Source organism: Muntiacus reevesi, chromosome 3, assembly GCF_963930625.1.
Source record: "Muntiacus reevesi chromosome 3, mMunRee1.1, whole genome shotgun sequence".
In the NCBI taxonomy this organism is placed as follows: domain Eukaryota; kingdom Metazoa; phylum Chordata; class Mammalia; order Artiodactyla; family Cervidae; genus Muntiacus; species Muntiacus reevesi.
The window spans coordinates 146487300-146631478 of NC_089251.1; the positions used below are offsets into that span (position 1 = coordinate 146487300).

General features: G+C 41.7%; 1 protein-coding gene, 1 non-coding gene and 2 pseudogenes across 2 annotated transcripts; 2 read left to right on the forward strand and 2 right to left on the reverse strand.

Annotated features, from left to right (window-relative positions):
- Positions 1 to 12452: 12452 nt before the first annotated feature.
- On the reverse strand, positions 12453 to 93394 carry LOC136165012 (aldehyde oxidase 4-like). Its single transcript, XM_065930863.1, has 35 exons — positions 93341 to 93394; positions 91192 to 91267; positions 86791 to 86887; positions 84225 to 84333; positions 80531 to 80657; positions 77549 to 77610; positions 74265 to 74348; positions 73374 to 73454; positions 71577 to 71721; positions 71236 to 71328; positions 67397 to 67548; positions 66876 to 66969; positions 65695 to 65804; positions 63219 to 63407; positions 60559 to 60717; positions 59861 to 59953; positions 58814 to 58983; positions 58364 to 58478; positions 57809 to 57931; positions 52800 to 52896; positions 48134 to 48258; positions 45571 to 45704; positions 44296 to 44383; positions 43892 to 43978; positions 43528 to 43719; positions 42303 to 42530; positions 40609 to 40704; positions 40101 to 40229; positions 27521 to 27595; positions 26295 to 26347; positions 25713 to 25827; positions 25486 to 25551; positions 19015 to 19200; positions 16593 to 16760; positions 12453 to 15422 (listed from the first exon to the last, which is right to left on the reverse strand). Exons 1-35 carry the CDS (start codon positions 93392 to 93394, stop codon positions 15369 to 15371), a joined length of 4026 nt encoding a protein of 1341 aa, XP_065786935.1. The 3' UTR covers positions 12453 to 15368.
- LOC136165658 (U6 spliceosomal RNA) lies at positions 24635 to 24741 on the forward strand. Its single transcript, XR_010662662.1, has one exon. It is a non-coding gene; the product is annotated as a U6 spliceosomal RNA (small nuclear RNA).
- On the reverse strand, positions 55000 to 56333 carry LOC136165013 (tumor susceptibility gene 101 protein pseudogene; annotated as a pseudogene).
- LOC136165014 (biogenesis of lysosome-related organelles complex 1 subunit 1-like) lies at positions 91126 to 92872 on the forward strand (annotated as a pseudogene).
- Positions 93395 to 144179: the final 50785 nt, after the last annotated feature.

Here is a 144179-nt window from a genome sequence, read left to right on the forward strand (position 1 = left end):
ACGTTTCCCTGCCTCCAAGCCTCAGTTGAGACCACTCTGTGTCCTCCTAGCTGTGTGACACTGCACACGCAAACCTCCCCCTGCCTGTTTCCTCACCAGCAATGCGGGGAAAGCAGTGTCTCCTTGATCTTCACAGGCTCATCATAAGCATCTTGTCAGATAACAGAAGTAAAAGCCCTATTTTTAGCAGGTTAATGTATTGCTAGTTTTTCTGTTATTTGTGTTGCATTTGAAACCCAGTCAGTGAGCCTTCAGAGAAAACTCCCACCCTTATTTTTGTATCCCACCTGGAGTACCTCTCTGCTCCCTCTTGGTCCAGGTCCAATCCCAAGGAGCCTCTGCTCCTCTCTTTAGTCATCTTTCTCCCTGATTGTGGTCCATTTCCACACAGTTTATGGTTCGGATAAACTAGTAATTAACTAGACTGGCTAAGAAGACTTTGGAATCTCTGGCTTTTTTTAAAAGACATATGGCTTGTTCATCTAAATTAAGTCATAACTGTAAATGCTTATCAGAAAGTATGTGAATGAGTTGGAGTGGGCTGAGTGTACCTGGAAATCTTGGGCCCCCTTTTAGATGGAAGATGACAGACAGGCCCTACTCAGCTGCCAGATTGCTGAGTAAGATTGCTCAGCAGTAAGTAAGATTGCTGCCAGATAAGAATGACTGTATTCCTATTTTTCATGAGAAATTCCTTTTTTTTTTTTTAATGTGATTTCCTAATTTTCAAACATTGACAGTGAATCATAAACCATGTGGGCTTTTAAACAAAACTTGTAATTTCTCTCTTTTTCAAAATTTGGTTTCTTCGAAAGATACACTAGATTTATCAATTAAAATAAGTTAGCCATTATGAAAATCTAAATTTCAGAATATGGAAAGTTGAGGGAAAACCTGTTGTGAGAAAATAAATGTTGGGAAAGGTAATCTTCTCCTTTGACACGTGCTTTTCCTAAATCTGGAGAATTTGGTTTTCCTCCAGGGCAAGGTACATTCAAAACAAACCTCTCTTATATAACCACCCTTTTGGGGAGCTGGAAGGCCCTTAAAGGAATAATTAGTGCTGAAGGAAAGAGCTTAGCTTCTATTTCATGGCTATTAAATCAATATATAAGAAACTCTGGGGAAACTTCATCCTCTCTAAATAGCTCAATTAACTTAATAGCCTTAGAACCACTGCCAAGAGCAAAAAGAGTGAGGGCCAAGGGGCCTGGCTGTTTGCAGATAGAGAAGTTTGATTAAGTTTCATAATCACAGCTAGCCTAAGCTTTAAGGCAAACACAGACCTGGCCAAGACTCTGACCAAAAGGATCCAGTTCTTTCTTAGGAAGCTCAAGAGAGTGACTTCTGGGTCTGCATTCCTCTCAATCACCTGCGTTGGAAACAGAGAGGAGACTATTATGGGGATTGAATGGGTGACCCAATGAAACACAGGAGACATAGAGACAAAAGCTTGATTTCTGGGTTGGGAAGATCTGCTGAAGGAGGGCATGGGAACCCACTCTATTATTCTTGCCTGGAAAATCCCATGGACAGAGGAGACTTGTGGGCTACAGTCCAAGGGGCCACAAAGAGTCAGACACAACTGAGGCGACCTAGCACACATGCACATATCAACTAATTCTGTATAATGGAAACTGAACAGAAAAATTAAGTTTAATAAAGAATGCCCCACGTCTTAGCCTCCTGAGTTTGAGAATCAAAATACATTGCTAGAATATAGTGTTTCTGGTGAATTGGGCCCAGCGCTGAGGTCCTCTATAAGCATTTAAGAGGTTTCTAATCAATGAAAGAAGCATCTCTCTTTCAATCTCTACAATAGTCATAAAGACGGGCACCCTGAGACTCAGGCAGTGAAGTGACTTGTAGAAGGTTGTGCAGTGAACGATGGAGCTGGATTGGAACCCAGGCCGTGTGACACGAGGCATGTGTCTTTACCCCCAGTGCTTATCACCTCCCCAACTCCCTGGTGGAGTGTAGAACAGGCCAAGGTAGACTGGTTCCCAGTCTCTGGCTTCTTGTCCCTGATTGGAGGGGGTCTCCACCCAAACAGGCCACATGTGCTCCCCTCAGGCTAGCAGTTTCCTGCTGACTCTGCAAACTGTGGTGGTGACACCCAACACTTACCTTCCTCCCGTTCACAAAGAAAACCAGTTCATCTGATCTCCAAGGGCAGGGCATTGTACCAGGAGATGAAGTTTCGCCTTACAGCTCTAGGGGGAGTGCTCTCTGGAGCCAGCCGTAGAAATGAGCAGACAGGATTTAGGTCCAAGCAACTGAAATCTCTCCCAGTGTGGAAGCAGACAGTGTGGGGCCCCAGGGAGCAGAGCAAGGGGGTGGAGACTACCTGGCTTCATGGCCTTTTAAGTCGAGGGCACTTGTGTGGCCCAGCCTCCCAACTCTGCCTCACTTGGCCTTCCACCAATCCTGGCTTCCAGGCTTGCTCGTGGCCAGCCCACACCTCTTCTTGCATCCTCAGAAGTTGGAGGGCTTCACTGTGAAAACTATAAACAACTGTCTAAACTCAAAGCCCCTCTGCATGCTAACTCAGCTCCAGGAACAACTCCAGGATGGATTTTCTCCTTCTCTGAGAGAGCTAGCAGAGGGCTTTCTGAGACCTCCCACTTTCCCCAACCTTTTTCTAATTCTAGCTACAGAAATGTCTCCTCGTAGGGAATCATGTGGACCAGTCCTTTCTGTGCCCTGATGTGGAGGTATGGGATGTCTCATCCACTTAGCTCTTTGACACCCTTCCTCTCCACCTGGAAAAGATTATTCCACTGGAAAAGACTGTCTAGTTTATTCAGACTCAACAGATAAATAAACTGGGGCCCAGATAGGTGAGGGCCTTCCCTGATGGCTCAGATGGTAAAGAATCTCCCTGCAATGCAGGAGACCTGGGTTAGATCCCTGGGTTGGGAAGATCACTGGAAAACGGAATGGCTACCCACTCCAGTCATTCTTGCCTGGAGAAGTCCATGAACAGAGAAGCCTGGTGGGCTACAGTCGATGGGGTTGCAAAGAGTTGGACATGACCAAGCAACTGAACACAGGTGACATCAGTAACTCAGGGTCATGCAGAGGGTAAGTGGCAAAATGGGAACTAAAACCAAGCTCTCTGGCTTAAAACATTGGATGGATTCATTACTTAAAAAAATATATATCATTTTTGATCTGTTTGAAGAACTCCAGCTAGATATCTGTGGATAAAATCAAGCAGTTCTTATTCTTTCAGTGAAATGAATGCCCAGGGTTGGCCTCATGGCTGGATGAAGCAGGTTGTTTGTGCCTGTGTGGTCTGGTTTCAGGAGAGAAGGCAAGACCTCTCTGTTCACTAGCCCCTCCTGGCTCCCCAATGTTATCAACCCCTTGTCTTAAGGTGAACTCACTGTGTGGCGATGCCTCAGGCCAGGGATAGCAAAGAGCTGGCAACCTCCTGACCTGGCTGATTGAGGAAGATCCTCTTTCCCACTTCCTGGTGGCTCAGCGGTAGAGTCTGCCTGCCATGCAGAAGTTGTGGGAAAAGAAGATTTGATCCCTGGGTCAGGAAGATCCGCTGGAGGAGGGCATGGGCAACCCACTCCAGTATTCTTGCCTGGAGAATCCCACGGACAGAGGAGCCTGGCAGGCTACAGTCCATGGGGTCACAAAGAGTCAGACACAACTGAAGTGACTTAGCACGCACGTATGCTCTTTCCCAGTTGATCTGCATGTGGCTTCAGATTCTTTCCAGCAGAGCTAGGCCAGAAAACACTGGTTGAAGGGAGTTGCTGCTGCTGCTGCTAAGTCACTTTAGTCGTGTCCAACTCTGTGCGACCCCATAGATGGCAGCCCTCAGGCTCCCCCGTCCCTGGGATTCTCAAGGCAAGAACACTGGAGTGGGTTGGCATTTCCTTCTCCAATGCATGAAAGTGAAAAGTGAAAGTGAAGTCGCTCAGTTGGGTCCAACTCCTAGTGACTGCATGGACTGCAGCCTACCAGGCTCCTCCGTCCATGGGATTTTCCAGGCAAGAGTACTGGAGTGGGTTGCCACTGCCTTCTCCGGTTGAAGGGAGCTGACAGCTTCCAATTGTCTTTACAGCTCTAATTCCTGGGTCCCAGGCATACCTGCTTCATATACTCATGGAGACGTGTTTACACCCATGTGCACATGTATGGGTATGTATGTAGTGTTTCACATGTGTTAGAAAGTTGTTGAAGAAATGTACAACAGGGCCATGGGAGAAGTTGGAGATCACACTGCAAATTAGGTAAGACCTTCAGGTCAGCCTTTAAAAAAAAAACTTTTATTTATTGATTTATTTTGACTGTGCTGGGTCTTTGTTGCCACGTGGGCTTTTCTGTAGTTGCGGCGGATGGGGCCTACACTCTAGTTGCTGTGCTCAGGCTTCTGATTGCAGTGGCTTCTCTTGTTGTGGGGCAGGCACTCTAGGGAATTCAGTCTTCAGTAACTGCAGCATGTGGGCTCCATAACTGGGGCTCCCGGGATCTAGAGCACAGACTCAGTAATTGTGGTGCATGGGCTTAGTTGCTCCAAGCCATGTGGGATCTTCCTGGATCAGGGATCGAACCCTTGTCTCCTGCATTGGCAGGCAAATTCTTTACCACTGAGCCACCAGGGAAGCCCCAGGTCAGTCTTTTTGATCCTGACATTTTCTGCTACAAACACCCCAGTAGCTCTCTGAGGCCTGGAGCCTATGGAGCATAATGTCCAAACTCCTCAGTCTAGTGTCCAAAGCCTTCTAGCATTTGTCCTTGTTTTAGGCCTCAGACTCGCTTTCTTTTCAGAAAAGTCTCCTGCTCCAGCCAGACTATCCCCTCATCATCATTCCTCTGCTTAATCTTGGCATTTCTCTCCTGGGAACCTTCCAGTGGTCCCTACTGCCTTAGCAAAGCCTCACAGGCTTTCTGAGGAGGCTCGTGGGATGGACCCATACCCTCTCTGAGACCAGCTTCACCGCTTCCTCCCTTGGCTGTCGTCTGTGCTACACTGGCCTTCCCCTGCTTCCTGAATGGACCAAGTTCTTTCCTGTCCTAGGCTTTGGCGCGTGAGACCCTTTCCACGTCGACTCCTCTTCTCTCAGATGTTGGCCTGGCGGTGCATTCTTGCTACTTGGGTCTGAGCTCTTACCTGACCTGCTCGTCTGAAGGAGCACTCTCCTAACCGCTGTTTCATTTTCTTCATGGTGCTTCACCCACTCACGTGGATGCTTCTTTACCTGTTGTTTGCTTTCTCCACTGGAAGCTGAGCTCCCTGAGGGGACCACTGCCTCTCGGATCCGGAATGGAGCTGAGCACAGAGTGATTGCCTGTTGAACAACTGTTGAGTGACTGAAGCACTTCTTCAGTCCCTTCCACGTCTCGGGACAACAATCCTGCTCCTGTCTCCCTGTGATTGTTTGTCCTCCTACCCTCCCCCTTCTCTGTTTATCGTTAAGAAGAGAAGCAAACCTCCCTTCTCTCCTTTCTCTCAATTCCTTTAAAAGCATCTGCATATCCAACTGATTGCTTCTTTACTTTCCACTGAATAAACTGGGAACCAGGAAACTAGTCTCTAATCTGTTACTAATAGTAGGCTGTCTTATCAGTGTTTGGATCTCATTTTTCCGATTAGGTAATACTCTCCTGGAGGTTAAATAGCAGGCTGTGTTCCCCACCATTCTCAGCATGGATGATGACTTGTTCCTTGCAGGGCTTCGTCAATGCTTGACTGATTACTCCAAATACTTTAACTGAAGGAGGCATCAGTGATCATTCATTCATTTGCTCAGTTATTATTGGGTTGGTCAAAGAGTTCATTTTGGGTTTTTCTTAACATCTATGGAAAAACCTGAACAAAGTTTTTGGCCAACCCAGTATTAAACACAGTGGGAAACAAGATCTACTGGTTTTCTTTCTCCAGAGACTTTATGGTTCATATGAGAGACAATTCACATGTAACTGAATATCAACCATTGTGAGAAGCATAGAACAGGGAGATTAGCTTTGTTTGGGGAGAGGAATCAGAGAAGGCCTCCCTGAGGAAGGGACTAGGAGTCGATTCCATGAGAACTGGAATGGAGCGGGAGCCGAGAGAGGGAGAGGGGCACGTGGAGACTGAAGCCCTTCCTCCGGCTGCTTCCACGGAGGGCAAGACTGACACAGGCATTGTTAGGGGTCCACAGTGTGTTCTCTATCTTACTCTGTCCTTGTCATTTGTTATTTTTTGGCCTGGACTCCTAGCAGTAGAAGCATGGAGTCTTAACCACCGGATTATTAGGGAATTCCCTTACTCTGCTCTTTAAAACAGGGTAGCCAGTGCTTGCAAACAGCACATGGTTCCCATTTACAGGAACATGGCCACTGCCAACGAAAAGCATGTTTCAAAAGCATTGTTTCAAAATATGTATAAGAAGGCTTCCCTGGTGATTCAGTGGCTAAGACTCTGCACATCCAAGGCAGGGAGCCGGGATTCGATCCCTGGTCGGGAAACTAGATCCCACATGCTGCAACTAAGAGTTTGCATGCTGTAACTAAAGATCTTGCATGCCACATGAATCAATAAATAATTTTAAAAAGGAACAAGTATTCATAAAAAAAATATTTATAGGAGTAACTCCTTCAACATCAACAGAAGACACAAGCATTTAATGGAGACCATCAGTGTTAGAATACCAAAGTCAGATTATAGTATTAGAGTTGGAAGGTCTAAGTTCTTTGGATTAGGCAACCAAATTCATTAATTGCTGGGAATCTTGAAATGCTCTAGGTAAGTGTTTTCCAAACATGTTTCAGCCAGGGAAGTTTTTGTTTGAATGATATCCTCTGAAGTGTAAACAAATTTTTTTAAAAGTCATTGTGTAGCCTGGAGGGCCAGGGGTGAGGCCTAAAGTCCTCACATTTTCTCTCCTTCAGAGCTCTTGGGGTTCTGGGGAGTTGAGTCAAAAGATTACTCAGGGCAGAGTGACCAAGGCTGTTCATAGTAGAAACGTAAGAGGGTGTCTCTGTCAGGTTTTTCTGATTCTCAGATCTTATTCAAAACAATGGGGAACCACTGCTTTTTCTTTTTAAATTTAATGAAAGGAGGGGATTGAATTTCATTACTTTTAAATAGATTGTTCTTGTGAGTGAGAGAAGTGCCATGTCTATTGACCCAGGTGCTGGTATGTTTGTTATAAAAAAAAGTCTTAGGAGTTAACATCAAAGAATTCCTGTTACCCAATGAAAGGATTACTATTGGAAATGACACTGCCCTCCCCAACAGCTCAAATACACCTGTTTCTGGGGGAAAAAACTGTAACAAGTGCTGACTGCCAAAGGAAATGGAAAAGTACTGGCCACTACTTTTGGGGTGTCCCTTCTGTGTGAGCTCTTTGAAACCCAGAGATGGAACATGGGCAAGGAGACTGACAGTGGGCACTTTGAAGACCCCCTAGGCTGGTCATTAAAATGACCTTGGGTTGGTCATTACACATCCATATTCTAGACCCCCCATTCTCAGCCTGTCTGGCTGTGAGACCCTTCCCTGCCCCTCCCAGCTGGTCTTGTGGGAAGTAAGGCCTTGGGCTGTGTGGGGGAGGAGTGCTAGGCTGGGGAAGAACCTGGAAATCTTTACCTTGAAGACTGTGACTCTGGAGGACAGCTGGTCCTCTGGGTTGTGGGTGAGGCATGGAGAAGACGTTTGGTGCGAATAGGTCAGGGGCCACATGGGCCATCTGAGCCCTCCTTTCCCACGTGTCTGGGCAGTTATGAGGGAGATCAAGGAGCTGAGGGCTGTGTGGCTGCCTCCAGCCTCCTAAGCAGGCCACTGGCCCTGCTTCTGTCCTGCCAGCCCATGGGGTGGATCAGGAACATGTTGACTTCTAAAGTCTGTTGCCTCTTAGGTATCCCAGTAACTAGGTGGGAGCCCAGTGAGCTGACAAATACAATTTTAAGGAGGCCGGTTGGGGACTGAACTGAGTGCATTTCCCAATGTGATCTTATTTGGAAACTGGGTCTTCATAGATATAATTAAATAAAGATGAGTCACACTGGATTAGGGTGGGCCCTAAATCCAGTGACTGGTGTCCTTATAAGGAGAGGTAGATTTGGAGACAGACATACAGGGAGGGAAACAGACATCTGAGGATGAAGGCAGAGATTGATGTGTCCATAGGCCAGGGAACACCAAGGACTGCAGGCAACCCCCACAACCTAGGGAGAGGCAACAAAGACTTTCTTTCAGTATTCAGAGGAAGAATGGCCCTTCTGACACTGTGATTTCAGACTTACAGCCTTCAGAACAGTGAGAAGATAAATGTCTGTTGTTTTAAGCCAGCCAACGTATGGTATTTTATATGTATGGAATTCATACATACCTGAGAGTTAGAGAGATGATCATTCAAAACAGAACATGCTGTTGTCATCTCCAATGGACTAAGACAACCCCTGCCCTCAAGACTCTCTCAAAAAAAAAACCAACCAACCAACTAACAAACAATTCAGTTGATGGAGGCAGATTGGAGCAATGTGTCTACAAACCAGGGAACACCAAGGAATGCTGGCAGCCACCACAAGCTTGGGAGAGACAAGGGAACCCACATTAGTGACTTGGAAAACAAAGGGCAACACATAAACCCGAGCATGGAGTAAAGACATGCAGAAGAAGCGATCATAAAGAAACAAATAAGAGACCTGGAGCCTAGATGCCAGAGATAAAGCCTGAAGAACAGGACAGCTAATGGAGTAAAAGGAAGAGGTGAAGGAGAAGCAACCATGAACACTTGAGGACACTTTCTGTGATCTGAGAGAGATCTGAGTCTAGAGACTGGACGTTCTCCTAAAGTTCCACGCTAGATTGAAGAAAAAGACACACATCTGATATCCGCTGGCAGCATCTTGGAACTCTGAGGATAAAAAGAATTTCTTACCAGGTATTAGGTTGAAAGAAATCAGTTGATAAAGAATCCGCCTGCAGTGCAGGAGACCCTGGTTCAATTCCTGGGTTGGGAAGGTCCCCCGGAGAAAGAAACAGCTACGAACTCCAGTATTCTGGCCTGGAGAACTCCATTGACTGTATAGTCCATGGGGTCACAAAGAGTCAGATACGACTGAGCGGCTTTCACTTCACTTCAGGTTGAAAGATCAAGTTTTCTATGAAGGAAAAAGGTTCAGTCTGGCATCACAGGGCTTGCTGCCACATTGGACGCTAGAGGGCAGGAGACTAGCAGTTGTAGGCTGGTTTCTGAGAGGAGAGAAGACACTGGCACTAAGTATTCCCAACTGAGTAACGACCACCTCACCTGAGGAGAACGGTCACACAAAAAACAACTAAGTATTCCCACCTGGGTAATGACCACCTTACCTGAGGAGAACGGTCACACAAAAAACAACTAAGTATTCCCAACTGAGTAACGACCACCTCACCTGAGGAGAACGGTCACACAAAAAACAACTAAGTATTCCCAACTGAGTAACGACCACCTCACCTGAGGAGAACGGTCACACAAAAAACAACTAAGTATTCCCTCCTGGGTAACGACCACCTCACCTGAGGAGAAGGGTCACACAAAAAACAACTAAGTATTCCCGCCTGGGTAACGATCACCTTACCTGAGGAGAGGGGTCACACAAAAAACAACTAAGTATTCCCGGCTGTGTAATGACCACCTTACCTGAGGAGAAGGGTCACACAAAAAACAACTAAGTATTCCCGCCTGAGTAACAACCACCTCACCTGAGGAGAAGGGTCACACAAAAAACAACTAAGTATTCCCTCCTGGGTAACAACCAGTTTACCTGAGGAGAAAGGTCACACAAAAAACAACCCTGATAAGAAAGGTAAAGAGGAGTGCCAGTCTGAATAATAAAACCATATGGCAGTAATTATATAACTTGTTATTTATTGTATGTGTAAATAAGTAGAAAAATCGAACCCTTCTAACAATTATAAGGCACAAATGGAATGGGTTACCACTTAAAAGTGATGACTAGAAATTCGATGAGAAAAATTACCCAAACCTAGTATATACTATTTGTATGTACATAGTACATATATATGTATACACATATATATACACACACACACATATATATACACTAAGATATATATAGGTATACAGGGCTTCCGAAGTGGCACTAGTAGTAAAGAACCTGCCTGCCAATGCAAGAGACATAAGAGATACAGTTTTGATCCCTGGACTGGGCAGATCCCCCGGAGAAGGGAATGGCAACCCACTCCAGTATAGTTGCCTGGAGAATCCCTATGGACAGAGGAGCCTGGAGGGCTACAAACAATCCATGAAGTTGCAAAGAGTCAGATATGACCGAAATGACTTAGCACGCATACATGTATATACATGTATGTATTTATAAAGTGTCTGTACTCAGAAACATGTTTAAAGTGAAAAAGGAAAGGGTTAAACATAGATGGGTGAAAGACATATCAGGCAAATGTTAACAACAACATTTGTGTTTTCTTCTTAACATAATACTTCTTCTGCTCTTACACCTGTCAACCAGGGCTCAGAGTTTTATTTATTTATTTATTTTTTCTTAAAACTTTATCTTTTATTAGTGTAATCTCTCCAGCTCTTTTTTTGCATACTATTTGTATTATATATCTTTTTCTATCTTTTAACTTATTTGTGTCTTTGAATTTTACTATATTCTATATACCATATTTAATTGGATCATTAAAAAATTCCATCCTACCTGTCTCTACATTTTGGATCATAGCATTTAGTTACATTTACTGTAAATGCTACTAAGGTAGGAGTTATGTTTGAAATTTTGCTATTTGTTTTCTATGTGTCTTTTTTTTTTTTTTGCCTTTTTTTTTTTTTATTTATTTTTCAGTGGGTTTTGTCATACATTGATGTGAATCAGCCATAGAGTTACACGAATTCCCCATCCCGGTCTCCCATCCCACCTCCCTCTCCACCCGATTCCTCTGGATCTTCCCAGCCCAACAGGCCCGAGCACTTGACTCATGCCTCCCACCTGGGCTGGTGGTCTGTTTCACCACAGATAATATACATGCTGTTCTTTCGAAACATCCCACCCTCCCCTTCTCCCACAGAGTTCAAAAGTCTGTTCTGTACTTCTGCGTCTCTTCTTCTGCCCTGCATATAGGGCCATCGTTACCATCTTTCTAAATTCCGTATATATGTCTTAGTATACTGTAATGTTCTTTATCTTTCTGGCTCACCTCACTCTGTATAATGGGCTCCAGTTTCATCCAACTCATTAGAACTGATTCAAATGAATTCTTTTTAACGGCTGAGTAATATTCCATGGTGTATATGTACCACAGCTTCCTTATCCATTCATCTGCTGATGGGCATCTAGGTTGCTTCCATGTCCTGGCTATATAAACAGTGCTGCGATGAACATTGGGGTGCACGTGTCTCTTTCAGATCTGGTTTCCTTGGTGTGTATGCCCAGAAGTGGGATTGCTGGGTCATATGGCAGTTCTATTTCCAGTTTTTTAAGAAATCTCCACACTGTTTTCCATAGTGGCTGTACTAGTTTGCATTCCCACCAACAGTGTAAGAGGGTTCCCTTTTCTCCACACCCTCTCCAGCATTTATTGCTTGTAGACTTTTGGATAGCAGCCATCCTGACTGGCGTGTAATGGTACCTCATTGTGGTTTTGATTTGCATTTCTCTGATAATGAGTGATGTGGAGCATCTTTTCATGTGTTTGTTAGCCATCTGTATGTCTTCTTTGGAGAAATGTCTGTTTAGTTCTTTGGCCCATTTTTTGATTGGGTCATTTATTTTTCTGGAATTGAGCTTCAGGAGTTGCTTGTATATTTTTGAGATTAATCCTTTGTCTGTTTCCTCATTTGCTATTATTTTCTCCCAATCTGAGGGCTGTCTTTTCACCTTACTTATAGTTTCCTTTGTTGTGCAAAAGCTTTTAAGTTTCATTAGGTCCCATTTGTTTATTTTTGCTTTTATTTCCAATATTCGTAAGACCAGAAACTATAAAACTCCTAGAGGAGAACATAGGCAAAACACTCTCTGACATAAATCACAGCAAGATCTTCTATGACCCACCTCCCAGAATATTGGAAATAAAGGCTTAGAGTTTTAGAGCTCCGCAGGAAGTCAACCTTGAACACTTCTACCCAGTCATTTACTTACTCAAAGCAAATTAACTTTCTTGACCTAGTATCAATTTCCAGATAATAAAATTTGGGTTAGAGTTTTAAAAGGGCTTCCCTGTGGCTCAGCGGTGAAGAATTCACCTGCAGTGCAGGAGACCAGGGTTCAATCCCTGGGTCGGGAAGATCCCCTGGAAAAGGAAATGGCAACTCACTCCAGTATTCTTGCTTGGAAAATTCCATGGACGGAGGAGCCTGGTGGGCTACAATGGGGTGGCAAAAGAAGCAGACAAGACTTAGTGTCTACACAACAACAATGAGTTTTAAAACTTCATACTTTTTCCCCTGAGGTTTTATTTGTAATTAATAACAACATCAGGTACAGTGTGATAATAAATGAATTTAATCAAATTCAACTGAATAAGTAAGGAAAGCATATAGCAAATAAATAATATGAAATTTGGGGGGTAAGTACTGATTTAAAATATTGAAATGTTATTTATACATAAATTGTATATTTCTTTGAATGTAGAATTCAGTTCAGTTCAGTTGCTCAGTCGTGTCTGACTCTTCGTGACCCCACGGACTGCAGCACGTCAGGCCTCCCTGTCCTTCACCAACTCCTGGAGTTTACTCAAACTCATGTCCATCCAGTCGGTGATGCCATCCAACCATCTCATCCTCTGTCGTCCCCTTCTCCTCCGGCCTTCACTCTTTCCCAGCATCAGGATCTTTTCTAATGAGTCAGCTCTTCGTATCAGTTGGCCAAAGTGTTGAGCCCAAAGAAACATCGTGCTCCCTAAACTCTGTCTCAGCACTTTCTTTCAGAAAAGTCAACTTGTGATACCCCTGGCTCTGATAGTGTTAAGAGTATGGCTAATTTACACCATAGAAAGTATCAAGTGAAGAGGAGTTAAAGATTTTCCCTTGAAAGAAGCAATATAGATATCTAAGCATTCTTGTCCCATTTGATCTCTCCCTCTTTTTGACCTCCCCCAATTTTAAAAGCCAAGATCACACACGGTGCTGCAGGGTCAAGATACTGAACTGAAATCTAATCCCTCCCAGTCACTATTCACTCAACTCCATTTCCCTAGTAGGTTGTAAGGTTGCACAAAACTTCTATCATAAACTTTCGGTACAGGAGAAGCAAGACAGTTGGGCCCTGTGTGTCCTTTAGGTTATAAGGAAAAAGGCAGCAAGTGTAGTACCGGCCGCATAGTATTATTTCTCTTCTGACAAACTTTTATTGAGCATCCAGTTAAGCAACAGTAAAGGTAAGTCTCTGTGAGTGACAGGCACTAGCAGTTGTGCCCAGAATTAATGATGATCATGTGCTCTATCACTCAAACTGTGCTTGACTGTTTACTGAGTCCTCTGGCTGCAAAGATTGTATTTTACACTTCTCGCACAGATATCACTATAATGACATCTAAAATTAGGTGCACAATCACAGATGTTTATCTCCATTAGTAAGATAGATTGTTTATAAGATAACATAAATTGTCAAATTTTAAAGGCATTAAAATAGCAACCTTATATTTGAAATTGCTATGCTTTAAACTGTACTATTTTTATAAATTCTTCCTCCCCAACTCCAATTCTTCTACTTAACTAAATACTACTGAAGTGATCAGATTTATTTTGTAAAAATCCAATTTCTGTTATCAGAAGTCTTGTTCACACAGTCTAGGAAGTATAATACTCTTAAAATTATGTTTGTGATGAATGTGTCTTCCTATTTTACTGCTAGAAAAATATATCAGCTACCTGATTTTTACTGTTCAGTCTGGGACAATGAATTTTTGTGGGCTGGGTTCCAGGTAATTTAGATTACTGGGTGAATTAAAAGACACTTAGAAACACATGTACACACACATACACACACACCCCTACTCCTCACAGAATAAGAGGCTGACGGGTAAGCATTTCCTTTCTATTTGCCAACCTTCTCTTCTTCCAGTCTAGTTTTACACACACACAAACAATTGCTACAAGCTTATTCTTCCACCACAAAATTACTATTAATAAACGCAGAGCTTTTTTTTTTAATTGGAATATAGTTGCTTTAGAGTGTTGTCTGGTTTCTGTCATACGGCAAGGTGAAGCGGCTGTATGTACACACACATCCTGTCCCTCCTGGGCCTCCCTCCCTCCACCCCACCCCATCCCTCCAGGTCACCACAGAGCACTGAGCTGAGCTCCCGGTGCCAGACAGCAGCTTCCCACTAGCTGGCTATTTTACTGATGGGACTGGGTATATGTCAGTGTTACTCTCTCAGTCATCCCACCCTCTCCTTCCCTCCGTGTCCATTCTCTACGGAAATGCAGAGCTTTAATATCTAGGCACACAGATCCCAACAAATGATTTAGTTTATTCGTGTTTTCAAACTTCACAGGAGACTGAACATCTTCTCTGGCATAAGACTACACTTCATCAGGAAAATGCAATGTAAAACAGCTAAGAAATAACTGAAAGAGAACTCTGAGGATTCTGTGGCCCTTTGATGGCAAAAGGAAGGGAGCTCTGATTTCACTGTTTAGACCCTAAGCCAAGAGAAGGGACACCAGTGTAATCTGAGAGAGCCGATTTAGTCTGTGTTGTTTCCCAGGTAAGGAAGACATGGTACCATGTGCATGGCTCATGGCAGATGAAGACCAGCAGGAGGTTCTTGATAGTTTACCTCTCTAAGCCCCATCTAAATGGGCTGCCTGGGAGGAACGGCAGGAACCAAGGATTGTGGTGGGCTTTCAAGTTGGAGATCATGAGCAGGTTTCAAGCATCTCTTCCAACTCTGCCTTCAGAGACCTCTTGTCTGTGGTTTGGAGTTGGCCGACATGGGGTATTTACAATGTGGAAATTGGCAAACAAAACAAATCATTGATTTTTCAAGGGGAACTGGCTACTACCAGCACACCATTGGCTCTGGGGAATCCCAAGAGTTTTGGGGGTGAATGATTTAGGGGGTGAGCAGACTTGTGTAGAACAAAGTATGAACAGTCTCTATTGAGTTGTTGGGTAATGAAAACTCCACCACTGTTGAAAATTCTGATGCTGTAGATATTCATGATAATACAAATGAAAAGAAGAATTTTTGATTCTAAACTTCCTTTATACATTTTGGTGAAAATGTGAATCCTAAAACATATCATACAGTGGCCTAAACCACAGAGAACAATGAAAGGATGCTAAAATTACCCTCGACAATTGGGGGCCAACCTACATTTTGCTTGAGTTTGAAAATTTTAAGGTCAAACATGTATTCTTGCATTTTTTGAGGAAAACATGTTTTCTGAGGATTAAGACACATGGATGGACCAAGGTGTAAATGTTGACGGATCATCTCTGGGAATCTAAAGAAGATCAAAAGAAAAAATTATTAATAAAATATTGTCATATGAAATAAGTTGTAATTCATAAGACAAATTTTTTTAAAAAAGGAAAGTCAATATCCATTTTATTCTTATCAAAATTAGATAATTTTCATATTTCTTTCAATCTGTGAGTTTTGAATCTCCTTATTCTCATATACTTCTTATGTTTGGGATAAGATACATCTTATTCAGAAGCCCTGCAATTTAAAAGGCATAAAGTGCAAGCTAATTCTTAAAAAGTTTTTAATCGGAGGATAATTGCTTTACAATGTTGTGTTGGTTTCTGCTGTATAGCAACATGAATCAGCTATAAGTAGGTGAGTGTCTCCTCCCTCTTGAGGCAATCTAATTTCACACCAGGGACTCATTTAGGGCTGCAGTAAGCAGCTCAGTATAGAAACAGTCTCTGATGATAGTTCTAGATGAATTTTTAGCAGCTGGAAAATGGACCTATGATCTATTAGTGTGTGATAAATCAAAGTGTGCCCAGTGACTTGATGTGCGTGCATGCATGCTAAGTCACTTCAGTCGTGTCTGACTCTTTGTGACCCTATGGACTGTAACCCGCTAGTATCCTCTGTCCATGGGATTCTCCAGGCAAGAATACTGGAGTGGGTTGCCATGCCCTCCTCCAGGGAATCTTCCCAACCCAGGAATCGAACTCATTTCTCTTGCATTGGCAAGCAGGTTCTTCACCGCTAGTACTACCTGGGAAGCCCCGTGACTTGATAGTTTCATTTAAATTATTTTTATTAGTTTGCTCAACAAATATTTTCAGAATAATTGACCAGATCTGATGTCTATTTAGTCTTATTTAGTTATTGAGGTAATGAAAATAACATGTCAGTTTCATCTTACAAAATGTTTAAAGTAACCTAGCATGTCCATTTGATATGAGCACTGGGTCAGTTGTGTGTTTTTATTTGGGGTATGAAACTTTAAACCATCATTTGAAGAGGGTCGCTCACTTTGCAGCTGTATTTGCAGTTTGAAGCATACAAGAAGTAGTAAGTGAAGCCAGAATGAGAATTTTCAATGGAAAAGATAAACTTGCCCTGTAATTTTTTCATGGCTGTCAGATCCATACCAAGAACCCGAAAGTTCACACAAGGGGTGATTCTAATAGGGAGCTCTCCTCACCACCCTTACCATGTCAGTGAACTGATCCACACAAGTCATTCTAATCAACTCAGGGGTTGCTGGGCTACTCAGGGTGAAAGTCTTGGTCAGCCCCCTCTCTCTTCGGGCAGCAGCCACGGCATCATATATGGCGAACAACACGGAGGATCCCAGGAACATTCCAGCCTCACCTAACCCCTGAGAAGGAGGGTAAAAGGCTGTCAGAATTGCATGGTTCTTTTAGGACTAATTTGTACACACACACACACACACACACACACACACACACTCACACACTCACTCCTCCTGGCTTTACAACCCTCTGAATGGATTGCATCAGAATTACCGGAATTGAATTCCCACCCTACCCCCTCTGCTTCCCAACCTCCCCACTCCTCCCATCACTCCCCAACCTGCTGATTTGCGTATGGGGGGTCCTCCTCAGAGTGGCTCATGGAAATGTCCCAGGGGCATCAGGACAGTGGGCAGCTAAAATCTCCTGTCTCTCCCTGCCCTCTCACTGCACCTCTCCCCACCCAAGTAAAGTTCTGGATACAGAAGCCCTTAGGGCCCTCTAGGATACTCCAAATGCAGCTCCAGACTATTTTCACTGAACTCAAGACCACAACAAAACAACAATAATCTTTGTAGCTGAGCTTGAAAGACAGTGAGATGGTTGCCCCCTGGAGGGTGGACTGTTGAAGTCTTTGTATGTGTTAACAATGATTGCCCCTGGAGGGTGGGCTGGAGGGTGGACTGTGGAAGTCTTTGTATGTGTTAGCTTCCTTGGCTGTGTGTTGGGTGTTTTTGAATGAATAATGTGGTGGCATTACATGCTGAATAATTCAGCAATGCTTCTTTTTACTAATTTTTCTTCTTTCTTTCTTCAACGTGTTCCGGTCCTTGGTCTGTGTCCAGGGACTTGATGGTTCCAAGGACCCAAGCAGATAAAGGCTATCCCAGTCTGTGGTGTTCTCTCTGAAGCAAATGTGGGGGAGAGGGGGAGAGGAGGAGCTGGCAGAGCAGGGTTTTCCTCTGAGGAGAGGGGAGGCGGGGAAGGGAGGCGGGGAGAGCAGGGAGTAGACTGGGTGGAGAGATGGCTAGGTCCTGAGGGCCAGGGCTGTGCGCTGTGTCAGAAGATGGTCTTTAGCGATGTCCCTGGTCAAGGTCTGGTGAAGTGGAGGTAGAGACCATTTGGACAGAAAGTCTCACCTTCCTCCCAACCTGATCTGCTCCCAATAACGAGAGGGAAAGTCTGAGGTTAAGGTTGCCATCTGTCTGGCCAGATGTGGGCCTAGAACAGAGCTTCAGTTGGAGAAGCTGTGTGTTTTCCACACGTGTTTGAGGATCTTGCCCTAAGTCTTTATGAGCCAGTGAGAGCTCATTGGCTCTATGCCCAGGGTCAACACCTCCTGTGTTTGTGGCATTAACACCTCAGAGTAAACTCAGTGAGAAGCTTGTGTGGAAGTTTATCCTGACTTGGGGAGAGTGCGGGGGGAGAGGCAGTGTAGATAAGAAAGGTTGCAGAAAACAAAGTCCAGGGCCAGTGAAATATGTCTACTTCAGTTTAATCTCATGGTGGCACGTAGCCTAATGACCCAAGATGTCTGCTCACTCCTTAGCCCTACTCGTCTGATTCAAACTCATTTCATAATCTCTCCTGAGAGCAACTGACCACCCACCCAAGAGTGAAGACTCTACTCGGGCTTCTGAAGTCACTGAATGTTTGCTTTTTTTCCCTTCTTTTGGGATTTGCAATTGCAGGGGTTAAGTGAACTCACAGGACTGCTTATATTTCTTTTTCTAAAAACATTCTTTTTATTTATTTGACTGTGCTGGACCTTAGTCGTGGTACACAGGATCTTTAGTTGTGCATGTGAATTCTCCCAGTTGGTGCATGGGGGATCTGGTTCCCTGACCAGGGGTCAAACCCTGACCCCCTGTATTGGGAGCACAGAATCTTAGCCACGGACCACCAGGGAAGTCCCCGTATTACTGTTTATTGACAGAGTAGGTTGTTATGGGATGAACTGTGCCTCCTCAAATTCAGATGCTGAAGTCTTAACCCTAACTACCTCAGACTGGGACCATATTTGGAAATAAGGTCTTTAGAGAGATAATTAAGTTTAAGATAATTAAATTTAAGATAATTAGGTTTAAGATAATTAAGGAATGAGGTTTTTAGGGTAGACCCCAATCCAGTATGACTGGTGTCCTTTTAAGAAAAAAAATGTTAGGACACAGAGACACATTAAGTATATGATAAACACATGATCATATAAACGCATGGGGAGAAGGTGTACATCTGCCAGTCAAAGAGAGGCTTCAAAATAAATGACATCTTCAACTTGGACCCCCACATCAGGAACTGTGAGAAAATGTATCTCCATTGTTTAAGCAACCTAGTCTGTAGTGTTTTGTTATGGCAGCCCTAACAAACTCGAGTTCTTACCTTGGACGAGTAGATGGCGATGGGATTTTGGGAACGCACCAAAGTGACGTTGAACTCTTCGGGTATTTCAGTGACCGTGGGGATTTTGTAGTCATCTGGACCCCGAGAGTAAAGCACGCCTTCTGGGGAGTATTTCAGCTCTTCTATGGTATAGAATCCCATGCCTTGGACAAATGCTCCTTCAATCTACCGGCAAAAATTCCAGTTTGTAAGTATGTGATATTGGTTGAATAAGTGTTCCTGTGTGACTGAAAATGGAGCTCTGCACTATAATAAGCCACTCTTGAAGGCACTGTGGTGACTTTATGAATGGTCCCCAGGATTTGGAGCCTGCCATCCAGAGGTAGCCTGGTCTCATCCCCAGCTCTTCTTACCAGAGACACCACCCTCCAGGGACCTGACACTTCTCAAATTCTGGGTAATGTGCCAAATCCATCAGATTCATTCAGATCTCCAAGTCTTCATGGTTTTTTTTTTGTTGTTTTTTTTCATATTTTTTTGGCCACGGCCATGAGGCTTGTGGGATCTTAGTTTCCCAACCAGGAATAGAACCCAGGTCAGGGCAGTGAAAGCACCGAGTCTTAACCACTGGACCACCAGGAATTCCCAGGACCTCCAAGTCTTTGTAAAGCAATTTACTCCCTTCATTGTTCACCACTCAGCTTGTCCACCTGGCAAATGCTTATTCATCCTCCAAGTCCAGTCAAAGAATAACTGGCTCTTTGGAGACTTTTGGGTCCTCCAACCATCCAAGTCCATCCTGGGTGGACTTAGGAACTACCTCCTCAGGTTCACAGCATCTTGAACAAGTTACCCTATCACGGTGGCATCGGAGGGCATTTTCCCTGTATACTCTCTGTTCTGTTCTTGCTCTTGCTTCACTCTCACTAGCTCCTAAGTACGACGAGGCCTGACCTTCCTGTATTCTGTTCTTACTCATGGTGCCTGGCACGTGGATTCTCAATAAATGTCTGTCGAATTAGTTGCTAAAGAAGCTACTCTCTTAATTTGTCCCATTCTCCTTCCCCCATGGTGCCCACAAGTCTGTTCTCTATGTCTGCCTCTCTGTTCCTGCCCTGCAAAGAGGTTCATCAGTACCGTTTTTCTAGATTCCATATATATGGGTGAATATATGATATTTGCTTTTCTCTTTCTGACTTACTTCACTCTGTATAACAGACTACTCTAGGTTCAACGAACTGAGAGAGTAGCACTGAAACAGACATTACCATATGTAAAATAGAAAGCTAAGGGGAAATTGTATAACACAGAATACCCATCCCGATACTCTGCGACAACCTAGAGGGGTGGGATGCGGTGGGGGTGGGAGGGAGGCGGCTTATGAGGGAGGGGGGTGCATGTATCCTTATCGCTGATTTACCTTGTTGTTTGGCAGAAGCCGGCACAACATTGTAGAGTAATTATCCTCCAATTAAATAAAGTAGTTAAAAGCAATTAAAAAAAATAAAGAAGCTAACATTAAAGGAACATGAACTAGAAAAATGGAACCATGACACTATTTATTATAATTTCTGCGTTTCATTATTTCCCTTTATAAAGTACTATGCAGAGTAGATCAGTGTTAAACAAGGTGGGTTGGAAGAAATATTTTTATTAAATTAAATATTTTAAAATTAAAGCCATGCTGTGTCCTATTTGCGAATGATTGTGTTCTTAGGGAAAAGGAAGGTCTTGTTTAAAAGGAGTGTCTTCCTGGAGGTTAGAAATTGAAGTAGAGTTTGCATTTTACTGAAATGTAAAATTACAGAAAAAGGTAAATAAATTTAAACACTAAATTTGAGTATTTCCAAATGCTTGTCCCTAAGGAAAAGATCGAATTCCAAGAGTTGCAGTCTCACCCACTTGTGGTTTTCTTTCCTTTTCCAATGGGAAAAATGCAAGATAGTCCTGATCATGACCTCTCCCCTTCTGCCTCTGCTTAAGCAATAAAGAGGCAGGAATGAGCTGGGAGAAAAGAGAAGAAAAGGGAATGGGAAGTGGGATTTGTGGTTCCTAAACCTTACCCACTTGCAGTGAATTTCAGGTTAAAAGTGCTTTTGCACAATGAAGGAAACTATAAGCAAGGTGAAAAGACAGCCCTCAGAATGGGAGAAAATAATAGTAAATGAAGCAACTGACAAAGAAATAATCTCAAAGATATACAAAGAGCTCATGCAGCTCAATTCCAGAAAAATAAACAACCCAATCAAAAAATGAGCCAAAGAACTAAACAGACATTTCTCCAAAGAAGACATACAGAAGGCTAACAAATACATGAAAAGATGCTCAACATCACTTATTATCAGAGAAATGCAAATCAAAACCACAGTGAGATACCATCTCATGCTGGTCAGAATGGCTGCTATCAAAAAGTCTATAAACAATAAATGCTGGAGACGGTGTGGAGAAAAGGGAACCCTCTTACACTGTTGGTGGGAATGCAAACTAGTACAGCCACTATGGAGGACAGTGTGGAGATTCCTTAAAAAACTGGAAATAGAACTACCATATGACCCAGCAATCCCACTTCTGGGCATACACACCGAGGAAACCAGAATTAAAAGAGTTACATGTACTCCAGTGTTCACTGCAGCACTGTTTACAATAGCCAGGACATGGAAGCAACCTAGATGTCCATCGGCAGATGAATGGATAAGAAAGCTGTGGTACATATACACAATGGAATATTACTCAGTCATTAAAAAGAATGCATTTGAATCAGTTCTAATGAGGTGGATGAAACTGGAGCCTATTATACAGAGTGAAGTAAGTCAGAAAGAGACACACCAATACAGTATATTAATACATATACAAGGAATTTAGAAAGATGGTAACGACAACCCTATATGTGAGACAGCAAAAAAGACACAGATGTAAAGAACAGACTTTTGGACTCTGTGGGAGAAGGTGAGGGTGGGATGATTTGAGAGAATCGCATTGAAATGTATATTGCCGTATGTGAAATAGATGACCAGTCCAAGTTCGATGCATAAAACAGGGCACTCAGAGCCGGTGCACTGGGACAACCCAGAGGGATGGGATGGGGAGGGAAGTGGGAAGGGGGTTTGGAATGGGGGACACATGTACAGAAGTGGCTGATTCATGTCAATGTATGGCAAAAACCGCCACAATGTTGTAAAGTAATTAGCCTCCAATTATAATAAATAATTTAAAAAAAAGTGGGAATCCAGTCCCAGCCCAGCAAGGTAATGATGGAGCTAGTCTGGGCCTGGGTGGGCCAGGGATCCTCATTTCCAATAAACTCTACAGGTCTTCTGTTGCAGACTCTGAGGATCACATTTCGAGCAATACCGAATGGCCCATTTGTTCCTTATAAAGTACATCGATCTAGATAAACCAGTCCCCTAGGACTTAGGACAGCGGGAAGCTGTTTGCATATGAAAGCACCAAGGTCTGTCGGGTGTGAAGCCAAGCTGCTCAGCCTGTGTAGACTGTTCTAAGGTGTGGAATGGCACTAGCCGACTCCCCAACAGCTGGGGCTGGTCGGTAGGTTTCTGGTGGGCTGATGGCTGCTGGTTTGTGGGAACCCACTGTGAGTAACAGGCTAGAAGAAAAGCAAAGTTATGCCAACAGCTGGAAAGGTTTTAACTCTAAATTTAAAAAGCCTTTGGACGTGTTCATTTTATTTGTGAGATAAAAATCAGAAATTCAGCAAGAGGGGAAAAACTTTAAGCATTTCTTTCCCCCTTATATTTTGCTACATTGTGGTCTCCTTAAAGCCAATATTAGTATGAATACTGTTGTAACTTTCTATTAGGAATTTATATAATGTTCCCTAATTATGAACATATTAATGTCCACTGAGGACTGTGACTCAGATCATGAACTCTTTATTGCCAAATTCAGACATAAATTGAAGAAAGTAGGGAAAACCCCTAGACCATTCAGGCGTGACCTAAATCAAATCCCTTACGATTATACAGTGGAGGGGACAAATAGATTCAAGGGATTACATATGATAGAGTGCCTGAAGAACTACAGACAGAGGTTCATAACATTGTACAGGAGACGGTGATCAAAACTATCCCCAAGAAAAAGAAATGCAAAGGCAAAATTGTTGTCTGAGGAGGCCTTACAAATAGCTGAGAAAAGAAGAGAAGCTAAAGGCAAAGGAGAAAAGGAACAATCTAAATGCAGACTTCCAAAGAATAGCAAGGAGAGATAAGAAAGTCTTCTTAAGTGATCAATACAAAGAAATAGAGGAAAATAACAGGATGGGAAAGACTAGAGATCTCTTCAAGGAGAAGGAAATGGCAACCCCCTCCAGTATTCTTGCCTAGAGAATTCTGTGGACAGAGGAGCCTGGTGGGCTACTGTCCATGGGGTCACATAGAGTTGGACATGACTGAAGCGACTTAGCAGCAGCAGCAGCAGCAGAGATCTCTTCAAGAAAATTAGAGATACCAAGGGAACATTTCATGCAAAGATGGGCACAATTAAGGACAGAAACAGTATGGACCTAACAGAAGCAGAAGATATTAAGAAGAGGTGGTAAGAATATATAGAAGAACTATACAAAAAAGAGCTTAATGACCCAGATAACCATGATGGTGTGATCATTCACCTAGAACCAGACATCCTGGAGTGCAAAGTCAAGTGGGCCTTAGGAAGCATCACTACAAACAAAGCTAGTGGAGGTAATGGAATTCCAACTGAGCTGTTTCAAATCCTAAAAGATGATGCTGTGAAAGTGCTGCACTCAATATGCCAGTAAATTTGGAAAACTCAGCAGTGGCCCCAGGACTGGAAAAGGTCAGTATTCATCCCAATTCCAAAGAAAGGCAATGTCAAAGAATGTTTAAACTACCACACAATTGCACTCATCTCACATGCTAGCAAAGTAATGCTCAAAATTCTCCAAGCTAGGCTGCAACAATACATGAACTGAAAACTTCGAGATGTTCAAGCTGGATTTAGAAAGGGCAAATAAACCAGAGATCAAATTGCCAACATCTGTTGGATCATTAAAAAAGCAAGAGAATTCTGGGAAAACATTTACTTCTGCTTCATTGACTATGCTAAAGCCTTGGATTGTGTGGATCACAATAAACTCTGGAAAGTTCTTCAAGAGGTGGGAATACCACACCACCTTCCTTGCCTTGAGAACTATGTATGCAGATCAAGAAGCAACATTTAAAATTAGACATGGAACAATGGACTGGTTCCAAATTGGGAAAGAAGTATGTTAAGGCTGTATACTGTACCTTGCTTATTTAACTTATACGCAGAGTACATCATGAGAAATGCTGGGCTAGAGGAAGCAAAAGCTGGAATCAAGATTGCTGGGGGAAATATCAATAACCTCAGATATGCAGATGACACCACCTTTAGGACAGAAGGTGAAGAGGAACTAAAGAGCCTCTTGATGAAGGTGAAAGAGGAGAGTGAGAAAGCTGGCTTAAAACTCAACATTCAAAAAACAAAGATTGTGGCAGCTTGTCCCAACACTTCATGGAAACAATGAAAACAGTGACAGACTCTGTTTTCTTGGGATCCAAAATCATTGCAGATGGTGACTGCAGCCATGAAATTAAAAGACGCTTTCTCCTTGGAAGAAAAGCTACAACCAACCTAGACAGCATATTAAAAAGCAGAGATAATGCTCGCTTCGGCAGCACATATACTAAAATTGGAACGATACAGAGAAGATTAGCATGGCCCCTGAGCAAGGATGACATGCAAATTTGTGAAGCATTCCATATTTAAAAAAAAAAAAAAAAGCAGAGATACTACTTTGCTAACAAAGGTCCATATAGTCAAAGCTATGGTTTTTCTAGTAGTCATGTATGGATGTGAGAGCTGGACCATAAAGAAAGCTGAGCGCTGAAGAATTGATGCTTTTGAACTGTGTTATTGGAGAAGACTCTTGAGAGTCCCTTGGACTGCAAGGAAATCAAGCCAGTCTATCCTAAAGGAAATCAGTCCTGAATATTCATTGGAAGGACTGATGCTGAAGTGGAACCTCTAATACACTGGCCTCCTGATGCGAAAAGCTGGCTCATTTGAAAAGACCCTGATGCTGGGAAAGATTGAAGACAGGAGGAGAAGGGGATGACAGAGGATGAGATGGTTGGATGGCATCACCAACTTGATGGACATGAGTCTGAACAAGCTCTGGGAGTTGGTGATTGACAGGGAAGCCTGGTGTGCTGCAGTCCATGGGGTCACAAAGAGTCAGACACAACTGAGCAACTGAACTGAACAAAACTGAGGCTAAATTAGAAAGCTAAATTAGAAATCATACATATTCCTGCCATAAAAGCAACTTCAAGACAACTTTTCTTGAATATTCTTCAAATATCTTATCTATTTGTGTGTGCAGTGTATAATATATATTGTAGAATACTTGTATAAGGCATAAACAACATTTAGAGGACTCTGGGAAAGAATTTTCTAAAGGGAACTGACCAATCCCCCCCACCCCGTGGCAGCAGTTCTGGTATCACGCACCTGTCCAATGTCCACAGCTGGGTTTATGCTGAAAGCAGCATCCATGAAGATGTCAGTCCTAAGGAGCTGAAAACACATGAGAGAAAATGCACAATGGGAAATACTGTTTACTTAAAACAGTTCTGGACTCAAATTATATATCTGTCCCTGGTTCTCCCACTGGGAGAATCTTTACAGCACAGAAAACAATGTTTGTGAAGATGGTGAACACTAATGTCGGTCTTTACCTTATGAGCCCCTGTGAGACAGTCGACTTCAACCTCGGAACAGGATGCTCCATAAACAAAATATGGGAAAGCATCACCTTCCCCCTTCTTCCAGTCCATATTTGTCTGGTAGCCTCTGAGAAGAGAAGTCAGGAATGAAAAGAAAAGGCATTTTCCCACTAGTGGACTGAATGCCCCCTGAGCTCTGGATTCTGGAGATGAAGAGAGCACCCACCCCGTGGCTGATGCCTCTCTCCCCATTTCCTGAGAGCGGGGTGGTAGTGATCAGAGTTGCAAGAGAACCACTGAAGATGTGGGAAGAAGGTCCACTGGTGTCCCACCCCTGCCCTGCAGTGCACAGTTGCTGGGATGGTCAGAGCGGTACGTAGGGAGCTATGGTGTCCCCTCTGGTTGGTTAATAGCGTGGCAGCCCCTGGGGGTCCTTGGCCCTCCCCCTCCTTTCTTCGCACCCCATGACCCAGGACTGAGGGTTGACAAAGGGCCCAGAAGAGCCCCAGGGCTCTCAGGGCACCTGGTCAGATAGTTGAGTGCACACCATCCTTGCCTAAGTGTAATCTAAGCCAAAACAAGAATGTCCTTTACCTGAAATATCCAGTAGCGGAGAGACTGATGGATTCTTCGTAGGCTTCTGAAATCTGGAAGACATGATTGGTTACAAAGAATAAAAGTTTGGGGAAAGCAGTGAGAAAGGCCTTCCATGAGGGGCTTGCGTCCTCTAGTTTGCACTGACCTCTGTGTCTGTGTTCCTCTGGAGTGAGACTCACACCCATACAAGCCACAGGTCAGGCTTTCCAAGGGAGGCGCTGAAAGGCAGTTGCTGGCTGTACTCTGGGACTCTATGTTTTGAGGTGTAGTGTGAAGTTTATTATTTTTTCACCCTTTTTGGCTTTTTAAATTAGAAAACGGGCTAGGCCACATTCATGCACTTGTGTACATTAGGTATTCACACAGGTATGTATATCTATATTTAACACACATATATGTATATGTGTATATGCATGTATGTATTCTTTCCCTGACTTTTTACCAAGTAATTTGAATGGCTGTCTCAGTGTATTATGTCAGCTTCTCTACTGGAATAAATTGGATAGTGCTGGGAATAATACTACTAATGGCTATAATAATAAAAACAAAATAATTAATCATTATATTAATTGAATGTAGCTTATTGTATTTAGTATAATTATAGTAATTAAATAATTATTATGAAGTTATTAAAATAGAGTAATCTTTTGATATTAGGGTGCTATTATCTCTGTTGCTCTGGTGAGAAAACCAAGGCCTTGAGGCCCCTGGGGACAGGCCCAGGGGGCCTGGGCAGCGACAGGGAAGGGCAGCAAACTGGGTGTGTTTCAGTTTAGACCTTACGCTGTCATCAGGGCTTCCTTGGTGGCTCAGATGGTAAAGAATCTGACTGCAAGGCAGGAAACATGGGTTCAGTCTCTGGGTAGGGAAGATCCCTTGGAGAAGGAAATGGCAACTCACTTCAGTATTCTGGCCTAGAGAATTCCATGGATAGAGGAACCTGGTGGGCTACAGTCCACGGGGTTACAAAGAGTTAGACACAACTGAGTGACTAACACTTATTACTTATGCTGTCATCGTGCTCTGTGAGATACTGGGCTCTGAAATAAAGTCACATTGCAGTGAACACAGACATCTCTCTTACTCTTTTGGAAAAGCAGAAGTAATGTTAAGAAATGTTTTGTTCTTGAAAGGGCACCACCAATTGGTCTGTGCACGCAGGATTTGACCCACCTGGGTGTATTTGCCCTTTTCCTGGCAAGGGTGATAAAGAGAACACTCACCCACTCCTCCCATGTTCCCTTAGGCTTTTTCTTGATGACTGGCTGAAGACGGGCCTTAAGAATTTGGCAGGCATTCTAAAAAGAAATATTTGAAATATCAGAAATGAAGGCCTCAGGGAACAGCAAAATACTTAAATCAATTCAAATGTAGATGATCAGTTTTGTGAACCTGCTTCCTAGTCCTCTCAGCAGGACTTCTTAAATGTGAGTCACGAATGGAAACCCTCTGAGGGAGACAGACATCCCTGTGGCTCCTGAGGTGTTGACTGAAAACTATTTTTATCATCTTGTTTAAATATGTGTTAACATAAAGTTAGATAGAGTCTCTTTATAGTTATAGCTCTTTGATAACTTTAAAACAAAAATAAAATGACAAAGCATACAAACCAATCTAAAGACCAATAAAATTCAGAATAACATTAATTCAGTGGGTTGCTGATTTTGTTTTCTGGAGCTAAACTGCTGCTTGGAATGAAGAAAGGTCTGGAGTGCTGAGGCATACATACTTCGGACTTCATGTGCCTAGTGTGTGCCAATTGACGGATCAATTTTCTCTCTTATTTAAATTGCTATTGACTTTTATTTTGCACTTCATACTTTGCCATCATTCGCTATTCACTGGGCAAGGAAACATCATTCGTGTATCAAGTCCATCTCTGCTATTGTTACCTTGACACAAAGTATACTTTTGGTCCCAAATGTGGACAAAGAGATCTCATGGCAATACTCCACTTATAAAGCAGCATTCTGATGATGCAAAACATGCTTGCTTTAATTTTTCAAAGATTTTAATGGAAATGAAAGTAAAAATTATTGAGGTGAAATCTCAGACCCTTAAGATTACCCCTACTGATCCCCAGGTGTTGGTGGGCCTCAACTTGGCTTCCACTCAATTCAAATGCAAATCTATTTACTTGTCTGCCCTTAGTTACTCCTCTCAGATTCAGAGCCCCCCTCACATCCTCTCTTGGTTTTATTCCTTCTGTTCTGTCATCTCGTCTTTGGGGAATGACCTCTGGCTTCTCATGCATCGGGGAGAGCCCTGTTTTCATAAATCCGCCTTTGCCAGCTCATTCAGTTTTCAATACTGACCTCATTGCCAATGGATACCTTCTACAAGAGTGCCACGTTCAAGACAAACCTGAGTCACAGAGTTCCCGCCTGTCTGCAGCTCAGCTGTTCTTCCCCTCACTGGCACCCTGACCACATGCTCCTGTGCAAAGCTTTACACTCAACAGTGCGAAGGGCTCCTGAGGTAAGTTTTCCCTTAAGAACGTGAGATGTTGCAGAGAAGTTTGTCATTCTTCCATAACCTCCTGAATGCCTTTTCTTCCTAAGTAGAATTCTCTCACTTTATGTTCTCCAATAAGGTCACCTCCTCCTACTGAAGCTCCAAATGCCAGATATTAATGTTTCTGGCTTCCTTGGCATGATAGAAAAATTTGAAATACGCCGAAGTAAGGAGGGTCATACAATATTCTCCATATAGCCATATCCAGCTTTGACAGTGAGAATGTACAGCCTGCCTCAGCCCTCAGTTCTCTCTCACCTCTCCTGCCTGCCTTCTACTCTGCTTCCCTCCTGACTGTTCAGGTACCAGGCTCAGGGTTAGCACCTGCCTGATTTCCCTGCTGCCTAAGAAGGCACCCTCAACACATCCACTTGCTCTTTTCATAACTTCCTTTGATTCATGACACATGACATTGCACCTCTTTTTTCTTTCTTTATTATTATTTAATAACTTGTTGTTTACTGACAGGATGTTAAGAGGCTTTGCTAACTCACTTTAGGCTAAGGACCCATAAGAATGAGACCAGTAACTGACAAACAGCCCCTCATTCCAAATCAAGGTGCTCTATCAGGGGATGTTCAACTTTAAGGAATCCAATATGATGTGCTTTTTGTGTGTGTGTCTGTCATTTCTCAAAGATTTTCTGTTTCTTATCAGTTTTTATTCTGGGAACGAGTAGAACTGCATACAGTTTTCAGGACTGAGATCATGGGAAAAGGTACCTGTTTGGATTTTTTTTTAGTAGCTCTCTGACTTTTTTCAGCATCAGCGACCTTGTATGTATTAGACTATTTTGTTGTAATTGATGGGATTTCATCCTTTGTAATGGCTGAGTAATCATTTTACTAAAGACATATAAGCCTGCATTTCTGCTAATAAAATGCCCTTGTTTCACTGGAGACTTGGGTCCCCATGTCTTTTTTTCTCTTTCTCGCTCTCTGGCTAATTCTCTGGAGTGTAAAAACCTGGCGAGCTCACTTTCCTGCCCGGGCTTTCAAGATCTCTTCTAGGGGACGCCCTGTGCCTCCGTGAGTGGTACAAACCCAGACCTCAGGCTTTATTGGTTCTCTGCATAACCCAGGAAATACTAGCCTCTTTCTCTCTTTTGCTTTCTTATCATTGACTCCAGACCACCAGGTTCTGGTCCATTAAAGGACCACAACAAGTGGCACCCGAACAGGGACCTGGTATACGTGGCATTTTAGACGGAGTGACTCGGGACCTATTGAGGTCGGTAAGTACTAAGACACGGGTCAAACGGCTGAAAAGCCCCTTATTTCTCTACTTTACTTCACCATTTGTTTAAAGTTCAGGGACTTTTGGTTTCGCACCAACTAATAGAGGCTTGCCTTCAAACAGTGGTTGAATGTAATCCTTGGTTCCCTGATGAAGGCAGTTTTGATTTAGAAATTTGGCACCAGGTCAAAGAAAATGTTGAATGAGCCACCAGATGGGGAAAAAATATTCCAGTTGATTTCTGGCCCTCGTGGGCTCTCATTAAAGCTGTAGTTCTGCCATTCCGAGGTAATTCTAGCGCTCCTGATATTCGACAACAGACAGAACTCTTATTACATGAATATGAATTAGATGATAAAACTTTACAAAAGGCCCAATTAAAACAACATAAAATATTTCAGAATTTTCCTACTAATCCTATGCTAGCTGCTCCAAATGCTCCTCCTCTGCCAACAGGTGTGACTCCAAAAGTCTCTCCTTTGCTAAAACCTAATGATTCTGACAACGACTCTCCTGAGATACCTTTTAACACCAAAACTGGCAATACTTTTTAAGATAATAATAAGTCCTTAGCACAGAATTGTATTTGCAAAAAATCAGCATTTACTTGCTCTCCTTTGTGACAGAGGCTCTCTGAATTGCTGGCTTTGCAATCACAAGTCTCTGAAGCCAATGGTTTTTCTGCCTTTCCAATTTTAAGAAATCCTGATGCTCAAGGACACATAATACCTCTATTTGAAGGTATTAACTTCTTTCACATGCAACAAATGAAAAAGGCTGTAATTATGTATGGTCCACATTCGTCTTTTACTAAAGAGCTTCTAAATGCTATGACATCTTCTGTTGAGAATTTTATTCCCTATGATTGGCAAATTTTAATAAAAGCTCTCCTTAAACCAGGAAAATATCTTCAATGGACAATATGGTTTCATGATGTAGCCAGAGATCATGCTAACAAAAATGCTCGAGCTGGCGCTTCCCAAAACCAAATTATTTTTGAAATGTTAACTGACACCAGACAATTTGATGCCATAGAAGCTCAAATACAATGCCCTCCATTGTTACATGAACAATTAAAAACAGTGGCTCTTGAAGTTTGAGATCAAATTACTCCTCAAGGAGAGCCTACAAGTAGCTACACTAAAATATTACAAGGACCTAATAAAAATTATACTGATTTTTCAGCTAGATTAAAAACTACTATTTCCCATACTGTAATTGGAAAAGAAGCCAAAAAACAGCTTGGACAATTACTTGCTTATGAAAATGCAAATCAGAAATGTCAAAAAGCTATAGCTCCAATTCATGAGACTGAGACTATTACTGATTATTTGAAGGCTTGTCACAATCTAAGATCAAAAACTCAAAAGATGCAAATGCTAGTTGAAACAATGGCTGCTTGCTTTAAAAGGAAAAATAAAAGATGCTTTACATGTGGGGATAAAAACCATTTAAAAAGAGACTGCCCTAAAAAAGCTAATAAAAAACCTTAAAAAATCTGTCTTCGCTGCTGTAGAGAAATACTTTGGGCCAAAGATTGTAAATCTAAATTTCGTATTGAAGAAAAACCTATTCCGGAATACTCCAAGCAGGGGACCCCCCAGGTCCCTTTCAACAAAAACCAGGGACGAATTCCATCTTTTCCCTCAAACCCTTAACATCCAGCAGTGCTGCCATCGATATACCAGTCCTAAATGATTTTCTCCTTTACCCTCAGTCCCTTCTAGAATACCTACTGGAATTTTTGGTCCCCTGCTCCCACAAATTTTCAGTCTTTTACTTGGCCAATCTAGTTTGACTTCTAAAAAATATTACTGTTCACCCTGGAGTAATTGATTCAGATTATAAAGAAAAAATTCAAATTATGATGTCATCTCAGATTCTATGGCAATTCACAAAGGAGGACAAAATTTCTCACTTACTTCTTTTACCTTACATTTCTATTAACTTCTCTAATGCTGTATGGACAGGTGGATTTGACAGTACAGATCAAAAACAATCCTTATGGATATCATTAATATCTGAATATGCCCGACCAAATATAAATATCAAAGTTAATGGTAAAAGATTTTCTGGCCTCCTCGACACTGGATCTGATATTACTATTATATCCAAATACTTATGGCCCAAATCCTGGCCTATATAAAAAATCTCTTGCCAAATTGCAAAAATTTCTCAAACCAAAGTATAAGAGGTTTATCAGAGTACTCAAATTTATCCATATGAGAGACCAAAAGGCCAACCTACAACTTTAAGACCTTATGTGATAGATACACCCCTTAATCTAATAAAAAGAGATTTACTAACACAATGACAAACTCAGATATACATTCCACATTTTCCCTAGGGGCCACTACTCATTTAACAAACAAAATAATTATTAAAATAACTTAAAAAAATGATGAGCCTATTGAGACAGAGCTGTGGACCCTTTAAAAAAAAATTACAGGCTGCTAAAAAAACTTATAGATACACAATTAGAATTAAAACATATTGAAAAATCTTGCTCTTCTTGGAACTCTCCTATTTTTGTCATTAACAAAAATCTCACAAATGGCGTCTCTTAACAGACCTTAACAAAGTTAATGCATCTATGAAACCTATGGGTACATTACAACCAGAGATCCCATCACCTACCACTATTCCTCAAGATTGACACATTATTATTATTGATTTACAAGACTGCTATTTTAATATACCTCTACACCCTTTAGACTGAGAGAGATTCGCTTTCTCCTTCCCTTTTCCTAATCACATCTGGCCTCATAAACGATATCAATGGACTGTACTATCTCAAAAAATGATAAATTCTCCCACCATGTGTCAGTACTACGTAGCTAAAGCCCTTGAGCCTATGAAAAAACAATTTCCTGACTTTCTTATTATTCATTATATGGATAATATATTGTTTTCAGCTCCATCTGTTTTAAAAACTCAACACATGTTTGATATAGCTCAACAATGCTTACAACTTTGGGTTAATCATTACCCCTAAAAAAATTCAAACCTCTATGCCTTACCATTACTTAGGATTTGTTGTTAACAGACAACGTATTACTTCCCAACTAACACAGATTCGTACTGATAAATTATCCACCTTAAATGATTTTCAAAAACTTTTAGGTGATATAAATTGAATTAGCCCCTCTTTGGACATTGCTAATTGTCAACTAACTAATCTATTTAATACTTTGAAAAGAGATCCTAATCTAAATAGCCCTCGATCACTTTCTCAAGAGAAATGAGAGAAACTCTATTTAGTACAAAATAAACTACAAAAACATTTTCTTACCCACATTAGACTAGATTTACCTTTAAAATTATTTGTACTCCCCTCTCTTCATTCTCCCACAAGACCTCTTGCCCAACAAGAACACCCAATAAAATGAATCTATACCCATTTTAGAAAAATAAAGTCACTTACGCCCTACCTTGATTTAATTGCTCTAATCACTATCAATAAAAGAAATAAGACTAAAATTCTAATTGGCTCCGATCCCCATAAAATTGTAATATCTATTAAAAAATCTCAATTCAAAAATACATTACAAACTTCTACTGATTTCCAAATAGCTTTCTAAAATATTTTGAAAAAATTTCATTTCATTATCCCACTAACAAGCTGTGAAATTTCTTCAAAAATACTAAATTTATTATTTCCCACATCATCAGCCCACAGCCTATACCTCAAGCTGAAGTTTTCTATATAGGTGGGACTAAAAACGCCAAAGCCTCATTCTAGTCTCTCAAAAAATATAAAGTCTTTTACACTAAATTCCATTCTGCTCAACAAAACAAATTATACGCCCTTATTCAAGTTATTTGCCTACATCCCTACCCCATTAATATTGTCTCTGATTCCTATACTGTTTTTGTATTAAAAAATATAAAAACCTCTACCATAAGTAATAGGTGGAATTCAACAACTTTTTCTCAAACTACAATCCATTATTAAAAACCACACTTCTCCCATTTATATTACACATATTTGAACACATTCCTGTCTTCCCAGTCCTATGACTCATGGTAATAAACAGGCTGATAAACTCGTTTCCTTTGCTACTCCAGAGAAACAACATGCTCTGTTGCACAATGCTGGCTCTCTACACCAGCTATAAAAAAATCCCATACTGCCAGGCTAAAAAAATTATTAATAATTGCTCTACTTGTAGACCCCTACATCTTCGACCCATTACACAAGATATTAATCCTCAGAGATTACAACCTAATAAACTATGACAGGTAGATGTAATTCATTGCCCTAAACTTTCTCCTTCTTCTTTCCTGAACATCTGTATCGACACAAATTCTTATTTTATCTGAGCCACACCTCTTTGTGGTGAAGCTACAAAACATGCTATAACTGTTTTGCTATAATGAAAACTCCTAGTTCTGTAAAAACAGACAATGGCCCTGCCTATACTTCAAGTTGTTTCAAACAATTTTTACAAACATTTTCTATTAAACATATTACAGGTATTCCTTATATTCACAGACACAAGACATCAAACAGACACATCACACATTAAAACTACAAATAAAAATATTTTAAAAGGGGGCAGATACAGGAACACTACTGTCTTCCTTATCTAAAGCAGACTTTACTAGATTTCAACATAAGATATTCTCTAAACCTATGACTATTGTTAATACAGTTTTATTTGTTTTAAATTTTTAAAACTTACCTCAGGGAGATATCTTGGCAAGAGCAGAAAAACATTTTGAGGAACTGAAGGACACTTCTCTTCCTCTGCCCATTTGGTACCAAGATGGGTTAACTAATCAATGAAAATCTGGGAAACTAATCTTACAGGGAAAGGAGTATGCTTGTATTTCTCCAGATAGATCCAACGAACTCACATGGCTTCCTCTTTCGAAGATTCGACCTAAGGGGGCCCCCACGCATTCAAACTAGAGGTGAAACAGTAAACACCCCAGGAGGAAGAAATTCCAATATGAGCCATGATGGCTCTAAAGATCTCCAGAAAGCACCACCCTTGGCGGCATCAACCTTATGATTTCCCCTCTTGGAGACAAATAAAAACCCTTACTAATCAAGCTGAAAATCTGATTTCTCAACAGGAAATGCCTCGGAGTCCTGAAAATATTTTTGTTGCTATGCTTGTTTTGCTTGCTTTCACTTCCCCCACTCAAGCTGAACTAACTAATCATACTTACTGGGCTTATATACCCAACCCCCCTTTATTACAGGTTGTAGAATGGACAAAAAAGAGACCGATCATATCAACCAATGATTCCATACATATGCCTTCTCCCTGGAGTATGAAAGGGCCGTCATACCCTGAGGAGGAGGGAAGACTAATTAATATTTCTCTAGGTCATGAAGTCCTTCCTCTGTGCATGGGCCCAGCAAAATTATGCATTAACGTTAGCTGACAAACTTGGGCTTTCATCTTGCCTCCAAAAGAGGACTTTTGGACATTGCTTGGATTATCTACTGCCCTTTATTTTTCTGAAAACCATGTCAATATAACTGAAACTCTAGGGAAAGGACAAAAAACATTATATGAAGGATTTACTTATAAGAACTTTAAATATACTCCTGTTCGTTGGGACAAATGTCAAGCCAAGTCAGGAAAATTGATGTTTGTGGCTAAGTACACCATTGTCAATTGGGGACCCCATGGTATGTGGTTATCTAACTACTCAGATGATATTGACAGTACTGTGTGTGACTATGCTACTCAAGTAACATGGTAAGTTACTAATACTATGATGGAATATTACCATGACAAAAGACTTCTTGACTGGCTTGATGGTGGAATGGCACCCCCTCGTCCTTGAATTGTCCTCGATAAACAGATTGGGCCTGAACAATGAGACATCTAAAAACTTGCTGCAAACACCAAAGAACTTGGGACTTGGACCGGACATTTCACAGGACCAGTTGTAGTCATAGTAATTATTTCTTTCACTATAATCAATCATATTTCAAACAAGCTTGTGTTCCCCTTCCTTTTGTTATAGCTATAGGAAATTTACAATTCAATAAAATTTTACGTTCTGTAACTTGTATAAATTGCAAATTATATACCTGTCTTAACTCTTCTTTCCTTAAAAAATAAATCCCTTTTGATTCTTTGATATCTATGTAATTTGTGGTTACCAGTAAATCTCCAACGGCCCTGGGAAGAGGGCTCCATGGCTGGGCTCACTTCCTGGTTGGTTACTAAATTACTCTGACGATCTAAACAGTTCATTGGATGGCTGATTCTTGGCATTTGGGGATTAATAGCTATTTGCACCACTGCTGCCATCGCCAGCATTGCTTTACAAGCTTCAATTCAAACACATAATTTTATCCAAAATTGGGCTCACTTCCTGGTTACTAAATTACTCTAACAATCTAAACAATTCATTGGATGGCTGATTCTTGGCATTTGGGGATTAATTGCTGCCATTGTCAGCATTGCTTTAGAAGCTCCAATTCAAACACATAATTTTATCCAAAATTGGACTAAAGATGCTCATAGTATGCGGGCCACTCAGGTTCAGATAGATGAGAAAATTCAAGATGAAATACAGGAACTAAAAACAGTCATCAAGTGGGTCGGAGATCAATTACTAGATTTACAAAAACAAGTGATACTAAAATGTGATTGGAGGCCTACTTGATTTTGTGTTACTCCTGTTCAATTCAACCATAGTGCCTACAACTGGAAACAGACCAAATTTCATTTATAAAGCATACATGATAATGCCTCTCTGAATGTATAATTATTACAAAAAGAAATCTTTGAAACCTTTTCTAAAAGTATACCCTCTTTCATTAATTTAAAAACTTTAGCTAAACAACTAGCTGATCAATTATCTGGGCTAGACCCTCGAAGATGGTTACAAAACATTATACATAGTATTAGATCTAAAATTATAATGCTAATAATTGCCCTAGTGGTTATATGCATATTATATCAATGCCTTTCAACTAAAATTATTCAAGCTAAACAAACTCATTTGGTCAGGACCTTTTCCACTAAAGTATCTACAGTCACCCCCAATTATGAAAAAATAAAAAAGGGGGAATTGTCAGGGGATGTTCAACTTTAAGGAATCCAGCATGTTGTACTTTTCTTCCTTTGTGTGCCATTTCTCAAGGATTCTCTGTTCCTTATCAGTTCCTATTCCAGGAACGAGTAGAGCTGCACACAGTTCTCAGGACTGAGGTCATGGGAAAGCGTACCTGCTTGAATTCTTTTCAGTAGCTCCCTTCAATGACTCTTTTCAGCGTCAGCGACCTTGTACGTTTTAGACTATCCCTTTTGTTGCAATTGATGGGATTTCATCCTTTGTAATGGCTGAGTAATCATTTTACTAAAGACATATAAGCCTGCATTTCTGCTAATAAAATACCCTTGTTTCACTAGAGCCTTGGGTCCCCATGTCTTTCTTTCTCTTTCTCTCTCTGGCTAATTCTCTGGAGCATAAAAACCTGCCGAGCTCACTTTCCTGCTCAGGCTTTCAAGACCTCTTTGAGAGGACGCCCTGTGCCTCTGTGAGTGGTACAAGCCCTGTCCTAGGTCTTTATTGGTTTTCTGCATCACCCAGGAAATACTAGCCTCTTTCTCTCTTTTGCTTTCTTATCATCGACTCCAGCCCACCAGGTTCCGGTCCATTAAAGGACTGCAGCAGTGCTCTACCTCCTATGCAGGTCATGCAGAGAAAGGGTGGCTGCACACACACTCCCGCACCTGCCTCAGTGGGATCAGAGGGCCAAAACCAGGAGACTAGAAACTTGTAATGAGGGAGAGGGTGTCACAAGGAGAAGGATGCTGGTGCGCTGGGGTCTCCACCTCTTCAGGGAGAAGGGGCAGGCAGAGCTTTCCCCATGCTGAGCCCAGGGAGAGGTGCTTCAGAGTTACTCCAAGACCTTGATGTGCATTACCCAGAGCTGGGGGCTCTGCAGGCTGGAGTCTGCTTCTGAATCAAGTCTGCAGGTGGAGGGCTGGGGCCCTGGAGGGCCTTCTCTGGGAGGCACCATCCTCCTGTTCACCAACAGTCCCCAGAGGTACATGTGTTCTGGGTGATGTCTGTGCTGTGGATGCTGCCCTGGGTGATATATTTTTTTCCTAGTTAATAGAATTCTCTGTATTTAACCATTCCATTTTAAGACAAAATTCAGAAGACAAAACCAAAATGAAAGCAATCTTCTCTGCTTGCTGCTTTCTATGCTTTGTGGTATTTAATACTTAGTCAATCTCTACTTCTGTAGGCCTAACTGTACTAATGTGTATTGGTTTACCTCATCCTCTTACTGCTGCAATTTGAAATTATTCAGGACTTTTGCTCAAGGCATTTTTTTTTCTTTTTTATAGCTATTTCCTATACTTTACTCCCATATAAATGACTTGAGATTTAAAAAAGAATTCTGGGGTTCTGAAATTAACAACTTCACTTTCTTCAGCCAGTGGACAGCCTATTTACACCAGGGCTAGAGCCACTGGCTCCTTTGCAGCCAATGAAGCCCCAGCTTCTGCTCCATGTGGTTCTTTTGAAAATCTGGCATGATGGTTGGCTGACAAAGAGTCTACAGCCTTGGGAAGCTGTGAACCTCGAAAGCTCTTCATAATCAACCCACCATGGAAGCCCACTGCAGAGCTGCAGGAGGTTTGATGACAACTGGGGGACAAACTGCTCCTCCTTTCCTCCCAAGTAGCTCTCTCTGGATCTGCTGGACAGCTCTGTCCAAACCAGACAGCAGAAGCCAGTGCATGGGAAGTCTTTGTTTTGACATCTCCTACATTTTTAGACTTCAGATGAAGGATTTTATTTTGTCTCAAAGGTGGCCCAGCAATAGCCACATGGTTCTATTAATAAATGAAGTTTTCATGTTGTAAGCTGTACTTTACCCACTGATTTTTGAAAGCAATCTTATTCTAGTATGTATTTTTTGGTGACTCTGTAACTGTTATGAAATAATTTCTGTTGCCCTGCCTCCCAGCTCTGGCTAACCTCTAATCTCTAGATTTAAAAGGACTCCCTGTATCAGAGTTTCCCTTGTGGCTCAGCTGGTAAAGAATCCGTCTGCAATGCGGGAGACCTGGGTTCGATCCCTGGGTTGGGAAGGTTCCCTGGAGAAGGGAAAGACTACCCACTACGGCATTCTGACCTGGAGAATTCCATGGACTGTATAGGCCATGGGGTCGCAAAGAGTCAGACACGACTGAGTGACTTTCACTTTTACTTTCCTGTATCAGAACTTCCTGAAAGTGGGGAGGTCCCTCAGTAGAAAGAGGAGGCAGCTGGCCTGGGCCTCAGGGTAGGGCTGGGGCAGGTCGCAAGTGGCTAAAGCCATAGAGAGGCACGGCCCAGGTCAAAGCTGCCTGGAAGGGGCCCAGGAGGGAGCTCATGATGGCACCCGCGAGGGGAGGAATCAGACGTAGCACAGTCAGATTACACTGATGCCAGGCAAGTAAGACCCGTTCTGCCTCTCATCTCTGCGCTCGCTCTTCCTTGGACTTTATAAGGGTCTGAAATGTAGGTGAGGAGGATGGTAGCAGGGGAGAAAGGGAAGGGAGAGAAACGGAGAGAAGCCATGCCTGCCCCTTTCTGCCTGCAGGCCCAAGCTGGGAAGTAGCGAAGACAGTGGAATTTGCAGTACATTTTGGAATTTTGGATTGGACGTTTAAATTACTGAAATGAGATAGTTTCTGCTAATAAAAGAGACCCCAATGGGGGACTTTCCTGGTGGTTTGTGGTTAGGACTCTGCGCTTCCACTGCAGGGTGTATGGGTTCAGTCCCTAGTTGAACTAAGATCTTGCATGCCAGGTGGCAAGACCCCCCAAAATGGATTTTAAGTGATCTTAGAGTTATTAGAACAGTTAGAGGTAGACTTTATTCAAGGGAGAGGAGAGAAGCCCAAAGAGGGAGCTGGAACCACTTGGAGTCTTGGTTCTGCCAGGGATTATCTGAGAGATCTAGAACCACCTGCTTGACCCCTCTTGGCCTCAGTTTCATGTTCCATAAAAGAAGGGATGGGACAAGGTCCCCTCCAGCACGGTCAGCTGGGTGACTGAGAAATGAAAAAAAGTCACCTGCACCGCCTTCCCGTTGATGTCTGCCCCCATTGAACCAGCTGTGAACGTCGCATTGGAAACCGTGGTCGTGTTTGTCTCAGATAGGTGTATATATGACTCTGGGATGTTCAGTTCACGACTCGCCACCTGCCAGGAGCAGAAGAAAAATGCTATTTATTTCATTGACTTTAATTCTCCCTCCCCACAAGTTAAAAACCTTTTAATTCTTTTTTGAACTGAGTATAAAACTGTACAGCTACCCTGTACTGACCAACATTTAAGGGAACATTGGGGATTTTATATGTTGATTATATAATTCAGAAGATTTTAAATGGCACTGTGAAGCATATGCTGTTTTCTTTGTGGCCAACCGAAGAATCTTTTTGTGTTTTCTTTTATACGTCTTTCGTAGTAGCTACGCAGCAGTACAGTCACTCTGGGACATCTAGTTTAGGACAACACATGCAGACAAGGTTGAGGTCCAGCAATACTCTTCCACAATGGAGAAAAGGAATACATATCTCACCTGGATCATTTTGGTGTGAAGGCCTTGTCCCAGTTCACAGCCACCATGACTCACCAAGACAGAGCCATCGAGATAGATGTGGACAAGAGCAGCAGCCTGGAGGTAATAATTATAAAACCAGTTTGGACACTGATGTGGACAAATGTTGCTTTGAGTTTAGCTGAGGTTACCCAATGAATGGTTTTGCTTCCATGAGCCAACCTCTCATCGTTTATACTGGAGAGGAAAACCTTTACAGACAGCTGCAGACAAGCCCTGTCGATAAGCCCCAGACTCGCAAACACTAGTACAGAGGCATGAAGTGTGGCTCAGCCATACTCCCAAACGTGTCCTGCCCACTGGAGGCACTGTGTGGTTGGCGTGCGCGTTGCCTCTCCAAAGCCCCAACCTGCACAAAACTCTATTGTTTGTTCCTCCCTAGACATGAAGATTAATTTTAAAACAAATGGAACTTGGATAAGTCAATTTCCAGGCACAACCTGCCCTGGATACTAGAGGAGCTGGAAGAAAGTCGGGATGTTGTAACAATTTCCAAACGCTGCTGACCTTAAGAGTTGTGGTTGGGGAGGGATGTGGGCCCCGTTATGGAAATTCCAATTCAGTAGAAGGTTGAACTAGGAGTTCAAATACCCATTTTTAAAAAAATTCCCAGGTGATTTGGATGATTGGCCATGTTTGGGATACAAAACGCCTTGTGCAGTGGCAGCGGAGCCATCATCATTTTGTAAGTGAGGATTTAATTTAGAAAAGCAACATAATTTACCATATTTAGTTAATGTTACTATTCTGAACATTATTGGCATTTATCATTACTATTTTTATTAATTTTCCAAATTTGTGTTTTATAAAGGCATAAGAGCTATAAGAAGCTTATTCTTTGTTCTGTGGTTAACACACAGTTAAAAATATTTAAAAAAACAAGCAACTATTGAGAGTCCACAAGAATACTTTTGTTTTCCTTTAAAGGAGATCTGTTATTCTGGCTTGAGAAATACTACCTGGGGGAAAGACTGAACATCTGCTTCAAACTCTCCTGACCTTCCCTCCCTCCTTCTCACTTGCCTTTCTACCTTGTTAGTAGACTCTGAGGAAGAGCGTATATTAAAGGTAGTTTTAACAAAAGACTACCTTGGCCAAAACTCATTCACACCAGTAAGGGCGCCTGTCTTTGTATGGGTTTGGTTATGAGAATATTTCAGAGATTGATGGGAAAAGAAGCCAAAAAAAAAAAAAAAAAAATCAGAAATAAGAACTCTATGAAAAACTGTTTAAGATGAAATTAAAAAGGAGGGATAGTAGTCACTGAGCCTCAATATAGGAATTCCAAGTTCCGTATGGATAAGAGAGCTCTATTCTCATGCATTTTTGAAATCTCTCACTTTCAGATGACTATGGTCACTGAGAAATTAGAAAAGAGATGGAAGGGATCCTTATTTATTCACTTTCGGGGCCCAGTCCAAGGCCTAGCCCCCTGAGCTGGAGTTCATCTGTTGATTGTTTCTAAGATCCCTGGGACTGTGTTGCCCCAGGTCTGCTCCAATACCCATGGTTTCCAACGCTTGCCTAAATCCACTGTGTTTCCTACTATAGGAAAGTGCCCTGTTTCTTGTTCTCCCTGGAGGGGACCACCCCTCCTCACACATGATTGCGAGACAATCATGTCTCTCTGCCAGAGACACCTGTCTTTACCTCACCTGATTGTAGAAGGTTGTGGGCACCCCAACTGTAAATTTCATGGGGACCACGGCAAGCCCCTTCTTCTTCCAGTAGTTCTTTTCGTTAAATTCCTCTGCAGCCAGTTTTCTAGAGGAGAAGGAAGATTTCTCCAGACATTCTTTCCAGCATCTTCTCAAGGGCTCGGGATTAAATGTCTGCTTATGGGCTGTTTTGCTAGTTCTCTTATACATGTTTATTTCTTTAACCTGAAAGACAGGGAAATAAAGTGAATTTCAAGGCTATATGTTTATTGTTGACGAGAGGCAAGCATTTTTGCTATATACCTGATATGAACAAAGTCTTTCTGAAAAACAAAACAATTATTGAAATGGCTGTGGATATGTAAGTGCAAACATACATGTATAAACTTAATAATAATGACAATAGAAACCACTACTGAACACTTCATATGCTCCAGGTTGTAGATTAAATGCATTTCTTCAGCTAACTTTACCACTCTGAGCAATGGTAGGTACTGTTATTATGAACTCTGTACCAAGATTTGTTAGTGCTGAGACAAAATTCTCCTGATCCCACAGCCTTTTACTCATACACAGTTTTTCCTTATTCTTAATCATTCTCAGATTAATTTCTCAAAATCTTGAATGTGCTAGAATGCTTGTACACATGGCCGTAATATTCCACTTTCTCTGTTCATGCCCTTGGATGCTTCATACCAACTCTGGGATTGGCCATGACACTTGTTTGGCCAATGGGACAATATAGGCAGAGACTTGAAAAGTGTTTGTACATTAGGGCTTGCCACATTCTTGCTACTCATTCTCTGAGCCACCTTGAGAACTGATCTGGGCCAGCCTCCTCAAGGGTGAGAAACTGTGTGAAGCAGAAACAGCCTTCCCAGCTGAGACATCCTCTAGACTAATCAGCCCAAGGACCACCAGACATGCCAGCTTAGACTGTCTTTTAGACTATAAAACTCTAGTTGAGCTGGTCTAGGCCAGGAGAGCTACCCAACTGATCCACAAAATCAGAAGTGCTATTTGTTGTTTTGGTTAACAAGTTTTATGATTGACTTGGTACACAGGAATGAAGCCACGTCTCTTGCACTGGCAGGCGGGTTCTTTAGCACCAGACACCTCAAGACTAGAAGATGACATCGTCTATTCATATACATAGATATTCAACATTTATTTGAGCCAACGATGTCAGAATTTTGTTAGGGTGTTCAGACTGATGACTTACCTGTTCAGGGGTTAAGTTACACTGAGAGGCCACAGCAGTTATATAAGCTTCACCGACCACTATGCCCTGGGGGAAGCCAAATCCTCGGAAAGCAGTGTTGGAAGGCAAATTTGTTTTGCAAGGTCTACCCCGACACCGGAAATTAGGAATATAATATGCATTTTCAGATCTCAGCACCATGAACTCCATTACCTGAGTTAAAGCAGAACAACACAAAACTTCATATCTATCAAGTATTCAAAACCACTGATCCAAATGTTATCTAACTGAAATGCTTCACAGAATTTGTCTAATTTGTATGATGATTATTCGTACAAAGAACAGTGCAATGGTAACTTATGGGAAAGGTGTATTTCTTATTTACCAACTCAGACTCATCAGGAGTGCATCCGCCATTGATATAATATTCAATATCAGCAGCTTTGATCACACCATTGTTCATGAATCCAATCTGCAAAGTGATAGAACAAGTAAACCGTTTCCTCAATAGTCCTTTACAACCAGACCATGCTGAACACAAACACACTTGGTCACAGCTGTCAATCTATACCCAGCTTATACACATGGTTTGATGTGACAGTCACCAGAGGAACACTGAGGATGGTGACCAAGTAGACCATGACCTCAACAGGAAGTTCTGATTAGTTTTAGGCAGCATCCCAATGTCCCTTTCAAGTGGCACAGAACTTAGTAAATTGTCTGTACTATAGGTTGGTTATCACTGGACAGTGTTTTAAGCAGTTTCCTGAATTTGTTGCTGTCACTCACTTTGTATTTTCCGAGCAGTGGGTGGCGGCCAGCAGTTATCAACATGTCATCACCACGTTCCAGAATGAACCGTATTGGGCGGCCAGTCCTGTAGGAGATGATTCTGTTAACATGCTGGATGCTTCATGACGGGGAAGATGCATCGAAATAAGGAAAGAAAGCTTAAGATAATTCAGTTTCGTGGTTTCTCAATGTGGGATTGGGGGTAGTTGCAGGCTATTTTGAAAATTTGTGGGGGTATTAAAATGTGGGAAAAGAACTCCTATTACTGTAATCATTTTAGTTTAGTCACATTGAGAATTCAGATATTGAAATAGCATGTTATTTGGTTGAGTTTCCTTCCTTTTTATTTCTTTTTATATTACATCATGGAATTTTATGATTATTTTGCAATTATATGTGTAAGCAGGTTATACTATTATGAATTTCATCTGGGGACATTAAAAGGGGGATAATATATTTGTTATAAGTGAGATGTGGAGGCTGAAAGGGTGGAGAACCAATCGTTTGTCAACCTCCCCTGGCTGCATTCAGACTCTTCCTTCTTAAAGTGCCTAGTGAACACTCCTACACACCTGTACTTACTAGATGGTCTTCTCTATTGTTGGAAAATGCCAAGGAGCTGGAACATTCACAGTCTTTCTTTCTGGAGCAGTAACCAGGGGTAAGTCAGGTTTGTCCTGAATATACTTAGTGAAATTTAGTAGTTATAAGGTTAACTCACAGAAGTCGTGGTTATTCCTGGGGTCTGGTTATTCCATCCAGAACATTCAGAGGCTAAGAGAACATTCCCAGGCAGCAACATACCTGATTTGTTTTGTGAAAAAACATGCCCCTCATAAGGTTGGGATTTTGAGCCTCCTTCTCCTCAGCCAACCTCAGCTTGATTTATTTTAATGGTTTGAAACATAAACATTTAAATGAGTGAAAGTCAATGCAACTCATAAAAGTAACCCCTAGTTACATCTGTGCAGTGAGTCAAAATTTATAGTGATTACATTTATGTCACACAACCACCCTGGGACACAGGTAGTTATTACTTTCACCACTTTACTGGTGAGGAAACCAAGGTGACTGGCCCAAGGTGACCCTGTGAATGAGTGGGCAGAGCAGGGCTGACACCCAGGCCCTCTGGCTCTAGGTCCAGTGCGTCTTCACCCACGTGCTGACCATGCCCTTCGGAAATGACGGGCTATGATCAGTGGGAAGAAAGTTGGGGTGCGGGGCTGGGGGAGACACAGGTGGCATCTGCCCTGCGGCCACTGTGACCCTTACTTGTTGGCAGCCACGGCACTGACAGCTCCCAGCAGAGCAGGCTTGCTCACTTTCCCCCCAAATGCTCCTCCAGCTCTTTTTGTGTGACAGGCGATTCTGTTCCTTGGGATATTTAGTGCTGCAGCCACGTATTCCTGAAAGAGGTAAGTCTCCAAAGTCACATAAGTGCAACTTACTGGCTTATTTCCTCACTCATGTACTTCCTCTCTACCTAGTAAGAGAAATTCAGTAGTTGAGCAAAAACAACATTCACCCAATTATGCAACCATCTTTGTAACCTAATTTTAGAATATTTTAAGCATCTCCAAAGAACACTTATATCTATTAAGCAGTCACTCCTAATGAAAATACTTGCTGTTATTTAGTTGTTAAGTCATGTCCGACTCTTTTGTGACCTCATAGATTGTAGTCAGCCAGGCTCTTCTCTCCCTGGAAAATTTTCCAGGCAAGCATACTGGAGTGGGTTGCTATTCTCTTCTCCAGAGGGTCTTCCTGACCCAGGGATTAAACCCGCATCTCCTGCATTGGCAGGTGGGTTCTTTGTCACTGAGCCACCTGGGAAGTCCACCTTGGATAGATACCTAGTTGTGAAATTGCTGGGTTATATGATCACTCTATCTTTGGCATCTTGAGAAACTGCCAAGCTGTTTCCAAAGTGGCTCTGCCATTTTCATCCTCTGTTGCTGGGAATAAATGTTCTAATGTCTCCACATTCTCACTTGTTACTATTTGTCCTTTGTTTGTCTAGTGAACTGCTATTACTGTGTTTTTCATTTGCATTTTTCTAGTGGGCTTCCATGGTGGCTCAGACGGTAAAGAACCTGCCTGCAATGCAGAAGACCTGGGTTCGATCCCTGGATTGGGAAGACCCCTGAAGAAGGGCATGGCAACCCACTCTAGTATTCTAGCCTGGAGAATCCCCATGGACAGAGGAGCCTGGTGGGCTACAGTCCATGGGGTGGCAAAGAGTCGGACATGACTGAGCGACTATGCACACACACACAGTGATTTAATGATGCTGAGCTTCCCAGGTGGCGCCTGTGGTAAAAAACCAGCCTGCCAATGCAGGAGATGTTAACAGATGCGGATTCAAGCCCTGGGTCAGGAAGATCCCCTGGAGAAGGAAATGGCATCCTGTTCCAGTATTCTTGCCTGGAGAATCCCATGGACAGAGGAGCCTTGTGACCTACAGTCCATAGGTTCACAAAGAGTTGGACATGACTGAAGTGACTTAAACACACACACACGAGGCTTGTGGGATCTTGGTTTCCCAACCAGGAATTGAACCCAAGGAGCCTGGTGGGTTGCAGTCCATAGGGTTGCACAGAGTCAGACATGACTGAAACGACTTAATATCCGGCCATGTGTGAGCATCTTTTCATGTGCTTATTAGTCATTCACAGACTTTCTTTGGAGAAGTATCTATTCAAATTCTTTACTGGCCCTGCCTTTGATGCTGCCCCAGGCTATGGACTTTGGGCTGTGAGTACCCAGTGCCCTTATTATCCCTGGGAAATGCCTGCTGTAATGACTAATTGCACCTCAGAAGGTGCTGATGGGAAATAACTAAGGACCTTAGGTCATACATGTTATTCCTCTGGACCCCAGAGCCACATACGGTCTGCCAAAAGAGATCTCAGGGGTGATCTTTATCAAATTTTTCAATTTACAGAAGATATTGGTGTCCAGCTGCTTGTCGGAGATCATGTAGCAGATTAGCGTCAAAGCCTATATTTCCATCTCTGTCCACTCCAAAATTTGCAACAGTGGAGGCTGCAGCTACATCCCAGCTCAGCAACAGCATCTTCTCAAGGGCTCTGGGTTAAACATCTGCTGATAGGCTGCTTTGCTAGTTCTGTTATACATGTCTATTTCTTTGAATGGCAGCTGGGAGCTTCCTCCACCTACTGAGGCTTGCCATCCTTCAGGACCTCAAGCTACCAACTCACTGTGCCCCACCAGGAAGCCCCCAGCTCCTTCCTTCAGTGAGGTTGTCATTACTCCTCCTCCCAGAAGAACTGGCCAAGGATCCCCTGTGCCTGCCACTGCTTTAGGACCTACAGCTCCACGTTTCAGAAGAGGGGAATGTCAGAGGATTTTCTTTACTTGCCTTGGTAAGGTTAAATCTCAACCACAACAGGATTGGAATTCACATGCTGCTGCACTGGGCTGAAAATGTCTTGAAGATGCGATCACTTTACACATATGCCATCGATTTATAAAAACATTCACACAGAGATGCAACTCAGAAGCACCACAAAGGGAAATGTAAATGCAATATTAAGGCTTTGACCTCCCTGAGATTAAGTTTCACACTATAAGTTGTTAGAAGGGGAAGATGGACTCTGCCCTCTATTTTGGGAAGGCAGCACAATTTTCAGATCTCTGAAAGGTTGGCCCTTTTAGGGAAATATCTGCCCCATTTCCTTCATTCTGGACTTCAGCCAATGGCAAGTATGCAGGGAGTGCAGACATCAAAAGGCCCTTAGAGTGGAAAGCCTGGTTGTAAGGGTCTCTGTCACACAGCCATTTGGAGTCCCATTTTCCAAAAATACTCTGTTACCTGCACATGGGTCTGAAACTGTGTTCCAAGGTGTATCACCATTTCCTTATCTTCCTCTTGGGGGATTGCCAGGATAGTTTGCGTTTCCATGTAAAAATGTTCCTGACCTTCCACGTGGACCTCACCTATAAAGCATAAACACAGGACAAGGTTTACTTGAAAGTTCCAACCTGGGGACTCTTGGTGGTGTTTACTTTGTAAAGAGCAAGTCACTTCAGTTTACAGAGCTTGACTTTGCGTCATTTGGTTAAACCACATTTTCTCATTAATCTTCATTGTGCCTCAACCAACTACCTGACTCTGGCTGGCTCCCTCCCTTCTCTTGGCCTGTCCAGTGGGTGGTGAGATCTGTGATGTGTTGGACTTGAGTACACAGGCCAACATGACCACATATCCTTGCTCTGTTATATCCTTGCTCAGTGAGTTTGGCCACGTTAGTAAATCCTCATTTCCTCATCTAGAAAATTGGAGGTAATAATAGTATGTACCCTAATTAGGCGATGTCAGGATTGTTGGGTCACAGAGAAGGTAAGTAGGTTGATTCCTACCATAAAACCAGCCTGCTCTTGTTGATTTAGCTGAGATTTTTGGCTTGTTCAGTACATCCTTATTATTATTTTTTAAAACCTTTTATTTCATATTGGAGTATAGCCAATTAATAATGTTGTGATGGTTTCAGGTGAGTATCGAAGGGACTCAGTCATACATAAACATGTGTCCATTCTCCCCCACACTCCCCTCCCATCCAGCCTGCCACATCACACTGAGAAGACTTTCCTGGGCTATACCGCAGGTCCTTGTTGGTGATCCATTTTAAATATAGCAATGTGTACATGTCCATCTCAAACTCCCTAACTATCCCTTCTCCCCATCCTTCCCTCCTGGCAACCATGTTTATTTTCTAAGTTTGTGAATCTGTATCTGTTTTGTAAATAAGTTCTTCATCCTTATTATTTTGTAGGTTGTACTAGAGACACATTTAGCCCTTATTTAAGTATTTGAAAGGTAGTATTTTTACTTTAAAACTAACCAAAAGAACCCCAAGCTGTTAAAAATAAGTGAATTGCTTTGCCAGAAAACAAAGGATTTCTTGAATTACTTCTTGCGATAATAGGTTGTGAGTCATGTAAAAAGGCACCCTTTCCCCTACAAAAAAAGTTTGCTTTCAGCATGTATATACCGATTTTAATCTAAATTCAAATTTATTTAATAATTAAATAGTTTTTACATATGATAGATATTATTCTGAGGCCTAGAACTTTATAGATAATAAATGTATGCACTCTCCATACCAATCCTATGAGGCAGGTATTACTAGGAATTTGAGACATAGAAAGGTTAAGTAAGCTTCCCAAGGTCACATAGCCAGTAAAGAGCAGAGCTGGGATCCAAACCCAGGCAGCCTGACCCCAGGATCCATGCTGTTAACTATTACAAGACATTATATTCTCAATAACTCCTGGTTGTGTTGCTGTTCAGTTGTTCAGTCGTGTCCGACTCTTTGTGACCCCATGGACTGCAGCAGGCCAGGCTTCCCTTCCTTCACTATCTCTTGGAGTTTGCTCAAATTCATGTCCATCGAGCTGGTGATGCCATCCAACCATCTCATCCTCTGTCACCCCCTTCTCCTCCTGCCCTCAATCTTTCCCAGCATCAGGGTCTTTTCCAATGAGTTGGCTTTTTGCATCAGGTGGCCAAAGTATGGGCGCTTCACCTTCAGCATCTGTCCTTCCAATGAATATTCAGGGTTGACTTCCTTTAGGATTGACTGGTTTGATCTCCTTGCAGTCCAAGGAACTCTCAAGAGTCTTCTCCAACTCTTGGTCATTTCTGCCCAAATTTTAAATTCCCTTTGACTTTCAAACTCTCAACTTGAACTCCCACTATGGCCAGAATCCTGAATGACAAATAGCTAGCTAGCATCTTGTTATTCTGTTACCCTCAGTGAGAATAGAAATTTAAAGAAAATATACTACTATGGTTAACAGCAAGGGCCTAGGGCTCAGCCAATTCTGGGCTCCAGTCCTGGCTCTACTGCTACCTGGTTATGAGATCTCAACCAGTTACTTAACTTTTCAAAGCCTCAGTTTCATCATCTGTAAAATGCAACTACTGATGTGTTATCAGGTACTCATTGTGCCAGGCACCATGCCAAGCATTTTACATGTTTTACGTTATTTAATCCTGACAACAACCCTAAGAAATGAGTATTATTATTATTAAGTCTATTTTAAGTTCCTAAGTATTACTGCTTACTATTAAATAAGTAAGTAGAATACCGCTAAGAAAGAACACATCAGTAGTTGCATTTTACAGATGATGAAACTGAGGCTTTGAAAAGTTAAGTAACTGGTTGAGATCTCATAACCAGTTCTTAGCAGTGTTCTACTTAAGTATTAAAGTAAAGAACTACTGATGTGTAAAGTAAGAATTACTGATGTGTTCTTTCTTAGCGGTGTTCTACTTACATATTAAATAGTAAGCAGTAATACTTAGAAACTTAGAATAGACTTAATAATAATACTACTCATTTCTTAGGGTTGTTGTCAGGATTAAATAACATATAACATGTAAAATGCTTGGCAGGGTGCCTGGCACAATGAGTACCTGATAAATGTTAACTAATATTTTTATCACAACTAAATAACCTTTAGCCCAAATTTATAGTCTTTGTAAAATCCCATTTAGTTTCTTCTATAAAATCTATTATGGAGTAATGAATGTTTGACACAAGAGTAGATATTGTCAAATCTCTGAGCATCTTTCTTAGCTTTCCTGCTTGTATTTAATTATTCTTCTGAGGTAGTAAATTGTTTTTATGATTGGGAATCAGTCTACATTTTCTGCTTAAACAGAATGATGCTGGGAAACAACTATTCTAAAGGCATTTCAGTAAAACATATAGCACTTGCCATTCCGTTTATTTAGAAGTAGGTAACAGATTGTAAAAATTACTGTAAAAATCACTATTTTCTCTTACTTAAGATCTGTAGCAATCCTCTTAGTAAAGACAACTGCAGCTTTCAACTCTGGCCGCAAATTAGACTCACCCACATGGAGATCTGTTAAAAAATACTGATGCTCTGACCTTTTACTCCAAGGTTCTGATTTCACAAGTCTGAGGTGGTATCTGGATATTTGTATTTTAAAAAACTGTACTAAGTCTTACCCAGTGCAGCAATTCAAAAGAAGCAAGCAAGCAAACAATATAGTTTCAAGATTAGGAAAGATAAATAAAACTGTTAAGATACAACTTTATACACAGAAAATTCAAGAGACTCTGTAAGACAATTAAAATAGTGAGGGAATTTAGTGAAACTCCTGGCTATAAGATCAATATACAAAAACCAACTGTCCTTATATATTAGATATAAATGAGTAGAAAATTAAATAAAAATATAATTTACAATAGCATTACAATAACATTGTAAAGTATCAAGTACTAGAAGGAAATATTAAGAAGGGTGTACAAGAATTAAACTAAAAAGACAGATGATGATAAACAAACAAAGGAACTTTTACAGTTGTTATTAGGAGTAAAGTAGGAAAATCATTTTTTAATGTTTGGCATTAACTAAAAGTAAAACATTAAAAGAGTATTATTTGGCATTTCTACTACTGAGTACATTCTATTGAAAATGAGTGCTTATGTTCACCACAAGGCATGTATAATAACAGTGTTTACAGGAACTATTCATAAAAGCCCCAAGCTGAAAAAACTCAAATGCATATCAATGGTAGAATAGATAAATAAATTATGGGTATAATTACAGGTATAATGGATATATAAATATTTATACCATGAAATACTCCTGAACAATGAAAAAGAATTATGGATCTATGCAACAACATGGATGAACCCTCCATACACAATATTGAATAAAAGGAGTAGGCGCAAAAGGAGTTATACTATAAAGTTCCACTTATATGAAGTTCAAAAGAGGTAAAACTAATCTACAGTGGTAGAGGTTAGAATAAAATCTTTGGGGACTTTCTTGGGGGTCCAGTGGTTAAGAATCTACCTGCCAATTCAGGCGGCACTGGTTTGATCCCTCGTTTGGGAAGATTCCATGTGCTGAGGGGCAACTAAGCCCATATGCCACAACTACTGAAGGCTGAGAGCCCTAGACCCATGCTCTTCAGTAAGAGAAGCCTGCACACTCCAACTAGAGAAAGCCCTTGCATAGCAACAAAGACTCAGCACAGCCAAATAAGTAAATTAAAACAAAAATCTTTGGGAGGTTTACTGACTGAGAAGGGGCACAAGGAAGCTTTCAGGGTGCTGGAAATATTCTATCTTGGTGTGGGTAGTATTTACATAGACCTATTGTTGTTCTTATTTGGTCACTGAGTCGTGTCCAATTTTTTGCAACCCCATGGACTGCAGCACGCCAGGCTTCCCTGTCCTTCACTATCTCCCGGAGTTTGATCAGATTCATGTCCATTGAGTTGGTGATGTTATCTAACCATTCCACCCATAGACTTATACATATGTAAAATTTCATCAAGCTTAGTAAATTAATTATTTGTGCATTTAAAATTGTGATTCAAAAATCACGCTAGGGTTGAGAAACTCTGCCTGAGAGTTCTAGTATTTCTCAAGCCAGATGACTGGATTAAGTCTTCAACTGCAGAGGCTTTACCTTTTTGGCTCAAGATCACTTACCTTCAATGATCTGGTCAACGTGTTTAAAGGCTTGCTCTACATTTCCTTGCTCAATTTTTTTCTCAGCAGAAAGAAATGAATTGTGCTCTAGAGCTTGCTGCAGGGGAAATAACAAACCAAAACAAACAAGAAAAAGGTGTTGTTTTTTTTTAAAAGCATTCTAATAAGCCATTCACCCACCATCAAAACCCCAAGCTCCTGCTCAATCAGATCTTCACACACCAAAACAATCCAAGCAGCAAGGAGAGACAACGGATGTTGGGTTGAAATGGATTACAGGCACTGGCATTGCCTTAGTTTTGTTCAGGGCTCTGAGGAAGAGCTGAGGGGGAGACAAGGATATATACAATATGGCCCTACTCTAGACAGCCGAATGAGGGCCTGAGGCAGTTTGGTGTTAAGGTACCAACTTTGTGGTGAGGGGGGCAAATAACAGAGTAAAGAGAGGAAAAGAGAAGGAGGTTGGTGGGGCCAGGAATGCTCAAGGGTGACCTTGTGTAGGTGATGAAAGTTAGGTGCTGAATTGAATGGGATTAGGACAGTTTTCATTCTAATCCCAAAGAAAGGCAATGCCAAAGAATGCTCAAGCTATACAAAATGAGTGCACAAATGCACTCATCTCACACGCTAGTTAAGTAATGCTCAAAATTCTCCAAAACAGGCTTCAGCAATACGTGAGCCGTGAACTTTCAGATGTTCAAGCTGGTATTAGAAAAGGCAGAGGAACCAGAGATCAAATTGCCAACATCCACTGAATCATCGAAAAAGCAAGAGAGTTCCAGAAAAACATCTATTTCTGCTTTATTGACTATGCCAAAACCTTTGACTGTGTGGATTACAATAAACTGTGGAAAATTCTGAAAGAGATAGGAATACCAGACCACCTGACCTGCCTCGTGAGAAACCTGTATGCAGGTCAGGAAGCAACAGTTAGAACTGGACATGGAACAACAGACTGGTTCCAAATAGGGAAAGGAGTACATCAAGGCTGTATATTGTCACCCTGCTTATTTAACTTATATGCAGAGTACATCATGAGAAACGCTGGGCTGGAGGAAGCACAAACTGGAATCAAGATTGCTGGGAGAAATATCAATAACCTCAGATATGTACATGACACCACCTTTATGGCAGAGAGTGAAGAGGAACTAAAAAGCCTCTTGATGAAAGTGAAAGAGGAGAGTGAAAAACTTGGCTTAAAATTCAACATTCAGAAAACTAAGATCATGGCATCTGGTCCCATCACTTCATGGGAAATAGATGGGGAAACAGTGGAAGCAGTGTCAGACTTTATTTTTTTGGACCCCAAAATCATTGCAGATGGTGATTGCAGCCATGAAATTAAAAGACGCTTACTCCTTGGAAGGAAAGTTATGACCAACCTAGGCAGCATATTAAAAAGCCAGAGACATTACTTTGTCTACAAAGGTCTATCTGGTCAAGGCTATGGTTTTTCCAGTGGTCATGTATGGATGTGAGAATTGGACTGTGAAGAAAGCTGAGTGCTGAACTGATGCTTTTGAATTGTGGTGTTGGAGAAGACTCTTGAGAGTCCCTTGGACTGCAAGGAGATCCAACCAGTCCATCCTGAAGGAGGTAAGTCCTGGGTGTTCATTGGAAGGACTGATGCTGAAGCTGAAACTCCAATACTTTGGCCACCTCATGCGAAGAGTTGACTCGTTGGAAAAGATCCTAATGCTGGGAGGGATTGGGGGCATGAGGAGAAGGGGATGACAGAGGATGAGATGGCTGGATGGTATCACTGACTCGATGGACATGGGTTTGAGTAAACTCTGGGAGTTGGTGATGGACGGGGAGGCCTGGCATGCTGCGATTCATGGGGTCGCAAAGAGTCGGACATGACTGAGTGACTGAACTGAACTAAACTGAGGACAGCTAGAGAAGAGAGGGAGAATCATTTATAGTCTAAAGCGCCTCATAAAGCAATAGTTTGAGGTTGAAACCAAGCTGAGGGGCCAAAATGAGAACAAGCCACCTGGAATGGTGGAGATTTTCTTTTTTTTCTTTTTTTTTTTTATGCAACAAATTTTACTTAGCATAGTCAGTCCCAACATTCAGCACAGAAAGAGCTTACAGAGTATAGAAAGTGCCTTAATAAAAACCAGTCTTTACCAAAAGAAAACAGAAAATATATTATTGATTCAAAATATTTTACACTTGAATGATAAACTTCAATAACTTATTTTGGGTACCTACTGATATAAGGGAAAGAAAGGGAAGAAAAGAATACTTTAGAAGAGTCCAGTCTCCATCTGGTATCAGAGAAGTCAGTAGAGGTCACTGAGACTGGCAGTCTGTCTTGCTTTCTGCATTAGTGCCCTCAGCTGGAACTGTTTATGGGACAGAAGACGTACATGCTTTAAGAAGACATCTAGGTCTATAACTCCCCGCCTCAAGGCTTCTCCCAGGTTAAAAATAGTGTCTTCAATAGCATTTTCCTCTGCATTCAGATTTAGGATCTGTTTGTATAGTGGGGCTGTGGGAATGATAACTTCATCAGTATCATTGTTTTCAGATTGATTTTCCATTTTCTCCAGAGCAGAACTGAGTTCTTCATCCTTCTTTTTCAAAAGTTCCATATTTTCAGCGACCTCAGCTACCTCTTGATCTAGACAGGTAGCCATCTCCCCGAGTTCCTGGTGCCCTTTTTTCAGGTCTTCCTCTGCTCATTTCAAGGCGCTGAGCTCTGCCTGGGCACGATCCATCTCCTTCTTCATCCGCCATCTCAGCCTGTCCCTGACCACTGAGCTGAAAGAGGCTCTGATAGTGTCCTCATTGATTGTGCCATCCCTACTGGGACCAAGAGTGGTCACAGGAGTCTGGGAAGGGTACTGGGAACTTGTTGTGTCAGGATACTGACCACCAGGTGGGTAAGGACAGCCTGGGTAACCACTGGGATTGGGAGGGTACCCAGATGGGTATGCAGAAATCCCACTTGGCAGGCCTGGTGTGTAGGAAGTATTTGGGGGCCCTGTTGCCTGGTGTGGTGGATAGGGTGCTGAAACAGTAGGACGAGAGGAGACTGGAGGTTCATCTCCAAACACCACAATCATGATTTGAACAAGCCCCAACAAGTCTGACTCTGGGTGCTTCCATTCATGTAGATAAGGAAGATAAATCTTCCCATTAGCATCCACATGCTTTCCTGCTTTAATAGTCATTGAGCTAGTAGGCTTAATGAAACAGATAGGGGGATTATACGGCTATGTGTCCAGCAGCCACAGGCAGATTGGAATGTTGTATGTATTACCTCTATAAGGCACAGGAATTGTTCCAGTAAGGTTCATTAGTTCCCTGGAACTGCCATCATTAAAAACATATGAATCCAATACAGGTTTGAGATCTTTGTATAAAGTAAAAACATTAACAGTTTCATGTACAGTTAGGTCTCTGCATTTGTACTTGGACACCATTTTCTTGAGCTGGCTCTCCAACCCTGCCATGCCCATTGCCTCTCGACTCAGATCCCTGCAGGCAGAGGGTCAACTGCTCCGGGGCTGCCCCACACAACTGCACACAGAAGAGCCAGCCGCCGCCCACCCAGCCGCCCCCCACACCCTCGGTGGAGATTTTCTATCAAGAAACAGTAGGTTGGGCTAGAAAGGTGCCTTGCGGTTGGATTAAGAAAGATCCTGAGGACTGACGTGGTGGTCCAGTGGTTGGGAGACTGCCTGCCAAGGCAGGGGGCATGATTCAATCCCTGATCTGGGCAGATCCCACACACCACAGGGCACCTGAGCCCACGCACCACAACGACTGAAGCCTGCATGCCCTGGAGCCCGTGCTCTGCAACAAGAGTGGCCCCTGTTCGCCACGACTAGAGAAAGCTTGTGCGCAGCAATGAAGGCCCAAAGAGTCCCCCAAAAAGATCCTGAGTCCCATACTGAGAACCTCATCTCAGGGGACGTTGCTGTGTGGAAGAAGTGATCTGCTGAAATTTGAGGCTTAGAAAGTTAATGTGATGGACAGATAGGTTGAAATAGAGTACAAGAGCCTTTTAAAGCAGTTATGATAATTAATCTGACGACAGGTGATGAGGATCTGGCCGAACCGTGAGATGGGAGACAAAATGACAATAGAAAGAAAGGGACAGAATTAAGAGGCATTCCGAGGATAACTGGGAAATACTTGAACTTGGAAACCATTGGGAAGGACAGAGGAGAATCACAGAGAATGATGAAGACTGCATCCCATTGGCTGGGATTCACATTGCTTATGGGCTCATCTATCCTTCCATCACACATATTTATTGAGAACCTACTATGGGCTTAGTGCTTCACTAGGTACTGGGATTATAAAGCACTGAGACTATGTTCTTGCCTTCATTAACAAAAACAACTAAAACAAAAAGACAGCTAACATTTATTGAATGGATTCTATGTCCCAAGTGCTGTTCCAAGCGTTTGAATCCTTTCATTTGAACCTCACAGTGACCTTTTGGTGTAGGTACTTTCATGGTTCCCATTTTACAGTCGAGGAAACTGAGGTATGAGGAGTTGAAACAACTTGTCAAAGTTTTCATTGCTATTAAGGTCCCACTAGACGACAGAGTCAGACTGTGAGTCAGAGTACTATCTCCAGAGCTTGTGTTTAAGCAGGAAGTGGGCAGGGAGACAGAGGACCCAAGCTGTAATCCAGTAAATGTTACAACTGTTCTGAGTTTCACACCTCTGGATTTCCCCACTGACTAGTTTTGTATGTGAGGTCATAGAACATCCCACTGGTATCCCTTATCTGTATTCTGTGACCATACCTTAGCAAGAGATCAAGGGAGGAGAAATGGACACAAGAAAGGAGGGAGCTCCAGGCAGAGAAATTCTCAGTATTATATTTCGAGGTGCAGATTGCTGGAGCCTTCTCTATAAAACTATGGACAACTCTAAACCCAGTATAGGTGAGCCCTATATGGTTTTGTGACCCCATGGGTTGAATTCTGTCAAAATTATACCACCCTAGTCTTTCTAGAAGACATAGGGTGGCCTGCATACCTCTATTGTTATAATCCTGGGCTCTAGGTCTTCATAAGCAATCTTCACTTTTTTAGCAGCTTCTTTTGCATGAGCATAGGTATCAGCAGCCACAGTGCAGACTATCTGACCCACACAAATTACCTGCCGAAAAGTCACATGTTGTATTATTTTCAACCTCTGAGAATAAATCTAAAACAGTAACTTGAGTGGGGTTCAGGGGATACATAGGTTGGAGGCAGAATTTAAGGACCTGGCCTGTGACTGTCTTCAGTCACATTCCTTCCCACTCCAATGTCACAGCCAGTAATCCAGTTCTCCTGAGATAATGTTGGTTCTTTTAATGTCCTATGTTCTGTATTGCTTCTACCACTTGATGGTTTTTTAGAAGCCTTCCCTGAGAAGGCTTATGACTTTTAACAGAATCTCAAAAGGGTCCACCGTTCAAGAGAGAATTTGAGGGGGAGTCACTGGTTCCCTGCAGGTCTTTGTGATGTGAACATGGGCCATGACCAATAATCATTTTGGCATTTCCAGCAAAGCATTTGAATGATAAGCGGCACACAAATCACACACCTCATTTTGTGCATAGAAAATCTCTCCCTGATAGGTATTGTCTCCTGGAACATCCTCTGCTGTTATCACATCAACAACACCAGGAAGGGCCAGGGCTTCTGAAGTATCAATTAATCTAGGAAGGAAAGTTTGAAAGCACACACTGAAGTTACAGAGGTAAGTTCAGGGTAATATAAGGGATTCCTCAAACACCACGAAAAATTGATGACCTCATAACAAGTCATGGGCAGTATTCCATGTGAAAAGTGCCAGCAGTTAGTAGTTGTTCTTACTTTTGACCATATATATATATATTTTTTTTTTTTTTTCTTAACTACATTTAAAAAATGACTGATTCCCATTCAGAAGAGAAAATTATTCTTAATTGACCCACATATGTAATAAATTCTCAATTCTTATATGAAATTGTGAATGCATTCCAGTAACATATAAGGACGTTTATTTTCTTACATGATCTTTGCATGAGCTCTGGTGCTGGTGACTACAGCCAGGAAGAGTTCTTGGGAGATGGGCGGCATGTCATCAACAAACACAGCTTCCCCTGTGGCGTGTTTAATGGCTGACTGGTGCATGACTGGGTGGCCAACTGGATCTTGTGGGGGTTGGTGGGGGTCCACGCACTGTTCAAGAACAAAGCAAGTTATTTTACTGCCAGATGTCTTCAAGCACTGAAACTTGGGTCTGATATATCTTGGCCTACTCCAAAGTCAAGAAAGACTATAGGCAACTGGGTATCTATATCTGTGAGTCAACATTAATAAAGATCCATACGGTAAAGGATACATTCTGATTACAACCACTCCCTCACCCCAAAAAAGAAGACTTTTTAAATTTGCTCTCAAAGACTACAACCTTGCTGAGGTATCAGAGTACACCGTAACACATTAACATAATGTGATCAACTTTGTATAGCAATAAAGAGTAGCTGACATCAACTAATTTTGTGCAAGAAATATACACACGTTTCTGGGAGATTTAGTATGACTATAAGAAAGCAGGGACTTCCCTCATAACACAGTTGGTAAAGAATCCGCCTGCAATGCAGGAGACCTGGGTTCAATCCCTGGGTTGGGAAGATCCTCTGGAGAAGGGAAAGGCTACCCACTCCAGTACTCTGGCCTGGAGAATTCCATGGACTGTATAGTCCATGGGGTCACAAAGACTTGGACAGGACTGAGCGAAGCAGTAAATGTTAAGTCAGATTTTAAAGAAAGGACAGACATGGGCCAAGAAAGGGAGGAAATTTTAAGCAGCAAAACTGAAAATATTAGGGAAAGGAGATACAGAATCTATTCTTTGTGTAGCCTTCAGTAAAAGCATAGAAGCTAAACCAAGAAAGCCAGGCATGGGTGACAATGGGTAACATTAACTAGCTTTAGCAGACTTTGTCTGTACAAGTAATAAAACTAAGTTATTGAAAAGAAAGAAAATATATGCATAATGGCATACACTTACATGCACAGACAGATTAAAAAGCAAAAAACCCCAGCCACCGACCTGGAACATCTGAATTCCTTGGGGTGTTTCTATAGGGAAATCTTCTAGAGCACTCATGAACTTCTCTGGGATATCAGGAAACTTGTGGGGGTCCTGAAAAGAAGATTATTTCACATTTAATTTTACAATCTGAGTGACTAGCATGGAAAAACACATGTCAGGAATAGGTTATCCTATTTTTTCTTCCAGACATCAGATACCAGTTCTGCTGGAAGAGAGCCCTGAGCTTTGAATTCCCTGGGCTAGCACTGTTGTTTGAAGAAGTACATAATAAAATACTAATAATGGTTATATACAGGCTATGGGATTATAGATGATTTTCTCTCCCTTTTTGTCTTATTCATATTTTCAAAATATTAAAATAGGTCTTATTTTAAGGAAAAGATTATATTTATTCATTGAATGCTCTTCACTGCTATAAATCAACTTGAATGCATATTAACATCTGTCATACAAATTATAAGGCAAATGGAATAACAAGGTCATTTATCCCTTTCTCAGCTCAGGAGTGAAGGAGGACGAGAGAAGGAGAGAAACAAGAAGGGCCAGGAGGAAGTTGTTGGAGGCGGGGAAGCTCCACCCGAAAGCCCCACCCTTGACACCCTCTATGTATTATTAAAACCAGGTGGAGTCCCTTCATGTGCAGGCTCATGTCCAGAAGGCCAAGGACTCCAGAGACCCAGAGAAATCATCCTTACCATTTTATTCAGGCCTCGCCTCACTTTGAGGTAGAATTTGAAGAGTAAGCTGATGATGAGGGTTCGCCTATACTCTACCATGCCACCCTCAGCGTCTGGAGGGATGTAAATCTCATCCAGGACCAGTCGGCAAGCATCACTCAGCATCTGGTCATTCCACTGCCTAGCAGGAAAGAGTGTGAACATTTCACAGGAGAGGCAGAGACAGCCAGTAATCCAGCAGAGTATGAAAAGATGGAGAGCAATATGTATCCATCTTTGAAGTCTACACAAAATACTCTCAAATACCTCACTAGCTTTCTTTAGAATCTGAGGCAGTGGCTCCCAAATTTTCTTACAAAGTCCTCCTTTCAAAAATACTATTGAAAAAATTTTAATTTTTAATTGAGGTGTAATTGACATGACATTATGTTATTTTCAGGGGTACAATGTAATGATTTGATACTTGTATATATTGTGAAATTATCACCACACTAAATCTAGTTAATATTCATCACCATATGTTACAACTTTTTTTCTTGGGACAAGAACTTTTAAAATCTAGTTTTGTTTTTAGCAATTTTCAAATATACAGTATAGTATTATTAAGTATAGTCACCATGCTGTACATTCCATGCCAATGACATTTATTTTATAATTAGAAGTGTGTACTTTTTTAACCCCTTCCATTCATTTTGCACTCCATCCTCCACCCCACTGCAGCCACCAAACTGTTCTCTATATCTACAAGCTCAGTTTTTGCTTTGTTTTATATTCCACATATAAGATTGTACAGTATTTGTTTTTCTCTACATCATACTCAGCATAATGCCCTCAAGGTCCATCTATGTTGCCACAGATGACAAGGTTTCCTCTTTTATTATGGCTGTATAATATTCCATTAAATATGTGTGTGTGTGTGTGTGTGTGTGTGTGTGTGTGTGTGTATCCTTTATACAGTGATCATCAATGACCACTTAGATTGCTAGGTGGACCCCACAGCCATTATCTCGGCTATTGTAAATAATGCTGCAAGCCACATGGAATTGCTTATGTCTTCTGAGTATATGTTTCCTTCTTCTTTGGAGGATCATATGGTAGTCCTATTTTTAATTTTTTGAGGAACCTCTATACCGTTTTCTACAGTGGCTGCACCAATTTGTATTCCTACCAACAGTGCATAAGGGTTTCCTATTCTCCACTCATGTTATTTCTTGTCTTTCATATAATACTCATTCTAAGATGTGAGATGATAGCTCATGGTGGTTTTGACTTGCACTGTGATTAGTGATGTTGAGTATCTTTTCATATGCTTGTTGGCCATCTATATATCTTCTTTGGAAAAATGTCAATTCAAATCCTCCCCCTATTTTTTAATCAGATTGTTTTTATTATTTTTAACATCATGGCCTGGGAATGTTGATTTACCTCAAATAGCTTGGATGAGAAAAGTACTCACATCAAGCTTCCAAGGATCCGGAAGTTTGTTTTGTTCATGACTGTGTCTCCAACAGCGACACCGCACCTGGCACGGGTGCATGCGTGCTCATGTGCTCAGTCGTGTTTGACTCTGTGATGCCATGGACTGTAGCCCACAAGCTCAAACGTGTGAGATGAAAGCTCATGGTGGTTTTGACTTGCATTGTGATTAGCGATGTTGAGTATCTTTTCATACACTTGTTGGCCATCCCTATGTCTTCTTTGGAAAAGTGTCAATTCAAATCCTCTGCCTATTTTTTAATCAGATTGTTTTGATTATTTTTAATATTATGGCCTGGAATGTTGATTTACCTCAAATAGCTTGGATGAAAAAAGCACTCAAATCAAGCTTCCCAGGATCCGGGACTTTGTTTTGTTGTTGTCTCCAACAAAGACACCACACCTGGCATGGGTGCATGCATGTGCAGTTGCTCAGTCGTATTTGACCATTTGTGACACCATGGACAGTAGCCTACAAGCTCCTCTGTCCACGGAATTTTCCAGGCAAGAATACTGGAGTGGGTTGCCATTTCCTCTTCTAGGGGATCTTCCCGACTAAAGACTAGTAAATGACTCAATTATTGATGATACTTGCAACATTTTTCATGACTGAAAGTTTCTATATAAATGCTTTGAGAACACTTATTTTAGTTATTTCAGTATCAGAAAAAAAACTTGCATTAAGTTCTAATTGTTGACAAAAAACATAATGGGTGGATGAAAATTACTGTAAAATTTCTGGTTAGAAGAACTTCAAAAACTTGCTGCTCAAAAGCTAGAAATAATGCAAATGACAGGAGGAAGGCCAATTCACCTTTTGGACTATTTCATCTCCTTTAAGCTGTTCAAGGACATTTTCAGTTATCTTAGGATACGGTATTAGAAACATTTACTTATTTTTCAGGTTAATTTGAAGTGGAATTCTGGAGATACTATATACTTAGATTTTCTTAGATTAATTTGTGAATTATTATCATAGAAACTACAACAAAAGAATCATTGCATCTTGAAAGTGGTTGGTTTTTGGGTGATTTTTATTTTCTTTGTATTTTTCTGCAGTGATTAAATTTTCAACACATTATATGCATGCATGTATATATATATATATGTATATTATAATCAGAAAAAATTTTCCAAGTGTTATTTTCATTAAAATATTAAAATGGCAAGGCCTGGGTTTCATGTTTCAGATGTGTTATGACATACCTCCCAATAAGCTGCCGGCAGGTTTTGCTTGCGGAGACAACAGTGGGGCCAACACTTCCGTAGAACATCTGAAGTTCCTTGATGGTGTCTGTGCCATCCTCAAACTTCACACTCATCCCAGCATTGACAATGGCAAAGGCATTCTCCTGACGCTGGGCTATCCGGAGTCCTGACACAAAGTGCCACTAGAAACAGAGAAACGACGTGTAGTGCTTATCTTCACTGTCTGATGTACAGCAACGATGATGTTCGGTATTGATAATGAGGAAGATCTTGTGAATGATATAAGTTCTCACACAGGCGTGGTTATGGAGTATCGAACCGACTGAGTACATACTGCCCGTGTGCTTTGTATCTATTATTATCTATTACATTATGTGTTAATTATTATGTATTATTATATTATGTGTTAATATTTCATCCTCACAGCGACTCTGCTCACGTCCAGTTTCCTGCTGAGTGAACTGAGAGGCTGAGTCGCCCGCACAAGTTCACAGAGGAAGAGGCAGTGCCGGCTCTGGGGTCTGTGCTCATCTACCCTCCACTGTGAATCCGTGTGTGGCCTTGGGCAGGGGACTTAAACTGTTCCAGTTTTAATCTTCTTTAAAATGATAAGGTTTAATTTGATCGGATGGCACCTTGGTGACTGCTGAGGTGGTTGAGCGGAAGATGAGGAGGTGGGGCGCCTCTCACAGTGAACTTCCTCACTTCCAATTGTGGCAGTTTTAGTTTGGTGTTCTGTGTAAATCTCATTTGAATAAAGAATTCTACAGTTGAAAAAAAAACCTTGGAAACCACTGAACGAATGGTCTCCAAAGTGCTTGCCAAGTTTAAATCTGTCATTCTAGGTTGAGTTTCGTTACTAGTTTGAAACATTGGAGCCACAAAGTGTGAAAGCCTCTTTGTGTGGCCAGCATCTTGGCAGGGGGCAGGGGAGAGATTAGACCCTACCATCACGGACCCTGACAAGGAGCAAACATCTCTGATCTAGAAAGCAAGGTGATAAAGACATGTTTGAGAGACACTGGTTGTTCCTGCTGTACCACACTGACTGCTGGGGACTTGCCTCTCATTCCTCATCACCTTCCCTTGCCTGACCCATTGCATTAGCCTCCTAACTGGCCATTCGACTTTTAGGCTATCCTCCAACCAACTCATTCTCTATCTCTCTAGTGACCAATATTTCTAAAACGCGACTTTCATTAAGACTGGATCTTCTTCAAAGCCTTCAGAGGTGACTGTTTGCTAGGACCCATACAGACTCCTTAATAGAGCAATAGATATGCTTGGTGATGGAGCCCCAACCTCCCTTCCAGACTCATCTCACAGGTTGCTCCACACAACCCGCCCTGCCATCTGGCCTTCAGCCTGCCATGCCGCCCAGCCCCCATCCCCGTGAGACTATTAACTCTTTGACTATTTGTTTTATAGAATTAAAAAAAAATTGGACAATTATGTGGCAGCCTGGATGGGAGGGGAGTTCGGGGAAGAATGGATGTATGTTTATGATGGCTGAGTCCCTTTACTGTCCACTTGAAACTATCACAACATTGTTAACTGGTTATATCCCATATAAAATTTAAAAAATATTTAAAAATTGAATGAAAATCCTGGAAAGACCACTCCCTTCTCTACACTGATCTATGCTGATCTCAACTGCCTTCCTTCATGGTTAACAACAACAGGGCAGGGCTCTCCCCATCACCGGAACTACCTCAATTCTTTGTCTACTCATTTCCTGTCTGAGATTAGTTTCTTCCTATTTCAAGGCCTCCTCATAGGTGTAGACACCTTTAAAGTTTGAACGCTGTGTCTGGTAATCTTCTGTGTTTAGCACTGTGCCAGGCATGTAGATAAATAATAAAGGCAGCTAATAAATAGAAAATTGCACTTAAAATATCTGGTTGACTTGGTAGAACATTTACGGTAACGAACTTTCAGTTTACCAGAAACTTGCTGTAGTCAACAGACTATAGTTTTACTCAATCTTGGCTAAGTTGCATCTTTGTCTAAACTCCAATTCAACTCTTCACACAAAGGGCTCTCCTTTTTACAGGGCTAATGTTCCCTGCAGGCAGAGAGATAATGCTCAAGGAAATGTTTTCATTTCTTTTAAAGTCAAAAGGAAAAATGAATATAATGATAATGAATATATAACACTGAAGGCAGCCTGGATCATATTTATCTTTATACTGACACAGTCATATATATTTTTTACTTTATCTTTTATGGAGGAAAGGACTGACAGAAGGCAAAGCATGCAGGGCCCCTGAGTTCAAACCGTGGCTCTGATAAGAAAGCAAATCCATGGTCACCTGGGAACGCACTGCTCCTGTGAGCAGCCCCAAAGGCACCCTGCAGCAGCTGGTTGGAAAGGAGAGGACACCCCTTCCTCGGAAGCCCATATGTGGCCTGCTGCTTAGGGCAAAGCTGGGTTTCCCTGGGGTAGGCGGAGGGTCAGGGAGCCCTTACCTGAGTAGAGTGCGGAATATACACAGATAACACAATCTCTCTTGACTTGAGGTTGGCTTCAGGAGACTTCTCGAGGAAACGGCCATCTAAAGGAATCTGCCGTTTTCCTTCTATTAGAGAAAATGACCTTGATTAGGATGAAGTTATCAAATTGGAGAATATGCCCAAAGGGACAGATGTGATGCACTGGTGGAAAAAGAGAGCGCAGCTGGGAGCCAGAAATGTGGGTTCTTCGCCCAGCTCCCAGGATCGGTTGGCTGAGGCAGGTCCTGGAACCTTGGGCTTCTGGTTTCTCGTGCGTAATGGCAGGGTTGGACCCAGTACACTAACACACCCTTTCTTGTTCTTATGCCCATTATACACCATTCAGAGCATTTGGGCTTCGAAGAACTTTAAAGTTATTTGGAAACTACCTAGTACAAAGGAGGTTCACAAATGGGTAATGGGTACACTGGTTACAGTGCATTTCATAGATGGGAAAACTGAGGCCCTGGGTCAAGAAAGGACAGACGACCTGTCCAAAGAGAGGGATGGATGAAGGGCAGGGGTGGGATGCCGGATATATACTTTTTTCCCCTTACACAATTTATCATACTCTCTCCTTTGCTCCACCACAGTTTAAAAAATCTGATTTTAATCAAAGAGACGGTATCTTAGACCTGTGAATAACACACATTTGTCTTTATTTTTATTTCTTTAAGTTTAAATCATTTTCCCTTGGCAAAGTTTAAGCTGCCGTTGACTAAAGAGAGAAGAAATGAGTAATACACCCCACAAATTTGATTTTGTTTAAAATGAAAAGTACTATAAGGAAAAATTTCACCTTTATGAAACTCTGAAATAAAATATGCCATCAAACTTTAAAATCACATATATACACCTCACTAAATTTTCCTTTATCTGCCTTGATACTACAATTTGGACTATGCACAAACACAGTCAACTAGTTCAGAAAAACTGTCTGGTGCAGGAACTTATGTGATCCACAAGATGTAGAACATACGGAAAACGAGGCAATTGATCTCAGTTTCATCCTTATGTTTGAGGTAATGGAGATACAGACAGATATATTTGGTGAGTCTAAGTGAGATATATTTGGGTTCCTTGTTCATAGTTTGCAAAGGAGCTACATAACTGATGTGGTAATTATAAAATCAAATGCCTAAAGCTTGGTCTCTTACCTTTAGATATCAGATTGATGGTAGCATTTCCTGCTGCTAAAATGGGATTCAGGTCAGAATAGTTAGGCCTGCTCACCACATGCCCTCCTAAAGTCTAGATAAAAAAGAAAAGATGGCATTTTTAAAGCTACACTCAGTCATTTGACAGATAAGGAATTATGTATACAGGGATCTTGTGTAAGCTTTAAAAGTTCTCTTCTTTGTTTCATAGAAAGATCTGGCAAACTTGGGGGGGAGCGGCTAAATATAGCCAGACAACACAGTGTGCAAGATTCCAACCCCTCTGATGCCAATTTGAACTTGAGAAAATATTGCTTATTTATGTGCAATGAGGAAAAAAACCTCTTTCAGAACTGACCCTAGCACGTGTCCAGTAACATGGGGAAGTGAGGAGACTGGAGCCTGAGGAAACTCTAAACTGATATGTGTTGTGCTGCTGTCAACACAATTCTCATTGTCCCAAAGCCATCTCTAAGGCTGCCCTGACACAGTCTTATTTCATATGACACTAGAGAACATACCGCCATGTTCCTAATCTGGGCTCCAGCAAGGGTTCTCAGGTGCTTCAGGAGAGCATGGTAGGTCTTGGTCTTCTCCTTTGGTTGTTCGGAAACAATAAAAGGTAAGGCATCATTCAACTGGGCCAGGCTGTATCCTGCGCCTATCGTCACCCCTGAAAGTAAGGTATGGCATTTAAACTTAAATTGGAAGGTAGCAAGATGCATGGGCTGCTTGGAAACACTCTTTCAAATATATCTTCTCTTTTCATATAAACTTAGGAGGACAGAAACAAAGATAAAGATATCTTGGCAATTTGCTTTATTCTCAGATATTAAGTACCAAAGATTTTTCTCATTCATGTACACAGTTATATCTGCCTTACATTTTAGGACACCTCAACCACAGATATCTGAAATTCATTACTTTGTTTATTCCCAGTGTAGTGCTGTCCTGAATAAATGGATCAAATGTGACATTTTCAAACAAGATCCTGTAAGATTTTGAAAAGATCATTACACTTGAGTGGAAGTTGACTTCCAAATCTGCATTGCCCATTTGCCCTTTTTCCAAGCCATCTCTTCCTGTTGTTCCTTTATCATAACAAGAAGAGATACCTGCTTGAAACTTGGCTTAGCTCTATTTGCCTGTGAGCTTACAGGGAGTGTTTTGAGTAGTGATGTCCTCTAGTTCATGCATTCTCAATGGGGGCAATACTATCACCAAGGCAGTGAAAAAAACTTATTCTTTTTATTTATAAAGCCCTGATACCCATATGGATATATAGTCTATCTGTGATGTTAAAATTTGATGGAGGATGATGAGTGAAAAAATGTCTATCATTCCTTAGAGTGAGAAATGATGAAAAGGTTGAGAAATACTGACCTAATTCTACAGGTTCTACCACCCAGTCCCTCCATCTCTACCTCACCAGAACCACATCCCTTCCTTCTAGCCCTTCCCTATACAGCCTGACCTTTTCTTGCTCTATCTCCTTCTGTGGGTCCATTAATATGAGCTTTTCGACAAGTGAAAAAATAAGAAAAGATTGAGAAGACTAAGATGGGAAGATCAGAGGGCAAAGCAGAAAATTCTTCATTTGATTTCTGCTTACGTATCTGATATTTACTCAGACATATGATTTTTATCAAGACCATCCCCAAGAAAAAGAAATGCAAAAAAGCAAAATGGCTGTCTGAGGAGGCCTTACAAATAGCTGTGAAAAGAAGAGAAGCGAAGAGCAAAGGAGAAAAGAAAATACATACCCATTTGAATGCAGAGTTCCAAAGAATAGCAAGGAGAGATAAGAAAGCCTTCCTCAGTGATTAATGTAAAGAAATAGAGGAAAACAATAGAATGGGTAAGACTAGAGATCTCTTCAAGAAAATTAGAGATACCAAGGGAACATTTCATGCAAAGATGGGCTCAATAAAGGACAGAAATGGTATGGACCTAACAGAAGCAGAAGATATTAAGAAGAGGTGGCAAGAATATACAGAAAAACTGTACAAAAAAATCTTCCCAACTCAGATAATCACGATGGTGTGATCACTCACACTCACCTAGAGCCAGACATCCTGGAATGTGAAATCAAGTGGGCCTTAGAAAGCATCACTACGAACAAAGCTAATGAAGGTGGTGGAATTCCAGTTGAGCTACTTCAAATCCTAAAAGATGATGCTGTGAAAGTGCTGCACTCAATATGTTAGCAAATTTGGAAAGCTCAGCAGTGGCCACAGGACTGGAAAAGGTTAGTTTTCATTCCAATCCCAAGAACGGCAATACGAAAGATTGCTCAAACTACTGCACAATCGTACTCATCTCACACGCTAGTAAAGTGATGCTCAAAATTCTCCAAGTCAGGCTTTAACAATATGTGAACCATGAAGTTCCAGATGTTCAAGCTGGTTTTAGAAAAGGCAGAGGAACCAGAGATCAAATTGTCAACATCTGCTGGATCATCGAAAAAACAAGAGAGTTCCAGAAAAACATCTATTTTTGCTTTGTTGACTATGCCAAAGCCTTTGGCTGTGTGAATCACAATAAACTGTGGAAAATTCTGAAAGAGATGGGAATACCAGACCACCTGACCTGCCTCTTGAGAAACCTGTATGCAGGTCAGGAAACAACAGTTAGAACTGGACATGGAACAACAAACTGGTTCCAAATAGAAAAAGGAGTATGTCAAGGCTGTATATTGTCATTCTGCTTATTTAACTTATATGCAGAGTACATCATGAGAAACGCTGGGCTGGAGGAAGCACAAGCTGGAATCAAGATTTCCGGGAGAGATATCAATAACCTCAGATATGCAGATGACACCACCCTCATGGCAGCAAGTGAAGAACTAAAGAGCCTCTTGATGAAAGTGAAAGAGGAGAGTGAAAAAGTTGGCTTAAAACAAAACATTCAAAAAAAAAAAAAAAAACAACTCAACATTCAGAAAACTAAGATCATGGCATCTGGTCCCATCACTTCATGGGAAATAGATGGGGAAACAGTGGGAATAGTGGCTGACTTTATTTTTCTGGGCTCCAAAATCACTGTGGATGGTGACTGCATCCATGAAATTAAAAGAAGCTTACTCCTTGGAAGGAAAGTTATGACCAACCTAGACAGCATATTAAAAAGCAGAGACATTACTTTGCCTACAAAGCTCCATCTAGTCCAGGCTATGGTTTTTTCCAGTGGTCATGTATGGATGTGAGAATTGGACTGTGAAGAAAGCTGAGCACCGAATTGATGCTTTTGAACTGTGGTGTTGGAGAAGACTGTTGAGAGCCCCTTGAACTGCAAGGAGATCCAACCAGTCCATCCTAAAGGAAATCAGTTCTGGGTGTTCATTGGAAGGACTGATGTTGAAGCTTAAACTCCAATACTTTGGCCACCTGATGCAAAGAGCTAACTCATCTGATAAAATCCTGATGCTGGGAAAGATTGAGGGCAGGAGGAGAAGGGGACGACAGAGGATGAGATGATTGGATGGCATCACCAACTCAATGGACGCGGGTTTAGTTGGACTCCGGGAGTTAGTGATGGACAGGGAGGCCTGGTGTGCTGCAGTTCATGGGGTTGCAAAGAGTCGGACACGACTGAGTAACTGAATTGAACTGATGATTTTTATCCATTCACATGCTGAGTTTGCGTAGCAGACAGCGGTACACATGTCTCAGATAGCCTTATTTGGTGCATGATGAAGAAGGAATACTTGACTTGAAGTAAGAAGACTTAGGATCTAGTCCTGACTTGACCATGTGTTAGCTTTGTGAAGTTCAGCAGTTACTTAAGCCTTTTGATTCTGTATGTTCTTTCGGAGAATGGGGATTTCACGACTACCTGCTGTGTCTACTTCCCAGGGTTGTCGTGAGGATCAAAACAAATAAGAGATGTGAGAATGCTTAGTAAACTGTGAAGACTGTAAAATAAATAAGGTTGCTGTTCACAGTTAAATTTTCAAATCTTATGGCCCAGATCTTTTCTCTTTTTGGTTAGTGTGCATGTATATAGGATAAGCCTCAAGTAAATTTGTGAATCAGGGAGTAATATCAGGCAAGAACCTTTCCTACTGGCCAAATAATATCTTAAGTCTTCTTACTCAGTCACTCTGTCTATACTTGGCTGAGTTGTGTGCCATCCTCCAGCCATTATGACTTCTATGACAAGGTAGTTCATGGTGACACAGCTGGGTGGGCAGTTTGATAAAGCTAATAGAAGTCTCACATAGGTGCTCAATAAATATTTCTGAAAGAGTAAATGAGGTCAGCTATTCTATGAAGATCTCAAATTAGACCAATTTTTGTAATTGATTAACAGCCCACTATCAGCCAATGGTTACATCTTATTTGAAAAAAAGTATACGTACCATCATCTGTGCTATTCACGAAATATAGTTCTTGAAGCCCAAGTGGAGATATAAAAACTGGATGGAATTCATCTCTGAATTTAATGCTGGGTCCTTAAGGAGAAAAACATGTAAAGCAATTAGAAAAGAAAGACAATGGATACTAATATATGTGGTTTGTTGATAATTCAAAGTGAAAATTACACGGCAACTCACTTGCAAAAGAAAACAACACAACATTCTAAAGGATCATAGGTACTCACTGATAAAAGTGAATCGCATTTATGCAGAGTTTTAAAAGAGATACAGATGTTTGAGTTACCCCCAATCTAGACTAAAAAACATGCCCCTAGACCACCTACCCACTGCAGTGTTCCCCATGATGATGGGGGCTTCAGGGAAATTGGTTTTCAGCTCCAGAAGGTCATTCAGGTTTACAGGAGTGATCCAGGTGGTCCTCTTCCCTCGAAACGTGAGCCTTCTTTTGTTCGGGTCTTCTGCCATTCTCTATAGGGAAACAAAACCAATAAACTTCCAAGTAATGCCTTGGTTGTCTAAGTAGCCTGCTGTTCATTTTAGCTTTTTGAGACAACCTAACTTCTAGGTATCGGGAGAGGGTGTCTTGTTTGAAGCTACCTAGATTGAGACGATCTGTGTTAGCACCACAGAATAACTCTCATAATAGGTGTCTGTCCATCACCAGCTGCATATAGAGTAGAGCAAACTCTACATTTGTGAAGTGACTACACAGAGAGGAGGCAGCATGGCAGCTTGAAGGTATCTTAGCCTGGAATTAAAGGGCTAGGCTTCTTGCTCTAATTCTGCCATAATGGTGACCCAGAGGGGCCCCTCTTTTGGAGATTAGATTCTTCAGTGGGACAGAAATTGCTTATAAGCAATATTACCCTTGGGGGGAAAAAAATCCCTTAAATCATTCATCTGGTAGAGTATAAATGGATACTTTTACAACTTTGTGCATATATATAATATTAAAATATATATCAATAATACTAATATATTTAAAACATATACCTCTGCCTACATATCTACATCTACAAATAATCCTTAAATACGAGGTGTATCTGGGTCCTCACGCTCTGAGGGGTGTGTATGTGAGCCAGGCGGGGACCTGGCACCTTTTGCTGAAGTGCTGTAAAGCTTGCTCCTGGATCTCTCCTTGAGTAACAAAACACGAGGAAACTATGGGTCAAAAAACAACTATGTGCCCGCGCAACTGAGGCAAATGCTGAACAAATAATACATAGAGACCAAAACACCCAGCTGCCGCTTTTGAAGAGCCCAGAGAAAAAGCAGGGTATGGTGCACACACCCCTGCACCTAACATCACCTAAGGGGTGGGCAAACCATTTAAGCCATCCCTCCGGGTTGACCCCTGGACACACCCCTACCCTCACCCCATATAAGGAACAAGCTCGCCCCCCACCTCAGGGAGCAAGCAAGCCGAAAGGAAACCTGTTGTGTGTTTTGACTCCCCCATGCTGCAGCGGGGGCCCTAGTAAAGGTTTACCTGAATTTCTTGTCTGGCCTCTGATAGATTTCTACTGACTAGGAGGCCAAGAACCTTGGTTGGTAACATAGGGACTGAAGCCTTCTGAGAAGCCAGTAGACTCATAGCCCTCACCTCATGCTCTCTCCAGGACAGAGCCATGGAATAGAATGATGGGCATACCACAATATTTGTGTTTTTCTCTCTTCCTCCCCACTGAGTTGAGAACACAGAGGTTAAGAGTAGGAATAATGAAATTCCATTATAATAAGTATCATCTGATTTTTACTTTACTAGTTTTACAAAATGCGTCTTGGCTTTACTAGTTTTACAAAATGCATGGGCTTGCTAACCTGGGGATGCATCTCACTGTGTAGCTGTGTGATCTTGGCTAAGTCACCTACACTCTCTGAGCTCAGGATCTTCAATGGAGGGATAGACCCAAGCAACCCTGTGGTCCTGGGAGCACCGCTTTCCTAAGCTGTCTCTTTTATTCCATTCACAGTGGAGTTGAACATGTTTCTAAAAATGGGTTATCGTGTTGTTAGTCACTCTCCCAGCTTTTAGGATCTAAAACTCAGTAGTCTCATAGTGTAAGGCAAAATGTTTAAACCACATCATATTATAAGACAAAAAAAGTAAAGTATCTTACTATCAGTTCAGGAGGGAATATAGGTTCCTGGCTTGGATCGTAGGGCTGGAATTCATCTTCGTTGTACAATTTGGTACACATCTCAACAAAACAAAACACAAATGAAACTTCAGAGATGCTGAGAGATGTATAGGAGTCTCTCAGTGTGAAACTTCAGAGTCAGAGCCCGCATCTGACATTCTGGATATAAAATAGAAGCGCCAGAGCCACAGGGCAGCCCTGGCAGAATTCTTCCCACCCTCAGAGGACACTGATGGTTTCCCTGGCAGACCTGCTGGGCCCTGGGCTTCCTCTTTTGGTGTCAGGAATTGGATTTTAAGCTTCTGTCTGGGTCTCAGGTATCACTGGTAGGTGTTTATTTGCCGTAGGCATGAAGGCTTGTCCCTGCTTTCATCCCTTCTAGTGCTTGTTGGGGGGTATGACAGGGGGTGAGCCCAGATTAAGGCACAGAAATTTGTAGTGCTCTGTAGGAAAACAGTCTTCTGTGGTGACTAGCCTCATGAAAGTCTGTGCACGGGTGCTTAGTCATGTCCGACTCTGTGCGACCCTGTAGACTGTAGCCCACCAGTTTCCTCTGTCCATGGAATTTTCTAGGCAATAATACTGGAGTGGGTTGCCATTTCCTCCTCCAGGGGATCTTCCTGACCCAGGGATTGAACCCATGTCTCTTATGTCTCCTGCATTGCAGGCGGATTCTATTACCACTGTGCCACCTGGGAAGCCCCTCATGAAAGTCATGGGCTCGCTAACCTGGGGGGCTTTTAAAGGCTGTTTATACCTTGAATTCACTAACTTTACATTTTATTCATTGAGAAGAGTAGAATAATAAATTTGGATTGATGTGGGCATTTTTCAGTCAATTCCAACTTAAGTAGAATAATAGATACTTACTCTTTCCTGTCTACTTGTGAAAGACGTCTCTTCTTGATCCAAGCAACATTTTCCTGATCCTTTCATTTGACAAACAGTTGATTCCTGAGGAAGTAATACAGTTTATAACAAACCCACTGGTTGGTTTTCTAAATACTACCCTGAGCACCCAGCAGTGCCCAGGCCCCATAGGAGCTATGGAAGAAGTAGCAGAGCTCATCCTGGCCCTCAGCAAAGCGAAGGTCACTCAGTTGTATCCAACTCTTTGTGAACCTATTGACTGTCATCCACGGAATTCTCCAGGCCAGAATACTGGAGTGGGTAGCTCTTCCCTTCTTCAGAGGATCTTCCCAACCCAGGGATTGAACCCAGGTCTTCCACACTGCAGGCAGATTCTTTACCAGCTGAACCACAAGGGAAGTCCAAGAATACTGGAGTAGGTAGCCTATCCCTTCTCCAGGGGATCTTCCCAACCCAGCAATTGAACTACATTGTAGGCAGATTTTTTTTTACCAGCTTAGCAACCAGGGAATCTCAAGGACTCTGTAATGGAGTGGGACAGAGTATAAGCCATTCCATCACTGAAGGATCAGAGAAAATGCAGGGAGTGTGCAAACATGTTCCTGATTGGGTCTTGTAAACGGCTCCGCTTGAGTCTCAGGGGAAGGCGAAGGTGATTAGAGGAAGGTGGGTCAATCAGCTCAGGCTTCCTACTGGAACTGAGGTTAAAGGAGTATAGTTGCTGCTGCTGCTGCTGCTAAGTTGCTTCAGTCGTGTCCGACTCTGTGAGACCCCATAGACGGCAGCCTACCAGGCTCCGCCGTCCCTGGGATTCTCCAGGCAAGAACACTGGAGTGGGTTGCCATTTCCTTCCCCAATGCATGAAAGTGAAAAGTGAAAGTGAAGTCGCTCAGTCATGTCTGACTCTTCACAACCCCGTGGACTGCAGCTTCCCAGGCTCCTCTGTTCATGGGATTTTCCAGGCAAGAGTAGTGAGTGGGTTGCCATTGTCTTCTCCAAAAGGAGTATAGTTACAAGGGGGTAACTAGAAAGACAAACAGCTGGCTTTTCATCAGAAGGGTGATGCATGTGTAATTTTTAATGAAATCCTAGGAGGAGATGATGCATGTGTATTTTTTAATGAAGTCCTGGGAGAACAAACTGCCTTTAAGATGTCCTGTATACAAATATAAATAGACTGAAAAACCTGAGTTTCTTTTAACGTTTTTGGAGCTATTCCAAAGTATTTGGAGAATGCAAGTCCCAAAACATTTTGCCTTAATTTTCAGGACATTTCATGTAGACCCAAAGTAGTGTTTTTGGCCTGAATTCACTGGTCAGTTCCCTCAACTCTCAGACAAATCATCATTCCTGTTTGCCCTTTTCACATGCAGACACAGCCTAAGGATCTGTGGTGGTCTGGAGACCTATGGTTTGGCTTTATACGTGGAGTCAGAGCCCTGTGTTCTAGTTCCTGCTTTAACACATACTAGCTGGATTGAGTTTGTTAAATTAGGAAAATAAAACCTGTCCCAAAAGGTTTGTCAGATTTAAATATGTGCCAGGAGTGCACAGTACCTGACACACAGGAAGAACTGCAGGAATGGTGGTGGGTATTTTCACTCATAAGGTAACTGTCCAGAGTTAAGAAAGGATTTGGACTTTGTGACAACATCATGCACGATAAAGGGACCAACTAGTGGCTGAATGTGGGGACCCTGAGCGAGTGTGACAAAATGTCTACCTTTGTATGTACTTTGCCCCCAGGAAAATAGTAATAGATTGAATCATATGAAATTGCTGTTCTCGAGAGTCAAAATGGCCACACATATAGCACAACATAAAAAATACCTTACTCAGGATTTAAAATAAACTAGCCTGTAGTTTGGAAATCTTTTTGAAATTATTCATTTCTGGTCTAAACAAAAATTTCTTTCAGATGTTTTAGTATTTGGAATGAACTTGTACCCTTTGAATTGGTTTTGGTCAATCAAAATTATATAAAAATAATTTTTACCATAAAAATGGGTGATGAAAAACACAGCTGAATACTTGTCATGATGATGTCTAGTCTTGATATTTAACTTTATGAAAATTAAATCTATCTCAAGACATCACCTGCCTCCAGGCCATATACTAAATCATTCTTTAACAACTTCCTTCAACCTATTTGATTCCTTGATCTCTCAGTTTGGAAGCTGATTTGGATTTCTTTCTTACTGTCTCCTTTATCATCTACAGGTTATGATTCTGGCAATCCTCTTCCTGAAGGTATCATTTTGGGCCCATATCTACCACACTGGTTTAGGTCCTCATTCCCTCATGCATGGGATAGTGCACTAGTCCATGCCCTCATCCCCATTCTCTCTTTCCAGGCTTATTCTTCTTATAGACAGGTGCCAAGAATTTTGAAATATTGTTCTTGTGTAACTTCTAGCTTGAGAATAAACAATGACTATATACTAGGTATCAGCTTTGAGCCTAAATTCCTTAATGCTTCAGCCACATCAAATTCTTAGTTGAACTTTGGACATCTTTCTTTTTTCTACTTCCAAACATTTTCTTACTGGAAATTTTCTAATGGCCTCTCTTTACCCATCCATCAATATCACTTCCTTTAAGACCTGGCTCAAAACTCTCCTTCTCCAATAAGTCTCTGTATCTTCCCTCCCCACTCTGATTCTGTTTAATCCGTATTCCTCTAAAGCTTATTTACAAGGTAGAGAGGCTACGCTGTGCTGTTCTCAGTCGTGTCCGACTCTTTGTGACTCAGTGGACTATAGCACACCAGACTCCTCTGTCCCTGGGATTCTCCTGGCCAGAACACTGCAGTTAGTAGCCATTTTTCTACTCCAGGGGGTCTTCCCAACCTAGGGATGGAGCCCAAGTCTCCTAAATCTCCTGCAATGGTAGGCAGAGGCTTTACCACTGTGCCACCTGGGAAGCCCTCTAGAGAGGATATATTGAGCTTTTAACATCTTGCTTTTCAACGATGTGTTTATTGTTTTTTAATCTATATATTTCATTTTCTTCTATAGGTTTTGCATTTCTTGAAGTCATGGACCACATACTTTACTTCTAAAGACAGTGCCTGCCTAATTTAGGGCTGTAAACAAGATAAATGTTAAAGATTTATTTTTAAAAACAACAACAGTGACATTTAATCACTTTCAGTGGCTAGAAAGCACGACGTTTTAGAGATAACTGAATGCAAGAGACAGTTTTACACAAAGGTTTCTTAATATGCTAAATCAACTGAAAAAGTATTTTTTTTTTTTGAAAAAGTATTTTTTATCATAACTTACCACAGAGAAAGTTTTTCCACTTTCTACAATTGGTCGGTATCCAGTACAGCGGCACAAATTACCTGAAGAAGATATTGATGTTTAAGGAATGATAGAGATATATTGCATAGTTGTGCTTTTTTTCAGTGGAATAGCTATACTAGTAGTTTTTCAGTTTTTACCTTTTGTTTCTTAAACCAACAAAATGGCTCTTTGAAACAGAAATGTCCTTCAAAAATAGAATATACTTGTGATTACAGTTTTATCCTGAAATATCAGAGATCTCTATAGTCTTTTCCCAGTCAACCCTTCCTACCTTATTTCCCACCCCTGCCCTAACTCATGCAACATGTGACCACCGTCCCTCATAACATCTCACATGGGCCCCTTTGTTAAGCTTCTCTCATGTAGTCTCTTCTGCCTCAAATGTCCTCTTGGGGAGAATGTGTCCATTTATTAGGGCCACAGCCCCCTCCTCCATGGAGTCTGCTCTAACATCCCAACCAGAGCCGTACACTCATTGTCTGCGTCCTTCCCCAGGTCTATCGCTGACCATGTTGGAGTAGGGTCGTTTATGTGCATGCTTCATTTCCTTCATTGGCTCTTAAGCTCATGGAGAAAGCGAAGACAGTCTTAGATGTTCTCGAATCCTCCCAGTACAGCAAAGTAGGTGTTCAATAAGTACCTGGTATTGTTTTAATTAGTTACTTCAAAAAGAAACGGTGATGAAACCACTCTCCTTTGAAAAAGTATATTCAAATTTTGAAGCCAGTATAAATGACATTTATGAAGAGGTTTTAGTAATATGGGAAAATTCTAATGTTGTATGGTTAAAAATTGTATATGTAATATGCAGTTGCATACATAATAGTCACAAGAATTTAAAATAAGCCTACAAAAACTGTGCACAAAAGAGACAGAAAGAGAAGCATTTTGACTGTGCTTGTCTTCTAGCACACGAATGAGTTTTCCCCTTATCTTTTCATTTTTTTTTCATTTTTCATAATAGAAATACATCATTTTTATGTTAAAAGTAAATTTAAGATTATTATGTTCAAATACAGTTTAAAAATTTCAGAAGCAATGTATATATGTCAACTGGGCAAGTTTAGTTAGCTAGAAGCAAAGTGTTGTTTGGAAACTTGTTGCCAGTGAGTCATGTGGAGAAACTGGATAATAGCTTTACTTCTCTTTTTTCATTTGAGCAAGAATTGTTTAGAAAGAAACTACATGCACAAGGATGGATTTAGATTCCATATTTTAATCTTTCCTTTTGCTAAGAAGAAAGAATACAAGAGTTTGTGAATTACAAACCTCTCTCTGGCATAGAAAAAAGGAGTTGAAATACCTAGAACATAGCTCTAGGGTGTGAAATTGAACTATTTAAGAGGCAAAGAACAATTTCTCATTGATAAACAGTGAGAAAGCATTAAAAGCTAGAGAGAGCTATATCAAAGCTTTTAGTTTTGTTTGCCACATAATCAGAAGCACTAGTAAAAGCCCACCAACGGAAGCGAATAGCACCCATTACAGAAAAATTTCTGATTCTGAGGGAGAAAAATATGGAAATTCAAAATTTTTCTTTTCTTAGTCTTGAAGAAAAAAGTAAGATTAAATGAAGTGGTCATTTGTATCAGCTGATCATTATAGAAGGTATGTGTCATGTCTAATCGCATTCCTTTTGAGTTTTTATTTGATCAGTTTTCTTAAAATATGAACATAAAGGTGATCAGTGTGCCTAGCATTTATAATTCTAGAAAGAGATCAAGCAAATGAAGTGTGAAACAAAATATACTCTCGAAGTTATCCACATCTAGAATGAAGTTATCTTTATAATTTAGCCAGACTTTACAATGCCATCTCCTGGTGGTTAAGTGAGTTGTAGGCATAGAATCTGGGAGGAAATAATTCATGTTTATAAGACTGTCTGTGCATATTCAAAGAAACATACAAAAAGTAAGGCAAATTTCAAGACCTTTACTTTTCAAAGCTCTAAATATCTCATTAGTGAGGGTTATTTTATAAAACAAAGATTATCTGTTATTCAAATTTATTAAGGTTTAGTTAAAATTATAATTGAAACCATTGGCCAAAATTCTTATAATACTTAATGAGAAACTGGAAAATGTTGAATGTAGAAGTTGATGAGAGATAAGGGAAAATATTAGTGAATATTTATATTCTACTTAACATACAACTTAAGTTGAAATTTTACTTTGTTTTAGTCTGTATCTTTTCATCATAAAACTGAATTTTTGTGTAGGCTTGTTTACTGAAAGGGACAAAGAGTTTTCTTACATTGTTTAGAGGTTTGCTTCCACAGCTTTCTTCAAAGAACTAGTAACTGGTTACCTTGAACCTAGTATGTTTATTGAAGGAAACTACATTTGATAAAATGCTTTTTTTCTGGTAGTAAATAGTGTTTGTTCACTTAAATTTAATAGCTATTTTGTCATAGGAGATTGAGTTGCTCACCAAGCTTATCTGTGATAACTAATTCCTGTTCATGGGCTTCTTGATCTTGTAATGAACCCAACCAGAACAGAAAAAGGTAAAGTTTCTGAAATCTATTCTCTTTGTAAAATTAATTTTAGTAAGTAGGGTTAACAAATGATTCTAACAGGTTGATTTAAAAATAAACCAATAAATCTCATTCTTGTACACTACCCAGATTTCCACATTTGGAAACTATTGTATTAAAAATGTTAGAAACAGCCTATTTGAATGCTTTTGCAGAGTGACTACAGGCTCCATTAAAGGAGAAAGGTTTGTAATGAAACAATATTGCCCCACTTCTTGGCACCAATGCTGACCACCAATGAGGGCGGCCTTTCCTAGAGAGGCCTGAGGTCAAGGTGAGGGCTAACGAGCCTACTTGTTGACCAGGTGCCTGGAGCCCCAGAGCTGCACCACAGCCTCTCTCCACCAGCTGGGGCCTTCTTCCCTCCTTCCTTGGGCACCTCCCGCTGGAAGTCCTGCCTGCTGAGGGCTGAGAAGCCTCACCTCCAAGAGCTTCGGTTATCTGCTCAGGGGTGGGCTCCGGGTGGTTCCTCAGCAGTGTGTAGATGGACATCACCATTCCCGGGCTGCAGAAGCCACACTGTGTTCCATGACACTTGGCAAGTCTTTCCTGGGGGAAAAATGGTACATTACTTCTACTCTAAACCTCTCATTTCCCTCCCTTGTATACCAGATAGGAGCAAAGCTTATATATTTAACTTTCTAAAGATAACTGCAGGGTGAAAAATGTCATTCTGGAAGCATATTTCTATTTCCTGAAATCATATGTTTTGCTCTACCCACTCAAGAAAAGCCTATTGGCATGTATTAAGTTACTTTACTCTCTAGACTCTCTGGTTTCTTTACCTGTGAAATAAGAATATACTTTAAGTAATGAGTAAAATGCTTTGAAGTCATGTTCATGTGGATTTTGGTCCTTCCTGTATTCATTAATTGTGGGTCCCTGGATGATTTACTTGACTTTCTTCCTTTCTTCATCTTTTTCACTTCCTTTTAAAAAGACATTTTTAAAAAAAAATGGAGTATAATTGCTTTTGGGGCTTCCTTGGTGGCTCAGTGGTAAAGAATCTGCCTGTCAATGCAGGAGATGCATTTTGAACCTTGGGCCAGGAAGATTCCCTGGAGAAGGAAATGGCAACCCACTTCAGTATCCTTGGCTGGGAAATCCCATGGACAGAGGAGCCTGGGGCGCTGCAGTCCATGGGGTAGCAAAAGAGTTGGACATGGCTTAGTGACTAAACAACAACAACGATGTACTGCTTTACAATGTTGTGTTATTAATAGTTTGTGCTGTGCAACAACATGAATCAGTACACATATGTCCGCTCCCTCTTGAGCCTCTCTCCCAGCCCACCCGCATCCCGTCCCTCTAGGTCACCACAGAGACCCCGCTGAGCTCCCTGTGGTATACAGCAGCTTCCCACTAGCTATCTACTCTCCACATTGTTGTCGTTTCAGTTGCTAAGTCATGTCCAACTCTTTTGTAATCCCATGGACAGAGGATCCTGCCAGGCTCCTCTGTCCATGGGATTTCCCAGGAAAGAACACTGAAGTGGGTTGCCATTTCCTTTTCCAGGGAATTTTCCTGACCCAAGGATTGAACCTGTGTCTCCAGCATTGCAGGCAGATTCTTTACTGCTGAGTCACCCAGGAAGCTCCATTTTACACACTGTAGTGTATATATGTCAATAATATTCCCTCAATTCATCCTACCCTCTCCTTCCCACCTTGTGTCCACAAGTTATTCCCATCTTTAAACTTAGGATAATAATGGTATCTATGGCACAAGATAACTGAGAATAAATGAATGAGTATATACAAATCATTTAATAGTCTCTGGCAAGTAAATTTTATCTTCTTCTTCATTTATATTCTATAATGTTTTATGGATTAAATGACAATCTATATAAATACTTTGAAAATTTTGAAGTATAATTCAGTAGTGTTGTGCCATTTATACACTTAAGTTATGCACTTTCAACTTTATGCATTTATATACAATAAAACAATAAAAAAAAGAGAGTGAGAAATAGAATGAGAAATGACAATTTACTTTGTCCATTCTATACAAAGACCCAATCCATGAGCGGATGGGAAACATGACTCTGTGGGTCCCACTGTGTGTCTCTGTCCTGTATCTTTCTCAATGAGTTGAGGATACTCAGTTCGCTGGCCTGAATGTGATTCAAATGTTTTAAAATAAACATTTTTCAAACAGCATGACCCTTAAGATGGAAGCCAAAAACTTCATCCATGGTTCAACTGAAAGGAAAGACATAGTTCTAGTCCTAGAGGAAAATATGGCTGTGTTGGGTTTACTGCTAGAAGGCAAGTTGTTTCAGATGTGTCATATAGACAGACACGGCACATGTGCTGGTAAATATTTAACAACTGGATCTCTGGGAAGACAGTCCTTATTTGTAGCTTCTACTATTTTTGGTAATATAAATATTTCCATAGAGGCTGAGGTTAAACTTCTGATGTGATGTCATTGAATGTGGATACATTTACAAGGTACTTCCACTGTGTAGCTACAATAGACATAAATGGCCTCAAAAGCATAGGTGATAGAAAAATGTAGTAAAATAACTAGGATACAATAAAAGTTGCTATTTATTAACTTTGTTTTTAATATCATTTACCTACTTTTAAGTTTGTATAGTTTAGTTTTTAGTAACAGCTGTGCTTAAAGCCTGCCTCACAAAATCCCTAACATTTAACAAGCGGCTCTCAGTTCAGTTCAGTTCAGTCGCTCAGTCGTGTCTGACTCTTTGCAACCCCATGAACCACAGCACGCCAGGGCTCCCTGTCCATCACCAATTCCCAGAGTCCACCCAAACTCATGTCCACTGAGTCGGTGATGCCATCCAACCAACTCATCCTTTGTTGTCCCCTTCTCCTCCTGCCCTCAATCTTTCCCAGCAATAATCCAAGTCTATGCCCTGACCAGTGATGCTGAAGAAGCTTAAGTTGAACGGTTCTATGAAGACCTACAAGACCTTTTGGAACTAACGCCCCAAAAAGATGTCCTTTTCATTATAGGGGACTGGAATGCAAAAGTAGGAAGTCAAGAAATACCTGGAGTAACAGGCAAATTTGGCCTTGGAGTACAGAATGAAGCAGGGAAAGGCTAATAGAGTTTTGCCAAAAGAACGCACTCTTCCAACAACACAAGAGAAGCGGCTCTCACATGTCAGTAAAAGCCTGTTCGGGACACTACTGAACTATCAAGTGTTGTCAGAATTTGGGAGGAAGAACTCTGATAAGTTGCAGCATTAGGTTGCTTTCATAATTGTTAAGATGGTGAGCCAAGTGTGGAGTAAGAGCTTAATAAGATCAAAAAGTCATTAAGTTTACAGCTGAAAGATAAACACTACCAAAAGTGCTCATAAATGCACCACATCAACAGAGAAAGCTCTGAGCCTCCATGTTCTAACACAATTTTCTAGGGGAAGAAATTTCCAAGGAGATTATGGCAATCCATAATTTTCTTTCTACACCCTGCTTTTAAAACTTAATCTCCAAAGAAACTCTTGTTCAATAGTTCATAAAAGTAATATTGCAATTTCTTTAAAAAGTCCTCTGAACATTAGTATCAATAAATACTTCGTCATTTTAGTTGTGCTTTATTGTAGCATGGTGTTCAGCTTCTCATGAGACATTTGGGGAGTATTTGTATACAAGATTAGCTTCTTATACACAGTTCGGTAATTTTGAAATGTGGTAGGCCAGTGGTATCGTCTATAAACTTGTAGTTTCCTATCTCATTTTCTTCTCTTATCAGACTGGGTTGTCCTTGTTTTAGTTTAGGGCAAGAATGAGACTGAGAAGTTAAGATATATTAAAATTATAAAGATGAAGAAATCTTATACACAAATCTCTCTCTTTTTAAAAAAAATTTATTTTATTTTTGGCATGTGGGATCTTAGTTCCCCCACCAGGGATGGAACCTGTGCTCCCCTGCAGAGAAGGAGTGCAGAATCTTAACCAATGGCCCACCAGGGAAGTCCCTATATACCAAGCTCTGAAAAGATCCCTAGCTATGAAGCACTAAATCCCACAAAATGAGAATTTAAAAGCACAAAAAATATCTCAAAATTGATGACCTAACTGGAGTCCATTGGATTATGGACGGTGCCGATGCCAGCACTTGGTCCCCACCACATGGTGCCCTTACCTGCACGGGGTGAATCCTGGTTTTGATGCTTCCTACACCTTCCACGGTGGTGACGGCAGCCCCATACAGAGAGCAGATGGGCACCAGGCAGGCTGTAACTGGATAATGGCTGTGATGGGATTTTGTAAAGAGAACACACTGGAATCACACGGAGGAGGTAACATAATTCAGGGAGTTATTTCTAGAAAGGGTCTTGAGACTCTATTTCCCTGAGAACACAGAGAACACTAGATAAAAACCGTAACTTTTTGGAAGTGTTCAAGAAAGGACTTAACGTATGGCTGGAGTAGAATGGTAGAGAGAAATGGAAAAAAAGAAAACTGAGCTCTGTGTAGAACCTTCAAGAGACCCTCATTCTCTGTTTATTTTTCTCATTCAGAGAAAAAAAGGCTTTTTCTCATCACAAAATGATACATTGACTCATGTAAACCATCATGGGATAATTTACCCCAGTGATTCTCAACTGTGGGAAGTTTCTAAAAATACAAAAATTCTGGTTGCATGCTAGCCTAATTATTATTATTAATTTTTGGTCATGCCACACAGTATGTGGGATCTTAGTTCCCTGGCTAGGGATTGAACCCGAGCCCCCTATATCGGAAGTACAGAATCTTAACCACTGGATTGCCAGGGAAGTCCAAGGCTAGCCTAATTAAACCAGAATCTTTGGGATGCAATCACTCCATCACTTTTCAAAGCTCCTCAGCTGATTCCAGTGTATGGGCAAGTATGTAAGCCATGGGTTCATGCCCCTGTCTTGACTGTCTCTCTCACACTAGACTCTGTATTATTGACACAGCAGATGTGGTTACATCAGATTCTCATCTCACTGGTTGGGAATGGGGTCCAGTCTTCATTACTCCAGTTTAGTCTCTTGGAAGAGTGCTTGGTGTACAGAGCAAGCGTGAACCCTGGGTTATTGCGCTTTTTTTTTTTTTGTCCTCCAGCTGCCCTCCTCCATTAAGTTTACTTTCTCTTAATGTTATCTCCCTCCTCCTTTTCTCTCAACTTTTCCAGGCCTCATTGCTTTCCTGTCTTAGCCTTATGCCTCATCCAGGAAATAGAGGCATATTCTCCTGTCACTGCCCAGCCCACACCTACTCATCTCTAGCTGCAGTCAGCCTCACTCCCAGTCCAGGCCTGGAGGGTGAGGACACCCCACCCCACCTCTTCCCCAGTGGTCTGAATCCCTTCTATTCTTGTCTTCCCTTGGACTTGCTTCATTATCAATTGCCCTGCTAACCTCTTCCTTTCTAGGGTCTCATTTCTCTAAATTCCCTTGAATTTAGAAGTTCAATTGTTTTTTTTGTGCTAAAAATAAATCCCCAGGCCAATGTATCTCTCCAGCCCATTTTTCTCTCCTTCTTAGTCAAGTTTTTTCAAAAGCTATCCATGCCTTCCTGGCCCTCCAGTCACTCTTGCGTATCTGTACCTCATCTTCCAGCCCCACAAGTCTGCAATCTAATGGCTCTGAGCCATGTCCTGGTCTTTCATACTATTGCACTTCTACCACCTGGGAACTTTCTCTTCTGGATGCTCCTCCTTCATCCCTGGCTACTTCCTCTTGGTCTCCTTTTGGGGGTGTCTTTCTTTGCTCATCTCCCCGTCTCTTGTTGTGCAGTGTCCTGAACTTGGAAGCTCTCCTGTGATTCCTGCCACATTCCAAATGACCAGGGTTGAAAACCACTAACTGGCCCTCATAACCTTGACAAGTTAGTTAACCCTCTTTGCCTCCATTTCCTCTTTTTTCAATACGAGTGACAGTCGAGCCTATCTCAAAGTTTTTTGGGGGACCGAATATGATAACATAATGTAAACTATTTTGAACAGTGCCTAGCATTCAATAAACGTTAGCTATTTCTATTGTCATTGTTAGTATCTATGTTGATAACTTCCAGTAAACTAGTTCCGGATGAGACCTCCCCTCTGAGTAACAGACCTGTCCATGTAGACACCTGTGGACAATCCCTCTTGCATGTCCCATAGTAACTGCAATGCGATTCGTCCAAAGCTAAACTCACTGCTTTCCTTTCCCTTGCATCTCCTCCTCCTAGTCTGTGAACAGCATAACCCAGAGAATTAAGACCAAAAACTTGGGAATCCTGCTTGACAACTCTCCGACCACATGCAAGCAGTGAGCAAATTTACATTTTAGGTCGAGGTGAGGTTGGCTCAGTCACAGAACTTGATGGGAGGTCTCACTCAGCCCTTCAGGGGAAGAACTCTTCTAGTGTATGTTGATCTAAACCTTCTGCCAGGACAATGCTTCCCTTCTTTGTGTGTAAACCCATTCTTGCCTGGCCCTCGGCCTGAGATCTGCTCAAAAGCAAAGCAAATATCTGTACAGCAAGAGACAGAGTGGCCCTGAGAGGCTGGAATGCAGGACAGATACACCCTGATGGGAAGAGAGTCCATAGGAAAGATCTGGAGCATGGGAAGTCACAGGAGAGCAGGTCCAGAGGCCATGTGAGTGCAATGGATGCCTGGAGAGAGGAGAGGGGACCAGGGACAGGACGTGGCGGTTCTGTACCCTTCCCAGAAGCGCTTGGGCCAATGCAAAGGATACTGGATCTTCTTGGTCTTGGGGTCGTATCTGGACACCATGACAGTGCAGGCACCGCAGCCTCCGCTCCCACAGCCATATTTGGTGCCGGTGAGGTGGACTGGAAGGAAGGAGGTCAAGGAGAAGAGGGACCCAGGTTGCTCTGCTTTCTATACTTTTCTTCCTTAGATACTGATAACAAGTGAGTCATTTTCTGGAGTCTCCTAAGATTTCCTGCTTAAGAGAGCTGCTCCACTTTTTGCACATAAGTGAGCTAATTGATGAAAGGTGAGAAGATATCCCTACACACCCACATCACACAGCTTTATCTGAAATCCCCAATGCATTTGTGAATGAGGCATTTTCTGGATTTTAGAAAGACAGAATGGTAGCTCTCCAGTGGGGTGAGGGCAGCACCTTGTAATCAAAAGCTCATGCTTCTACAGTGAGTCCTCTGGATATTCATACCGAGTGGGACATGTGAAGACTACAAAGAGCCTCATGCCAGTTAGATCAGAGTCTGCATCCAGATGAATAGGGAAAAGCCTCTTGAATTCAGGGTTGGGGACAATGGATTCTGCACTTGTGTTGTTATTGCTGCGGAGGTGCTGGGAGGTGGTGCATAAATAAAACTCAGAAACCCCTGCCAGGAAGTTTAACTTTTCCTGGTTCAGCAATGTAACGCTTTTATTTTCTTATAGGATTACAGGATTAGAGAATATGAATTGTTAACTTGGTTCCTGACCCAGTAATATCAATAAACTCTTGTGTACCTCTTCCGTGTAAGACACTGGCATGCTTCCACAAAGAAAGAACAAATAATACCTGTAATCCCTTTGCTTCAGGTGCTATTAGAGTCTACTAGAATTTACTTGGGACCTCCCTGGGGGAGGTTTAAGAAAGATTTTGTGGGTTCAGATTATAATTGGCTTGGGTGGAGGCTGAGAATGATTTCGTCTTAGAAATTGCTGCCCATGAAGAGGTAATACCAGATCAGGACGCCACAGAGTAGGAGGCTGAGATTCTCTGCAGAGGCTCAGAGGGGGTGGCACCCCGCTTCCTGTGTTCCCTTGTCTGAGCCCACGCAGGCAAGTCCAGCTTTCTGTCTTCAGGCAGAGTCACATGGGTGACGCCTTCATGATAATGTACCACTGACCTGAATGGAAAACTCAGAGAAACCCCTTCTCTTTGCCTTTGGTGACCTGACATTTGCAAGCAAAGGAATCCAGGAGCCGTCTGACTCAAAGAAGAGGCAAATTTTGACTTTTCACTCTGTTAGACCTTAAAGCAGATCTATGCTTCTTGTTTTAACATTGCCTTGAGTGCAAAGTGAAAGGTTGATTCAACCAGCTGCTTTGCCCTCTGGTTACCAGACAAGTAGTTTGATGCTTCCTTCCTCCAGTCCCACCAGAAGTGCCTGATTCAGGCAGTTTCTTCCATGTTCTGTTGACTCACCCTAAAGCTCTTCGCTAGGTAGGGTGGCCAGATAAAATATAGGACACCCAGTTAAATCTGAATTTCAGATTAAAAATGAATTATATTTTAGTGTAAGTGTGTCCCATGCATTCAAATTCAAATTTGCCTGGGCATACTGTATTTCTATATGCTAAAGCTGACAACCCTACATAAGTCAAATACAAACAGTAATATATCAGAAGTTTATTTTTTGGTTTTTTGGTTCTTTAATAAAAGAACTTTCTCAGGGCCCCAAGATACACAACACTATGGGGATATACAGAAATTACCCTGAGACTAAATGCCCATGGCCAGCGTGTGCAGTTGACCCTGGAATTTCCACTGACTTCTGGTCATTCATCAGTGAGTGATTGAGTCTTGCATGGCAAACTTGACTCTTTGCCTCAAGGATCTCACTCCTAATTCATCTCTTGCTATACCCTCCTACCCCCACCCCCCAAAGCTTTACATCCATTGGAATAAACTGCTTTCAGTTCCTCTAAAGCAATATATTCTCTTGCCTCTGCACCACCGCACCTCCGACACACCACCACCAAGAATACCCTTTCCCCCATGAATTCCCCTTTCCCAGAAACTCCTACACAACCCTTCTCTCTTCCTTCCTTGCTCAAGCCTGGTGGGAGGGCCCTGTCCATGTTCCCACTACACGGCACTCATCACACCCACTGTCTGTCTCTTCATGCACTAGACTGAGGGCAGAAGCTGTGTCTCCCAGCTTACTTCTGCACACGTGGTGCTTGGTAAAATTCATCTACTGAATGAAGAGTTGTTTCAAGAACTGCAAGGTGTTAGGGTTGGGTATGTGAAGGGTGTGGGAAAGTGAGAACAAGTGTTTAGGATGTCTCTGACCCATCCCATTTCTCCAGTTTTATCCTAGTTGCATTAAAGCAGCTCCTTAATGACACACCCTCTTTAACCCATGTAGCTGTGGGACATCAACCCTTGCTGGTGCAGTATCTTGTTTTTACAGGTCGGATTGCTTAACAGCAGGCCGGGATCTGTCATGTAGAAGGAGAGGTAACATGAGGTTGCAGCCCAGCAGGTCTGGGCCACGTAGGTGGGTTGCCATTTCCTTCTCCAGGAGATCTTCCTGACCCAGGGATCAAACCCAGGTCTCCTGCACTGCAAGCAGACTCTTCACTGTGTGAGCCACCACGGAAATGAGAGGCTAGGGCTGATTCTGTCTAGGGCTCTACCAACCTTGCTTACCTGGGAGCCCATGAAGTTTCAGCTTGTTCCCAATATAGAGTTTCTTCACTTTGGGAGTCTAGAGAAAGCATGGTAAAATGTGGCACAGATGTAGAAAGGTAAGAAAAGGGAAGAGATAGGGTATGCTGACTAACACAGATTTTAAAGCTGGGAAAATGGGAGGTGGCAAAACCAAGGAGGAAGGATTTGGCCTGTTTGGTTTTCTGTTTTGTTTCAACTGTAATCCCAATTCCCTGAATAGTGAGGGCAATGGGGACACTGAGGGGGCATTATTGGCTAGAGTAGTGGAATAATGGGAGTAGGAAACCAGATTGAAATGTTAAATAGTGAGAGATGGAGTCAGCAGAGAAATGAGACATTAGGTACACACAGTTATTAGATAAGTCTGGTGAGGAAAGGACCAGGAGAAAGGAAGCCACGCTTCATGTTTTTGGATGTGCATGTTGGGAGGCCAAGAGCCAGAAGCAGAAGGAAATGAAGATTCTGGAGAGAGGATTGTCTGGCACACCATCGATTCCTCAGAGCTTAGTACAGTGCCTGGTTCTCAGTAGACACTGAATAAGTATACTTATTTTTAACTTTTTATTTGTTGATTTGTCTATTGGCCATGTGGCTTGCAGGATCTCATTTCTGTGGCCAGGGATTGAGCCCAGGCTATGTCAATGAAAGCCCGGAATCCTAACCACTAGGCACCAGGAAACTTCCCCCCAAAACCTCCAAATTATTTTGAAACAATTGTAGTCTCATAAGAAGTTGCAAAAATAGTACAGACTGCCTTGTGGACCTGTTCCCTAGTTTCCCCCAACGCTGACAGCCCACAGAACTATAGTGCAACACACCAAAACCAGGAAACTGACATAGGTATCATACCGAGAACAGAAAACCCAAGGCTAGAGTTTCTTCAGATTTTGCCACTTATGCATGCTCTCATACTATGTGGTATACTCAGCTCTATGCAATTGTATCTCATAGATCTGTGTAACCACTGCCACAGTCACTCTCTTCTGCTACCCTTTTATAGTTACACTTAAGCCCAAGAAATTATTTTTGAATATTTAATCAAGGTGCAGGAGGAGTGAGATGTGAAAAAGAGTCCAGATAAGAAGTAAAGAGCTGGAGTGCATTAGTTATACAATGGGATTTTGAAATAGGCTTATAAAACCTTGTTTTTAAAAAAAAACAAAAAAAAAAACCTTGTTTTTTCTGATAAGGATTATCAAAAGACATAGATGACAAGTCAGTGAAATGCCCTTGTGGGAAGGTACACACATTGTCATTGTCAGTGACATGTACCCTTGAACAAGAGGCTGGACATATTTAATCTTTTGTTTGGCTTGCCATGTTGGATCTTAATTCCCCAAGCAGGGATTGAACCCATGCCCCCGGACATGGAAGTCTTAATCACTGGACCACTGGGGAAGTTCCTGGCTGGACATTTTCACATTCACCCTGCTGAATATAAAACCATCATCAAGGTGACCATGGGGTTCAAAAGTCAAAAAGTTATTTCCAATGTTATCACACTCATGGTTCACTGGATGATCATTTTGGTTTTGCCCAGGCAAAAAATACAATGACTATAGCACAAAGCTGTCACTTTTAAATGCATTCTCTGAACTCCAACTAGACTGTGCAAATTGAACACAAGGTTATTTATCTAGAGCAAATACAAAAGGAAGAATGACTTCCTTTAGAAGTCTTAGCATGTTTTCTTTTTACCACCAAAGTCAGATTAATTACAGTAAAATAAAAGGATATGGATTTTCCTCAAGTAGAATAGTAGATTTACTTCAGGATCAGCATTCTTCTCTATGACCTACATTGTGAAATAAGAAGCGATTTTAGGAAGATAATACCATCGTGTTATGGCAATCCTATCTGTTTTTTTGGGGGCATGTTTTTGAAAGGTGCTGGCTTCACAAGGACCAAAAACAACAAAAGAAGCCTTTTCTAACACTGGTAATAGAATTCTGGAGAAATAATGGAACACTGTTTCAATGTCTCTGAACTTTCTCATATATGTGACAACTGTAAACTCTGGATTATTTTTTTCCTTACAGCTACTCGGAGAGGATCCAGATGGGGAAACAGATTCCAAAATTGACTCAAGATAACTCAGCCACATGAAGTCATGAAAATGCTTAGCCAGAGAAGATTCTCTAAGGGAGTCATAGGAGAGTATGCTATGAGGGAGCCCCTTCTGCCCCCACCAGCTCCCCCTGAAACAGACGTGCCTGGGTGAAGGAAGAGCTTAAGGGGACAAGAATCTCCCCTCTGCCTGTCATGGCACTCCAGGCTGCTACTCCCAATAGATCGAAGCCTGCACATGAGATAAAGTTATCTGTCCTCCCCGACTCAGGCAGCATCTCTGCTGGGTACAGTCAGGCAAGATTAGAGAGGAGAACTGAAGGAAACACATTAGGAAGGGGCGCAACATTGAAACTAGAGACACAGGACCTTATTCCACTGAAAGTGTTTTTGATCACCCCAGAAAAAGTAACAAACCACATTATTTTTCATAACTGCCTCCTATTTTCAAGTCTCCTTTTGAGTCCTCAGGAGATTCACTCAGCCAGAGATGAGCTCAGTGCTCCCCACTCAGAATCTCAGCGTGCAGAGCAGGCTGAGCGAAATGTCATCACAGAAGCAAAGCATTACACCTAGACTGCTTTAACACCCTACCTGTGTGGCTACGGAAATTATTTCCAAGGTGAAAGCAAGATGGGGGTTGGAAGTGATGGCCTGCAAGCCAGGACCACTGTCCCTTCCTCCTGTGTGCCCCTACATTGAGGGGACACAGCCTGCTGACACTATTATGTGTTATAAAGACATCAATGTTCCTGATGCAATATTCCAGGTCAATGTTTCACAACCATTCTAATTGCTGGATCATCGTCACACTTGATTTAGTGCTGTCTTCAATCATGATATTGCTCCAGGCTCAAAGTAGCAGGCCGTGATGCTTTAGCCTTAAGGGTCATTGAGCAGCCTGAAAGTATTTATTAGGGCAAAATAAAACCCTCCTTTGCTATTATTATCCTCAATGTCATATACTCCTTCTATTAAAACAGTGTTGTTGGAGGGGGCCGGATGCGCCCTGTCCCCAGCCCACCATGACCATGCTGTCCCACCTGCTGAAAGAGCACCAGGCCAAGCAGAATGAATGCAAAGAGTGGCAGAGGAGGCAAGAGGCCATCACTCCAGCCACCAGCCTGACAGAAGTTTTGGTGGATCACCTCAATGTGGGTCACCTGCCAAGCAGACAGGTCAGTGGATCGGGACGGTGGAGAACTTCCACTAGGCACTCAAGGAAATCAGCGATGCGCAGAGCTGAGCTCAGAAAATCGAGCTGGACATGTGCACCATCGCCCCTGCACTGGAGTACATCTACAAAGCGCAGCGGCAGTCGGCCCCCTCCTAGCCCAGCTGCCCTCCCTTCCCCTCACGCCTCCTACCTGCCCTGGGTGGGCAGGAGGGAGGCCGATAGCCCATGAATAAAACACAAGCCTCCAAAGGAAAAAAATAAATAGAATAGCATTGTTAAACTCAAGCAGAGCTAACCTCCATGTAATGGGAGGACAACATAGTTTTTAATGCCTGGGTCAGAATTCACTTCCATTGTAATTTAACAAATAAAAATGAGAGTTCCTTACTGATTCCAAAAGAAAACAGCAAACTAGTTGGAGGCTAATTTACACTCCCAAGCTTTAATCATTTTGCACTAAACCCTAAACTAATGACCCATGGTCAAGTTCATACTACTACATATGACTTGAAAAAGACAGAAAAGGGAGTTTAAATAAATAAGAAACAGCATCAGTAAAAGAAAATCAGCTTGGTTTTTATCTCTGACATATGAAAATGCATATTAATCATATCATAAACTTACCTTTCTTCCATTCACAAAAAAAATCAACTCATCAGAATCGGAAAGAGAAGGCATTATGGCAGAAAAAATACCTCCACCAGGATAGAGGGTTATTGTTTTCTTGGAGAGCAGATATAGTAGGGCAAAAATCTGGATGCTTAACAGCCTTGGGAAAGCCCAAGCTGCCAAAGCAGGAAGAGAAGAGGTGACTTATAGCCACCCTGGCAAATGAAGCACCAACCAGAGCTCCCGGCCTGCCCAGCCCGAGAGCGCGCCCTTCTCCTCCCTTCCGTGTCAGTCAGGTCAGTGATTTTGCCAGTCCCCTTTGAAATCCAAGACTGGTTTTACTGGGGGAAGGTGTTTAACATCAGGGATGAAAAAAATAAAAGAGAGTTTTAAATAGACTATTATTTTTTTTAAACTAATCAAGCCATCAATTAATTCAGTGCTATTAAAACTCATGACACTTTCTTAGATTTTTCTCCAGTTGAAGGGCAAAGGGAGATTTCACTATGTACATACCTTCATAATTTCTTTATAAAGACTTCATAAAAATGTGTCCTTAACTGCTTTAGGCAAATTGCAAGTATATTCTCTGAACCTTTTTTTTTTCATACTCACTTGCTTCTCTGAATTTAAAGGTTAAGACATCAAACTACTTAAACCAGAAACATGTGCAGGAGTTTGCTATGGGCTGGAGACCCTTCTCAGGATTCCCTTAGTCCTACAGCAGCTTGATAAAGTGTTGTCATCTTCTCTTTGCTGCTGCTGCTAAGTCGCTTCAGTCGTGTCTGACTCTGTGCGACCCCACAGACGGCAGTCCACCAGGCTCCCCTGTCCCTGGGATTCTCCAGGCAAGAACACTGGAGTGTGTTGCCTTTTCCTTTTCCAATGCATGAAAGCAAAAAGTGAAAGGGAAGTCGCTCAGTCGTGTCCGACTCTTAGCGACCCCATGGACTGCAGCCCACCAGGCTCCTCCGTCCACTGGATTTTCCAGGCAAGAGTACTGGAGTGGGTTGCCATTTTAGAGATGTAGAAACTGCAGCACAGAGACGTCAGGCAATTTGTTCAGTGCCACACAAGCAATGATGGCAGAGTTGCTCCAGAGTCCGTGCCTTTGACCTCCTTCCTGTGCTCCAGATGGAAACACGGTAGGAAACGAGGCTGGAGGGGTGGCCAGTGGTCAGAGTCTGGGCCAGAGCATGCAGGGAAGCCTGGCAGGCATAATGAAGCTTTTGCTGAGCTGTCTAAATATGATGGGAAACCACTGGAAGGCTTTTAGTAGGGGTGACAGGGTCTCGGTTTTAAAAAGATGGCTAGGCTGTTTGCAGAGAATGAAGGGTAGGGACATGGGGAGACAGAAGAGAGATAATTAGAAGTTATGATGGTGGCTCAGTCAAGGATGATGACGTTTGGACTAGGGTGCTAGCCGGGGGCAGCAGTGAGAAGGGCCCAGATGTGCTGACAAATTGGATGTGAGGTGTGTGTGTGTGTGTGTGTGTGTGTGTGTGTGTGTGAGGGGTGGAGTCAAAAATGTCTCTACCGCTTTTAGGCTGAGCAGGTGACTGGGGCTATCTTACATGTCAATTTCTATTTGGATAGTAAAAGTTTGGGAACTTAAACAAGCACACAAATGAAGATGGTGAGTAGGTTGTTGAATATTCAAAGTCCCCCATCTCCTTGCATCCTGTATTGAGGAAAGGGAAGGCTCCAGGTTTGGGGCAGACTTTCCCTGCAGAGACTCCAGTCTTCCTTCCAGCCCCAAGCTCGGACCTCACCAACTGGGCAGCAGGCTCCCCACTCCCCTGCCTCATCACCTCCATGGCTCCTATTCACATCCCTCTGCATGCTGCTTAGCAAACAGGGATTTGAAGGATGAATAGAAGAACAAATAAAGGACATTTCACCAGAGGGACCACTGTGTAAAGTCAAGGAAGTTTGAAACTCTTTATTATGTTTCAGAGATTTACAAGAAGTTTATTTTATTCTTGTGTATGAATTGCATGAGAATGAGTGAGAGGAATATGAATATTAAATAAGATGATTCATTTACTAAAAAATATTTGTGTGCCTGACAAGATCACTGTTCTCCTGGATCTCAAATGTGTGTGTGTGAACTGTAAAGTACTAGATAAAATGCCATGTATTTCTAATATGATGGGATAACAAACAACTAGAGAAATAAGTCAACTTCAAGAAATGAATAGTAAGTGATATGATAAAGACAGGGGGATGATACGAATGGACTTAAAAGATTAGCTTAGTTTTGGATAGTTAGCACTAGGGTGCCTTCTTCAGTTGAGTCCAAAAGGCCAACCCACTGAGAGAAGGCACAAGAAAAGAGTCCCAAGTGACCTTAAGGAAGAAATGAACTTGTCATGTTGAAAAGCAGAAAGAAGGTCAGCGTGGGTGTGTGCAGAGAGGATGATGGCATGAGAGAAGGTCAGAAAGATGACATGGCCGGGGGAGGAGTTTGCACGTTTCTATGTTGGAAGGGATACCATGGAGAGTTTTGAGCTAGGATGTAATATGGTTATATTAGATCATTCCACTGTATAGAGAAATGAGTTATTACTGCTAAGAGGGTAGCATGGAGACCAGATCTGAAGCTATTGATGGGGCTGATGGAGGATCAGACTAGGGTGTAGGGTGGTGGCATTAGAGATGGAGAGACAAGGACAGAATTGGCATGAATTCTGGGGGCAGAATCCACTGGATAGATGAGATATGGATGGGGGTAAAAGAAAGAGAGGTCTCAAGGATCAGTCCTGGGTTTCTGGCTTGAGCAGCTGGGTGAACCATGGGGCCATTTGCTGAGATAGCAGGACAGGGTTTGTAACACTGGGGAGAAGGGCAAGGGAGCCAAGAGTCTTTTGGGTCTGTTCAATGTGAGCTGCTTATTTGACTTTCAAGTGCATGTGTCCGTTGGGTACAGAAATCTAGAAGTCAGAGGAATCATCCAGACTGGAGACCATCAGCTCAGAGATGATAAGCACAAGCTACATGGGAACGTAGAGTATTTCTATTGCGGCAGGAAATATTAGCTGATGTACCTCCACCGTGTCACCCCTTTTCCCATTTTCAGGCATTGGGGAGGCCATGCCACACTCCCAGGCTTCAGAGTGGGGTTCTCACCTCAGGAAGCAAAGACAAATGCAGAAATGCCAGGAACAGACAGGGATGTCAAGGCAAGTGTCCTTTCCTAGTACCACTGTCCCAAATCTCCTACAGGGATTTTGTACTGCTGGGTTTTCTCTCTGCAGGACCGGGTTTTTGCTGCCAGCTGGAACCGTGCTTGAGATAGAATTAAAAAAAAAAAAAAAAAATATATATATATATATATATATATATATATAGAGAGAGAGAGAGAGAGAGAGAGAGAGAGAGAGAGTAAATGAGTATATAAAATATATTACAGCTGTGTAATAGCTAACCTTTATTCAGTATTCGAGTATATGCTGAGTGAAAAGCTTCCCTGTATTAGTTCGTTTAATCTTTGTGAGTCTCCATTTTACAAATGAGGATCCGAGGCACCCAGAGATAGTTAACACGCTTTGTATAAGTGAGCCTGTGCCCTATGAAATTCCTCCTTATAATTTCACATGCTTGCTTCCTCAACTTCCTGTGAGACACAGAATAAGTTTTGGTTTCCCTGGAAGGCTGGTACCACATTACCCTAACAGAGTAATAAAGTTGTCACTGCCTGTGAAATAGAAACTGAAGAAGGAATTCATAGGGCCTGGACTCCATCTTAGGACTGTTCATGCTGATCATGCTCGGCCACCTCTCCAATGGACTCTGAATTCTGTGTTCAGTGCCTATGATAACGACAACAGAAGGATAAGACCCCTCTGGACAGGGGAATCTTGAAGATCGTATCCAGGTTACTCATAGCCTAAGAGAACACATATACTAATCACCCCTTCCTCCAGACAGGCCATAAATTTTTCTGTACCTGTTGGAGTGTAACCTTGTGCTTATTGATTATTGGCTAATTGTTTAACTGTCTGAGCACAAGGCACATGAGTGATGGGATTATTGGAATTGTATTTACCCTTCCTTAGTTTATGTAAGTCTCAAGGAATTTGGGGTGGTGGGTTCGGACATGTACACATGGGGTATAAAAGATTTTCACAAATGCTGGTCTGGGTCCTTGGCTAAGAGGAGACTCTGCCTTGGGCCTGCCGGTGTAATAAACTGCACTTCACTATCTGCATTGTCCTTCTGAGTGAGTTTGTTTCCCGGAACGCATGGCTACAACAAAATTACTGCAGCTCTTAAATGCTGGGGCAATTTACCCCCTAGCTTTTACCCATCAAAATTTTAAGAACTGTGAGGGCATCTGACTGTGGGTGCCTTCCAGCCCATGGCTGAGCTGGCTTAGTTTCACCACTAATGGAGCATGCTTGGTAGGAAGACCCAGACCCAGCCTTCTGAGATGTATTGGCAAGTCCAGGTTCAGGCTATTCTGCCATCTTTTTCAAACAAACAGAGCTACAGTGTCTGCCTGGTGAGTAGAAATGTGTATATATAGAACACCAACTGTTGTTAAAGATTTAATAGCACAGAGTTCCTCCCAGAGCCTATTTAAGCTTGTAATAATACAGAGATGTGGTTTCTCCCACCATGTGAAAACAGGCAGTTACACCTTGGAGTTAGTTATTTCTTAAGCTCTTGCCTTATCAGTAGGCGTGGATCTTGTATAGTGAAAGATGTAAGACTATGGCTTTCTTATCCTCCCTGGAAATGCAGGTCATGTTGGGAGCTGGGCTGCATCACGGGCCTGGAAACTTCATCATGGAAGCCCTCTCTGGAGTTTGAAAGCCCAGCTGTTGAAACACACATGTGCCACTTGTAACAACTCAAACACCCAGACAGAAATCGATAAGCCAGACTTAGGGTCAGATAGGTGGGTTTGCTGTAAGGGCAGTCAGTTGCAGGGCGTGACAGAATTAGGAAGAAACAGTCTTTCTGGACGTGCTGTGATGAGTTATAGATTTTAATTAACATTCTCCAAGAGATACAAAGACTGGAAAACACATTATTTTTGGCTACTAGACTATTTTTATTTCTTGGCCTCACAGCACACAACATGTAGAATCTTAGCTCCCCTTTCAGTTCAGTTCAGTTGCTCAGTCATGTCTGACTCTTTGCCACCCCATGAACTGCAGCATGCCAGGCCTCCCTGTCCATCACCAACTCCCAGAGTCCACCCAAACCCAGGTCCACCGAGTCGGTGATGTCATCTAGCCATCTCATCCTCTGTCGTCCCCTTCTCCTCCTGCCTTCAATCTTTCTCAGCATCAGGGTCTTTTCCAATGAGTCAGCTCTTCGCATCAGGTGGCCAAAGTATTGGAGTTTCAGCTTCAGCATCAGCATCAGTCCTTCCAATGAACACCCAGAACTGATCTCCTTTAGGATGGACTGGTTGGATCTCCTTGCAGTCCAAAGGACTCTCAAGAGTCTTCTCCAACACCACAGTTCAAAAGCATCAATTCTTTGGTGCTCAGCTTTCTTCGCAGTCCAATTCTCACATCCATACATGACCACTGGAAAACTATAGCCTTGACTAGATGGACTTTTGTTGGCAAAGTAATGTCTCTCCTTTTTAATATGCTGTCTAGGTTGGTCATAACTTTCCTTCCAAGGAGTAAGCATCTTTTAATTTCACGGCTGCAATCACCATCTGCACTACCAGGGATCAAACTTGTGCCTCCTGCATTGGAAGTGTGGTCTTAATGACTGGACTGCCAGGGAAGTCCCAAGACTGTATTTAATGCCACTTGGTATGTGGAACTGAGGGAACCAAATCTGCCGGTACACAAATTTGGTCACCCAGGACCAGAACATGTCTTTGGATCCTAGTGTAGTTTGTTGGAGGGACAACCAGTCATGGTCCATGGGCAGATCCCATGAGGGTTAGCACTGTCCATCATGGGCACTTTCAGCTCACGTCCCCTTTCCTGCATCTCAGGACCAATATACCTGCAACCCCAAGGATTCTGCCCTCTGCTGGGCTGATGCATCCCAGTTTAGAGGGCCACAAAAAAGTTTTTTTCTTTTAAAATCAGAAGAAAAAATGAATATAAATCACCCTGGTTTATAGTTATGTACCAATGCAGCTGTAAAATATAATTTCTAAATTTTGCTTATGGAAAGAGCCCACAAAAGGCAAAAGTTCCCCAAACAGGCTCTATCCTGTACCTCCTTCCTCAGTTACAGGGCACACTCTGAGAGGCAGGTTGAGTTTAGAAGTGAAATTTTTGCAACATAGCTTGCCCATGGACCTAAGCCAAATTCTTCAACTCTGCTTTTAATAAAACTGGTAGAGCAATTTGATCTTCATCTAATTTCTCTTGTTGTTCAGCTGCTCTGAATCCAGGCAGCCTCTTCAAAACCCCAGCATGTTGGCTAATCATTTCAGTCACACATTCCCAGCTACTTATTTTGCTGGGTCAAACCCATTATTTTCATGAACTTCTACATGGCTAAGTGTTATTCTTGACACTTTCTGATTCAACTAAATTTACCTAAATGACAATTTCACTGTGGTCACCTGGACTTTTATGGTTTGGGTGTCTCTCCAGCACATGGAGCATCCAGACAGGTATGAGCCTTTTGGGATCCGATTCAGTAAAGGGGTCTTTGTGTTTGGTTGTGCTCATTATAAGCTTGGCTCTAATGGCCAGGTTGAAAGTCTCCCAAAATGGACTTCTCTTTTCCATTCTAGTCCCTCAAACTCCTTTCACACTGCAATTGGAAGGATCCATTGAAAACACAAATCTAAATATATCAGCATCAACTGTGTGTGCCTAAACCCTTCAGTGACCTGCCCTGTATTTGGGATAAAGCAAAGATGCTAACCTGGCACTGCCTGGCATGCTCTCTATCCTGCTGACAAGCTCCCTGCACAAGCCTTCTTCAGTTGCTGGCCCACAGCCAGAGCCCCACCCCAGAGCCTTCAAGCACACTATTTCCTGGCACCACCTGCTACAATTCTTGCCCAGACAATGCCCCCTTATCCTGAGGGTGTTGCAGTGCTCTTGCTCTCTCAGAAAGCTGTCGGACCCCCAAGTCTCAAAGTCCTAGATATTACCTTCACTGACTACTTTATATTTCTTCTGGGCACTTATCAAGGCCTGCAATGACATTTGTGTGATTTCTTGGTTAATGCCAGTCTCTCCTATTGAATCATAAACTCTATGTGGGTCTGTCTTGTTCACCATGTGTTTCCAATGTCTAGCACAAAGCCCAGCTCATCTATGACTTTATAAAGACAAAGGCTACATTTGTAAAAAGGACTAAATCCATACTGTAGTGAGCTTTATGCTAAAGATTTTAGAGTGGACTACTATCCTGTTCTTTCTTACTCAAGAACTGATAATAAGCCTATGCACTGTGGCTCAAAGAATAACCCAAGTTCTTTCTGGACCTTTTTCTGGATGATCTACGGTGTTCTTGTCCTCCTAGGAGTCTTATTTCAGGGCTCTCAGTGCTCATTACAGACAGGTCCTAACTTGTTCAAAGAAAAGTCTTTAAGTATAAAATCCTGTTCAGTGATGTCTACTGAAGTCTTGGCTTCTCTCCAGTTTGCATCACAAATTTCTGGATGGCTGTTTAATTTTTTAATGAAAAGGCCTGCATGATGCTGTGGCTTTGTTTAACTTCAGCATCCTTTTATCTGTGTTCTCTCTGGTAGCTTCATTCTTTCTGCAGGACTGGCAGTGCCTTCATGACTGTGCACTGGTGAGGGTAGCTGCATTCTGGAATAACAATAAGAGTTCATTTTATTGAGTGCTCACTGTGTGCCAGACACTGTTCTAAAGCATTAGCTCATTCAATTCTCAAACCAATTGGATAAGGATTATTATAATCCCCACTTACAGGTCTGAAAAATTGAGGCAGGAGTATTCACCACTAAGTACCAATTCCTCCCTAGGGACTTGTGGATACCATGGCATTTCTGGGCAGTTTCATTATTTCTTCACTGAAAGAAATAATTAGGGAGTGGCTTGGGAAATCTGTCTCCTCTCCTGCTCCCCCAGTGACTGGGTCTTGTAGGTAGAGAGTGGGATATGGAATTTTCTTCTGGCTGTGAAATAACTGCAACCTTGGCCAATCACTCTTTCTCAAGTAGGAACAGCTTCTCTTTGCTTGGCAAAAAGAGAACTGGAATGCATACATGGGCTGTAAATGTTAGATGTTTAGAAGTGGATAACCCTTTACAGTACTGGTCATAATAGGAACTCAAAAATGACTGTTGGGTGAAGAAAATAGTATGAGTGGGATGGGTTCCTCAGTTTTCTATATTGAAACCCTCCAATTTAGTGGAAGATAAAGAAATAGTAAGTCTACCCACGAAGCTAATATGTCAAAGGATGAGGGCAGAAAAAGATTATCATCAGAGCAGATCAAGTAAGGCATTTCTTGCTAGTCTTCAAAGAACCTTCACAGCCAGAGAGGAGCTGGATTTTCGTGCAAGAGTGTACTGCCTGGGCATTTACTCTCCCTCTCTCTGTCATTCTGGTCTCCTAACGCTGACCTGAATCATGTACCCTATTCAACAATCCAAACCTCCTGCCAAGGTAGTAACTGACAGACTCAGTCCTCCCAATCTGTCCAGTCATTTGGGCCCTTTTACTTCCTCTTCCCATTTGTGCTTTGTTTTCATTATTTTTCTTTACTCTTTAATGCTTGTCTCATGCATATGCTCCCCATCCCCCCATTTCAGTGTGTTTCTTATTTCATTTTCTATTTATTTTCCCTGCAAACAGTCATTAATGATCACAGCGCAATCAAATTGGAAATTAATGATAAAAACACAAATAAAAAACATCTAACCACAGACAAATTTTAAAATTAAATTCTTAATACTTTGGTTCAAAGAAGGACTAAAAACAGAAAATAAAGACATAACAATAAATGACAATGAAAAAGTTATATGTCAAAACCAATGAGATGTGACTAAAACTGTATTGGGGGAAATTCTATAACTTGAAATGTTTTATTTTTAACCTAGAATGATTGAAAATAAAAGCACTAACATTTCAACTCAAGAAGGTAGAAAATAAACATAAATCCAGAAAAAGCAGGAAGAGGGATATAACAAAGATAAATGCAGAAAAAAATATTTAGAAGATGTGAAAAGTGTTGAAATGAAAAAAAACTTTTTGGTGAAAATCTAGTAATTAAATATTTAACAAGTTTGCTCAAGGGAAAATATGAGAAGATTCAAATAAACAGAATTAGGAATAAGAACTAGGATATAACCATTATATTCAGCTTCATGCCTAAAAATCTGCATTGCTCATGTTATCAAAAATTTAGTACACATGTTCCTCAGTGTAGTAGGACAAATGCACTTCAATGGAAAAAATAGTTGATTATGAAATATAGATACTATGGAAAACAATTTAGCCATTAAAAATAATGAAGGACTTTGGTTCCGGATTAATCTTTCCAACGAGAATTCCTGGAGCCTTCTCTCCTCTTCCTGGTCTCCCTGTGTCCAATTTCCTTACTTTGCCCCACTCACCACAGATTTTCCTATAGTTAGTTCTCTTTGATGATGTCACTGGTATCCTTAACACCTTTTCATCACAAAATCCAGCAAATCTTCCACATGAAGCTCTTAACCACTTGCTAATCACCTTAAGAACATATATTTTCAGAGGGTGTGTATGTATGTTCACAAAATATGAGACATAATCGTTTCCCACAAACTGACAGCTGGATATAATGAATGATTCAGTAAAAATTACAAAGCGAGTCTTATTAAGTACCCAGAAGCAAACTATGAGGCTTAAGGTAGGTGAGACATGTGAAAAACTCTGGAAATTCTACAGTAACATGCAAATATTGGCTATAATTATTGTCATTATTATTTTCTTTGCTGTAGTTTCAACAAAACTCCTGACTACCTGCACTGTATATAAACTGCCTCCCTAATTTCACACTCCTGCTTAGTCTTCCACCCTCTTCACTCTTCACATGACCCTCAGACAGCAGCTCTAGTTTTTGAAAATGGATGCAAAAGAGTGCATCTCAAAAGAAAAAAGTGAAAAGAAAAGAGTTATTGAACTGAATGGATTTATGGTGATGCCATAAGCAAAATCAGCTTGTTTGTATAAATTACAGAAATTTTACAGAATAATGTTTGATACTAGGCATTATTCAGTATTTGAACATGTAGGTTAGAATACTACAGACTGGAGAATTTTTAAATATGCTTTGGTTATTAAAAATATTGAGTGTTTATGCCTTTTGAACCTAACCTATAAGAATACTGGCTGCAAATATTTTGGCCACTCTCATCTTAACACAGTAGATCTGTTTTAGTAGTGAATATAACCAATATTCATTTTTGAGCACACACACAGGGGAAAAAGAGTCAATAAATAGAATTACTTTGTTGAAATTATGGTGGCAAATATTTCCACAGGTTTTATGGAATTATTTCTATAGTTCTCTTAAATTCCCTTTCATTTCAGAAGGCGACTCTGCTTTACCTCACATTTTATTGACTGAATTAATAATTCTTTGATAACTAAGAGCCTTAGAAAGTCAAGCAAGCTGCCAACAAACTTATGCATTAAAATAAATGAGTATTTGTTTTCATAATCATTATGGACTATCATTCATCATATTGCCATATTTAATACAGAATAATGATAAAAGCTCAAAAAAAAAAAAAAAAGCTTTTCAGCATAGAATCTTATACATGAACCAAGAACTTCCAGATGTTCAAGCTGGATTTAGAAAAGGTAGAGGAACCAGAGATCAATTGTCAACATCCGTTGGATCATTGAAAAAGCAAGAGAGTTCCAGAAAAACATCTACTTCTGTTTTTTTGACTATGCCGAAGCCTTTGATTGTGTGGATCACAACAAACTGTGGAAAATTCTGAAAGAGATGGGAATACCAAACCACCTGACCTGCCTCTTGAGAAACCTGTATGCAGGTCAGGAAGCAACAGTTAGAACTGGACATGGAACAACAGACTGGTTCCAAATAGGAAAAGGAGTATGTCAAGGTGTATGTTGTCACCCTGCTTATTTAACTTATATGCAGAGTACATCATGAGAAACGCTGGGCTGGAAGAAGCACAAGCTGGAATTAAGATTGCTGGGAGAAATATCAATAACCTCAGATATGCAGATGACACCACCCTTATGGCAGAGAGTGAAGAGGAACAAAAAAGCCTCTTGATGAAAGTGAAAGAGGAGAGTGAAAAAGTTGGCTTAAAACTCAACATTCAAAAAGCTAAGATCAAGGCATCCAGTCCCATCACTTCATGGCAAATAGATGAGGAAACAATGGAAACAGTGAGACACGTTATTTTCTTAGGCTCCAAAATCACTGCAGATGGTGACTACAGACACGAAATTAAAAGATGCTTGCTCCTTGGAAGAAAAGCTATGACCACCCTAGATAGCTAGATAGATATTAAAAAGCAGAGACATTACTTTGCTGACAAAGGTCTCTCTAGTCAAAACTATGGTTTTTCCAGTAGTCATGTATGGATGTGAGAGTTAGACCATAAAGAAAGCTGAGTGCTGAAGAATTGATGCTTTTTAACTGCGGTGTTGGAGAAGACTCTTGAGAGTCCCTTGGACTGCAAGGAGATCAAGCTATTCAATTCTAAAAGAAATCAGTCTTGAATATTCATTGGAAGGGCTGATGCTAAAGGTGAAATGCCAATACTCTGGCCACTTGATGTGAAGAACTGACTCAATGAAAAAGACCCTGATGCTGGAAAATACTGAAGGCAGGAGGAAAAGGGGACGACAAAGGATGAGATGGTTGGATGGCATCACCAACTCGATGGATATGAATTTGAGCAAGCTCCGGGCGTTGGTGATCGACAGGGAAGCCTGGCATGCTGCAGTCCATGCAGTTGCAAAGAGTTGGACATGACTGAGCGACTGAACTGAACTGATAGCATCTATTTTAGATGAAGAGGTGTATGCTAATGACCTGCCAAGTCTTTAAATCGTTCAGAAAATCAACTTGTGTTCTCAAGCCCCACACTTTAGGTAACAGCATTTAGAATCAGTAAATGGAATCTAAAAGGAAAATTCAGAAGACAAGGAATATGATTTAAAAACAGTAAAAAAAAAAATTAAAACTATTAACTATAATTTGCTGTGAAATAGTTTCTGTTTTGAACATTTAATTTATTTTTCAAGAATATTTTTACTTTTATAAGCTTGTTTTCTCTCTTCCATTGTTTTTGTGGATAAACTGAAAGGATCCCTAATTCTTTCACATACCAAAGCAGAGACTAAATGTACACAATCTTTACTCTAGCTAAAAAGAAACTAAACTGTTTTTTCGATAGAGCAGTAACATAGGGAATCAGCATATCAAATAATGACAAATATTTAAAATATTCTTCTAGAACATATATAGATGGATAACGGGCACATGAAAAGATGCTCAACATCGCTTATTATTAGAGAAATGTGAATCAAAACCACAATGAGGTATCACATCTGCCAGATGGTTATCATCAAAAAAATCTACCAAGAATAAATGTTGGAGAATGTGGAGAAAAGGAAACCTTCATACATTGTTGGTGGGAATGTACATTAGTGTAGCCACTATGGAAAACAGCATGGAGGGTCCTTAAAAAACTACAAATAAGAACTACCATGGGATTTAGCAATTTTACTCCTGGACATATGTCCAGAAAAAATGAAAGCACTAATTTGAAAAGATATACATACCCCAATGTTCACAACAGCACTATTTACAATAGTCAAGACACAGAAGCAACCCGTGTCCACCAACAGATGACTGGATTGAGAAGATGTGGTGTCTATACATACAATAAAACACTACTCAGCCACAGAAAGAATGAAATGCCATCTAAAGCTAAAATACAAAGTCAAACAAGCATAAAACTATCTTAAATTGATTTTAAAAAAGTTAAAATGTTTACAAAAACCCAAGAAATTATGTAATTTTTAAAAACAAGAACCTACTGGAGGGATATGGAAAACTGAGGAGAGTCAGTATGTAGTAAGAATAAAAGGCTAAACACACCAAGTAAAACAGACTTTATATTTAGACTATAAAATTCTTTCTTTAACAATGTTTTATCTAAATAAGAGAACATTTACATAAAGATAACTACATTGACATATGAATAACTAGAATTCATTAATATTTGGTAGGGTCAAAATTTACCTAAAATGAAAATTTGTATAGTATTTATTGCACAGTATAGTATCTCCTGAATTCTTCAGTGCCTGTCTGTTAACGATAAACCAAAAGCACAAGATACCATCTTTATAACACAATTACTTTAAAAGACATTTTCTTGGATTTAAATCTTTTCTTTTTACACATGCAAAGGAGCATGATAAAGAGAAGGCATTCAGAGATAACTTTTTCACTATTAGTAACTTTAGCTTAATTAGTTCAGTGAGGTCCTTAAAATATAAAGGAGGCAAAACAAATTTGCAAATTTCCAGCTGATGAGACTCAGCTTTCTGTATTTTGTAGCTGACAATCATTTGCAGTTTTCTTTTCTGGTGACTTATACAGGAAGTTATAGTAGACACATAAAGATCAGAATTTTGCTAAGTCAATACCCGCTGCTATGGAAAAAGAGTGAATATAATCTGAATGTTGCTTCTTCAGGGCAGTAAGCACACAGATCAAATGACTCATCGGTGTCTCCAGCTAGAACAATAATGCTAACAATTTAAGTAACAAATTGGGTCAATCAGTGTACACCAGTTATAGTCACCATCCTGGGTCTCCCACATCTCAGGCTATTCCCTCCATGTTCTTTGCCGATTTCCCAGGTCCAGTCCACTACGTGGTTCTTTCCAGGGCATAGCAAGCCCACTCTCTGAAAAACAGGACAACCCCCCTGCAATAGTGAAATACTTTGTCTAGTATTCTCAGGGAGGCCATTATACTGGTGATAAAACCCTCAAATAAATGCTGGCACGTTTTTGTCCTTGCTGTTTTAAGGAAGGAAATTTATCTTCCCTACACTCGGGAAACTAGGTGTCTGCTTCAATTAAACTCTTTTCCCTGCATGCAGAAGGCACTAGGTGGAGAAAAATCTACTTTTGAAAGAAGAATATACATCCATTTGTACTTGGATTGATACAACAGAGATGAATCATCTGGTGAGATTTACTCCTAGTTTTTGCAGAGCTTGACAAGTGGGTTTCAGAAGCATCAAGGTATCTGCAGCTATTAATACTTGAGGCACTTCTCTTTCCAGAACGGTTTGCCTTCGGCCCTTGTCAAGTATGGATTTCAGTCTGTTTCCTACCAAAGTATTTTCCGAGAACCACTGAATCTACTGCAGAAAACAGCCAAACTGGCCTCAACATGTTCTGCCTAAAATTCTCTTTGCTCCAGAGCACAACGATAAATGCCACCACTGTCGCCTTGCGGTCATGGGTCCTCAAGACACCCGGGTGCGCTTTTTACAAGCATGTCCTGGAGGTACAACTGAGGGTGGCTGCTGCTGGCCTGGTCAGTGTTTCTAGGTCCCTGCGAGCGGGGTTCTGGTAGTGCTCACTGGCTTGCCTGGGTCCTGGTCCTCCCCGCACCCGGGGTCAACTGCTCAACCGCCGCACTGCCCCCACGCCCTCCAGGACAGAAGTTGAGGACGCCTGGCCTCCGCGCCTGCGCGTCGAGACCACACCCAGCCCCGCCCCCGCCGGGGTCTCCGCATCCCAGAAGCTTGGCTGCGCGGGGCCTGATGGGAGGGTAGGATCATGCTCTCCATGGACATTTATCTGGAGAAGCAAAGCATTCGTGACAGCGGGAAGCAGGGAGGGTCGGATGAATTGATAACTCTCATTCAGCGCTCCCTCATCACCAGGCGCTTCGTGTTTCGTCGAGGCCCCCGCCAGGCCCGTGGGCTTCGCTGGTGGCTCAGACAGTAAAGAATCCGCCTGTAATGACACAAGCCTGGGTTGGATTCCTGGGTTGGGAAGATCCCCTGGAGAAGGGAATGGTTACTCACCCCAGTATTCTTGCTTGGAGAATTCCATGGACAGAGGAGCCTGGAGGGCTTCAGTCTATGGGGTCTCAAAGAGTTGGACACGACTGAACCACTTTCAAGGTAACGTCCCAGGGCCTTTGATGCCTCAGATTCATGGCAACATGGGTGTTTGGGCACGGGAGAGGCTGATCAGAATGGCCAGTGACTTCAGACCCGGGCTGGGTTAGCTGCACATCACCAAATGCCTCCTAGGCCGTAAATGGTCTGAGTCTGTGCATGTTTTCCCTCCAAAGCACCAGACGTTCCCACGGGTCATTTCCTGTGACCACCCCCACCTCGTGTCCCATAAAGACCCAGCTTTGAAGTCTCTGTCACACTTCGGCACGAGGTGCCACGTAGGTGGCCTCATCCATGCCGCTGCCAGCTGACATTTGCCCAGCAGCCTGCAGACCAGAGTCCATGGTTCTTTACCCAAGTCTTGAGACCTTCACAGCCCACCCCCTGGGTTTAGGGACACATTAATCGAGCTTTCTGTAGTTTAGGGTGCCTTCATCCATGTCAGGATTATGAGCTTGTGCTTTTCAGACCAGTGGAGACTATTTTGTTTTAAGTAGGTGTGTTCAGTTCAGTTCAGTCGCTCAGTCATGTCTGACTCTTTGCGACCCCATGAATCACAGCAAGCCAGGCCTTCCTGTGCCTAACTCCTGGAGTTTACCCAAACTCATGTTCATTGAGTTGGTGATACCATCCAACTATCTCATCCTCTGTCACCCCCTTCTCCTCCTGCCCTCAATCCTTCCCGGCATCAGGGTCTTTTCAAATGAGTCAGCTCTTTGCATCAGGTGGCCAAAGTATTGAAGTTTCAGCTTCAACTTCAGTCCTTCCAATGAACACCCAGGACTGATCTCCTTTAGGATGGACTGGTTGGATCTCCTTGCTGTCCAAGGGACTCTCTAGAGTCTTCTCCAACACCACAGTTCAAAAGCATCAATTCTTCGGCACTCAGCTTTCTTTATAGTCCAACTCTCACATCCATACATGACCACTGGGAAAACCATAGCCTTGACTGGATGGACCTTTGTTGACAAAATAATGTCTCTGCTTTTTAATATGCTGTCTATTTCTTCCAAGGAGTAAGCTTCTTTTAATTTCATGGCTGCAGTCACCATCCACAGTGATTTTGGAGCCCAGCAAAATAAAGTCAGCCACTGTTTCCCCATCTATTTCCCATGAAGTGATGGGACCAGATGCCATGATCTTTGTTTTCTGAATGTTGAGCTTTAAGCCAACTTTTTCACTTTCCTCTTTCACTTTCATCATGAGGCTCTTTAGTTCTTCTTCACTCTCTGCCATAAGGGTGGTGTCATCTGCATATCTGAGGTTATTGATATTTCTCCTGGCAATCTTGATTCCAGCTTGTGCTTCCTCCAGCCCAGCGTTTCTCATGATGTACCCTGCGTATAAGTTAAATAAGCAGGGTGACAATATACAGCCTTGATGTACTCCTTTTCCTATTTGAAACCAGTCTGTTGTTCCATGTCCAGTTCTAACTGTTGCTTCCTGACCTGTATACAGGTTTCTCAAGAGACAGGTCAGGTGGTCTGGTATTCCCATCTCTTTCAGAATTTTCCACAGTTTATTGTGATGTGTAGGTGTGTAGGGGGCATACAATGGGGAACTTTCAGGGCCTCTAAAATCTTGCTGTCTGGTGGTCACCTCCTCCCCCGGGCAGGTGGTAGACCCTGGCTCTATCTAAGATTGTGCTCCTGCTTCTATAACAGAGCAGGATGAACACAGCCTTTAGCTGGTGGCCAGCCAGTCTTGCTCAGCCATTGTTCAGGCGACTCAGTGGGCCCTGCCCACAGGCATTTAACTATCAGTGAGCCGCCTTTAGTTGTCCTGCTCAGCTATTGGTCAGCACCACAGTGGGCCCCGCCCACAGGAAGTTAACTGTCAGTGAGCCACCTTTAGTTGTCCTGCTCAGCTATTGGTCAGCACCACAGTGGGCCCCGCCCACAGGAAGTTAACTGTCAGTGAGCCACCTTTAGTTGTCCTGCTCAGCTATTGGTCAGCACCACAGTGGGCCCCGCCCACAAGTAACTGTCAACCAGGGACCATTAGGGAAGTGATCATCATGTGGAGAGTGAAGTAAGAGGCAGATTCAGGCCTTCTCCTGGAGACCCTCCAGCTCATCCAGCCTTGGGCCAGTGGGTGAGCTAGAGGGCCCTGGGAACAGACTGGGGACTGCGTCCTACAGGACTCCAGAGCCCTCACTAGGGCACTCCACTAGCCTTGGCCCAGTCCTTGAAGCAGTGGTGAACCTCTCCCCGCTCCCTGTCTCTGAATCCTAATAGCAGTGGCCATCTGCCTGGGTTCCAGTCTGTGAGATCTGGTCTGCCCCATTTTTGTGGCCTGAGAACACAGTTGGGTTGAAGTGCCTGGCTGTTTCAGAGATGACAGCTGGGCAAGGTGTGGGAACCTGGCCCTGAAAGAGCTGCCAACCAAAATCTGCCTCCACTGGGCCAGAACTGGGACCTTGAAGGGTGAATATTGTGCCTTGGGACCTTGTCCTTTCTTGTAAAGAGAGAGAATAGCCTTTGTTTGGTAGAAATTTATAGGAATATTGCTACCTGATCATGACCTGACTTTAAGAAGAGAGAATCTGACACTAAGAAGTTTGTAACAACTAACCATGCCCCTCCCTCACCTCTTGCTTTTAAAAAGGCTTTGCTGAAAGCTTTCAGTAATTTTAGGGTTCTTAGGGCATGAGCCACCCTTCTCCTTGTATGAATCTGTAATAAACCTTTCTCTGTTCCAAACTCTGATGTTTTAGTATTGATTGGCCTCATTGTGCATCAGCCACACCGACTTGTGATTTGGTAACACTCCCAGTGTGTGCCCAGACTCAAGCATGCCCCACTTCTTTCAAGGGGTTCAGCACTTCCTGCCCTCTACTTCTGCCTCTTAGATCTACCTTTCCCAGGGGAGCCATCCTTTGTTTATCCTTTCTTCTCTTTCTTCTTCAGTTTTTCTTCTTTTTCCCTCTCTCTCATCCCCTTCTACATTTTCTTCCCTGTCTGCAGTTTCACCTTCCAGTAAGTTTTGTGCTGTTTCCCAGATCTAGTTGCTAATTGCACTGACTCATAAATCTATCTGCAGCCCAGACCTCTTGCCAATCCTGAATTAACTGCCTGTTAGATAAATCCCTTGGCTGACTTGTTCAGTCACTAAGTCATGTCCAACTCTCTGCAACCCCATGAACTGCAATACGCCAAGCTTCCCTGTCCTTCCCTATCTCTCTGAGTTGGCTCTAACTTATGTCCACTGAGTCAGTGATAACTCAGTGAGATCAAACAGTCTCATCTTCTGTTGCCCCATTCTCCTGCTGCCTTCAATCTTTCCCAGCCTCAGGGTCTTTGTAGTAGCATTCTAGCTGTTGTCTCCCAGGTTAATTAATTTTACATAATCTGTAAGAGCAAACCTTCCTTATACTATTACTTTCATAAAAACCTTCAAAGGTCTGCGCTGTTGACAGAATAAAATCTGCACTTTTAACCAATATTTAGAATCTCTGTGATTTGTTCTAGCCTGGTTTTCTAAGTTTATCTCCAGATTTCCCTCCAGTCAAACCAATTTTTATGTGTTCTGATATGTACCTGATACTTTTCTGACCCTCATGCTTTTGCTTTTGCATTTTTCTCCAGCTTGAATTCCTTTTCTTTTAAGGCCACTTGTCTAGATCTTACCAACAATAGCTGCATATCATTCCTCTTCCCTTTCCATGCAACTTCATTTGGGTCATATTTAGCTTAATATTTTCTACTATTTTGTTAATTTCATCATAGACTCACATGTAGTTAAATTATAAGCTCCAAGAGGTCAGATTTCTGATTTATTTTCTCCATTCTGGACACGCCTGGCCATAAGTTTTTAGGGGCTTCATAAACATTTGTTGAAAAATAAAAAGAATGATCATACATCTCAGCCTACTCTCTGCTCCCTCTTTTGCTTTAGCTCCTGAAGAGGAGTGAGCCTAACAATTTCAACCACAAATACTGCAATACAATTATTGACTGGTTGCCAGGTGCCTTTTGCATGTAGAAACTGAAAGGTTGTTGCTGAACCATGAAAAGATGCCGGGATTCTTGGCCTCCAGAAAAGAAGAATTCTATTCGGGGCTAGAGATGAGGTTTGATTGCTCAGAGCTTTTGTGTAATAAGCTTTATTAAAGTATAAAGGAGATAGAGAAAGCTTCTGACATAGGCATCAGAAGGGGGCAGAAAGAGTACCCCCCTGCTAGTTTTTAGCTGGATGTTTTATAGTCACTAGAAGTCTGTTAATGAAAGAAAGGAATGTCTTAAAACTCAGAGAATGGCACCAGGCCCCTCATCCAAAAGATGTATTTTGGGATAATCTTGGCACCAGACCAAGTCATCCCGGGCCATAAAATGATTGACTTGAATCTTGTAGAAAGGCAGATTACCATACAAATAGTTTCATTTATATAGATTAGGGGAACAATGTCTGAGTATAACATACTGATTTGTCAAGTCGGTTCTGAGCCATTAGGAGGAACTGACTTGAACACAGAGTCTGGGGTAAATGCATAGTACATTAACATAGCTTAAGACAAACATTTTCATAAGAAAAATGCATTAGTTAACTCAAGGTTTGAGAGTAGTTAACTTCGGGCGGAACCAGGTGTCATTATGGCAGCACAGTGTTTTAAGAGAAACCTCTTTTAAAATTTGTATAGAGAAGGGGAAAAAAATATATCACTAGTTTGTTTCCTCCTGCTGCTTAAGAGAGAGATTAAAAATGTCTGACATTTGCAGCCTATTTCCTCTGTTTGGAGACCCCTGGCCGTCCTGCCTGTTACCCTCTCAAAATATACTACATTTTCCCACAAGCATTTTAAAAATGTATTGTTGTTTAATCAGGTCAGGTTTGGATATGCCCTGGTGCCTAAAGGAAGTTTCAACTGACACTAAGTTGGAATAATGGGTTAGTGTTTATAACGTTCCTGCCAAACCTCAGATATCAATATTCTTCCCCTTCTGTGACCTAGTCAAAAAAATCTTTCTTTGCTCACGTCTCCATTGTAATGTTTTGGGCTAGAGAAATCAGAAAACATAAGGCTGGAAACAAAGGACTTGTTGGGTAGGAGTTATAATCATCATGATAATATCCATCGCTAGCACTTATTTAGCTGTTAATAGGTGTCAGATTCTATTAAACAGCTCAGCTCATTTAATGCAGGGCCTCTCCTGGGTAGCCACCATCTTTTCTTTATATAACAATTTTGGAAGCAGAGACATCAAAAATTTGCCCAAGGCTAACTAACACTTACAGTTAGTTTAAGTGGCAGAGCTGGGATTTGATTCCAGTCATCTGATTTTAATGGAGAAGGAAGTGGCAACCCACTCCAGTATTCTTGCCTGGAAAACCACATAGACAGAGGAACCTGGCAGCCTACAGGCCATGGGGTTGAAAGAGTCAGACATGACTGAAGTGACTGAACAACAAAAGTCTGATTTTAAAGCCACTATATCATGCAGCCTTTTCCAGTAAGTCAGCATGGCTTTCAGTGACACTCCCACTAAAGCCCATGTAAAGATTTATGCTTCGTATTTTGAATTAAGAAAATAAGAATTTTTTTAAAGTATAAACTTGGAATACTATGATAACGAGTCGGTGCTTTTGTGAAGTAAGTATGCCCCTTCTTGGGGATTCTAGTGTGTCCTCTTGTTGGACAGTGCCTGCCTTTGAGGGTTTCTGGGATTAGGTATCCCCTGGCATCTATTCTGATTTTGATGGGGTATGTTTCTGTGTCCTTTCCAATTGCTAGTTGCCGCTGACACCCCCACTCTGTCCTTCCTTCCTCCTGCTAGCAGTCCTCCTCTTTGATGTATTTCTCTCATCCTTTAGTCTTCTGTCTGCCCCCACTAAGCCCCTCCTGCTGCCTGAATCCTACCTCCCTTCCCTCACACAATCCTAAATCCTGCTCCCTCACCTCCACGTTCCTTATGATTTTACATGGCTTTTTCTCAAGTTGAAATCTAAGCATCCCAGAACATGCTCCCTGTTCAACTGTGTCAGGGACACTCATTCATCCTGTCTTCTCATGCAGGCACTGTCTTCTGTTCTGCCTGGCTGCATGGCTTGACTCCTGCATAGGGGCTTTCAGGCAGTGGAAGCCCAGTTTGCTCCCCAGGCCCTGATCAGTGAGGGGCACAACCACCTCACTGAAGGAAGGGAGCCTTTTCGAAGGTGTCTGACAAAGCCCTATGGGCTAGAGCAGCCTTCTGTGGTGACCAGAACCTACGTGGCCTTGCCCTAACGGAGCTAGGATCAGGTAGGTGAAAGGTCGGGTATGTTGAGGCATGCCCCGAAAAAAGTGCCGCAGACAAGTTCCAGAGGCTGGCTAAACTTCCGGGGACCGACCCCCCCGCCCTGCAGCCTGGTCCGATCAGGAACCGACACAGAGCCCTTGGACACCCACCGCCGCTGTAGCCCGCGCTTTCTTCCTTATATAGAAGGACCTGGCCTGGGACGCCCGCCCGAGCTATAAAACCTCTCCCCACCTCTCCTTCCTCGCAGACTCCCTTTGTCTCCTCGCTCACCCGCCGCTCCCCGGGAGATCTGCCCGAGAGCGCCCGCCCAATAAAGGCCTTCATCAGCAGTCCTTAGAGGTGGCTCTTTCATCCCGCGGCGTTTTATAACAGTAGGGAGATACAGTGAGAAATAAGCAGACTCAAAGGTATACTTAGAACTGGATCAGGGCAACAGAGGACTAAAATGAAAGGTGTTAAGAGAGAGAACGACTGTGACATAAGGTGATGGGTAGAATGGGTTTCTGAGGAAGCGATACTTACACTGACATCCAGAAGGAAAGAAGGTGCCAGTCAGGGGAGGGGGGAGGTGAAATCCCATACAGAGAGGCAGTGTGATGGTTGCATATGTGTATCAGCTCGGCGAGGTGATGGCAACCACTGTTCAGTCCAACACTAGTCTAGGTGTTGCTGTGAAGATATTTTGTACATATGGTTAACATCAGTTGACTTCAAGGAAAGGAGAGAGCCTTTGACACTGTGTGAGCCTCAAAATCAGCTGAAGGCTTTAAGAGCAGAAACTGCGGTTTCTTAAAGAGGAAGAAATTATTCTGTCTCAAAACTGTAACAGAAATCCTGTTTTTCTAGGTTGCTCCCCTACAGAGTTTGGACTTTTCACAGCCTGCACAACTGAATGAGCCAGCCTCTTAAAAGAATTTTTTTGTGCATATATATGTGTATGTTTGTATGTATGAATATATGTATATAGGTGTATATATATATGTATATGCTGCTGCTAAGTCGCTTCAGTCGTGTCCGACTCTGTGTGACCCCATGGACAGCAGCCCATCAGGCTCCCCTGTCCACAGAATTCTCTAGGCAAGAGTCCTGGAGCGGGTTGCCATTTCCTTCTCCAATATATGTATATAGGCATATTTATATATGTATGTGTAGGTATGCATACACATGCATACATAAATGTATGTGTATACATGCATACACATACACATATGGGGTTCCCATGTGGTGCAGTGAGAAAGAATCCACCTACAATGCAGGAGACCTGGCTTCAATCCGTAGGTTGGGAAGATCCCCTGGAGAAGGAAATGGCAACCCACTCCAGTATTCTTGTCTGGCGAATCCCATGGACAGAGAAGCCTGGCGGGCTACAGTCCATAGGGTCGCAAAGAGTCAGACACGACTCAGCACAGCACGCACATGTGTATGCAACCTTGCCGGGAGCCGGCACACGAGATCCCACCCATGACAAGGTCATGAGGGAGAAAACCTGACGGGCAAGGCGGATCTGGTTTTCAGGGGTTTCGAAAAGGCCAGCTCATGAGATCCCACCCATGACAAGGTCATGAGGAAAAAACCTGACAGGCAAGGCAGATCAGGTTTTCAGGGATTTTGAAAAGCTGCCCCCAGCGCTCACCTTAAAGATGATATCTGTCTTTCTGATGCCTGCCTCAATAGACTACTCCCTAATTTCTGTGACACAGGCAGAAGGCCTTCCCCGATCTCTTCCCAAATAAGAATCAATTTAGAACTTTAATCAATAAGTTTCCCAGGTGGTGGTATTTTATGAGAAGGGTGAAAGGAGTGTTTTAATTTAAACTCCTTTGCCGGTATTTTGTTAGCCAAATGCATTTATGCCCTTGGTACTAATATGCATGATTGCTTATAATATCCTAATCATAAAATAGCATAAATAACCTGATTATATAAAAGCCCTAATAGACATAGAGCCTTTTTAAGGGGTAAAGGAGTCCTATTAGAAAACGTAAGAAAAATTATTCTACAGGTGGTTATTGGGTTGAGATTTGCTTGCTGTGTTTTGCTTGCTGTGTTTTTGTTTTTAATGTGCTAAGGTTGTGTTATAGAAACCATTGTTAATATAGTTAAAGATCTAGAGAAACAAGAACTTAGCCCTAGTGTGGTAACAATGAGATGGTTGTTAATTGTCAGCCAGGAGTGCTAGGCAGAAGCTGCCTCACCGAAGTCGCAGAGTCTGTATAGGGTAAACTTCTTAGATAAATGCAACTGACAACTTCTGCAAAAGGATTAATTTTTGTATTAACAAGGATATAATTCTACTCTGTACTATTTCCCTATGAGACTGCTACCTTTCAGTTAAGGTCACCATAGAAACAGAAGATAGGTTTATATTCACCTGACCTGCATAAAATGTTAATAGGCCCCAAGGCCAGAAGAAGTATGCAGAAAACACCCTGGTTTTGTGAAGGACAAGCTGACGTAATGTTAAACTATCTTCCCCTTAGAAATGTACTAACTTAGGGTATAAAAGCTATGGTAAAAAATAAAGCATTGCCAGGCTCTGCCAGACCCTGCAAACACCCCCGTCTGGTCATTCACTCTCTCTCTCTCTCTCTCCCTCGCAGACTTGGCCCTATCAAGGTGGGTCTCATGTATCTTCTCTCTCTCTCTCTCGCCGACGCCGTTCATCCTGAGGGTGCCCCCTGGATCCTGCCGAGGCTGGACCCCGGCACAACCTGACTGATGCTGGTGGCATGTGCAAAGGTTTTGAGGGAGGGAAAACTGGGTCCATTCAAGGAGTTGAAGGCTATGTGGTCCTAGTGCAGTAATTGTGGCACAAAGGTCCTTGGGAAAGGTTGACAGGACAGACCATGCAAGGCTTTGGAAATTACATTAAGAATTATGTAATTGATTATCAGTAGAAGCCATCAAAGGATTTCCACTGTGAATTACATGACTTTCTCTATATTCATGTATTATATAACTAATCTGTGGCCTAACAGATCAGTTATACCTTAATTCATATAATACACCTAAGATATCCCTCAAGTAGTGAGTGACTAACCCTGGGAGTTAACAGGCAGGTGAGGGAGTTCTTTCGGCTCAAGAAAGCTTCAAGGGCCTTCATATGACATCAGCAGGTGGCTCACTCCTCCACCTGTACTGGTAGTCGGGTCCTGCAGCAGTGACCGTGGAGCAGCTCTGTCCTCACCAGCGGTCCGCTCTTCCCTGAAGCTGGAGGGACTCAGGTCTCCCGTCCCTCCGTCTGGGTAAGCCAGAGTGGCCCAGGGAGTTGGCAGGGGTCCCGTGGCTGTGATTCTTCCGCCTGCCTTCTGTGTGATGCTGCCAGTTCCTGTGCACATACATTCTACCCTCTAATCCTGTCAGCCACCCTGGGGAGTGAGGTCCCTGCATCTGAGCGCCCTGCCCAGAGTCGGGCAGCTAGGTGTGCTGGAGCTAGGGCTCAGCTGGAGTTCCCCAGGGCTTCCCTGGTGGCTCAGACGGTAAAGAATCTGCCTGCAATGCAGGAGACCCCAGCTCAATTCCTGGTCGGGACGATTCCCTGGAGAAGGGATAGGCTACCCACTCCAGTATTCTTGGGCTTCCCTGTTGGCTCAGATGGCAAAGAATCTGCCTGCAATGTGGGAGACCTGGGTTCGATCCCTGGGTTGGGAAAATCCCCTGGAGAAGGGAACAGCTACCCACTCCAGTATTCTTGCCTGGAGACCTCCGTGGATAGAGAGGAGCCTGGCGGGCTACAGTCCATGGGGTTGCAAAGAGTTGGACATTGAGTGACTTTCAGAGTCCAAGCTTAGGGCTTTTGCCACCCCATGTCTCAGCTGTCTGCACATGAAAACAGGCAGATGCCAGCTCAATGGGCAGAGTGTCCAGGGCTGGGAGGTTTCATTGGGTGAAGAGACATGGGGGGATACAGGACCCTGGAGGGTGGCATCTGTTATAACCTGGGGTCTGTTGCTTAACCCACCAGACACCTAACTGAATCAGAGCTCCAGGGTGTTGATTGGCCCCTAGAAGCCTGCTCAGCCTGCCCAGGGATTGCTTTAGAATGCAGACTCATTACACTAATTTACAAGGAGAAACCAATCAGTACAGACAGTGTTGGACCAGTGCACTCTTCCTACAGGCAAATGTACAGGGGAAGTCAAACTTGGATCAAAACAGTTTTGAGTGGACTTAACATGGGGCAGAAATATTTGAGTGATATTTCACTCTAGCCATTGAGAAGCTTGATGAACAATGCACCATCTCAGTCAAAAACAGGGACCATGCAGGTCATGTTTGTAACCTGAATTCCCATATTGTCAGGAAGCATTTAACAAGAGGCTTCCTGTGTGCTGTTTTGGATCTGTCAGGAACCCTCTGGCCCTTATTGATTCCTGAATATTCAGGAATTAAGAGGAGAGGCACGCCTTTCCCAGGGCTGAGGAATCAGGCATTTCTCATTACAGTGATAAGTACCCTCTTCCTTATTATGAGCCAAATGGTAAAAGATGATTGTTTGCAACTCTCTCTCTTTAATAGGAATCATCTTATGTTTTGTAAGTCTGGAATTTTAATCTTTATCTTTGCTGGAATTACTACAGTATATATGCCCACGCCATGTTGATTAAAACACCTTTGTTCCATCAGAGCTTTGGTCCCCGTGTCTGTCTGTCTTTCTTTCTTTCTTTCTGTCTTTGTTTCTGTCTTTCATTATTTCTCTCTCTCTCTCTCTCTCTCTCTCTTTCTCTCTCTCTCTCTCTATTTTTGGCTAATTCCTTGGAGCGCGGAGGCCCGCTGAGCTCACTTTCTTGCCCGGGCTTCTAAGACCCTCTCGAGAAGGCGCGCTGTGCCTTCACCCACTCGAGAGGGCGCCCGGTGCCTACGTGCCTACTCGAGCCCTAAGAGCAGGACTCTATTGGTTTTCCGCGTAAACCAGGGGATATCAGCCTCTTTCTCTCTCTGATTTTCGGAACCACTAGGTTCCGGTCCATTAAAGGACCAAAAAGCGCTCTCTCTTACTTTCTTATCGTCGACTCCAGACCACCAGGTTCCGGTCCATTAAAGGACCAACACCATATAACCCGTGCTTGATACAAATATTTATCGAATGAATAAATATGACCAAACACCTGTCTAGGACAAATGACTTACCAGCATTAACAATAGCATAAGTAACACTAGCAGCTAACTCTTATTGTCAGCTGACCTTTTGCAGGCATCTGCCCAGCCCTCTGCGTGGGTTGCATCCCTTCATGCTCACAACAGTTCTGTGGGGCAGGCACTGCCATCATCTCTATTTTAGATGAGGAAACTGGGACTCAGAGCACGGTAACTAACAGCCCAAGGCCCCAGAGTTAGGAAGTAAGGGAGCCAGTACTGGACTCAATTCAGTCGCACTTGAGAACCTTTGCTATGGAGTGCTGTGATCTAGCCTCACTTTCCCCTCAACAAGGCTGCATCTACAGTCTTTCCTCCGAGAGACCCTTCTGCTCTAGTCGATAATGACTCGCCTCTTCTATGGACACACTCTTCTTTGATATGGGAATTCTGTTTCCTCTGCAGGGTGGTCATGTTTGCTGATAGGCCTGAGTTTTCCAGGTGACGTGGGGAGTTCCCCCGTCTTATTTTCTGGTACTCTGCATCAAACGATATCACAGATACCCACTGCCCTTATTGCACAGAGCTTTCCTTATTTCCTTAGAGGGCTTGCCCATTTCTTCTGATTGTTATGTGGCAGCTATACAATTTAGTTGTTTATCCCTCTGGGTGCTGGACTAGGGGAGAAATTCAACACCTAACACAGGTAATGAAGCCCAGTCTACCCGCACCTCTGAATGAAAAATTGCAAGGGGTCAAGATCCCTCAGGGAAGAGATGCACATGCTTCCCAGAACAGGAGGCAAGGTCTTCAAAGCGGCCCTCCAGTGAGGTTCCCTACTGTCTGACATATGGCCTAGATGGGTATGACGTTGAGCAGAGGGGGAAACTGAGAGACAACAGTGTTTGTTGTGTTGGATCAAGAGGTGTCTCATAACTTTTGTGTCATGGTTGAAAAAGCACACTAGAAGAAAACACGGTAAGAGAATTGTGATGCATCATTATGGCCTTTTCCATTTGTGGTTCTGAAACTGCACCAGGTGACACTCTCCCAATGTACCAGATGTATCTATTCCAGGACTTCAAATGATCACCACCATTGGAAAGGAGATTCTTCTCCACTTTTATTTTTAGGACCTGGAATATATTCTTAGTTTTCCCTCTCGTAAACCCTCTGGAGCAAGTAGAAGTTGAGAATCATGGGTCATAGTCACAGGCCTGAGAGTGTCTGGGACTGAGGATATAGATGAGTGAGACAGACCTTGGCCTTAAGATGCCCTAGCTACTGACTAGTGTAAAAGGCTGTCTAGGGAACACCCATAGAGTGAAACTGAAGAGGCCTAGGATGGAGTCCTGAGGAACATCAACATTGATAGGATGGGCAGAGAAATGGGAATGTGCAAAAACAGGCAAAAAGTGAACAGAGAAGGCAGAGACTGAGAAGGAACATGAACACCAGGAGGGTGCGGCATCACAGGAACCAAGGAGAGTGTTTTAAGAAAGAGGGAGTGATGATGAATCTGCTAAGAGGTCAAGGTTAAGGGCTAAAGTACCACAGAGGATATTGGGGAATTTGGGGACAGCTGTTTTAGTAGTGTGGTGAGAGTGGAGGCCAAATTATAGGGTTGAAAAGTGGGTATAAATCAGTTTTGAAGTGAAGTGAAAGTCTCTCAGTCATGTCCAACTCTTTGTGAACCCATGGACTCTACAGTCCATGGAATTCTCCAGGCCAGAATACTGGTGTGGGTAGCCTTTCCCTTCTCCAGGGAATCTTCCCAACCCAGGGATCAAACCCAGGTCTCCCGCACTACAGGTGGATTCTTTACAGTTGAGCCACAGGGAAGCCCATAAATCAGTTTTAGTGAAATGCTATTCAGAGGTGATGACCGTTGAAATGATAAGTTCTGAGAAACATCACCTTGGCTCTATCAACATTTTCTATTCCAACACCCCATGTGTGGGCTGATGTCACATCACAAACAATGATCAGTTCTTTGATTGAAAGGTGTTGTTATTAAAAGGGTGATAAAGAAGCCTCTTTGGGCTAATTACCTCCAAGGCCATAAATGAGATCAAGGTAAGGATGTTGATCTTGCCATGTCAGTCTTTAAAACTTAGAAAAAAAATGAAAAATCAAGGGGAAGACTACATTCTCCAGGGGCTGGAAGCCCCTAAACTCCATGCATATTAAAAAGGGGCCCCAGGTCTTAATCCCCTCCTTTCCTGGGAGAGTGTGCTCTCTTTTCCTCTCTGGTTCTTCTCTGCACCCACGACTTTTCCTCTCATTAGGTTAAGGAATGAGAACTGGGGGCATTGCCCTTGAAGGAGCTCTCCAAATGCCAGAGGTCTGGGGTGGGGATTAAACTCTAGATTTTATGGAGAAATTTTACCTCCAGTCAGTGCAAAGGAATTTCCTTGTGTATGCCCACTAGCTCCCAGCATTCTACATCAGGGCTTGGGAATAAAGATTGAAAGGAAAATGAACTTATGTGTACATCAGTGTCTCGGACTTTAAAGGCAGGGGTCAGGGAGTTTAGGATTCCGTGTCCTCACTATTTACAAGTATTTATCAGCCACCCCCCTATGGAACATCAGCATTGACAGGATGGGCAGGGAATGTTTAGTCTGTCTCTCCACTGTTTTTTTGTCTTTCTGTTTCTGTTTACCTTTGAAGTTGGTGGTTTTCCATGATGATTTGCTCAGTCTCCTTTTAAAAAAATGTTTCATGTCTCTACTCTAGATTTTTGTTTTGTAGTTATCATGAGGTTTAGAGAAAAAACATCTCATAGTAGTTCTTTTTCTTCTGAGCATTTTACTTTCATGTTCCTATTAAAGCTTCACCCTTTAACTTTTCCCTTTTTATATTCTTGATATCACAAATTGTCTCTTTGTAGGCTGTAATTTCTCTACCAAAATATAGTAGCTATAAGTTATCTTTAGTGATTTTTAACTTTTGTGCTATAGGTAAGAGTCTAATATAGTATTCTAAAAACGAGTTAAGGTGCTCTAATTCTGACTGTCACCTTAATCAGACTTCTCTGTACTTCTTGTTTCAGCTTGAGTAGCTCCTTTCAACATTTCTTGGCAGGTTCAGTGGTGGTGACCTCTAGCTTTTGTTTGTCTGGGCAAGATTTTACTTTTCCTTCATATCTGAAGGATAACTGCCAAAGAGTATTCTTGGCTGGTAATTTTTGTCTTTCACTAGGTTTGTTTTGGCTGCTCCGGGTCTTTGTTGCAGCACCTGGGTTCCTTGTTGCAGCAGGCAGGCACTCTAGTTGCAGCACACAGGGCCTTCTGTACTTGTGGCACACAGGTTTCTCTCTTTTTTTTTTTTTTTTTCCATTTATTTTTATTAGTTGGAGGCTAATTACTTTACAATATTGTAGTGGTTTTTGCCATACATTGACATGAATCAGCCATGGATTTACATGTATTCCCCATCCCAATCCCCCCTCCCGCCTCCCTCTCCATCCCATCCCTCTGGGTCTTCCCAGTGCACCAGCCCTGAGCACAGGCTTCTCTTGTTGTGGAGCATGGACTCTAGAGTGCACGGGCTCAATTATTGTGACCCTGGGCTTTAGTTGCCCTGCAGCACATATGATCTTAGTTCCTGACCAGGGATTGAACTCACATCCCCTGCATTGGAAGGCAGATTCTTAACCACTGGACCACCAGAGGTGTCCCTATATTTCATTGTTTAAAATATTTAATTCCATTCTCTCTGGTCTATAGAATTTCTACTGAAAATCTGCTGATAGCTTAATCAAGATACATTTATAGGTTAATGCATTTTTCCCCTGTCTGCCTTTGAAAGTCTTTGACTTTTGACAATTTCAATATAATGTCTCTTGGGGAAAGTCTTTTTGTGTTGCAGTAATAAGGTGTTCTGTTAGCTTTGTAGATTTGTATATTCGATTCCTTCCCCAGGTTTGAGAAGCTGTCATCTATTATTTCGTTAAATATATTTTTTGCTCCTTTGTCTCTTTCTTCTCCTCCTTGGAGGCCGATTATTCTTATGTTGGTTTTTCTAATGTAGTCAGTCTGTTCTCATAAGGTTTCTCCACTTTTAAAAAATCTTAGTTCTCTCTCTTCTTCCACTTGAGTCATTTCTATATTCCTGTCTTGAGATCACTAATCCTTTCTTCCATATGATCTGCTCTATCTCCAGTGTATTACAATGCATTCTTCATCTTATTTATTGGGTTCCCAAATTTTTGTTTGGTTCTTTTTCAGACTTACAACTTCTTTGGCAAAGTAGTTCTTTTGTTCACTAATCTTATTCCTGAGATCATCATATTGTCTTCCTGAATTTTCTTGTAGCTCATTGAATTTCTTCACGACAGCTACTTAAAATTCTTTATCAGATCACAGTATTCCATGTCTGTGGTTCACTTGCTAGAAAATTGCCTTTTTCTTTTTGTGATACCATATTACCCTGATTTTTCATGCTGTTTGATGAGAGGTGCCTCTGTCGCTGCATTTGAAGTAGTTAATTTCTCATTTAGGCCAGGATTTGATTATTTTGACTTTAACTGTCTGAGAGACTGATAGTTAAGAGCCTTCCTTTTGTTTTCCAGAAGATGGTGGTATACCACAAGTTTTTGTTTTCTCTTACCAGAACTAATTAACTGCTGAGATAGAAAAGTATATTAATAAAAAAAAAAAAGCAAAAGGTAATGTCAGAGCCTAGCATGTGGGGCTTTGAGTGTCCCCACGCCCAATAGGCAGGTCCTCCAGTAAACGAGTCCCAGAGGTCCTTGGACAGAATCCTCTTGCCTCCTGGGGCAGCGAGCAGAAGACATTTTTCTTCGGTTCTCTTTGCCCACTTCCCTTTCCTTTTTTCTCCCCATCACTGTGGTATCTCCTGAGAGAGAGCATCTGGTCCCTCCAGCTCAATGCAGGGCCTAGCTCACTGCCTTTACCTTCCACCTCCTCTGCTAGAAAAGTCATGCTGGCTCACAGCCATTTCCTTATTACTGGGAATATCATTTTGCTGAGTGAACAGAAAATAGAGCAAGGAGACACTGAGTCAGTGAGTGAGGAGACAAAGTCACTGTTTCTGCGAACTGACTGAAAAACAATTCTTAAAGTGCTTAAGGTACAAGTCTCCAGTGGATGTTTAAATGCAGGAACCCCAAGCAGAATTGTCCTGTCCCCATTCCTGGGCCTAGGGTGGAGCTATAACTCTGAGCTATAGTTAGAATATGCATAGTATAATTCTAAATTCAAAGGAACAAAGTGATAAAATGGGGTAACTTCGGTAGATCACTTGTGTTGTTGCCAGTATGTCCATCCATCCCTGCCCCCTGAGGGCCTCACAGGAAGCATCAAAGTCACTTTGAAACAGCACTGATTAAGCACTCATGTGGCTTTGCAGAACCTCTGCCTCCCTCAAGTTTCAAATCTGGGTCATGTTGGAATTTGAAAATTTTATTCCTGAAAGAAGAGCAAGAACTACCACCCAGGGTATACCTATCCAGTTTTCCCATGAAAGTGTAAAACGTGCGTGTCGAAAGTAACACATATTTGTTAATTAGTCAAAGATGTTTTTCAAAACATGATCCAGCTTAGAAGCTTCTCTATGCAAGAATTTCCTGTATTCTCCAATTAAAGAATAAATTTTTAAAAAAAGAATCTACAGGGAAAAGTATTGCTTTTCCCTGTAAATTTCCAGAAGTGAACTGGATGGTACAAGCTCTAATTTCTTTTGCAAATAATCAGACATCCACTGATAGGGCCTACATGGGGGCTTGTGGTTGAAATGGATGATTATGTTGACCTCGAAAAGAAAGAATAAAATCACAGTGACCCTTGAGACTGACCAAGTTGCCCAAACAACATTCTTTTTTCTCACTGGTGGCTACCTTCTCAAAGCTATGAGACACCAGATTCCAGACCTCTGGCTACGTGCCACAGGACTCAACTACAGGCTAAAAATTAACCATCCCTTCAGAGAATTGTTCACTGGCGGGGTATAAGAGAGACCCCGTCAGGAAGGGAGGACACTGGTTCTCCTTCCAGTCACCCTCTCATTTCCCTCTATTAAACTTCCCTTTTGCCTGACTGCCCGGCTTGCTCTCTTTTTCTCTGCACTCGCCTTACACCCACTAAGGTACATTTCAATGAGAAGAGCATTTAACACCTCTGAACTGCTTCTGCAGGTGTGAAAGGTATCAGATGAATCAGATATGTCTGTTCGGTAAAAGCTGATTGCGAGGTGTGGTGCTGATCTGTATCTGAAACGGTTGTGGGTGTGCTGCCTCCGCTCTTGCTGCTTAGAATGCAGTCCAGCGGCACAGGCGTTCAGGTCAGTTCAGTTCAGTCGCTCAGTCGTGTCCGACTCTTTGTGACCCCATGGACTGCAGCACACCAAGCCACCTTGTCCATCACCAACTCCCTGAGCTTACTCAAACTCACGTCCTTTGAGTCAGTGATGCCATCCAGCCATCTCACCCTCGTTGTACATGCTGTATTTAGTTGTAGCACATTTTAAAAATGTTTTTCCTTTTTCGTTTTGCTATATTTGGTGTGTGTGTGTGGGGGGATGTTGCCTCCTCCAGCGCCACTTCCCCCAAGGTAACCGATACTAATAGTCTTGGGTCCATCCTTTCATTTCTTTCTCCACGTTCATATAATGAGTAAACATTTATGCACACATATGGAGTTTGGGGTGTAGCTACGAGGGAACTACAACGAGGTGAGGGGTGGGGTTGGTGTGCTAAAGACTCTCTGCCTCCCTTGGATTCTATTTAGTACATTGCCTCTCTAGTCATCTCAGTCTTTTCTGAATCAAGAAAGTTCCCTTATAGCTACTAATTTTTCATTCAGGTGAACACTAATTTTCAGCTTATTCTCTAGGGGAGGAGAAATGATAGTAACTGGGAGATGAGAGGAACATTCTCACATAAAGACACTAAGATGGTGCACCCCAAACTCCGTATGTGTGTATAAATGTTTACTTATTATATGAACATGGAGAAAGAAACGGAAGGATGAACACAAGACTATTAGCATCGATTACCTTGGGGGAAGTGGTGCTGGAGGAGGCAACATTCCCCCCCTCCCCCAAATATAGCAAAACAGAAAAGGAAAAATATTTTAAAAATGTGTTTCGACTAAATACAGCATGTACAAAGTGATCCCAAGGGTAAATAGACATGTAAATATGCATAAAGAAATGTAGGAAAGGACATTACTGCTTATTAAAATTTTTTATTATAATAATAATAAGCACATATTATATAATTACAAATAAATGCAATAAAAGTTATTTTCATCAGGAAAAAATTTTGGCCACTAAAATGTATATGTGTGTGTGTGCGCTAAGTTGCTTCAGTCGTGTCCAACTCTGTGTGACCCTATGGACTGTAGACCCCCAGGCTCCTCTGTCATGGGGATTCTTTAGGTAGGAATGCTGGAGTGGGTTGCCAACCCAGGGATTGAACCTGCGTCTCTTCTGTCACCTGCATTGGCAGGCAGGTTCTTTACCACTAGTGGTACTTAGGAATCCCCACAAAAATATATATGTTAACAATTTTTCTTTGAAAGAAAGGATGTACAGTACCCATCTGGTGGTTGGGTGTGAAAGATACTTGACATCTTCTCTTCAAGCATTTTTCAATGGGGCCTTGAATGGGGTCACAGGCCCCTAAACTGGGGGAACCATGGAGATTTAGGCAGGCACTACTCTAGAAATCCCTCATTAAAATACAGATTTTAGCAGGTAAGTGTAATTTTAAAATCTATAATCTTAGGTTATTTTCTCTCAAGCAAGCAGAATCCTGGTCAGGTGGATTGTGTGAGGGGTAAATAAAGTTCTGGGAGAGCAGGTGTGATTAGAAAGCAGATCAGACTTAGGCAACATCTGGGCATGTTAATAAATATACATATACATTAATTGAGAAAAAAGTCAATTAACCTAGTCATTGTCTTCCCTGGTGACCTATAACCACAAAATTTCTGGAAGAAGTCCCTGTTTACAAAGTAGAGATTATGTTTCCAAATCATCCAGTGGCAAAACAGAATTGCTGAAGTAAACACATGACCCAGTTTGGGGTGATATAACTTAGAGTTATAAGTTATAACTCCTACCAGGAGGAGCCTGGTAGGCTGCAGTCCGTGGGATCGCTAAGAGTCGGACACGACTGAACGACTTCACTTTCACTTTATACTTTCATGCACTGGAGAAGGAAATGGCAACCCATTCCAGTGTTCTTGCCTGGAGAATCCCAGGGACGGGGGAGCCTGGTGGGCTGCCGTCTATGGGGTCGCACAGAGTCAGACACGACTGAAGTGACTTAGCAGCAGCAGCAGAGCTAAACAAAGGCACTTGAGTTTAAGGGTCAGGCAGAGGGGGCGTGGTTCTCTGAGGCAGGCCATTATGTTTGATTATGATAACAAAAATGGCAAAAACCAAGAGTAAAGTCAAAGAAATTGACCTAACAAGCAAGAGTCAAAACTGACCCTTCCCTGTTAAAGCAGCTCCAATTTACATCCCCACCAGCAGTGTAGGAGGGTCCCCTCTTCTCCCTACCCTTTAGTTTGAGGTGCTTCTTTTATTTCATTCCTTTGTTATTACCTTTGATGAGATTCTTCATGTAATTAATGACATTAATGATTAACTGTTCTGCAAAGGTTTAAGCCTTAACTTCTCATATTCTTTTTCCAAATTACCAATCCATGTTCAAACCCTGCCATTTACTTCTCTCATGTTTTTAGGTTTCTATTCTCCACTTTCAACAGCCATCCCTTTGTCTGAGCCTTAATTCTCTTACATCCAAACTACTGCAGTTGTTCAAATTCCAGAATCTTCTCTGATCATTTCCATTTTAAATTTACCCCATAAAAGTGGCAGAAACCACTTTGCAAGAAAAACATCACTTTGCAGCTCCCATAACAGAAACATAGTAGTTTTCCTTCAGTATATTGAACCCCAACTTTTTCTTATTTCATTAAATCACTTAACACTACCTCTTTTATTTATGAAGTTCTTAAGACCACACTCTGCCTAATTTTGGTTTGACTACTAAAATGGAACATATGCCTTGTAATGTCTTTTTAAAATTGCTCCTGAGTCAGGCAAGGTAGCACATGGGTCTGAGGCTGGTGATGGCCCCACCAGAGGCGGGTAAGAAGTGGTGATGGTAACTCTGCAACTGCAGGTAAGAGGAAGTTTAAAGACATCTTTCTTTCTTTATATGAAGTCTATGTGTCTGCTCAGTACAGGATCCATGTTAAACTCAGACATCAACGAGGAAATAATTTCTGCTGCATCACTGGGTAGGATACAGGCCCCCAGCACAGAATGCCGTGGCTGGAATAGACAGGTAGAAAGTAGAGCTGGTGAGCCTCTGAACCAGAGGCCAGGGGAAGAGCAGGAGGTTTCCTTGCAGTGAGTGGTGGTGGGAGCAGCCTCTGTGGAAACATCATGATAAGAAGACTAGGTGTTTAGGGACAGAAAATAATTCGTGTAGTGTAAGAAAGGTCCTGAATCAGACATCCACAGAACCGTGTGGGATAAGAAAAATACTAGACACGTAGACATATTGTAAAATCAGGGCAGAGAAAGACCAAGGACAGTCTTTAGCTATAACTGGCTGAAGACTCACCAATTCTTGGATGAGAAATGAATTGAACATTATTATCAAAACACCATTGAATATGACTTCTATCTTATTCTCTGTATTTACATCTTAGTTAGTAAAATTTTAGATGATTTATAAAGACTCAAGGATATATAGTTAATTCTTGATAAATTTCTGGGAAAAAAAGAGCCCATGCCTGGATTGCCATCAATAGATGCTTGTATTGGGTGGTATCTCAAGAATCTTCTGCCCAGAGTTTGCAATACTGATAAGTAGCTCCTCATAAAGCAATGCATTAAGCAAAAAAACCAAAAACAACAAAAAAACAAAACAACCCTGACTGACAAAAATCCCACTCCCAGGGATTTTGTTCTAGTTGGCCTGGAAAGGAAGTATAAGTATCAGCATTCAAAAATCTCTGCAGTTGATAGTAATTGCACCAGAGATTAAGATAGTAATTGCACCAAACCAGTGCTCAAAAAAATGATCTTTGCTGGGTTACTTCTGCCTGGAGTGACATGAGTCCCAGAAACACCCCAGACACCATAGCTAGGGTAAGAGGAGTAGAGATGGAGATAAACACCATGAGTCCCAGCTTGCAGCCCCTATCCCAAGGGATAATCATGGCAGGTAGATTTATCGTCACACTCTTAGGTATACGAGGACACTGGGGAAGAACAAATTGCTATTTATATTTCTGAAAACTCTCCTGAGTCTCCTGAAGAAATATTCATCTTCCTGACCCAGGGATTGAACCCAGGTCCCCTGCTTTGCAGACAGATTCTTTACCATCTGAGCCACTAGGGAAGCCCCATCATAAAGTCTGAAGTTAAGTCCAAATACCTTATGTTCTGCCAAAAGTTTTACTTTCATTTCAGGTTTGAAAGATTCATTTACAAAACAAACCACTAGTTACACAATTTCAATATTTAATAGAGAATTAACTTAGTTCAATACACAATCATTAAAAGAAAAGAAGTAAAAACAATAGAGAAGAGTCACAACACATACATCACCAAATTGGACCAACCAAGATCCAGACTTAAACAGCATTCTGTAAAGTCCCTTTTTAACGGTAATCTGAATTTCCAGTTGGGAAAAGGTCCTGAATGGTGTGTCCAAACATGGGTGAGACTTCAAATTGCAGTTTCAGGGTTTCCCACTTGAAATCCTAGGCCACAAGCTGATATCATCATCAGTTTGCATGCAAAAATTCAGCTTTCATTTTCCTTTAACCTTTTTACAATGCTGTTTGTTTATCTTGTGAGTCATAGGGTTTCATTATACCCCGAATGGTTGACCAGACCTCCAGGGGCTCGAGAATTCTAAGACCCACTCCCTTTTTTCTTTAAAGTGCCACCTGATCTGCTGCACTAGCAAGCAGGCATGGAATCTAGACAGTATCCCGGCAGATTAAAGGTAAGGTCAGAAGCCTGCTCTCCTGCTTCTGAAATCTGAACAAGACTTCCTCCATTTTAATTTCCCTAATACCTTGTTAGTGAAATATCAACAACTGAAGCCTTATATACAACCATTAATAGTTATGAAGATGTTTTATATAATAAAATTTACATAAATGGTGATGGGGAAAATTCTCTGAAATTGAATATGTAAGCAGAAACAAATAATTTAACTGTATGTAGAGCTGATACTATTAGCACAAAACATTAATCCAAGTCGATTTTGAACTTGATTTTCAGGCTATACATTCTCACTGGGGTCAATTGTTAGGATAAAAAGAAAGTTTCAACTTAGTGAGTTTGTGATTTGTAGTGTTGAGTGTAGTGATTCTGAATCTATTTGGTGTGGGTGTTTGCAGGACTGAGCAAATGAATACATACATGTATATTTTTGGGAACCAGAGTTCTCACTGTGGATGAGGGGGATAAAAATATGGAATGGGGGAAAGTCAGGAGGAACTCAGCAGTGCTGGATTGAAATTTTCTTTTCAAATACATATTTTCTTCATAAAATATGTTTTTCCTAGCTGAAAAATGTGTGTTTTCCACTCAACAAGTCCAAGAATAAAGACATCCTAGTAGTAACAAACATACCTAACAGCAGATCTTGTTTCTAAATACCATTTCCCACTAAAGGTGACCAGGGTTCCTTGGAGAAAGGTCAATTCCAGATTTGGGGCTAAGAAAGCATTCAATCTTGTTGAGTTAGAAAATAAGAATGTGCTCAAAAACTGATGAATTTATGTCAAAATTCTGCCAAAAGCAGCTTGTACTGGCCAAATCTGGGACAGTTTGAGTATCAGAAAACATATGATTGAAATTAATTTTGACATATTAATTTTTAAAGCCCATATTGATATAAACAATTAAATTTCTCTACGGATGAATGTCAAATAATAAATGAAAAATATGTGGTAAAGTTAAATCACCAGGCAAGAGTCATCAGTGATATTAGACGAATGGGTGAAAGATTTGAGGGGAACAAAATATTCACTGAATCTTGAACTGTCATTCCATAAATAGCTTATTCATTACCAAGGGGAAACATTACCTTTGCATAGGTAAATCTGGCAGTACCACTTTAACGAAATGATCAAATTTACCATCACTGGTAATGGACCACCTTATGATCTTGTGACTCCAGATGAGTTGTGCTCAAAAGACATATTTGATGTTCCTGCCAAAAATGTTTACCCTGAATCCAGTCAGGAGGGAACAACCATCAAATCCAAACAAAGGGCTCTTCTGCTGAACAACCCTGTTGGCTCTTCACAAATATCTATGCCATTAAAAAAAAAAAAAAAAAAAAAAAGTATGAGATTGTCTTAGAATAAAAGAGACATGCAATGTATGATGCTGGATTCAATCCTAGGTCAGAAAAACAAACAAAAAAAATCCCAGGACATTATTGAGTCAATTGGAGAAATTTGATCATGAATCATATATGAGAGAAATGGGCTTCCCTTGTGACTCAGCTGGTAAGAATCTGCCTGCAATGAGGGAGACCTGGGTTAGGAAGATCCTCTGGAGAAGGGAAAGCCTACCCACTCCAGCATTCTGGCCTGGAGAATTCCATGGACTGTATAGTCCGTGGGATCGAAAAGAGTCGGACACGAATGAGTGACTTTCACTTTCACTTTCATGAGAGAAATAGTATTATATAATGTTAAATTTCTCAAGAATGATGTAATGTTGTAATTATGAAGGAAAATAACATAGGAATATATGTGTGCATTTAACATTTTATTTTCTTCTAATGTTTTACTATTAATTTTTTATTTTGAAAAATTTTAACCATTCAGAAGAATAAACATTGAGAATAGTGTGGAGGGAGGGGAAGGGAGCAAGAGAGAGAGCAAATCCAAATATGGCTAAATATTAGTATTAAATCATTGGTGAATCTAGGGAAAGAACATACAGGTGTTCATTTTCCCAAATGATTGAAAATTTTCAAAAAAATTTAAATAGTCAAACTTAATAGAAGCATGTTAAATAGTCTTAAAAGAACATGTAAGAGGTTATTGGGAGGATTTTCTGCAGGAAATGAAGGTGAGAGATTGAGAATGCCACTTAGCTTCCTGCCTTATGTGAGTAGGTAAATGATAAGGTCATTCTTTAAGGTCAAAACAGAATAAGAAATTGGTTTAAAGAGGAAGATGATTAGTTGACTTTTGATCTTGTTGATTTTAGTGTCCATGACCCAACCAAATGAAATATGTTGGAGACAGAGTCAGATCTTCATGGGAAAGCTCAGCTGAAGTGATTCCTTACCAGCATGGAGAAGTAGAGAAATGAGGAGAGACAATGAGAGCATCAGTGAGGTCTTAAAGACAGAAGAGCAATGAGCTGCGAGATCCAGAGGAATCCTGACATTTAAAGCAGTTCTATAGTGTTTGCCAGTATCCAGTCTGCATCATTTCTATGTGTATGCATGCATGCTAAGTTGCTTCAGCTGTGTCTGACTCTATGCGACCCTATGAACTGTAGCCCGCTAGGCTCCTCTGTCCATGGGATTCTCCAGGCAAGAATACTGGAGTGGGTTGCCATGTCCTCCTCCAGGGTATCTTCCAGACTTGGGGATCGAACCTGCATCTCTTGCATCTGTTGCATTGGCTGGCAGGTTCTTTAGCACTAGCACCACTATGGAGGCCCCTTCTATATGTATGAAGTGAAGTGCGGTGAAGTCGCTCAGTCGTGTCCGACTCTTTGCGACCCCATGGACTGTAGCCTAACAGGATCCTCCATCCATGGGATTCTCCAGGCAAGAGTACTGGAGGGGGCTGCCATTTCCTTCTCCAGGGGGTCTTCCTGACCCAGGGATTGAACCCAGGTCTCCCGCATTGTAGGTAGACACTTTACTGTCTGAGCTACCAGGGGAGTCCTTCTATATGTATAGCTAGCTACTTTTCTCAGGTTCTCCTGGAATGGAGGCAGGCAGCTTCTAGGTAGCTTCTAGGTGACATCATGTGACCCAGCTGTGACCAATGGAATGGGGGCAGAATCATATGCATCTTTCACTTGTCCTGACTTCCCATCTGTGCAACTGGAAGCTGAAGACTCCAAGATGGCTGAGCCACATGTTGGAGAATGGATGCTTGAATCACACTTGGAGGAGAACTGCCTAGGAGAACATGCCCAAATCAAGAAATCAACCTTGGTTGTGCTCATCTATGAAGATTTGGGGTTTGTTGAAGTTGGTTCAGTTCAGTTCAGTTGCTCAGTCATGTCTGACTCTGTCATGTGACCCCATGGACTGCAGCACACCAGGCCTCCCTGTCCATCACCAGCTCCCAGAGTTTACTCAAACTCATGTCCATTTAGTCGGCAATGCCATCCAACCATCTCATCCTCTGTTCCCTTCTCCTCCCACCTTCAAACTTATGTAGGACATAGTTTATCTGGGAGAAACGTCTGTCCCTTTATACTCTAAGGGGTCTGGGTTTCCAGAAGGATAATAGGATTAGGCAGAGGTGCAAAAGCCAGAGAAAGAGCAAAGAGTCATAAAGAGAAACTTGAGAGATTAATGTCAGAGAAGCCAGGAGAGTAGATTTGCAAGGACCAAATGGTCTGCAGTGTAGAAGGCAGCAGGGATGCCTGGAAAGAGTTGAAGAGTCTCAGATTGGAGAACTAGTGAGCCACTCGTGGCCTTGGCAGAGCAGTGAGTTGAGGCATAAATGGGAAGTAAGGAAGTAGAGAATGTAGGAAACTGCTGTAAAAGCTTGTCTTTGAAGGGAAGGAGAAAGAAGCAATAGCTAGAGGAGGAAGCAGAATCAAGAGAGGGTCATTTTAAAGGATGGGATAGACCTGAGATTATCAGAATGAGGTCGTAAAGAAAAGAGAAGTTAAAGGTATGGAATGTTGGCGGGATAATTGTGGAGAGTGAGTGGGACAAGGAGCCAGTGTCAACATCGACCCTGGAAAGGAGGGAAGACCTTTCACCATCTAAGACCATGTGCATGGCGGGAGTGGGGAGGGGAGATGGGAGTTGGGGCAGTTCTTACCTGATGACCTCAATTATTATTATTATTACTTTTTTTTTTTTAAGAAGTAAGAGGCAGCTAGGGAAGAAGGGGAGGAGGACTTTTGGAGGAGACTAGAAGAGATGGGTACAAATTGGGACTGGGCTTTGCCTTTATTTTGATGTTTAGCATTTGACCAACCACTAGCTCTTATACCTGGGTTCCACAGCTATAAATCAAGAAAATGACAATATCTCATTTAGAAATGCATTGTGAGCTCAAAGTCATGACTAGCAGTGTATTCACCTGTGTAAATGCTGCTTGCTGGCTTGACAGGTGTATGTCCACCTCTTTATCCTCTGCTTTAGCACCTTATAAAAATGTTTCCATCCTCCAAAGTGTGTTTCTCTTGCTAAACACAGCAAGCAGATGAGAGTCTTATTTTTATTTTTAATTTAAAAACAATTTTTAAAAAAAATTTTGGCCTTGCCATGGGGCATGAGGGATCTTAGTTTCCCAACAAAGGATCCAACTCTGGCCCTTGGCAGTGAGAGCAGAGTCCTAACCAGTGGATGGCCAGGCAATTCCCAGAGGGTCTTATTTTTAAAGACAGTTAATTTAAATATATTCAAAACTGAATATAGTGCATTTTGTGTGCTAAGTCGCTTCAGTCATGTCCAACTCTGTGACCCTGTGGACTGTTGCCCACCAGGCTCCTCTTGTCCAAGGGATTCTCCAGGCAGGAACACTGGAGTGGGTTGCTGTGTCCTTCTCCATGTGATCTTCCCAACCCAGGGATCGAACCTGTGTCTCTGACATCTCCTGTATTGGCAGGCGGATTCTTTACCACTAGCACCACCTGGGAAGCCCTAAGTGTTAATATTGTTTTCTTCTAGGTCATGGGAGAAACATTTGGTTTCCTGTTTTGATTACAAAGTCATTTTAATTTGACGAAGTTCTCACAGGCAGCTATTATTATACATGTGGCAACCGTGCAATTGTGTGCAGTTGAAAAAACTCCCACACATTTGCCTCCATTTCCCTACCTGGTTTCATTGGTGTGTTCTCAAGAACTAGAAACTGATTATTATTGAATTATTATTGACCTGAGCAAAAAGTCAGTCATTAGGTAAGAATAATTCTCACCCAAGTGAATTCCCACCTAATGATAATAATAATTCTCACCTAAGCATGAATCCACTTCTACAACGAAACTGCCAGGGAGGCAGGGGTGGCTTTACCCAGCCCATAAAAACTTGCACTTCAACAGTCCACCTACCAGTTGTTCATCTTCTGTCTATTTACTAGAAAGATTAAACCCACCCCAAACTACAACAAACTCCCATTGAAAGAGGCCTCTTTAGGTGTGGAGCAAAGGGAACCCTCCTACACTGTTGGTGGGAGTGGGAGTGTAAGTTGATGTAGTCACTGTGGAAAACAGTATGGAGGTTTCTCAGAAAACTAAAACTAGAATTACCATGTGACCCAGCAATTCTACTCCTGGGCCTATATCCCAGACAAAACTGTAATTCAAAAAGATACAGGTAACCCCGTGTTCATAGCGACTCTATTCACAAGAGCCAAGATGTGGACACAACCCAAATGTCCATTGACAGATGAACGGATAAAGGAGATGTGGTGCATGTATACAATGGGATACTACTCAGCTTTAGAAAATAATGGCATAATATCATTTGCAACAACGTAGATGGATCTAGAGATTATCATACTAAGTGAAGTCAGAGAAAGACAAATACCATGTGATATCACTTATATGTGGAATCTAAAATATGACACAAACGGACCTATCTTTGAAACAGAAATAGAAGCAGGGACATAGAAAATAGACTAGTGGTTGCCAAGTGGGGGTGGTGGGAAAGGGTTAGATTGGGAGTTTGGTGTTAGCAGATGCAAACTGGTATATACAGAATGGATAAATAACAAGGTCCTACTTTATACCACAGGGAATTATATTCAATACCCTGTGATAAGCCATAGTGGAAAGAATATGAAAAAAATGTATTGTATACCTGAGTCACTTTGTTGCACAGCAGTAATTAACACAACATTGTAATTCAACTATATTTCAATGAAAAGTAAAAAAAAAAAAAAAACCAAAAAAACCCAACTTTTCTAAAATAAGAAAGAGGCCTCTTTAAAATCCACAGGGGCCCCAGCTGTGAGAATAGATGGTGGTATGTGAAGGAAGGGGAGAGGGAAGGAGTGGAGGATAAAATCTTTTTTTTTTTCTAAATTTCACTGAAGTGGAAAGTAAAAACTTCAGGAATCTATAATTAATCACAGGTATTAGACATTAAAAATTTTTTTTTGCCTTCAAGAAGGTGGAGATGGTGCAGAAAAGTATCAGGGCAATCAGAGAAACACTTAGTGATCAACCCATCAACATAAACTTTGAATTGACCTGGTATCAGAAATATTTATAAATGGGCAGCTTTTGAATTCATACCCCTGAATGTCTAGGATGGGTATCCTGGAATTATCATTATTGTTGTTTTAGTCATTCAGTCGTGTCCAACTCTTTTGTGACCCTATGGACTGTAGCCCACCAGGCTCTTCTGTCCATGGGATTTCCCGGGTAAGAATACTGGAGTAGGGCGCCATTTTCTTCTCCAGGGTATCTTCCAGACCCAGGGATTGAATTCGTGTCTCCTACATTGGGAGGCAGATTCTTTACCACTGATCCACCGGGGAAGCCCTAAAATTATTAGGCTCTCCAATTTTAGTTCTTTCTGTGAAAGAACTCTGAAAAGACTGTGACTTTAACAGTAACTCCAATGAAAAGTGGTGCCAAAGATTCTGTCTTCAGGCCTCTCATTCTCTGTCTCTCTGTCTCCATCTCGTCTCCATGAATTGATGGCTATAATTTTCATTAATAAATCACAGGACCAATTCCCTTTCTCTCCACACCTTTACTTCAGGTTCTGGTCTTAAAGTATTTGTCTTTTTACTTGAAAGTTTCTGAGGGAGGTGAGATATATGTTTTAAAAATTGGTTTTCAGATATTAGTCTCTCCTTTGGTGACATCATTCACTCACGTGGCTTCTCCCAAAACCACATCTCCACCCTCAGCATTTCTCAAACTGAAACAGAGCAGGACTCTATGGTCCTTGCCCCCCCACCCCATGTCCTTTGCCTGCTTTTTGTCTGTGGAAAACTTTAGTTGAAGAATAAGTTTAATCAGAGAAATGAGAAATGCATTAAAAAAGGAAAATAGTCCAAATAAAGGAGACCAAATAATATCAATGCATTCATTAAACATAGTCAAGGACCTTTATTTCTCAAGGGCTATAGATAATATTCTGAGCCATATCCTGTGAGCTCTCTTATAGATACTAAAACACCAGGTGGAGAAGTTAGCTATGTGATGACCAGACTACCCATGACATAAGCTGCTACAATTCCAAGAACTGGCCTCAGAGAAATGGAAACAAACGGATCCTGGAACTGAAGATTAACTGTACCCAAAACAACCAAGATGACGCTGGTCAGACCACCGATGACCATTTTGAAGATGACTTTCAGAGATAACTGCTGTTTCTGCATATAGTCCCCACCCCACCAGTTGCCAACATCTGAAATAAAGTAAACTTTCCTTTCCATGATCTTGGCATATTTATTGGCTTTTGAGCATGGAGCACCCAGACCCCACACCTTTCGGTAACAAAAGCATCAGACTTTCCTTCTAATTGACTTCAAATTTTGGGGGACAGTACCCCAAATACCTTGCTGGCCCCTTGAACCCTCATCTATTGCCAAACTCTGATTTCAAGGTTTTCTTTGATTCTCATTTACTCTTCACACCTAGTCAGTGACTTGTACCTGTATTCTCCTCTCTACTCCAAGGTACCAGCCACTATCTCTCACTTGGCATGCTAAAATGGCCTTTGGCCTTATTTCTAGTGGACAGTTAATCCAAACTGCACTGCCAGGTTCACTAAAGGGAAAATTTTTTTTTTTTTTTTTTAAAGGAAATTTTGATCCTATCACCTTCCTATTCAAACTCTCAAATGTCTACCATGGTCTATGGAACCATAGTATTTTTGACCAAGGACTCAAGGTCGTTCATATAACCTTGCACTCCTCTCTGAGTCTGATGTTCTGGGTAGTGCATCTCTTTACTAACTTCCATGAGAAGAATTAAGATGTTGATTGTACCCAAGCTTTATAGAAGTGGCATCATCAATTAAAATAGCATCAGTATCTTAAAAACTTTCATGATGAAGAGGGACTTAAGAATTGATCTTCAATGACTCGATCAATGACTGAAGTGCCTCCTCCATGTTTCCTTGTTCTCTCTTTTTCTTTCAGGACTGATGAATGACCTGTGTTGTATTATATCTTGTGAGAGGTAACTATATATATATATATATATACATACACACATACCCCCAGTGTTGGTGAGGGGTGATGAAATAAATGTAATCATACTCAGTTGCTGAAAGTGTAAGTGGAAATAATCTTTCTAAAGATGGTAAGTATTAAGGACCTAAAAAGTGGACAAAAACTTCACTTCTAGGAAATAATTGGAATTGGACATAAGTGGGAATGAATGCAAAGATTTGTGTACTAGAATATCCATTAAAATACTACCTGTTCTCAACAGTAAGGGATTGGTTATATAAATTGCAGTACATCTGAACAAAAAAAATAGACATTAAAATTGTTCTTGAAAAATATTTAGTGACATGGAAAAATGTTCATGACACTATAAAGTGAGAAAAAGAAACAGGCATGATAATGTATACAACATCATGATTACTTGGAAAAAATATGTTTTATTTATTCACATATTTATATACACTCTAAAGATTCTTTTTTTTTCAATTTATTTTTATTAGTTGTAGGCTAATTACTTTACAATATTGTAGTGGTTTTTGCCATACATTGACATGAATCAGCCATGGATTTACATGTGTTCCCCATCCTAATCTCCCCTCCCACCTCCCTCCCCCTCCCATCCCTTTGGGTCTTCCCAGTGCACCAGCCCTGAGCACTTGTCTCATGCATCCAACCTAGGCTGGCGATCTGTTTCACACTTGATAATATACATGTTTCAATGCTATTCTCTCAGATCATCCCACCCTCACCTTCTCCCACAGAGTCCAAAAGTCTGTTCTATACATCTATGTCTCTTTTTCTGTCCTGCATGTAGGGTTATCATTACCATCTTTTATAATTCCATATATATGCGTTAGTATAATGTATTGGTCTTTATCTTTCTGGCTTACTTCACTCTGTATAATGGGCTCCAGTTTCATCCATCTCATTAGAACTGATTCAAATGAGTTCTTTTTAATGGCTGAAGAAATATTCCATTGTGTATATGTACCACAGCTTTCTTATCCTTTTTTCTGCTGATGGGCATCTACTTCCATGTCCTGGCTATTATAAACAGTGCTGCGATGAACATTGGGGTACACATGTCTCTTTCAGATCTGGTTTCCTTGGTGTGTATGCCCAGGAGTGGGATTGCTGGATCATATGGCAGTTCTATTTCCAGGTTTTTTTTTTTTTTTTTTTGATAACAAAATATTCTTTATTTTTATTAAAAAAATTTTTTTTAATTTTATTATTATTTTTTTATTAGTTGGAGGCTAATTACTTCACAACATTTCAGTGGGTTTTGTCATACATTGATATGAATCAGCCATAGAGTTACACGTATTCCCCATCCCGATCCCCCCTCCCACCTCCCTCTCCACCCGATTCCTCTGGGTCTTCCCAGTGCACCAGGCCCGAGCACTTGTCTCATGCATCCCACCTGGGCTGGTGATCTGTTTCACCATAGATAATATACATGCTGTTCTTTCGAAACATCCCACCCTCACCTTCACCCACAGAGTTCAAAAGTCTGTTCTGTACTTCTGTGTCTCTTTTTCTGTTTTACATATAGGGTTATCGTTACCATCTTTCTAAATTCCATATATATGTGTTAGTATGCTGTAATATTCTTTTATCTTTCTGGCTTACTTCACTCTGTATAATGGGCTCCAGTTTCATCCATCTCATCAGAACTGATTCAAATGAATTCTTTTTAATGGCTGAGAAATATTCCATGGTGTATATGTACCACAGCTTCCTCATCCATTCATTTGCTGATGGGCATCTAGGTTGCTTCCATGTCCTGGCTATTATAAACAGTGCTGCGATGAACATTGGGGTGCACGTGTCTCTTTCAGATCTGGTTTCCTCAGTGTGTATGCCCAAAAGTGGGATTGCTGGGTCATATGGCAGTTCTATTTCCAGAAATCTCCACACTGTTTTCCATAGTGGCTGTACTAGTTTGCATTCCCACCTACAGTGTAAGAGGGTTCCCTTTTCTCCACACCCTCTCCAGCATTTATTGCTTGTAGACTCTTGGATAGCAGCCATCCTGACTGGCGTGTAATGGTACCTCATTGTGGTTTTGATTTGCATTTCTCTGATAATGAGTGATGTGGAGCATCTTTTCATGTGTTTGTTAGCCATCTGTATGTCTTCTTTGGAGAAATGTCTGTTTAGTTCTTTGGCCCATTTTTTGATTGGGTCATTTATTTTTCTGGAATTGAGCTTCAGGAGTTGCTTGCATATTTTTGAGATTAATCCTTTGTCTGTTTCTTCATTTGCTATTATTTTCTCCCAATCTGAGGGCTGTCTTTTCACCTTACTTATATTTTCCTTTGTAGTGCAAATGCTTTTAAGTTTCATTAGGTCCCATTTGTTTAGTTTTGCTTTTATTTCCAATATCCTGGGAGGTGGGTCATAGAGGATCTTGCTGTGATTTATGTCGGAGAGTGTTTTGCCTATGTTCTCCTCTAGGAGTTTTATAGTTTCTGGTCTTACATTTAGATCTTTAATCCATTTTGAGTTTATTTTTGTGTATGGTGTTAGAAAGTGTTCTAGTTTGATTCTTTTACAAGTGGTTGACCAGTTTTCCCAGCACCACTTGTTAAAGAGGTTGTCTTTTTTCCACTGTATATTCTTGCCTCCTTTGTTGAAGATAAGTTGTCCATAGGTATGTGGATTTATCTCTGGGCTTTCTATTTTGTTCCATTGATCTATATTTCTGTCTTTGTGCCGGTACCATACTGTCTTGATGACTGTGGCTTTGTAGTATAGTCTGAAGTCAGGCAGGTTGATTCCTCCAGTTCCTTTCTTCTTTCTCAAGATTGCTTTGGCTATTCGAGGTTTTTTGTCTTTCCATACAAATTGTGAAATTATTTGTTCTAGTTCTGTGAAAAATACCGTTGGTAGTTTGATAGGGATTGCATTGAATCTATAGATTGCTTTGGGTAGTATACTGATTTTCACAATATTGATTCTTCCAATCCATGAACTCGGTATGTTTCTCCATCTGTTTGTGTTCTTTTTGATTTCTTTCATCAGTGTTTTATAGTTTTCTATGTATAGGTCTTTTGTTTCTTTAGGTATATATACTCCTAAGTATTTTATTCTTTTTGTCGCAATGGTGAATGGTATTGTTTCCTTAATTTCTCTTTCTGTTTTCTCATTGTTAGTGTATAGGAATGCAAGGGATTTCTGTGTGTTAATTTTATATCCTGCAACTTTAGTATTTTCATTGATTAGCTCTAGTAATTTTCTGGTAGAGTCTTTAGGGTTTTCTATGTAGAGGATCATGTCATCTGCAAACAGTGAGAGTTTTACTTCTTCTTTTCTTATCTGGATTCCTTTTATTTCTTTTTCTGCTCTGATTGCTGTGGCCAACACTTCCAAAACTCTGTTGAGTAGTTGTGGTGAGAATGGGCACCCTTGTCTTGTTCCTGACTTTAGGGGCAATGTTTTCATTTTTTCACCATTGAGGATAATGTTTGCTGTGGATTTGTCATATAAAGCTTTTATTATGTTGAGGTATGTTCCTTCTATGCCTGCTTTCTGGAGCGTTTTTATAATAAATGGATGTTGAATTTTGTCAAAGTCTTTTTCTGCATCTATTGAGATGATCATATGGTTTTTATCTTTCAAGTTGTTAATGTGGTGTATTACATTGATTGATTTGCAGATATTAAAGAATCCTTGCATTCCTGGGATAAAGCCCACTTGGTCATGATGCATGATCTTTTTAATATGTTGTTGAATTCTGTTTGCTAGAATTTTGTTAAGGATTTTTGCATCTATGTTCATCAGTGATATTGGCCTGTAGTTTTCTTTTTTTGTGGCATCTTTGTCTGGTTTTGGAATTAGGGTGATGATGGCCTCATAGAATGAATTTGGAAGTTTCCCTTCTTCTGCAATTTTCTGGAAGAGTTTGAGTAAGATAGGTGTTAGCTCTTCTCTAAATTTTTGGTAGAATTCAGCTGTGAAGTCATCTGGTCCTGGGCTTTTGTTTGCTGGAAGGTTTCTGATTACAGTTTCTATTTCTGTGCTTGTGATGGGTCTGTTAAGATCTTCTATTTCTTCCTGGTTCAGTTTTGGAAAGTTATACTTTTCTAAGAATTTGTCCATTTCTTTCAAGTTTTCCATTTTATTGTCATATAGCTGCTGGTAGTAGTCTCTTATGATCCTCTGTATTTCAGTGTTGTCTGTTGTGATCTCTCCATTTTCATTTCTAATTTTGTTGATTTGGTTTTTCTCCCTTTGTTTCTTGATGAACATGGCTAACGGTTTGTCAATTTTATTTACCTTTTCAAAAAACAAGCTTTTAGATTTGTTGATTTTTGCTATGGTCTTTTTTGTTTCTTTTGCATTTGTTTCTGCCCTATTTTTTAAGATTTCTTTCCTTCTACTAACCCTGGGGTTCTCCATTTCTTCCTTCTCTAGTTGCTTTAGGTTTAGAGTTAAGTTATTTACTTGACTTTTTTCTTGTTTCTTGAGGTAAGCCTGTAATGCTATGAACCTTCCCCTTAGCACTGCTTTTACAATGTCCCATAGGTTTTGGGTTGTTGTGTTTTCATTTTCATTTGTTTCTATTCATATTTTGATTTCTTCTATGATTTGCTGATTATTCAGAAGCGTGTTATTTAGCCTCCATATGTTTGAATTTTTAATAGTTTTTTTTTTTTCCTGTAATTGAGGTCTAATCTTACTGCATTGTGGTCAGAAAAGATGACTGGAATGATTTCAATTTTTTTGAATTTATCAAGGCTAGATTTGTGACCCAGGGTATGATCTATTCTGGAGAAGGTTCCGTGTGCACTTGAGGAAAAGGTGAAATTGATTGTTTTGTGGTGAAATGTCCTATAGATATCAATTAGGTCTAACTGGTCCATTGTGTCATTTAAACTTTCTGTTTCCTTGTTAATTTTCTGTTTAGTTGATCTATCCATAGGTGTGAGTGGGGTATTAAAGGCACCCACTATTATTGTGTTATTGTTAATTTCCCCTTTCATACTTGTTAGCATTTGCCTTACATATTGCGGTGCTCCTATGTTGGGTGCATATTTATTTATAATTGTTATATCTTATTGGATTGAACCTTTAATCATTATGTAGTG

Coding starts and splice junctions, on each gene's coding strand:
- LOC136165012 (XM_065930863.1), bottom strand. CDS start 93,394: ATGCCTTCTCTTTCCGATTCTGATGAGTTGATTTTTTTTGTGAATGGA. Junction 58,984..59,860: donor AAGGAATTCAGATGTTCCAG/GTCGGTGGCTGG, acceptor GTTCTTGAACAG/TGCGTGGACCCCCACCAACC. Junction 52,897..57,808: donor CCAGGATTATAACAATAGAG/GTATGCAGGCCA, acceptor TTTCCCCTGCAG/CAAGCTCTAGAGCACAATTC.